This window comes from Callospermophilus lateralis, chromosome 2 (genome assembly GCF_048772815.1).
Source record: "Callospermophilus lateralis isolate mCalLat2 chromosome 2, mCalLat2.hap1, whole genome shotgun sequence".
In the NCBI taxonomy this organism is placed as follows: Eukaryota; Metazoa; Chordata; class Mammalia; order Rodentia; family Sciuridae; genus Callospermophilus; species Callospermophilus lateralis.
In genome coordinates, this window is record NC_135306.1 from 86,674,180 (window position 1) to 86,818,358 (window position 144,179).

Sequence of the window (144,179 nt, forward strand, 5' to 3'; positions counted from 1 at the left end):
AAACCTGACACTAACCCTAAACCTAACCCTTATACTAGACGTACCCATTATCCTAACCCTAAAACTCTCTTTTATCATAATTTTGAACCTGAACTTAGCCCTAGCACTAATACTAGGCCTAACCCCCCCCCCAAAAAAAAAACCTAGTCCTCATCCTAGCTTTAAACCTATACTTAATCATAACCCTAACCCTAACCACAGCCCTAACCCTAACTATAACCCTCACCCTACTTCTAAACCTAGCTATAGAGCCATCTTTTACCACAAACTTTGCCCTAACTCTAAACCTAAACTCTGAACACTAACACTAAACCCTAACCCTAACCAGAACCCTAACACTAGGCTTAAACAAAACACTAAGCCTAGCCCTAATCCTAGCCCTATTTGAGCCCTATCTCGAACCCTAACCCTAACACTAGCCCTAAGACTAACTCTCTCCCTAGCTCTATCCCTAGTTCAAACCTTATCCCTACCATAACCCTAAACCTAGTCATAATCCTTGCCTATCCTTAGTGCTAGCCCTAACCCTAGATCTAAATCTAAACCCAAATTTAACCCTAACATTAAGCCTAAGTCTAACACTAACACTATCCTAAACCTTAACCCTAAGACTAAAACAAAACTGAGTATTAACCCAAACCCTAAACCTTAACTTAAACCAAAATCTAACACTAAAACTAGACCTAACCATAGCCCTATTTTCAGTCCTACCTAACCCTAACCTTAAAACCAACCATGACTCTGACTAATATCCTAACACTCAATCTAGCTCAAAACACCACCCTCACCTTAAACTAAACCTTAACAGTAACCCTAGCCCTAATTTGAGTCCTAACTCTAACCCTTAAACTAAGCCTGACTCTGACTCGTGTCCTAACATGAACCCTTGATATAAATATCAACCTAACCTTAAATCTAACTCTAACACTAAACCTTACCCATACCCTAATATTAAAGCTAACCCAAATGGTAACCCTAGATCTTGCATTAGCCATTGCCCTAATCCTAGCCCTAACCCTAAGACAGAACCTAACCCTAACAATCATCCTAAACTTAGGCATTAACCAAAGCCTAGTGCTAATCCTAGGCTTCATTTAATCCTATCCTAACCCAAAATCTAGCTATAAGACTAACTCTAACTCTTGCCCTAGCCCTAGCCCTAGTTCTCTCCTTAGCCTTAATCCTAATCCTAGATCTAAGCCAAAGTCTAAATCTAAACCTAACTCTAACTTTAACTGTAAAAATAAGCCTAAACCTAACACTAACACTACCTCTAACCATAACACTAATCATAAAACTTGCCCTATTCCTAGCCCTAGCCATAAACCCAAACCAAGCCATAGACCTAATATTAACCCTTAACCTAATTCAAACCCTAATTCTACAACAAGCCATAAAACTAACTAGAAAACTAAACCTGACCCTGACACTGACACTAACACTAATCTTAGTTGTAAAAATCAACCTAACCTTAAATTAACCATAACACTATATCTAGCCTTAACCTAACCATAAAACTAACCTTAATCCTAACCCTAGTTGATATATTAGTCATTGTTTTAACCGTAGACCTAACACTAACACAATTTCTACCTCTAATCCGAGACCTAACCCTAGGTTTAACCTTAATACTAGCCCTAAACCTAACCCTAACACTAGACCTAAGCCTAACTATAACCCTATTCCTTACACTAAGCCAAACCCTAACCCAAAAGCTAACCCTAGTTCTAATCCTAATACTTCGACTAACTTAAACTCTAACCATATTACTAGTCTTAACCCTAGCCCTCCATCTACCTCTAAACCTAACCGTGACCCTCTTATGAACCTAACAGTAAACCTAGGTCAAAACCTTGCCATAACCCTAAACTAAATTCTAACTGGTAACCCTTTACCTATACCTAAACCTAACACTAGACCTAGACCCAAAGCTAATCCTAAATATAGCTATAAATCTAGCCCTAGACCTAAACAAAAACCTAGCACTACCCTACAATAACCCTTAACCTAAACCAAACACTTACCCTAACCCTAGACCTAAACCTAGTGTTAATTCTGGCTCTAAACCTAACCCTAACCCTATCCCCAAAACTCACCCTGATTCTAACACTGAACCTAGCTTTAAATGACACTAATTCAAAACCTAGACCTAACACTAGACCTAGCCATAACTCTAACCCCAAAACTAGCTCCAAATATAACCCTAGTTCTTACATTGTGCATTGTCCTAAACCTAACACAAAACCTAACACAAAATCTAGCTCTAATATTTGGCCTAAACTTAGCTCTAAGCATAACCCTTAGCCTAACCATAGCCCTAAACCTAGCCCTAATCTAAGCCTTACCTTAGACCTAACCCTAGCTGGAAGCCTAAACTTTACAATAAACATAACCCTAGTTCTATTCTAAACCCTAACCCTAACCCTAATCCTAATGTTAAATGTAGCCTGAACTTTAGCTCTAACCAAATCCATTACCCTAAACCTAACCCTAATTAAAACTCTATACCTAACACTAAACATAACTCTAACCATAAATGTAAACCTGGACCTAAACCTAACCCTAACCCTCACCCTAGCCTAACCCTAGCTAAAACACTAATCCTTACTTTAAGCTAACCATAACCCTAGCCCTAAACCTAACACTTACCTTAACCCTAAAACTTACCCTAAATCACACCCTATCCCTATCCCTAAACGTAGCCCTAATCCTAGACTTAATCCAAACCAAAACCTAGCCCAAACCCTAGCTCTAAAACTATCCATTACACTAAACATAAACCTAACACTAATGCTAACCCTAATTTGATTGCTAAACCTAACCAATCCATTACCCTAAAGCTTAACTGAAACCTAAACTAAACCCTATCCATTATGCTAACCCTAAACCTAACCATAATGTCAATTAAAGCCCTAAGCCTAAACCTTTAGCTAAACTGAATGCTAAACCTGACCCTTATCCTAATAATAACCCTAGACCTAAAGCTGACCTTTAACTTAAACCTAACTCTTACACTAGACCTAGCCATAACCTAACCCTAAAACTATCCTTATCATTTACCCTAGACCTGTTATTAGCCCTACACCTGGTCCTAGCCATAATCATAACTGAAATCCTAGCCCTTAACCTGGCCCTATACCTTGCATTAATCTTAAACTGAACCATAATCTTAGGCCTAATCCTAATTCTAAACCTCACCCTAGCCCTAAAGCTAGCTATAACCACACCCATTACCCTAAACTTAACCTTAATATCAATTCTAATTCTAACTCTAGCCAAACACCTTGGTCTAACCCCAACACTAACCATAGCCTTAATACTAGCCCTAATCTAGCCCTAACCCTAACACTAACCCTAGCCCTAATCCTACCCCTAAATTAGCCCTATACCTAACCCAAACCAAGCTCTAATCCTAGCCATAATTTAGCCCTAATACTAGCCCTAATTTAGCCCTAACCCTAACGCTAACCCTAACCCTAACCCTAACCCTGAGATAATACTAACACTAACTCTAATTCTCACCCTGGCGATATACCTAGTTCTAATAATATTCATTACCGTAACCCTAACCCTCACCCTAATCCCAGCCCTAGCCCTAGCCCTAACCCTAGATCTAACCCAAACTATAAATCTAACCCTAACTCTAAGTCTAAACCTCAACCTAACATTAGCCCTAACCATGATGCAAATCCATTATCTAGCCGTAACCATAGCCCTAGCACTAATACAAAACCAACATATATCCCTAACCCTTAACCTAAACCAAACCCTAACCATAAACCTAGTACTAAATTTAGCCCTAATTCCAGTTCTAACCCTAACCTAAAACTAACCTTGACTCTGACACTGACCCCAACAATAACCCTTGCTCTAAACATCACCCTAACTCTAAACCTAAACAAAACACTAGCCCTAGCCCTAACCCTAACCCTAAAACTAGCACCAATTGTAACACTAGTTCATACATTAGACATAGCCCTAACACTAGCCCTAACCAAACCCCAAACCAAGCCCTAAACCAAGCCTTAACCCTAGTTTAAACTAAACCTAAACCTACCCCTATCCCAGAATATAGCCCTAAACCTTACCCTAACACTAGCCAGAATTCTAACAATAACCCTAGCCCTATCAATTTCTCTAACCCTATCCATTACCCTAACCATAAACATAAATCTAATGGTAACCCTAGGCCTAACCCTAAATTTATCCCTAACACTAAATTATTTCATTAACCTAAACCTAACCAGAACTCTAAACGAACCCTATCATTACCCTAACCATAATGCTAATTCGAGCCCTATCCGTAAACCTTAACCTAACCCAAACCCTAACTCTGACCCTTCCTATGATAATATACCTGCCTCTAAACTTGACCCTACCCCTAAACCTAACCTTTATACTAGACCTAGACATTAACCTAACCCTACCCTTAGACCTAACTCTAGTGATAATTCTGGGTTTAAACCTAACCCTAACTATAACCCGAAAACTGACCCTGACCCTAACACTAACCCTAGCTCTAAACATCACAATACTAGTAATGCTAAACCTAACACTTGACCTAACCGTAAGACCCAAAAATTAGCCCTAATCATAACCCTGGTTTATACATTAGTTGTAGGCATAACATTAGCCCCAACCTAACCCAAAACCTGGCCCTAATCTGAGTATTAACCCTATTTTAAACCCTAACCCTAAAACTAGCCTTTACCCGTACCCTAAACCTAGCTCTAATTTAGCTCATACCCTATCCATTACCTTAAACTAAACACTAAACCTAAAGTTAACCCTGGACCAAAACCTAATCTGTAGCCTAACCCAAACCCTAATTTTATTACTAGTCCTAATTCTAACCTTCATTCTAGCTCTAACTCTAACCCAAACCCAAACCTTAACCGTGACACTTATTCTGACCCTAACACTAACCTTGGTCTAAACTTGACCCTAACCCGAAACTGAACCCTAACATTATTCCTACTGCCTATACTTAAGCTTAAACCTAACATTATCCCTAGACTTAAACATAATCCTAAATCTAGCCATATTTCTAGCCCTAGACTTAAACTACAACCTAGCCCTATCGCTAATAATAACCTTTAACCTAACCCAAACACTAATCCTAGCCATAGACCTAAACCTAGTCCTAATTCTGGCACTAATATCAACACTAACTCTTACCTAAACACTGGCCCTTACCACAACATAATCCTAGCTCTAAAGCTCACCCTAACCAAAAACCTAATCCTAACACTACAGCTAGCCATAACCCTAACCCTTAAATTAGCCCTAATCATAATCATAGCACTTACATTACCCATGGCCCTAACACTAGACCTAAACTAACACAAAATCTAGCCATAATCCTAGGCCTGAACATACCCTAAGTGTAACCCTAAACTTAACCCTAGCCATAACCCTAACATTAAGCCTTGCTTTAGACCTAACCCTAGCTAAAAGCCTAAAATTTACCATTAATATAACCTTAGCCCTATCCCAAACCCTAACCTAACACTAGCCCTAATCCTAACCTTAACCATAGCCCTAACCATAGCTTTAATTATATCCACTACCCTAAACCCAGCCCTAATCCTAACCATAACCCTAGCCCTAACCCTAGCTCTAATTCTATCCATTACCCAAACCATAATACTAACCCTAATTATAACCCTAGGCTTAACCCTAACCCTATCACTATCCCTAAACCTATTCATTACCCTAAAACTAACCTGAACCCTAATACTAAGCCTATTCATTACCTAGCCCTAACTCTAACCCTAATGCTAATTTGAGCCTCAAACCTAAACCTTAACCTAAACCAAAACTTGAGCTGTAGAATGACTGTAATAATACAGATAGATGTAACCTTGATCTTTACTCTAAACCTAACCCTTACACTAGACCTAATTATAAATATAACCTGAAACCTATCCCTAACTGTAATCATAGACCTGACATTAGCTCTAGCCCTAATCTTAGCCCTAATTCTAACACGAACATTACCTTTCATTCTAGCCCTAAACCTAGCCTCAATCATAACCCTAATCCTAATTATAACCCTTTCCATAGCACTAAACCTAATTATAACATCATTGCTTACCCTAAACCTAAACCAAACCCTAACCCTCACACTAACCCTAGCCCTAATTTAGCCCTAACCCTAACGCTAACCCTAACTCTAACCCTAACCCTGAGATAATACTAACACTTACTCTAATTCTCACCCTGGCGATATACCTAGTTCTAATAATATTCATTACCGTAACCCTAACCCTCACCCTAATCCCAGCTCTAGCCCTAGCCCTAATTCTTAGCCCTAGCCCTAGCCCTAACCTTAATCCTAGGACTAACTCTAACACTAACCCTAGCCCTAATTTTAAACCTAACCCTAACCCTAACTCTAGCTTAAGACAACTCCGCCCTAGCCCTAGCCCTAATTCTTACCCTATCACTTACCATAACCTTATTCATAGCCATAGTCTAGAATAACACTAGACCTACCTTACACCTTGCCCTAACCCTAGATCTAAACCTAACTCTAAATCTAACCCTAATTCTACACCTAAACCTAAAACTAACACTAGCCCTAACCCTAACGCTAATCCTAAAACTAGCCCTAACTATAGGCTTAGCCCTAAAACAAAACTGAGCCATAACACTAACCCTAAACTTTTACCTAAACCAAACACTGAACTTACCTCTATCCCTAAGCCTAGCCCTAACTTGAGTCCTAATTGTAATCTTAAAACTACCCCTGAACCTGTCTCTGACATTAACACTAAAGATACCCCTAAACATTATCCTAAACCTAAACCTTTACCCTAACACTAGAACTAGTCCTAACCCTAATTCTAAAATTAGTTCTAATCAAAACCCTAGTACATACACTAGTCATAACCTTAAACCTAATGCTAACCAAAGCCTAGCTGAAATCTGATACCTAACCCTAGCTTTCACCCTAAACCTAACCCTAACACTAGCCCTAACCCTAACCCAAACCCTAGCTCTAACTGTAGCTCTAATCTTATTCTTTACCCTAGCCAAACCACAACCCTAATGCTAACCCTAGTCATAAAACTAGTCCTTAGTCTAACCCAAACCCTAAACCTATTACTAGTCCTAACCCTAGCTCTCATTCTTGTTATAACCATAACCCAAATCCTAACCCTAACTCTGATCCTTATTCTGACCCTGAACTTAAACCTAACCCTAACACTAGCCCTACCCACAACCATGTATCTAAACCTAAAACTAATACTAGGCCTAGATTAAACACAATCCTAAGTCTAGCCATATCTTTAACCAAGATCTAAACATAAACCTAGCCCTAGATCTAATGATAACCCTTAACCTAAACCAAACACTAACCTTACCTCTAGATTTAACCAATCCTAATTCTGGCTCTAGCCTTAACTCTAACCCTAATAAACACAGAACCTGACACTAACACTAATGCTAGCTATAAAACTGAACCTAACCAAAACGTAAACCAAACACTAGACCTAGCCATAAACGTAAACATAACTCTTACATTACCATAGCACTAAAATTAACTCTAAACCTAACACAAAACCTAGCCCTAATTCTAGCATAAATCTAGTCCAAAAGTGTAACCCTAACCCTAACCTAGCCTCATCCCTTACCCTAAGACTAACCCTCACGATAACCCTAACCCACGCCTTAGACCTAACCCTAAATAAAACCCAAAACTGAAACCTAAACATAATCCTAGCCCTATCTTTAACCTAATCCTAATACTAGCCCTACTCATACTGTTAACCCTAGCCCTAACACTATCTCTAAAATTATCCATTACCCTTAACTGAAACTAACCCTAATGATAATCCTAGCTCTAATCCTAATTTTAATCCTAATTCTAGACCTAACCCTAAACCTAACCCTCATCATAAACTTAACCCTAGATAAAAACCTAACCCTTACTCTAACTTTAACCCTTCCCAAACCTAACACTAACCCTAAACCTAAAACTACCCCTAACCCTAACCCGACATCTAACCCTATCCATTAACCTAACTCTAAAGATAACATTAGCCCTAACCCTAACACTAACCTTAACCTTAACCCTAAATCTAACCCTAGAAATAATCCTAAACTTCACCCTTACCCTAGCACTAACCCTAGCTAAAAACCTAACTTGTACTAGCCCTAATCCTAACCCTAACTCTAGCCCTAATTCTATACAAAACCCTAGCCCTAACACTAGCTGTAATGCTATTCATTACCCTAAAAAAAACCCCTGACCCAAATAATAACCCTAGGCCTAACCCTAACCCTATCACTAACCCTAATCATACCAATTACCCTAATTTTAACCTGAATCCTAAATCTAAACTTATCCATTAACCTAATCCTAATCCTAACCCTAATGCTAATTTGAGCCGTAATCCTAATAATTAACCTAACACAAACCCAAAATCTGACCCTTACCCTAAAAATACACCTTACCCTTAACCTGGCCCTTACTCTAAGCCTAACATTAGTCCTAGCCATGAACCTAACCATATAACTATCCCTAGCTGTAACCCTAAACCTGACATTATCAGTATCCCTAAAACTTTCTCTAACCCTTACACAAAACTTGTGGCCCTCATCCAAACACCAAATCTAGCTTTAATCCTAACACGAACCCAACCCTAGGCCTAACCCTAACCCTTTTGCTATCTCTAACCCTATCAATTACCCTACACATAATATGAACATCAAACCTAAACCTATCATTACCTAACCGAACCCTAATATTAATTCAAGCTCTAAACCTAAACCCTATCTGAAACCAAACCTGAAACCTAATTCTAACCATAGTAATTCCCCTAGCTCTAAGCCTTACCCTTACCCTAAACCTAACCTTACACTAAACCTAGCCATAAATCTAACCGTCAATCTATCCCTAACAGAAGCCTAGACTTGACACTATCCCTAGTCCTAATTCTTGCCATAACCCTAAAACAAAACCTAGCCCTCATCCTAGCCCTAAACCTAGCCTTATTACTAAACCAAACTATCACCCTAGCCCTAACAGAAATTCAACCTTTGACCTAGCCCTATCTCTTCCCCTAAAAATAACCCTATCCCCAAACCTATACCGAAGCCTGAAACTAGACCTAACCCTAACAGAAAACATAGGACTAATCCTAGCCCTCATTTAGCCCAAAACCTAACCCAACCCTAGTGCTAAGATTAACACTAAATCTCACCCTAGTCATATTTCTAGTGCTAACCCTATCCCTTACCATATTGCTATCACTTGCCTTTACATTACCCCTAAGCCTAGCTCTAGCCCTAATCCTATATCTAACCCTAACTCTAAGTCTAACCCTAACCCTAAGCTAAACCTCTCACTAACACAAGTCGAAATACTAATGCTAATCATAAAACTAGCCCTAACCTAGCCCTACCCCTACAAAACAACCAAGCCATATCCCTAACCCTAAACTTTAACATAAACGAAACCCTAAGCTTAACCTAGTCCTAAACCTAGATCTAATTCAAGTCCTATACCTAACCCTAAAAGAAACCCTGACCCTGACTCTGACCCTAACACTAACCCTATCTCTCAACATCACTCAAAACATAAACCTAAACCTAAACCTAGACCTACCCCTAACCATAACCCTAAAAGCAGTTCTAATTGTAATCCTAGTTCTTACATTAGCTGAAGCCCTAAAACTAGGCCTAACCTTACCCAATACCTATCCCTAATCGAAGCCATAACACTACATTTAACCCTAATCATAACCCTAATTCTAGCCCTAACACTCTCCCTAAACCTATCCCTTACCCTAACCCTTGCCATTACCCAAATTTAACCCTAACCCTAACCTCAATCCTAATGATAAATCTAGTCCTAACCACAGCTGTAACCCTTTCCATTACACTAATCCTAATCCTAACCATAATGCTAACCCTAGAATAACCCTAAACCTGATTCCTAAACCTAAACCTATACATTACCCTAAACCTAGCCTGAACCCTAAACCTAACCATATTTATAAACCTAATCCTAACCCTAATAATCTTAACCCTAAAACTATCTCTAACCATAACCCTAGACCTGACAATAGCCATTGCCCTAATAAAGCCCTAACCCGAGAACAAACTCTAGCCCTAATCCTAGCCCTTATCTTAGCCTTAATCCTAAGCTTAACCCTAACCATACACTTAACCCTAATTTGAACCCTTGCCCTAGTTCTAAAGCTAGCTATAACATCGTACCTAACCATAATCATAAGCATAACCCTAGCCATAAACCTAGGCTCAGCCATAATACTAACCCTAGGTCTAATCCTACCCCTAATTAAGCCCTAATTCTAACCCTATATCTAACCCTAACACTAAGACTAACTCTAATACTCGCCTTAGCCTTATCCCTAGTTCTAACCCTAACCCTTATAGTAATTCAAACCCTAGCCCTAACCCTAGCCCTACCCTTCACTGTAGCCCTAAAACAAGATCTAAACCTAATTCTAAATATAACTCTAAACCTAAGCCTAAATCACACCCTAACACTAGCTCTAACTCTAACACTAATTTGAAAACTAGACCCAACCCTAGCTCTAGCCCTCAAGCAAAACTGAGGCATAGCACTGACTCTAACCCTTAACGTAAACCAAACTCTAACCGTACACCTAGTCCTAAACCTAGCCCTAATGCAAGTCCTAACCCTAACTGTAGAACTATTACTAATCCTGACTCCAACCATAACAAAAAGCCTAGCTCTACACATCACCCTATCCCTAAACCTAATCCAAACATTAGACGTCGCCTTAAATCTAACCCTAAAACTAGCCCTAATCGTAATGCCAGTTCTTAAATTAGCCATAGCCCTAAATCTAACAGAAAACCTAGCTATAATTCGAGGCCTAAACCTAGCTTTAACCCTAAACCTAACCCTGTCCCTAACCCTAGCCCTAGCCCTAGGCCTAAGCCTATCTTTAACCCTAATTCTTACACTTAATAAAACACTTACCTTATTGCTACCTTAGTCCTAAACCTTATTCTATGCCTACCCCAAGACCTAACTCTATTCCTAGTCCTAACCTTAGCCCTAATTCTAGCTCTAAACTTAACCCAAACCCTAAACCTAACCCTGACCCTTATTCTGACCCTAACACTAAACCTAGTGTTAAACCTGACCCTAACCCTTATCTGAAACCTAACACTAGCCCTACCATTAACCCTATACCTAAACTTAACACTAACACTAGCCCTAGACCTAAACCTAATTCAAAATATAGCCATAATCCTAGCCCTAGCCCTAACAATATCCCTTAACCTAAACCAAACACTAACCATACCTCTAGACCTAACCCTAGTTCTCATTCTGGACCTAACCCTAAACCTAATCCTAACCTGAACCCTGACACTTACCCTAACAAAAACCCTAGGTATAAAACTTACCCTAACCCAAAAACTAAACCTAACACTAGAAGAATTCTAAATCTAGCCATAAACATAACTCTAGAACTTACATTACCCATATACCTAACACTAGCCCTAAACCACACACAAAACCTAGCCCTAATTACAGTCCTAAACCTAACCTTAATCATAACTCTAAAACTAAACCTAGCCCTAACCCTAACCCTAACCCTAACCCTCGTTATAGCCCTAACCCTAGATCAAACCCTAAACCTTATCCTAAACATAACCCTAGCCCAAAACTTAACCTCACCCTATCTCTAGCCCTAATCCTAACTGTAACCATAGCCCAAACATTAGCTCTAAATCTATCCATTACACTAACCATAACCTTAAAACTAATACTAACCCTAGCTCTAAATCTAAACCTAACCCTACCCTAGCCATGACTGTAAACCTAAACCTTGCCCCAGCCCTAAACCTAGTTCAATCCCTAAACCTTACACTTAACCTAACACAAATACTAACCCAAGGCCCAACCCTGACCCTAACCCCAGCCCTAATCCTAACCTTAATGCTAGACCTAACCCTAGCTCAAACCCTACCCGTTACCCTAACCCTAAACTTAACCCTAATGATAACACTAGACCTAAAGCTAAACCTACCCTAACCCTAAACATAAACCTAACCCTAGAATTAACTCTAACCCTAACCCTAAACCTAACTCTAAGCTATCACAAACCCTAACCATAATTCTTTTTTTTTCTTTTTTTTTTATTGGTTGTTCAAAACATTACAAAGCCTAAGGCTAAACTTAACCTAATCCTATCTTTAACCTCACATCTAAACCTATTGCCCTAACCCTAATCATAACCCTCACCCTAACCATAACACTAACCATTACCATAACCCTAGTCCAAACCCTAAATTAATCTTAGCCATAGCAAAAATCCTAGATCAAAACCTAAATGGTAGCCTAAACTTAATCCTTACTGTAAGCCTCGCCCTAACCCTGACCCTAACCCTTACTTTAGCCCTAATCCTAACCATGACCCCTGCCCTAAGCCTGGTCTAACCCTACAAATTACCCTAATGGTAACCATAACCCTAATGCTAACCCTTGGCCTAAGGCTAAACCTATCATTATCTTAAATCTAACCTGAAAAACCTAACACTATCCATTACCCTAACCCTAATTCTAACCTTAAAGCTGATTTGAGCCTTAACCCTAAACCTAAACCTAATCCAAATCCAATGCCTAACCCTGACCCCAATAATACACCAGATCTTAATCTGACCCTTTCCCTAAATGTAACACTTTAGTTTGACCTAGCCATAAACCTAATCCTAATAAAATCACTAAATATAAACCTAAACCTGACATTATTCCTAGTCCTAATTCTTGCCCTAAACCTAACACAAAACCTATCCCTAATCCTTAAATCTAGACTTAATCTTAAACCTAACAATAACCATAGCCCTAACCCTAAAGCTAATCATAAAAGTAGCCCTAACCCTAACCATAGCACTAAAAGAAAACTGAGCAACAGGCCTAACACTAACCTTCACTTAAACCAAACACTAGCACTACACCTAGATCTAACCCTAGCCCTAATTCGAGTCCTAATCATAACCTTAAAAATAACCCTGAACCTGACTTATATCCTATCACTCATCCTAGCTCTAAACACCACCCTAAACTTAAACTAAACCCTAACAGTAACCCTAGCCCTAATTCAAGTCCTAAACCTAACCCTAAAACTAACCCTGACCTGACTAACACTAACTCTAGTTATAAATATCACCCTAATCTTAAACCTAACACTAACACTTGACCTACTCCTACCTCTAACCCTAATTGTAACCCTAGTTTTTATATTAGCCATTGACCTAACCCTGGCCTTAAATTGCACACAAAAACTAGTAATAATCTGAGCTCGAAACCTTGCTTTAACCCTTACAATAAACCTAACTCTAGCCCTAACCCTATGCCTTAACCTAATGGTAACCCTAGACCTATTCCTAATCCTTAGGCTAACCAAATCCTAGCCCTATTAATAGTCCTAACACTAGATCTCATTCTAGCTCTAATGCTATCCCAAACCCTAATCCTAACCCTGACCCTTATTCTGATAATAACATAAACCCTAGGTCTAAACCTGAACCTAACCCTAAACCAAACCCTAAAGCTAGCCCTACTTGTAACCTTATACATAAACCTAATCTTACCACTAACTCTAGACCTAAACCTAATCCTAAATCTAGCCTGAACTCTAGCTCTAGACCTAAAAATAATCCTACCCCTAGCCCTAACAAAACCTTTACTTAACCCAAACAACAACTCTACCCCTAGACCTAAAACCTAGTCCTAATTCTGGTTTTAACCCTAACTTTAACTCTAATACAAACACTGACCCTGCCTTTAACACTAAACCTGCCTCTAAACCCAAAACTAACCACAACTTAAACCTAATTCTAGACACAGCCATAACTTCAACCCTAGAACTAGCCCTAATCATAACCCTAGATCTTACATTATCCATTTCCCTAACCCTAGGCCTAAACCTAAGATTAAATATAGAGCTAAATTTAGGCCTAAACGTAGCCCTAAGGATAACCCTAGCCCTAACACTAGCCCTATACCTAACCGTAGCCCTCACCTTAGTCCTAAGATAGCTGAAAGCCTAACCTTTACCCGAAACTTAAACCTAGACCTATCCCTAACACTCAACCTAACACTAGGCCAAATCCTAAACTTAACCTAGCAGTAAACCTAGCTCTAAACCTACCCATCATCCTAACCCTAAACCTAAATTTATTTTTAATCCTGGATTGAACATTAATGTTAACCCTAACCCTAATTGGAAAACTAAACATAGACATAACACTAAAATTAACAATCAGCATAGCCCTAACTGTAGGTCAAACCATAAACCTAACCATAAACCTAAACATAACCATAGCTTCAATCCTAAACCTATCACTAATTCTAACTCTAAACCAAATCTAAACCTAACCTAACCCTATCCGTTACCTTAACTCTAACCCTAAGTTAATAATAACTATATCCCTAACTCTAACCCTAATCTCAAACCTACCATAATTCTATCCCTAGACCTAACCCTAAACTTAGCCCTAACCCTGGCTCAAAATCTAACTTTTATGCTAAACATAGCACTAAAAGTAACACTAACCCTCGTTCTAACACTAACTCTAACCCTGACTCAAGACATATTCCTAACCACATCTCTAGTTCTAACTAACCTCTAAACCTATCAATTACCCTAATCATAACTCTTACCCTAATGCTAACGCTAAGCCTAAACCTAGCTCTATCACTAACACTAACCATATCAATTACCCTAAACCAAACTTGAACCTTAAAACAAACACTAACTATACCCTAACCCTAACCCTAATGCTAATTTGAGCCATAAACCTAAATCCTTATCTAAGCCAAGTCCTAATTCTAATAATTACCCAAGCTCTAAACCTGACCCTTACTCTAAATCTAACCCTTACACGAGATGTAGCCATAAGCCTAACCCTAAAACTATCTTTAACCATAATCCTAGATCTGATATTAGCCCTAGCACTAATCCTAGCCCTGAATCTAAAACAAAGGCTAGCCCTCATCCTAGCCCTAAACATAGCCTTAATAATAACCTAACCCCAACCCTAACCCTAATCCTAACTCTAACCCTCATCCTACGTCTAAACCTAGCTATAACACCATTCTTTATTCTAAATTAAACCTAAGTCTATCCCTATCGCTAGGGCTAAGCTGAACACTCATCCGAGCCCTAATTCTAGCCCTAATTGAACCCTATCACAAACCCTAACTCTAATTTTAGCCCTATCACTTACCATAACTCTAACCCTGGTCCTAACCCTTGCCCTATCCTTGTTTGTAGCCAAATCCTATATCTAAACCTAACTAAAAGTGTAACCCTAACCGTAAGTCTAAGCCTAATACTAACATTAGCCCTAACCCTAATACCAATTGTAAAACTAGCCATAACCGTAACACTAGGACTAAAACAAAACTGATCAATAGACCTAACCCTAAAACTTAACTTAAACCAAACCCTAAACTACTAAAAGAACTAATCCTAGCCCTAATTGAGTCCTAACCATAACCTTAAAACTAAACCTGACTTTGACTCATATCCTAACACTCATCCTATCTCTAAACATGTCGCTAAACTTAAACCAAACACTAACAGTAAACCTAGCCCTAATACGAGTCCTAACTAAAACCGTAAAACTAACCCTGACTCTGAAACCTATCCTAAAAATAACTCTAGCTCTAAATATCACCCTAACCTTAAATCAATAACCCTAACCCAAACCCTAATGCTAAACCAAACCCTAACTCTAACACTAACCCTAACCCTAATACAAACCCTAAACATAACACATACCCTAACACTAACCCTAATCCTGTCCCTATCCCTAACACTCATCCTATCTGTAACCCTAACTCTAAACCTACACAAAACAATATTCCTTTGCTGAACCGTAACACAAACAATAATCGTAAACCTAAACCTAACCCTAACACAAACCCTAACACTAACCATATCCCTAAAGCTAATCCTAACATTAACCCTAAACCTAACCCTAATTTAAACCCTAACACAAACCCTAACCCTAACATTAACACTAAACTAACCCTAACCCAAACTCTACCCCTAACATTAACAATAACTCTAACCCGACTAATAACTCTAACACTAGCCCTAACCCGAAGCCTAACAGTTACCCTAAACCTAACCCTAACCCTTACTTTAACCCTAACACAACCCTAACCCTAACCATCACCATAACACTAATCTAACCCTAACCATAACACTAACCTAACATTAAATCTAACGTAACTTAAACCCTAACCCTAATACTAACTTTAATCATAATTTTAACCCTAACCCTAATCCTAACAGTAACCATAAGCCTAACACTAACCCTAAACATACCCTAACCATAAACCTAACACTAACACTAACTGTAACGCTAATCCTATACCTAACCGTAAATTTATCACTAACACTAACTATTAACCTAACCCTAAACCTAAGCCTAACACTGACACTAATGCTAACCTTAACCCTAATCCTAAAACTAACCTAATCCTAACCATTACCCTTACTCTAACCCTAAAATATAACCCTATTGCTAACTCTAACACTCACCCTAACCCTAACACTAAACCTAACCCTAACCCCAAACATTAAATCTAAACCTAACACTAACCTTAACCCTAAACCTAAACCTAAATCTTAAACTAACCCTAAACCTAACCCGATCCCTAACCCTAAAACTCACCCTAATAATAAAACTAACCCTAATTCTAACCATAAAGCTTACCCTAACACTAAACTTAACACTAACCGTAAACCTAACATTAACCCAAACCCTATGCCTAACCCTAACTGTAACACTAACACTAATCATAACCCTAATCATAATAGTAACCTTAAATTTATGCCAAACTCTAACACTATTTCTAACCCTATCCTTAACACTAAACCTAACACTAACCCTAACCCTAACACGAACGGTAACATGAACCCTAACTGTACACAAAACTTAATCCTAACCCTAAACCTAATACTAATCCTAATCACAACCCAAAACATAACCCTAATTTTAACTCTAACCATAAACCTAAACCCTAACTCATATCCTATTCCTAACCCTAGCACTAACCGTCACCCTAACCCTAACATTAAGATTAAAGCAAACTGCAACACAAACCCTAACCCTAACTATAACCCTAACCCTAACACTAACCTTAAAATTAACCCTTACCCTAACACTAACCCTAAACCTCACCCTAAAGCTAAATCTAAACCTAACACTCTCTCTAACCCTAAACCTAACACAAACCTTAAACTTAAATCTAACCCTAAGCAAAACAGTAATCCTAACCCTAACTGTAAAACTAACCCTAAACGTAACACTAACCATAACCGTAACCAAAAATTTAAACCTAATCCTAACACTGTACCTAGTCCTAAACATAACACGAACCCTAATCCTAACCATAACAGTATCCCTAACACAAACCCACACCAACCCTAAATCTAACCCAAATGCTAACCCTAAACCTAAGACAAAACCTAACACAAACCACAACCCTATCTCTAACCTAATCCTAACCCTAAACTAACGATATCCCTATCACTACTTTGAACACTAACCCTAACACGAACCCTATTCCTAACCATAACACTAACCTTAAACCTAACCCTAACCCTAACTGTAACACTAACATTAACCCTCAACCTAACTCTAACCCTAACATTAACCTAACCCTAACCATAGCCCTAACACTAACACTGACCCTAACCCTAACACTAACCCTAAATCTAACCATAATCTTAACCGTAACCCTAACCTTTACTCCAACACTAACCATAAAACAAACCCTAAACCTAACACAAACCCTAACTCTAAAATTAATACTAAACCTAACCCTAACCCTAACTCTACCCGTAATCCTAACTCTAAAATTAACACTATCCTTAAACTGAAACCTAAACTTAATTCTATCCCTAACACAAACACGAACCATAACCCTAACACTAACCATAATAATAACCCTAAACCTAACACTAAACTTAACCCTAATGATAACCCAAATCTAAACTCTAAACCTAAAATTCATCCAAACCGTAATCCTAACTTTAACTCTAACACTAACTCTTACTTTATTCCTAAACCTAAACCTAACACTAAAGCTAACCCTAACCCTAACACAAACCCTAACTCTAACACTAAATCTAACCTAACACTAACACTAGACCGAAACCTAATTATAAACCTAAATCAAACACTAATAGAAACCCTAACCCTAACTCTAACATTAACCCTAAACCTAACCCTAATCCTAATTCTAACATGAACCCTAACCTCAACATTAACCCTAAACTTAACACTAAATCTAACACTAACCCTAACCCAATTCTAACCCTAAAATTAACATTAACCCTAATCCTAACCATAACCCTAACCATAATCCTAACCATTATCCTAACAAAAAACATAACACAACCCTAACACTAACCCTAACGCTAAGCCTAAACCTAACACTAACCATAACCATAAACCTAACAGGAACTCTCACCTTTACCCTAACCCTAACCTTATAAAAAACACTAACCCTAACACTAACCCTGACCCTAACCAAAACCCTAATATTAAATGTAACCCTAACCCTAACCCAAATACTAACCCTAACACAAACTCTAACACTAACCCTAACATTAACCCTAATCCTAACCCTAACACCAATCCTAACACTAACACTAACTCTAAAAATAAACCTAACCCTAATCCTAACAATACCACTAACCGTAACCTAAACCTTACCCGAACCCTAACACTAACCCGAACACTAATCGTAACCCTAACCCTCAACCTAACCGTATTTCTAATTCTAACCATAACTTTAATTCTAACCCTAACCCTAACCAAAGCACAACCCATAACCAACCATAAACCTAACCCTGTTGCTAATTCTATCCCTAACCCAAACCCTAATACTAACCCTAACCCTAACCCTATCACTAACCTAATCCTACCCCTAAACCTAATACAAGCACTAACCCTAACTCTAACACTAACCCTAACCCAAACCCTAACCATAACACATACACTAATACTAACCCTAACACTTACCATAACCCTAATCCTAACCCTAACCCTAATGCTCATTCTATCCCAAACCCTAACTCTAAACCTACACAAAACACTATTCCTTTGCCAGACCCTAACAACAATAATCCTAAACCTAACCCTAATCCTAAAACTAACCCTATCCCTAAAGCTAATCCTAACATTAACCCTAAACCTAACCCTAATTTCAACCCTAATTCTAATACTAACACTAAAACTAACCCTAAACACAACCCTAACCTTAACATTAACCCTAACTCTAACCCTAATCCTTAGTCTAATACTAGCCCTAACCCTAACCCTAACAGTTACCCTGACACTAACCCTAACACTTACTTTAACCCTAACACAATCCTTACCCTAACCATAACCATAACACTAATCTAACCATAACCATAACACTAATCTAACTTTTATTCTAACGTAACTTTAACCCTAATTCTAATACAAAATCTAACCCTAATTTTAACCCTAACTTTAATCCTAACACTAACCATAAGCCTAACACTGACCGTAAACAAACCATTACCGTAAAACTAACACTAACCCAAGTGCAACCCTAATCGTATACCTAACTGTAAATTTATCATTAACCCTAACCCTAAACCGAACCCTAACCCTAAGCCTAACACTAAAACTAACGTTAACCATAACCCTAATCCTAAGACTAACCTAACCCTAACCCTAACCCTCATTTTTACCCTAAAATATAACCCTAATGCTAACTCTAACACTCACCCTAACCCAAACACTAAACCTAACCTTAACCCCAACTCTACACTAAATCTAACCCTGACCATAACCCTAACCCTAAACGTAATCCTAAACCTAACCCTAATCCTAATTCTACCAAGAACTTTAACCCCAACTCTAACCCTAACCCTAACATGAACCCTAACACAAACCGTAACCTAATTCTAACCCTAAAATTAACTTTAACCCTAATCCTGTTCGTAACCATAACCCTAACCTTATTCCTAACCATAATCCTAACACAAAACCTAAAACAACCGTAACACTAACTCTAATGCTAACTAACCTTAACAATAACTGTAACCCTAAACTAACAGGAACTCTCACCCTAACCCTAAACCTAACCCTATAAAAAACACCATCCCTAATACTAACCCTGTCACTAAATCTATCCCTAACCCTAACCCTAATACTAACCCTAACCCTAACACCAACCCTGACCCTAACAGTAACCCTAATCTTAACTCTTACCCCAACCCAAATCCAAATACTAACCATAACACAAACTCTAAAACTAACCCTAGCATTAACCCTAATCCTAAACCTAACCCTAACCCTAAAACCAAACCTAACCCTAACACTAACCCTAACAATAAACCTCAAACTAATTATAACAATAACACTAACCTTAACCCTAAACCTTATCTTAACCCTAACACTAACCCGAACACTAATCCTAACCCTAACCTTAAACCTAACCATATTTCTAAGTCTAACTGTAACTCTAATTCTAATCCTACCTCTAACCAAAACTCAACCCTAAACCTAACCCTAAACCTAACTCTGTCCCTAATTCTATACCTAATCCTAACCCTAATACTAACCCTAAATCTGACCCTAACCCTAACCCTATCACTCACATAATCCTAACCCTAAACCTAACACTAGCACTAATCCTATCCCTAACACTAACCCTAAACCAAACTATGACCCTAACCCAAACACTAACGTTAAACCTAACCCTAACTCTAACAATAATCCTAGCCCTAACCCAAACCCTAACCATAGCACATGCCTAACACTAACCCTAATACTAACCATTACCCTTATAGTAACCCTAATACTAACGCTAACCCTATCCCTAACCCTAACTCTAAACCTACACAAAACACTATTTCTTTGCTGAATCCTAACACGAACAATAACCCTAATCCAAAACCTAACCTTAACACTAACACTAACCTAACCCTAACCCTATCCCAAAAGCTAATCTTAACATTAACCCTAAACCTAACCCTAATTTCAACCCTAACACTAAAACTATCCCTAACCCTAACACTAAATCTAACCCTAAACCCAACCTTAACTCTAACATTAACCCTAACCCTAACTTTAACACTAGCCCAAACCATAACTCTAACCCTAAAAATTACCCCAACCCTAACCCTAACCCTTATTTTAAACCTAACACAACCCTAACCATAACCATAACACTAATCTAACCCTAACCATAACACTAACCTAACTTTAATTCTAATGAAACTTTAACCCTAACACAAATACTAACTATATCCTTAATTTTACCCCAACCCTAATCTTAACAATAACACTAAGCCTAACACTATCCCTAAACAAACCCTAACAATAAACCTAACACTAACCATATCTATAACCTTAATTCTAACACTAACCCTATATAACTGTAAATTTATCACTAACCCTAACCATAAACCTAACCCTAAGCCTAACCCTAACACTAATGCTAACCTTAACCCGAATCCTCAAACTAACCTAACCCTAACCCTAAACCTCACTCTAACCCTAAAATATAACCCTAACCCTAACTCTAACACTCACCCTAAACCTAACACTAAACCTTATTCTAACCCTAACCCTAACACTAAATGAAACCCTAACCCTAACCCTAACCCTAACACTAACACTGAACCTAACCCGAACCTTAACCCTAAACCTAACACTTACCCTAACCCTATCCCTAGCCCTAACACTAACAATAACCCTAACCCCAACCCTAACACTGAACCTAACACTAACCTTAACCTTAACCCTACTGCTAACACTAACCCTATCTCTAACCCTAACCATACCATAACCCTAACCCTAACACTACTCCAACACTAACACTAACCCTAACCCTAACCTTAACACTAGCCCTAACACTAACCTTTACCATAACCATAATTGTGACTCTAACAGTGACTTTAACCCTAACGCTATCCCTAACACTATTACTAACACTAAACCTAACCTTAAACCTAACCCTAAAATTTACCCTAACCCTAATCCTAACCCAGACACTATCTCTAACTTTAACCCTAACACTAACCCTAACCTTAAAACTAATCCTAAGTTTAAACATAACCCTAAATCTAAAATTAAACATAATTCTAATTCTAGCCTTAAAACTAACAATTACACTAACCTTAACCTTAATCTTTACCCTAACCCTAACACTAACCCGAACACTAATCCTAACCCTAACACTAACCCTAACCATATTTCTATTCCTAACCATAACTCTAATTCTAACCCTAACCCTAACAAAACACTATCCCTAACATTAACCCTAACTCCAATGCTAACTGTAACCCTACCCTAACTCTAACCCTAAACCGAACACAACCCCTAGTTTTAACTCTAACCCTAACCCTAACCCTAACACAAATCCTAACCCTAATTATACACCTAACCCTAAGACTGACACTAAGCCTAACCCTACCCTAACACTAACCCTAAACCTAACACTAACACTAACCCTAACCCGAACACTATCCCTATCCTTAACACTAACCCTAAAGCTCACCCTAACCCTAAACCTTACCCTAACCCTAAACCTTACCCTAACACTAACCCTAAACCTAAGCTTAACCCTAGCCCTAAACCTAACCCTAACCCTAAACCTAAACCTATCTCAAACCCTATAACTTTCCCTAAGTCAAACCCTCACTCTAATGCTACCCTAGTCCTAATTTTAATACTTATCCTACCCCAAACCCTAACTCTGTTATTAGGCCTATCCTAGCCCTCATTGGAACTCTAACCCTAATCCTAACCCTGACCCTTATTCTGACCCTAACACTAACCCTGTGTCTTAACCTGACACTATCACTAAACTGAACCCTAACAATACTCCTACCTGTAAACCTATACCTAAACTTCTCAGTAACATTTGCACTAGACCAAACCTAAACCTAAATATAATCATAAATCTAGCTGTAGCCCTAAAAAAACCCCTAGCACTAGCCCTAAAAGTAACCATAAACCTAACATAAAGATCAAGCCTATCCCTAGACCCAACACTAGTCTTACCTAAATCTATCCATATCCTGAACAATGACCCTTAACCTAACACAAACCCTAACTCTAAACTTCATCTTAACCAAAATCCTAACACTAACACTAGACTTATCCATAACCCTGACCCTAAAACTTGCCATAATCATTTCTATAGCTCTTACATTTCCCACAGCCCTAATGTTAGCCCTAAACCTTACACAAAACATAGGCCTTATCCTATTCCTAAACCTAGCCCTAATTGTAACCGTAAGTTTAACCCTAGACCTAAACCTAACCCTACCCTTGCGCTAACCCTAATCGTACCTCAAGCTCTAACGCTTACCCTAAACATAACCCTGAAACTATCCCTGACACTAACCATAGGCGTAACCCTAACCCTTGCCCTAATGTTAACCTTATCCCTAGCCCTTACCTAAGCTCTAACCCTATACATTACCCTAAAGATAACCCTAACTCAAATGCTAGCCATAGGACCAAAACTAACCCTATCACTATCAATAATCTTATCCATTACTCTAAATCTAACCTAAACCCTAAATCTAACCCTATCCATTACCCTAACACTAATCCTAACCCTAATGCCAATTCAATCCTTACCCTTAAGCTTTAACTTAAACCAAACTCTACTCAGACCCTGATCCTAATAATACACCTAGCTTTAAACCTGACCCTTACCCTAAACCGAACCCTTACACTAGACCTAGACATAACTTAAGTCTAAAATTAACACTAACCATAAATCTAGAAATGATATTAGCCCTAGTCCTAATCCTAGCCCTAGTCCTTAAACAAATCCTCTTCCTAGCCCTAAACATAGCCTTAATTCTAACCCTAGCCCTAACCATAATTCAAACCTTTGCTCTATCCCTAAACCTAGGTTTAACCCCATCCCTTCCCCTAACCCTAATCCGAACCCTAAATCTAACACTAACCCTAACCCTAGCTTTAACCCTAGGCCTAAACCTAACACTCACCTATCCCTAAATCTAAACCTAATTTAGCCCTAAACCTAAACCTAACACTAAGCCTAGCCCTAAGACTAACTCTCTCACCCCAGCCCTATTTCTAGTTCTAACTCTATCCGTTATCATAAACCTAACACTAGCCCTAACCTGAGCCCTAAACCTAGACATAGCACTAAAACTAGATCTAACCATAACAATAAATCTAAGCCTAAACCTCACCATAACACTCGCCTTAACATTATTGCCAGTCCTTAATGTAGTCCTAATACTAGCCATAGCAGTAAAACAAAATTGAGCAAAAGCTCTAACCGTAACCCTAGCCAAATAATAATCCGAGACATGACATTAGTCCTATCTCAAATTCTTACCCTAACCCTACACAAACCCTAATTCTATACCTAGCCTTCACCCTAGCCCTAATAGAGTCAATCCCTAACTCTGATCAGAACACTGATCCTGACTCTGACGGTAACACTAACCCTATATCTAATCATCACCCTAAACCAAAACCTAATGTAAACACTAGACTTAGACATAATGCTAAACTTAACACTAGCCCTAATCATAATCATAGTTCTAACATTAGCAGTAATTTTAAATAGCCCTAACCTAAACCAAAACCTATCCCTAATCAGAGCCCTAACCCTATATTTAAATCTAGCCCTAACCCTAACTCTAGCCCTAATACTTAACTTAAACTTAACCATAAACCTAATCCTTGTCCTAACCCGAAATCTAACCCACACCATCGCCCTAATCCTAAGCATAATCGTAGCCCTATCTCTAGCACTAATTGTATCCATTACCCTAAACATAACGCTAACCGAATTCTAACCCTAGGCCTAACCCTAACCATAGCCCTAACCTAACCATATCCCTAGCCTTAACTGTAGCTCTAATCCAATATATTACCCTAAAAATAACCCTAACTGACTTCTATCCCTAGTCCTAAACCTAACCCTATCCCTAACCCTAAACCTGTCCATTACTCTAATTTTAACCTTAACCCTAAACCTAACCATATCCATTATTCTAACCCAAATACTAATCCTAATGCTAATTTGAGCCCTAAGCCTAAACCTTTACCTAACCCATACCCTAACACTGACTCTTACCCAAATAATAACCCTAGCTGTATACTAGAACCTAACCCTCAACCTGACACTTACAATAGACCTGGCCATAATGCTTACCCTAAACATATACCTAAACATAACCCTATACCTGACATTACCTGTATACCTAATTCAAGCCCTAACCCTAACAAACTCCTAGCCCTAATCCTATCCCTAGCCTTAATCATAACCCTAACATTAACATGAGCCCTAACTCTAATTTTATGCCTTGCCCTAGCCCTAAATGTAGCTGTAACATAATACCTTACCCTAACCCTAATGCTAAGCCTAACCCAAGCCCTAAAACTAGGCCTAAAGCTACCACTAACCTTAGCACTAATCCTAGCCCTAATTTAGCCCTAACACTAAACCTAATACTATCCATAGCACTAAGATTAATTCTAAATCTCACCCTAGCACTATCCTTATTTCTAAACTTGCGCCATACCATAACCCAAACCCTACCCCTATCTATAGCCCCAATCCTAGCCCTAACCTTCACACTAGCCCTAAACCTGGTTCTAACCTTAAAGCTCACTCTTACACTAGCCATAATCCTAATGCTAATTGGAAAACCAGCCCTAACACTATCCTAGCCCTAAAACAAACCCAAGCCATAACACTAACCCTAACCTTTAAGCTAAACCAAAACCTAACACCACATTTAGCCCTCAGCATAGCCCTAATTTGAGTCCTAAACCTAACCCTAGAAATAACCCTGACCCTGACTCAGACTCTACCAGTAACCCTAGCTCTAAACATTGACCTAATGCTAAACCTAGAACTAACCCAAATCAAAATCCTATTCTTACATTAGCCGTAGCCCTAATGCTAACACAAATCCTAGCCCAATTCTGAGCCCTAATCCTAGGTTTAACCCTCAAACTAACATTAAGTTTAACCCTAACCCTAAACCTACCTCTAACCCTATACCCTACCCTAAGCCAAATCCTCACCCTAATGCTACCCTAATCCTAACTATAATTTTCAGCCTACTCCAATCCCTAACCCTATTACTAGTCCTAAACTTAGCCCTCATTCTACCTCTAACCCTAAACCTAACCCTGACTCTTATTTAGACCCTAACACTAAACCTAAATCTAAATCTGACTCTAACCCTAAACTGAACCATAACAGTACCTCTACCGATAAACCTATAACTAAACCTAACAATAAAACTAGCACTAGACCAAACCTAATCCTAAATAGAGTCATAAATCTAGGCCTAGACCAAAACAAAAACCTAACAGTAGCCCTAACAATAACCATTAACCTAACGTAAAGACTAAACCTATCACTAGACTCAACGCTACTCCTAATTGTGGCCCTAACCCTAAAAATAATCCTAACCCAACAATGACCCTAAATCTAATAGAAACCCTATCTCTAAACCTTATCCTAAACCAAAACCTAACACTAACACTGGACTGATCCATAACTCAGAACTGAAAACTAGTCACAAACATATTTCTCGTTCTTATATTACCCAAAGCCCTAACGTTAGCCCTAAATATCACACAAAACCTAGTCCTTATCTTAGCCCTAAACCTAGCCCTAATCATAAACCTAACCATAACCTTAGACCTAACCCTAATGATAACCTCGCCCTAGCCCTAACCCTAGCTCAAACTCTAATTCTTAGCCTAAAAATAACTCTAAACCAAAACCTAACCCTGGCGCTGACTCAAACCCTAACCCTCGCCCTAAACCTAGTTCAAATGCCTACACTTACCGTAAACCTAACCCTAACATTAACCCTAGGCCTAATCCTAACCCTAATCTTAACCTTAACCCTAGCCCTCAACTTAGCTCTAAATTTTTCCATTAAGAAAAGCCTAACCGAAATGCTAACCCTAGGCCTACCTATATATATTTATTGTTAACACTAATCCTATCCATTACTCTAAACCTAACTGGAACTATAAACCTAACTCTATCCATTACCCTAACCCTAACCCTAAACTTAATCCACCGCTAATTCAAGCATTAAACCTATATCTTAACCTAAACCAATCCCTACTCGGGCTCTGACCCTAATAATACAACTAGCTCTAAACTTGACCTTTACCCTACACATAAACCTTACAGTAGACATAGCCACAATCTAACAGTAAAACTCATACTAACCATAAACCTAGACCTGACATTAGCCCTAGCCCTAATTCTAGCCATAGCCATAACACAAACCCTCAGCCTAACTATAAAACTAGTCTGAATCCTACCCCAAAGTCTTACCTTAGTCCTAACCCTAATTCTAACCCTAGCCCTAGCATAAACCTAGCTATAACCTTATCCCTTTCCCTACACCTAATCCTAAACATAATACTAACACTAACCCTAACCCTAGGACTAACTTTAACACTAACCCTAGCACTAATCCTAGCCCTAATTTAGCCCTAACCCTAAAACTACCCCTAACCTTAGCCCAAAGACTACCTTGAACTCTCACCCTAGCCCTATTTCTAGTTCTAACCCTATCTGTTACCATAACCCTAACACTGGACCTAAACTTAGCCCTAACCCTAGCCATAGCCCTAAACATAGATCTAACAAAAACAATAAATCTAAGCCTAAACTTTACTCCATCACTACCCCTAACACTATCACTAATCATAAAAATAGTGCCAACCCTAGGCCTAGTTCTAAAACAAAACTGAGCCATAGCCCTATTCCTAATCCTAGCCCAACCTTAACCCTAGACCTGACATGAGCCCTATCCCTAGCCCTAATCATAGGTCTAAGCCTAATCCTGATCTTAACCCTAGCTCTAACCCTAATTTTATGTATTTTCCTAGCAAAAAACATAGCTGTAACATCATACCTTACCTTAATTCTAACATTAAACTTAACCCTAGCCCTAAACATAGGTGTAAACCTAACACTAACCCTAGACCTAATCCTAGCCCTAATTTAGCCCTAACAGTAAACCTAACACTATCCCTATCCCTAAGACTAACTCTAACTCTCGCCCTTGCCCTATCCCTAGTTTAAAACCTATCCCTTACCATAACCCAAAACCTAGTCCTATCTCTAGCCCCAACCTTAGCCCTAACCTTTTTCCTTCCCATAAACCTGGATCAAACCATAATCTTAAGCCTAAATCTTACCCTAACACTAGCCTAACACCAATGCTAATATAAAAACTAGCCCTAACCCTACCCTAGCCCTAGAACAAAACTGACCATAACCCTAAATTTTAACCATAACCAAACCCTAACCCTATACCTAGCCCTAAACCTAGCCCTAATTTGAGTCCTAACCCTAATCCTAGAAATGACCCTGACTCTGACTCAGACCTTAACACTAACCCTAGCTCTAATCATTGGTTAATGATAAACCAAGAACTAGCCCTAATCAGAAACCAAGATCTTTCATTAGCCATAGCCCTAAAGGTTAACACATATCCTAGTGCTAATCCAAACCCTAACCCTAGGTTTAACTTTAAGACAACCCTAACCATAACCCTATTCTAACCCTATAACTAATCCTAACCCTACCTCAAATCCTACCCCTTACCCTAAGCCAAACCCTCACCCTAATGCTACCCTAGTCCTAACCATAATCCTTATCCTATCCCAAACCCTAACTCTATTACTAGTCCTAACCCTAGGCCTCATTCTAGCTCTAGTCCTAAACCAAACCCTGACCCTTATTCTGACCCTAACATTAACCCTAGATCTAAACCTGACATTACCCTAAACTGTACCTTCTCTCTACCCCTACCAGTAAACCTATACCTAAACCTAACTGTAACACTACCAGTAGACCAAACCTAATTCTAACTAGAGTCACAAATCTACACCTAGTTTTAAACAAATACCTTTAACTCGCCCTAAAAATAACCCTTAACCTAACACAATGACTAACCATATCCCTAGACCCAACGCTATTCCTAATTAGGACTAAACCTAACCTTAGCCCTAATCCTAATCTTAACACTAGCACTAACTTTAGCTCTAACCTTATCAACTAACCTACAGATAAGCCTAACTCAAATGCTAACCCTAGGCCTAATGTTAACCGTATCGCTAACACTAACCCTATCCATTACTTTAAACTTAACCTGAACCTTAAACCTAACCCTATCCATTACCCTAACTCTAAACATAACACTAATTCTAATTCAACCCTTAACTCTAAACCTTAATCTAAACCAAACCCTACCTGGACTCTCACCCTAATAATACACCTAGTTATAAACGTGACACTTACCCTAATCATAATCCTTACACTAGACACAGACATAACCTAACCCTAAAACTATTCCTAACCATAACCCTAGACCTGACATTAGCCCTAGCCCTAATACTCGCCTTAGCCCTAACACAAATTCTCAAATTTAGCCCTAAAGCTAGCCTTAATCATAAACCAAATCCTAACCTAGCCCTAACCCTAGTTCTAACTCTCGCTCTATCCCTAAACCTAGGTATAACCCCATCCATTTTCCTAAACCTTAAACTATCCCTAACACTAACACTAACCCTAACCTTGGCCCTAACCCTAACTCTTAACCTAGCACTAATCTTAGCCCTAATTTAGCCCTATTTTTAACCCACCCCTAACCCTAACCCTTAGACTAACTCTAACTCTCACCCTAGCCCTATTTCTAGTTCTAACCCTATCTGTTATCATAAACGTAACACTAGCCCTAACTTTAGCCCTAATCTTAGCCCTAGCCCTAAGCATAGATCTAACGATAACAATAAATGTAAGATTAAACCTCACCTTAAATCTAGCCCTAACACAATCGCTAATCCAAAAACTAGCCCTAACCCTAGCCCTAGCTCTAAAACAAAACTGAGCCATAGCCCCAACCCTAACTATAACCTGAACGTAACTCTAGACCTAACATTAGTACTATGCCTAATTCTTACCCTAATCCTAACACAAATCCTAACCCTATACCTAGCCTTAACCCTCACCCTAATTTGAGTCCTATCCGTATTTCTGAAAGTAACACTAATCCTTACTCTGACCCTAACTCTAACCCTATTCTAATCATCCCCCTAAACCTAAACCTAATATAAACACTAGACCTAGCCCTAATGCTAACCCTAATACTAGCTCTAATCATAACCCTAGTTCTTACATTAGCCCTAGTCTTACACTAGCCCTAACCTAACCCAAAACTTAGCCCTAATCTGAGCCCTAACCCTAGTTTTAATTGTAGCCCTAACCCTATCCCTAGCCCTAACAATTAACCTAAACCTAACCCTAAACCTAAACCTTGTCCTAACCCGAAACCTAAACCAAACCATAGCCCTATTAGTAACCATAAAACTATCCCTCAACCTAGATATAATTTTTTCCATTACACTTACCATAACCCTAAGCAAATTCTAACCCTAGGCCTAACACTAACCATATCCCTAACCTAATCATAATCCTAGTCCTAACTGTAGCTGTAATCCAATCCATTACTTGAATCATATCTTAAACCAAATTCTATTCCTAGGCCTAATTGTAACCCTATCCATTACCCTAAACCTGTCCATTATATGAAACCTAACCTGAAACCTAACAATATTCATTACCCTAACCCTAATGCTAATTTTTGCCCTAACCCTAAACCTTAACCTAACCCATACCCTAAGCCTGACTCTGACCCAAATACTACCCCTAGCAGTAAACCTGACCCTAACCATTAATGTAACCCATACAATAGACCTGGCCATTAAACCTAAACCTAAAACTATCCGTTAGTCCTAGACCTAATCCAAGCCCTAACACGAGCACAAACCCTATCCCTAATCTTAGCCCTAAACCTAGCCTTAATCCTAATCCTAACCTTAACTGGAGCCCTAACCCTAAATTTATCCCATGCCCTAGCCAAAAATGTAGCTGTAACATCATACCTTACCCTAACCCTAACACTAACCCTAATCCTAACACTAGCCCTAACTCTAGGCCAAAACCTAACACTAACCCTAGGGCTAATCCTAGCTTTAAAATAACCCTAATCCTAAACCTAACCCTATCCCTATCCCTAAGACTAGCTCTAACTGTCGCCCTATCCCTATCCCTAGTTCAAAACCTATCCCTTACCATAACTCAAACCCAGCCCTATCCCTAGCCCCAACCTTATCTTACCATCACCATAGCCCTAAACCTGGTTGTATACCCTAACTTTAAGCCCAAACCTCACCCTAACACTAACTCTAAACCTAATGCTAACTGGAAAACTAGCCCTAACCCTACGTTAGCCCTAAAACAAAACCAAGCCATAATCCTAACCCTAACCCTTAACCTAAACCAAACACTAACCCTACACCTATTCCCAAACTTAGCCCTAATTTGACTCGTATCCCTAACCATAGAAATAACCCTGACCCTGAGTCAGACCCTAATTGTACCCCTAGCTTTAAACATTGTCCTAACGCTAAACCTAGAACTAGCCCTAATAGGAATCCTAGTTCTTTCATTAGCCGAGCCCCCCGCTAAAACAAATCCTAGCCTAATCCGAGCCCTGACTCTAACTCTAACCCTAACAGTACCTCTAACTCTATCCCTTACCCTAAGCCAAACCCTCTCCCTAATGTTTCTTTAGTTCTAACCTTAATCCTTAGCCTTCCCCAAACACTAACTCTATTACTAGTCCTAAACCTAGCCCGCATTCTAGCTTAAACCTGGATCTAAAACTAAGATTAATATAAACCTCACCCTAACACTAGCTTTAACCCTAATACTAATTGTAATACTAGCCCAAAATCTACCCTAACCCTATTACAAAACCAAGCAATAATCCTAACCTTTAACCTATACCAAATCCTAAAGCTACACTTAGCCCTAAACCTAGCCCTAATTTGAGCCGTAACCCTAACGCTAGAAATAACCCTGACCCTGATTCGGCCTCTAACACTAACCCTAGCTCTAAACCTTGCCCTAACACTAACACTAGCACTAACCCTAAACAGAAACCTTGTTCTTTCATTAGCTGTAGCCCTAATGATAACACAAATTTTAGCCCGAATCTGAGACCTAACCCTATTTTTTAACTCTAACCCTAACCCTAACCCTAGCCCTAAACTTAACACTAACCCTAACCCTACCTAAAACCCTACCCTTTCCCTAAGCAAAAACCTCACACTAATTCTACCTTAGTCCTAAACTTAATCCTTAGCCTACGCCAAACCCTAACTCTATTACTAGTCCTATCATAGCCCTCATTCTAACTCTAAACCTAACCCTAACCCTAACCTGTATTCTGACCCTAACACTAACCTAAGTCTAAACCTGACCTTAACACTAAACAGAACCCTAACACTTTCCATACCGGTAAACCTATACTTAAACCTAACAGTAACACTAGCATTAGACAAAACCTAATCCTAAATATAGTCATAAATCTAGCCCTAGCCCTAAAAAAACCTACCACTAGCCCTAACAATAACCATTAACCTAACTTAATGACTAACCCTATCCCTAGACCCAATGCTAGTCATAATTCTGGCACTCACCCTAAACCAAACCCTATCCTGAACAATGACTCTTAACCCTAAACAAATTCTAGCTCTAAATCTTATCCTAACCCAAAACCTAACCCTTACACTAGATATATCCATAACCCTGATCCTAAAACTAGCCACAAATATATTCCCAGCTCTTATATTTCCCATAGCCCTAATGTTAGCCCTAAAATTCACACAAAACCTAGCCCTTATTTTAGCCCTAAACCTAGCCCTAATTGTAACCCTAATCATAACCCTAGACCTAAGCCTAATCCTACGCTTGCCCTAGCTGTAAACCTAGCTCAAACTCTAACCCTTACCATAAACATAACCCTACCCTTATGCCTAGGCCTCACTCTAACCCTAACCCTAGCCCTATTGTAAACTTATCGCTATCCCTAAACTTATCTCTAACAATATGCATTACTCTAAAGATAAGCCTACTTCAAATGCTAACCCTAGGTGTAATGCTAACCCTATCGCTAAAACTAACCCTATCCATTACTCTAAATCTAACCTGAACCAGAAACCTAATCCTATTCATTACTCTATCTGTAACCCTAACCCTAAGTCTAATTCTATCATTAATCCTGAAACTTAACCTAAACCAATCTCTAGCTGGATCCTGACCCTAAAAATAAACCTAGCTTTAAACCTGACCCTTATATAAACCTAAACCTTACACTAGACCTAGCCATAACCTAACCCTATAACTAACACTAACCATAAATCTCGACCTGGTATTAGCCCTATCCCTAATCCTAGCCCTAGCCCTAACACAAACCCTCATCCTAGCACTAAACATAGCCTTAATCCTATCCCAAGCCCTAACCCTAGTTGAAACGCTCACCAAAGCTCTAAACCTAGATATAACACCATAACTTCCCCTATCCCTAACCCTAACACTAACCCTAGCCCTAAACCTAGCCCTAATTTAGCCCTAACACTAAACCTAACCCTAACCCTAGCCCTAAGACTAACTCTAACTCTTGTCCTAGTCCTATTTCTAGTTCTATCTCTATCCGTTAATAATACTAACACTAGCCCTAACTTTAGGCCTAAACCTAGCCATAGCCATAAACCGAGATCTAACCCTTCAGTAAATCTAAGCTTAAACCTCACCATACCACTAGTGTTAACACTATAATTAATCCTAAAAGTAGCCCTAGCTGTGGAACAAAACTGTGACAAAGCCCTAACCCTAACCCTAACCAAACCTTAATCCTAGACTTGACAATAGACTTATCCCTAATTCTTTACCCAGCCCTTAAACAGACTCTAACCCTACACGTAGCCTTAACCCTAGACCTAATTTGAGTCTATCCCTAACTCTGATCAGTAATACTGATCCTGACTAGGAGGGTAACACTAACCCTATCTCTAATCATCACTCTAAACCTAAACCTAATCTACACACTAGATTTAGACATAATGCTAAACTTAAGACTAGCCCTAATCATAACCCTAGTTCTAACATTAGCCATAGTCCTAAATAGCATTAACCTAACTCAAAATCTAAACCTAATCAGAGCTCTAACCCTAGCTCTAACCCTAGCCTTAACCCTAACCCTAGCCCTAACATTTAACCTAAACCTAACCATAAAACTTAACCTTGTCCAAACCTGAAATCTAACCCAAGTCATAGCCCTAATCCTAACCATAATCCTAGCCCTATCCCTAGCTCTAATCCTACACATTACCCAAACCATAACCCTAACAAAATTCTAACCCCAGGTCTAACCCTAATCATAGTTCTAACCTAACCATAACCCAAGTCGTAACTGTAGCTCTAATCCAATCTATTACCCTAACCATAACCCTAACTGAATTCTATCCCTAGGTCTAAACCTAACCCTATTCCTAACCCTAAAACTGTCCATTACTCTAATTCTAACATTAACCCTAAATTTAACCGTGTCCATTACCCTAACCCTAACACTAACCTTAATGCTAATTTTAGCCCTAAGCCTAAAACTTATCCTAACCCATACCCTTACCCTGATTCTGACGCTAATAATACCCCTAGTTGTAAACCTGAACCTAATCATCAACCTAATACTTACAATAGACCTGACCATAACCCTTACCCTAAAACTATCCCTAACCATAACCCTATACCTGACATTAGCCCTATCCCTAATCCTAGCCTTAACCCTAACACAAATCCTACCCCTAATCTTACCCCTAAGCCTAGCCTTAATCCGAACCCTAACATTAACTCTAGCCCTAACCCTAATTTTATGCCTTACCCTAGCCCTAAATGTAGCTGTAACATCGTACCTTAGCCTAACCCTAATGCTTACCTTAATTTTAGCACTAAACGTAGGCCTAAACCTACCACTAAACATAGCTCTAATCTAGCCCTAATTTAGTCCTAACCTAAACCTAACACTATTCCTAGCCCTAAAAATAACTCTAACTCTCGCCCTAGGCCTATCCCTAGTTCTAAACCTATCCTGTACCATAACTCAAACCCTTTTCCTATCCCTAACCTTCACCCTTGCCCTAAACCTGGATCTAACCCTAACCTTAAGCCTAAAGCTCACTCTAACACTGGCCCTAACCCTAATGTTAATTGGAAATCTATCCCTAACAGTACCCTAGCCCTAAAACAAAATAGAGCCATAACACTAACCCTAACCCTTAACCTAAAACAAACCATTACCCTACACCTAGCCCTAAATGCAGCCCTAATTTGAGTTCTAGCACGAACCCTGGAAGTAACCTTGAGCCTTACTTAGACCCTAACATAAACACTAGTTCTAAATATTGACCTAATGCTAACCCTAGAACTAGCCCTAATTGAAATCCTAGTTTGTTCATTAGCTGTATTCCTAATGCTAACACAAATCCTAGCCCTATTCTGAGCCCTAAGCCTAGGTTTAACCCTAAGCCTAAACCTAACTCTAACCCTACCTCTAACCCTATCCCTTACCCTAAGCAAAACCCTCACTCTAATGCTACCATAGTCCTAACCATAATCCTAAGCCTACCTCAAACCCTATCTCTATTACTAGTCCTAACCCTAGCCCTAATTCTAGCTCTACCTCTAACTCTAACCTTAACCCTTATTATTCTGACCCTTAATCCTGACCCTTATTCTGACCCTAACACTAACCCTAGATCTAACCTGACACTAACCCTAAAGCAAACCCTAACCCTACCGGTAAACATATACCTAAACCTAAAAGAAACACTAGCACTAGACCAAACCTAATCCTAAATAGAGTCATAAATCTAGCCTTAACCCTAAGCAAAAACCTAGCACTAGCCCTAACAATAACTGTTAACCTAACTTAAAGACTAACTCTATCCCTAGACCCAATGCTACTCATAAATCTAGTTCACACCCTAAACCTAACCCTAACCCGAAACATGATCGTTACCCTAAAACAAACCCTAGCTCTAAATCTTATCCTAACCCAAAACCAAAGTAGAACACTAGACTTATCCATATTTCTAACCCTAAAACTAGCCATAACCATTTCCCTAGCTTTCACATTACCCATAGCCCTAATGCTAGCCATAAACCTCACACAAACGTAGCCCTTATACTAGCCCTAAACCTAGCCCTTATTGTAACCCTAACCAGAAGCCTAGACCTAACCCTAGACCTAACCCTCACCCTAACGCTAATTCTAGCTCAAACTCTAACCTTAATCTAAACATAATCCTAATCCTAAACCCAACATTAGCCCTGACTCTAACCCGAACCCTCATGCTAGCCCTACTACTAGCTCAAATGCTAACACTTACCCCAAACCTGAACCTGACAAAAACTCGAGGCCTAACCCTAACCCTAGTCCTAATTCTAACCTTAACCCTAGTTCTAAACTTGGCTCTAACCCTATCCATTACCCTAAAGTTAAGCCTAATCCACAAGCTAACCCTAGGCCTAATGCTAACACTATTGCTAACACTAACCCTATTCATTACTCTAAACCTAACCTGAACCCTAAACCAAACCTTATCAAATACCCTAACCCGAACCCTATCCTATCCCTAACGCTAATTCAAGCCTTAACCCTAAATCTTAACCTAAACCAAACGCTATTAAAACCCTGACCCTAATAATACACCTAGCTTTAAACCTGAACTTTAACCTAAACCTAACCCTTACACTAGACCTAGCCATAACCAAACCCTAAAACTAATGATAACCATAATCCCATACCTGACATTAACCCCAGCCCTAATCCTAGCCCTAACCCTAACACAACACTAATCCTCATCTTAGGCCTATACCTAGTCTTAAACATAACCCAAACCCTGACTCTAGACCTATCTCTAATTTTCACCCTCACCCTAGATCTGAACTTAGGTATAACCCCACTCTTTCCCTAAACATATCACTAACCCTAACCCTAACACTAATCATATCTCTAACCTTAACCATAGGCCTAACCCTAAAACTAACCCTAACACTAATCCTAGCCCTAATTTAGCCCTAACCTTAACTCTAACCATATCCTTGGCCTAAGACTAACTCTAACACTCCCCCACCACTATTTCTAATTCTATCCCTATCCATTCCAATAAACCTAACAGAAGCCCTAACCTTAGCCCCAACACTAGCCCTAGACCCTACCATGGATGTAACCATAACTCTACATTTGACCCTAAACCTAATCCTCAACCTACCACTAGACCTTACACTATTGCTAATCCTAAAACTAGCTGTTACCCCAGACTTATCCCTTAAACAAAACCGAGCCATTGTGCTAACCCTAAATATTAACCTAAACTCAAACCTAATCCTAAACCTAGCAACAAAGTTCTAGCTCTAATTCATGTTCTAGTTAACCAAATTAACCCTGACCCTGAATTATATTATAACACTAACCTTAGTTCTAAATATCACACTAACTATAAAGATAATGCTAACATTAGATCTAGACAAAATCCTAACTCTTATCATAACCTTAGTTCTTATATTAGCCAAAGCCCTAACCTTAGCCCTAAACCTAAAAAAAAAACTAGTCCTAATCTGAGTCCTAACCCTAGAAGTAAACCTAAACCTAAATCTAGCCCTAGCCCTAAACCTAACCATACCCCCAGCCATAACCCTAGCTCTAACCCTATCACTTACCCTAAGCAAAACCCTATCCATAAAGCTAACCTTAGTCCTAATACTAATTCATAGCCTAATCCAAACCCTAACCCTTTTACTAGTCCTAACCCTAGTCCTTATTCTACCTCTAACCCTAACTCAAATCTTTACCCTAACACAAACCCTCAGTCTAAATCTGACCCTAACCCTAAACTAAACTCTAAAGCAAGCCCCATGAGTAAACATATACCTAAATCTAACCCTAACACTAGCCCTAGACCTAAGCCTAATTCTAAATATATACATTATTCTAGACCTAGACCTTAAAAAAAAATTGGGCCCTTGCCCTAACTTAATCCTTAACATAAAGGAAACACTAACCCTATTCCTAGTACTACCTCTAATTCTAATTCTGACTTTCATGTTAAACCTAACTCTAACCTGAACACTGACCCTAATACTAACACTAAACCTATCTCTAAACCTGAACCTAACCCAAAGCCTAAACCTAACACTAGATATAGCCCTAACCCTAACCCTAAAACAAGCTCTAATCAGAACCCTAGATCTTACATTACACATAGCCTTAACCCTGGGCCTAAACCTAACATAAACCCTAGTCCTAATCTGAGGCCTAAACCTATCCTATGCATAACATAATCCTAAATTTAGCCCTAACCCTAACCCTTGCCTTACACATAACCATAGCTTAAAGCCTAACCCATAAACTAAACATAACCCTAGCCCTATTTCTAAACATAAACCTAACCTTAGCCCTAATCCTAACCTTAACCCTAGTACTAACACTAGCTTTAACCCTAACCCTAATAATAACCCTAGCTCTAAACCTAACCATATCCCTAACTCTAATCATGAACCTAACCCTAGACCTAACCCTAAAACTAAACAAAAACAAAACCAATCCCTAAACCTAAATTTAAATATAACTTAAACTTAACCCTAAACCTAATCTTACATCTAATCCAATACATTACTCTAAAACAAACCCTAACCCTAATGAAAATACTAGCACTAACTCCAAACCTAACCATAAACCTAACCATAACCCTAACCCAGACCTAACTATAAACATAACACTCCTTCTAGCCCTAATCATAGCTTAAACCCTAAACCTTACCCTAATCCTAATACTAGCTCTAGCCCTAACCATAACACTAACTCTAGACCTAACCCTAACACTAAACCTAGCCCTAATCTTAACCCAAATTTAGCCCTATTCCTAACCCTAACCCTAGCCCTAGAATTATGACTAACAGTAATTCTCACAGAAAACCTATTTCTACTTCTAAACCTATCCCTTACAATAAACCTAACCCAAGCCCTAACCCTAGTCATAACCCTTGCACAATCTATAGCCCTAACACAAACTCTAGATCAAAGCCTACCTCTAAAAGTAACCCTAAACCGATGCCTCAGCCAAAGCCTGAAACTATCTCTAACCCTAATGCTAATTCTAAAATTAGCGTGAAGCCTAGCCCCAGCCCTAAAACAAAACTGAGCCATACCCCTAACACTCATCCTTACCCTAGACCAAACCCTAACCCTACACCAGACCGAACCCTAGCCTAATTTGAAAAATAAGCATAACCCTAAACATAACCATGACCCTGACTCATATCCAAACACTAAACTAGCTCTAAACATCACCCTAATCTTAAACCTAAACTTAACACTAGACCTAGCCCTAAACCTAACCCTAAATTTATTCCTAATTGTAACGCTAGTTCTTATAATAGCCGTAACCATAATACTAGCCCTAACCCTAATACAAAAGTATCCCTAATCCAAGCACTAACATGAGCTTAAACCCTAAACCTAACCCTAAACTGGTCCTAACCCTAGCTCTAACCCTCTACCTTAACCTAAGCCAAACCCTCACCCTAATGCTAACCATATTCTTAGCACTAAAACTTAGCCTAACCAAAGCCCTAATTTTATAACTAGTCCTAACCCTAGCCTTCATTCTAGATCCAACCATAACCCAAATCCTAACCCTATCCGTCACCATTATTCTGACCCTAACATTAATCTGAGGTCTATATCTAAACCTAACCCTAAACCAAACCATAACACTAGCCCTACTGGTAACCTTATACCTAAACCTAACATTAATACTAGCCCTAGACCTAAACTTAATCCTATATGTAGCCATAGCTACACCTCTAGACCTAAAGACAATCTAGACCTAGCCTTAACAATAACCTTAACCTAGCACAAACTCTAACCCTACCTCTACACCTAATCGTAGTCCAAATTTCTGGCTTTAACCTTAACCATTACCCTACCCGAACACTGTCCCTGAGATTAACACTAATCCTAGTTCTAAACTTCACCCTAACCCTAAACCTAACCCTAAAACTACATTTATCCTTTGCATTAACCATAAAACTAGTCCTAATCATTAAACTAGTTTTTACATTAGCCATAACCCTAACCTATCACAAAACCTAGCCCTAATCCAAGCCCTATAATAGCTTTAATTGTAAAGATAAACCTAACAGTAACCCTAGCCCTAATCATAACCCTAACTCTATCCTTATACTTAATCCTAACCATAACCCTAGCCCTAACCTTAGCTCTAACCCTATTCATTACCCTAAGATAACTATAATTCTTATCCTAACCCTATGTGGAACCCTAATCCTAGCACTAGCCTTAACTCTATCCATTAACCTACACCTAACCTGAACCCTAAACTTAACTGTGTCATTACCTGATCAGTAAACATAAGACTAATTTGAGCCCTTAGCCTAAATCTTAACTAAAACTAACCCTAAACTTGACACTAACTCTAATATTACCCATAGCTCAAAACCTGACATTAACATGAAACCTAACTTTTACAATAGACCTAGACATAAACCTAATCCTAAAACTAGACCTAACCATTCCCTAGAGCTAACATTAGCACTAGCACTAATCCTAGCCCTAACCCTAATACAAAACTTAGCCCACATTCTAGCCATGAACCTCAACTTAATCATAACCCTAATGTTAACCCTAACCTTAACCCTAATTCTCACCCTAGTCCTAAAACTAGCTATATTCCCATCCCTTACCCTAAACCTAACCCTAGACCTAACCTTACACTAACCCTAGCACTAACCCTAGGCCTAACCCCAACACTAACCCTAGCCCTAATCCAAGTCCTAATTTAGCCCTATCCCTAACCCTAACCCTAGCCCTAAGACTAACTCTAACTCTCACACTTGCCCTATACCTAGTTCTAACCCTATCCCTTACCATCACCATACACCTATCCCTAAACATAGTCCTACCTTAGCCATAAACTTAGCCATATCTCAAAACTTAGATCTAAACCTAACTCTAAATCGAACCCTAACCTTAAGAATAAATCTAGCCATAACTCTACTCCTATCCCTAATCTTTAACCTAAGCCTAAATCTTACACTTACACAAGCCCAAACCCTAAAACTAATCTTAAAACTAGTCTTAACCCTAACCCTAGCCCTAAAACAAAACCGAGTCATAGCCCTAACCTTAACCCTTAACCTAAACCAAACCCTAACCCTACACCTAGCCCTAACCCTATCACTAATTATAGTCTAAACCTAACCTGAAAACTAATCCTGACCCTGAATCTGACCCTAATAATAACCTTGGCTCTAAACATCATCATCACCATAAACCTAACCTTAACACTAGAAATAACTCTAACCCTATAACTAGCTGTAATAATTAACCTACTTCATACATTAGTGGTATCCTTAACCATAGCTCTAACCTAACCCAAAACCTAGCCTTAATCTGAGTCCTAAACCTAGCTTTAACCCTAAACTTAAACCTAACCCTAACCAAAACACTAGCTTTAATCCTATACATAACCCTAGCCCTAACCTTAGGGCTAACCCTATCCTTTTTCTAACAATAACCCTAACTTTTTTGATTACCCTAGGCCTAGCATTAACCCTATACATTAACCCTATAACATTACTCTAAACCAAACCTAAACCCTAAACCTAACCCTGTCATTACACTAACCTTAAATCTCACACTAATTCAAGCCCTGCACCTAAACGGTAACTTAACACAAACCCTAATCCTGACACTGATTCTAAAAATAACCCTAGATCCAAACCTGACCCGAACCAAAAACCTAACCCTTACACTGGACCAAGCCATAAACCGGACACTAAATCTATTCCTAACTGTAACCCTAGACCTGACATTAGCCATAGCCCTAATATTATCCCTAACCCTAGAAAAAATCCTAGTCCTCATCATAGCCCTAAATATAGGCTTAATCATAACTTTAACCCTAACCCTAATTGTAACGCTAATACTAACCCTCACCCTTGACCTAAACCTAGCTATAACCACATCCTTAGCCTAAACTAAACCCTAACTCTAACCCTAAACCTAATGGTAAACCTTGCCTTATACTTAGACCTAGCACTACCCCTAGATTGAAACCTAACTCTAAATTTAACCTTAACTCGATGCCTAAGCCTAATTCTAAAACTAGCCCTAAACCTAGCCCTAACATAACCATAGCAGTAATTTAGCCCTATCCCTAAACCTAACCCTAATCCTATCCCTAAGATTAACTCTAACTCTCACACAGTCCCTATCACTCATTCTAACCCTATCCCTTATCATAACCCTAACCCTATCCCTAACCCTAGTGCTAACCCTTGCCCTATACTTATCCCTAGCATTAACCTTAGGCAAAATGTAACTCTAAATCTAGCCCTAACCCAAAGCCTAAGCCTAACCCTAACACTAGCCCAAATGATAACACTCATGCTAAATTGAGCCCTAACCCTAGCCTTAGCCCTAAAACAAAACCAAGTTGTAGCTCTAACCCTAACCATTGAACTAAACCAAACCCTAACCTTACACCTAGACCTAACCCTAGCCCTAATTTGAGTTGGAAACTGAACTCTAAATCTAACTCTGAACATGACACTGACCCTAACACTTCTAGCTCTAAACATCACCCTAACCCTAAACCTAACCCTAACACTAAACCTACTACTAAAACCTTAAAACTAGCCCTTATTGTAAACCTAGTACTTACATTAGTTGTAACCCTAACCCTATCCGTAATATAACCCTATACTTAACCCTAATCAGAGTCCTAAGACCAGCTTTAAACCTATCGTAACCCTAAAACTAGCCTAATTATAACTCTAGCCTTAAACTGATCTCTAACTCTATCCATTACCATAACCCTAACACTAACTATAATGATAACCCTAGTCATAAACCTAACCCTATCTGGAATCCTAACTCTTCCATTACCCTAAACTTAACCTGAATCTTAAACCTAACCCTATCATTACCCTAACCCTAATCCTAAAACTAATTCAAGCCCCAACTTTAAACCTTAACCTCTCCCAAATCCTAACCCAGACCTTGACACTAATAATACCCCTAGGTCTAAACTTGATCATAAAACACATGTAACCCTTTGCCTAGACATAGCCATAAACCTAATCCTAAAATTAACTTTAAACATAATTCTGGACCTGAAATTAGCCCTAGCCCTAGTCCTAGACCTAACCCTAAAAACACACCTAGACCTTATACAATCCCTAAACCTAGCCTTAATCATAACCCTAACTCTAGCCTTACACCTAACCCTAATTCTAACACTCACCCTACCTCTGAATCTAGCTATAATGTCATCCCTTACCCTAAATTTAAACCTAACCCTAACCCTAATCCTAGGTTTAAGCTAAACACAAATTTAGCCCTCATTCTAGCCCTAAATTAACTCTATCTCTAACCCTAGCCCTAAGACTAACTCTAACTCTTGCCCTAGCCCTAGCCCTACTTCTATCCCTATCCTCTACCATAAACCTAACATTAGCCCTAACACTTGCCCCAAAGTTAGTCCCATCCCTGACCCTAACTCTAAATCTAACCTTAAACCTAAGCCTCATTCTAACAGTAACACTAGCCCTAACCCTAATGATAATTGTAAAACTAGTCCTAACCCTAATCCTAGCAGAAAACCAAAATTGAGCAATAGCCATAACTCTAAAACTTAACTTAAACTAAACACTAACACTACACCTGGCCCTAATTCGAGTCCTAAGCCTCACCTTAAAACTAATCCTGATAATGAGTCATATCATAACACTCACCCTAGTTCTAAACACCTCCCTAAAATCCAACCAAACACTAACATTAACAATAGCCTTAATTCGAGTCTTAACACTAAACCTAAAACTAACCACGACTCTGATTCCTATCCTAACAAGAACCATAGCTATAAATATTACCCTAACATTAAACCTAACCCTAGCACTCAACCTACCCCTAACCTTAACCCTAAAACTGACCCTAATGGTACTGTAGTTCTTACATTAGCTTTTGCCCTAATCCTAGCCCTAACCCTAAGAAAAAATATAGTCCCAAACCAAGTCCTAAACCTAGCTTTAACTCTAACTCTAACCTTAATCATAGCCCTAAACCTAGATCTAAATCAATCCCTTATCCTAAGTGAAACCCTAAACTTAGAGTCACCCTAGACCTATCCCTAGTCCTTAGACTAACCACAACCCTAAACCTATTAGTAGTCCTAACCCTAGCCTTCATTTTATCTCTAACACTATCCCAAACCCTAACCCTAACCCTGACCCTTATTCTGACCCTAACACTAAACCTAGGTCTAACCCTAACCCAACAACTATAACACAAAATTTAACATAATCTTATCCTTAGACCTAACTATGAACCTCACTATCAATCTAGACCTAACCATAGCTCAGAACCTAACCCTTACACTAATACACAACCTTAAACATATTTCTATTTCTAACCCTCACCTTAACCCTAACACAAGACCTAATCCTAACCATAACTCTAGCCCTAACATTAACTCTAACTATTACCCTAAACATAACCCTTACCATAATGCTAACCCTAGGCTTAACCTTAACCCTATTGCTTTCCCCAAACCTATCAATTACCGTAAACCTACCCTAACCCTAAACCTAACCCAATCATTATGTTAATCCTAACCCTAATGATAATTTGAGACCTAACTTAACCTCAAACCTAAGCCAAACCCTAACACAGACCTTAACCCTAATAATTCCCCTAGCACTAAACCTGATTCTTACCCTACCTAATCCTTAAACTAGGCCTAGCCATAAACCTAACCCTAAAACTATTTCTAACCTTAACGCTAAGCTTGACCCTGACTCTAATCCTAACACGAACCCTAGCTATAAATATCACCCTAAACTTAAACCTAACCCTAACACTAAACCTAACCCATACACTAACACTAAAATTAACTCTAATGGTAACCCTAGTTCTTACATTAGCTATTGCCCTAACCCTAGCACTAACCCTAATACAAAACCTAGGCCTAATCTTAGCCCTAAATTTAGCTTTAACCCTAACTCTAAGCATAAACATAGCCCTAACCATAGCGCTAAACCAATCCCTTACCTAAGCAAAACCCTAAGCCTAAGGGTAACCCTAAACCTATCCCTAATCCTTAGACTAACCAAAACATTAACCTTATTAATAAACCTTACCCTTACCCTCTAGATCTAACCCTATCCAAAACCATGACACTAAACCTGACCCTTTTAAAGACCCTACCACTAATCCTAGGACTAATCCTAACCTTAACCCTAACCCCAAACCTACCATAACCCTATCCCTACATCTAATCTTGAACCTAACTCTCAGCCTAGCCCTAACCATAGCTCAGAACCTAAACCTTACACTAAACATAACCCTAACCTAACCGAGTTCTTACTCTCATTCTAACCCCAAATCAATACCAAATCCTACAATATCCCTAACCCTAAAATTAAGTCTAACTATATCATTACCCTAAACATAACCCTTACCCTAATGCTAACCCATACCAAACCCTTAACATATCACTATCCTCAAACTTATCAATTACCCTAAACCTACCCTGAACCCTAGACATAATCCAATCATTACTCTAAGCCTAACCCTAATGCTAATTCAAGCCCTAACCCTAAACTCAAACCTAAACTAATCCCTAACACTAACACTGACCCTAATAATTTCCCTAGTTCTCAACCTCACTCTTATCCTATACCTAAACCTTACACTAGACCTAGCCATAAAACAAACCCCAAAACTATCCCTAAGCATAACCTTAGACCTGATATTAGCCCTAGCCCTGATACAAGCCCTAAACCTAAAACAACCCCTAGCCCTTATCTTAGACCTAAACGTAGTCTTAATTATAACCCTCACCATAACCCTAGGCCTAACTATAACACAAACCCTAGCCCTAATCTTAGACCTAATTTAGCCCTATCCCTAACCTTAACCCTAAAGCTAGCCCAAAAACTAACTGTAACTATCACCTTAGTCCTAATCGTAGATTTAATTCTATACTTTCCCGGAACCCTAATCCTAGACCAAACCATAGGCCTAACACTAGCCCTATTCATAGCCCTAGCAGAAACCCTAGATCTAACCCTAACTCTTAATCTAACCCTAACCCTTAGCATAAACCTAAATCTAACACTAGCCCTAACCCTAAAGTAAATTCTAAAACTAGCACTAACACTAGCCCTAAAACAAACCCAAGACACAGACCTAACCCTAACCCTTAATATAAACTAAATCCTAACCCTACACTTAGCCATAACTCTAGCCCTAATTCGAGTTTTAAGCCAAACCCTAAAACTAACCCTGACCCTGACTTTGACGTTAACACTAATCCTAGATCTAAACATCACCCTAATCCAATACTTAAACCTAACAATAGACCTAGCCCTAACCCTATCCCTACAATTAGCCCTAATCGCAACCCTGGTACTTACATTAGCCGTAACCCTAAACCTAGCCTTAACTTAACCCAAAACCTTGCTTTATTCTGAGCACTATCCCTAGATTTACCCCTAACCTAAACCCTATCACTAATCGTAACTATAACCCTAGCTGTAACCCTAGATTTAACCCTAACCCTAAGCCTAAGCCTAACCCTATCAATAATCATAACAATAACTCTAGACGTACCCCTATCTCAAACCCTCTCCATTACCCTAACCATAACCCTAACCCTAATGCTAAACCTGGGCCTAAACCTAACCGTATCCCTAATCCTAACCCTATTCATTACCCTAAACCTGAACTGAAACCTAAACCTAACACTATCTTTACCCTAATCCTAACTCTAATGCTAATTCGAGCCCTAATAATAAACCTTAACCTATCCAAAACACTAATCGCGACCCTGACCCTAAAAGTACACTTAGCTCTAAACCTGACCATAACCCTAAAGCTAACGCTTACACTAGACGTAGCCATAAATCTAAACTTAAAATTGTTTTTAACTGTAACACTAGACTTCAAATTAGCCCTAGCTGTAATCCTAGCCCTAAACCAAGGCTTAATCCTAACTTGAACAATAAGCCGAGCCCTAACCCTAATTTTATTATTCACCCTAGCCCTAAATCTACCTATAACCTCATCCTGTACCCAAAAACTAACCATAGCGCTAAATCTAACCCTAACCTTCTCCCTAAACCTAGGCCTAACACAAAGTCTAGTGCTAATCCTAGCCTTTATTTAATCCTATTCTAACCCTAAACCTAGCAAAAAGAGTAACTTAAACTTTTGCCCTAGCCCTATCCATAGTTCTATCCTTAGCCTTAATCCTAACCATAGATCTAAGCCTATGTCTAAATCTAAAACTAACTGTAACTTTAACTGTAACAATAAGCCTAAAGCAAACCCTTACACTACCCTTAACCATAACACTAATCCTAAAACTTGCCCTAGCCCTAGCCCTAAATTTAAAAAAAAGCCATAGCCCTAATTCTAACCCTTAAACTAAATCAAACTCTAACCATGCAACTAGCCCTAAAACTAACTCTAAAACTAACCCTGACCCTGACAATGACCCTAACAATAATCCTAGCTTTAAAAATCACCCTAACATTAAATTAACCCTAACACTTTATCTAGCCTTAACCTAACCCTAAAACTAGCCTTAATCATAAACATAGTTCGTATATTAGTCATTGTCCTAACTGTAACCCTAAACCTAACACAAATTTTACCACTAATCCGAGCACTAACCCTAGACTTTACCATAATACTAGCTCTAACCCTAACTCTAACACTAGCCCCAACCCTAACTCTAACCCTATGCCTTACCCTAAGCCAAAAACTTACCCAAATACTAACCCTAGTTCTAATCCTAAGCCTTAACCTAACTTAAACTCTAACCATATTACTAGTCTTAACCCTAGCCCTCATTCTACCTCTAAACCTAATGCTGACCCTCATCTGACCCTAACAGTAACCCTAGGTCTAAACCTGACCCTAACCCTAAACCAAACCTTAACACCAGGCCTACTGGTAAACCTATATCTATATCTAAACCTAACACTAGACCTAGACCCAAATATAACCCTAATTATAGCTATAACTCTAGCCTTAGACCTAAACAAAAAACTAGCACTAGCCCTAACAATAACCCTTAACCTAAGTCAAACACTTACCTACCCCTAGACTAAACATATTGCTAATTCAGGTTCTAACCCTAACCCTAACACAATCCCACAAACTGACCATGATTCTAACACTGAACCTAGCTTTAAATCTGACACTAACTCCAAATCTACACCTTATACTACACCTAGTCATAACCCTAACTCTGAAACTAGCCGTAAACATAACCCTAGCTGTTACATTGTCCACAGTCCTAACCCCAGCCCTAAACCTAAAACAAAACCTAGCCCAAATCCTAGCCCTAACCTAAGGCTCTCCTTAGACCTTACCCTAGATCAGAGCCTAATCTTTACACTAAATGTAACTGTAGCTCTATCCTAAATCTTAACTCTAACCCTAGCCCTAAACCTAATGTAAAATCTAGCCTGAAATTTAGCTCTAACCATATCCATTACCCTAACCCTAACCCTAATTAAAACCCTATCCCTAACACTAAACATAACTCTAACCATAAATGTAAACTTAGACTTAAACCTAAAGCTAATCCCTGCCCTTGGCCTAACTCTAGCTCAAAAACTAACCCTTACCATTATCTAATTATAACCCTATCCCTAAATTTAACAATTCCCTAACTCTAAAACTTACCATAAATAACACCCTAGCCCTAGCCCTAAACCTAGCCATAATCCTAGGCTTAATCCAAACCATAACCTAGCCCTTACCCTAGCTCTAAACCTATCCTTTACACTAAACATAATGCTAATCCTAATGCTAACCCTAACCTGACCACTTAAACTAACCCATCCATTAATCTAAACCTTAACTGAAATCTAAACTAAAACTTATCAATTACCCTAACCCTAAACCTAATCCTAATGCTAATTGGAGCCCTAATCCTAAACCTTTAGCTAAACCAAATACTAACCCTGACCCTTACCCTGACCCAAATAATAACCCTAGCCCTAAAGCTGACTTTTAAGCTAAACCTAACTCTTACACTAGATCTAGTCATTACCTAACCCTAAAACAATATTTAATATTAACCCTAGACCTGATATTAGCCCTAGACATAGTCCTAGCCATAACCCTAACAGAAACCCTAGCCCTTAACCTAACCCTAAACTAGCCTTAATCCCAAACTGAACCATAACCCTAAGCCTAATCCTAATTCTAACACTCATCCTAGCCCTAAAGCTAGGTATAACCCCACCCATTTGCCTAAACTTAACCTTAACACCAATGCTAACACTAACTCTGCCCAACCCCTTGGTCTAACCTCAACACTAACCCTAGCCTTAATACTAACCCTAATTTTGCCCTACCCTAACACTAACACTAACCCTAATCCTATCCCTAATTTAGCCTTAAACCTAACCCTTACACTAGCCCTAAACATAGCCCTAATTTAGCCCTAACCCTATCACTATCCCTAGCTCCAAACTTACCCCTAATTTAGACCTAACCCTAGGCCTAACCATAGCCCTAATACTTGTCTTAATTTATCTCTAACCCTGACCCTAACACTACTACTAATACTAACTCTAATTCTCACCCTAGCCATATACCTAGTTTTAATCATATTCATTTCCATAACCCTTAACCTCACCCTAAACCTAGTCCTAGCCCTAGCCCTAACCATAGATCTAACCCTAATTCTAAATCTAACCCTAACTCTAAGCCTAAACTTCAACCTAACACTAGTTCTAAACCTGGTGCTAATCCATAATGTAGCCATAACCATAGCCCTAGACTTAAAACAAAACCAACCTATATCTCTAACCCTAAACCTAAACCAATCCCTAACTATATACCAAGTACTAACTTTAGCCTTAATTCGAGTTCTACCCCTTACCCTAAAACTAACACTGACTCTGACACTGACCCTAACAATAACTCTTACTCTAAAAATCACCCTAACACTAAATCTAATCTTAAATCTAGACCTAGCCCTAACCCTAACCCTAAAACTAGAATTAATTGTAACACTAGTTCATACATTAGCCACAGTCCTAACCCTAGCCCTAAACAAACCCAAAACCAAGCTCTAATCTGAGCCTTAGCCCTAACTTAAAAACTGACACTATACCTAATCCTAACCCAGAACCTAGCCCTAAACCTTACCCTAAAACTAGCCAGAATTCTGAACATAAAGCTAGGAGTATCAGTAGCTCTAACCGTATCCGTTACCCTAACCATAACCATAACTCTAATGGTAACCCTAGGCCTAACCCTAACTTATTCCTAACCCTAACCTGTTTCATTAACCTAAACCTAACCTGAATGCTAAACCTAACCCTATCCTTACCCTAAACCTAACCCTAATGCTAATTCCAGTTTTAATCCTAAACCTTAACTACCACAAACATTAACTCTGACCCTTCCCGTGATAATATACCTAGCTCTAACCTTGACCCTAACCCTAAATCTAACCTTTATACTAGACCTATCCATAAATCTAACCCTAAAACTATTTATAACCATAACCCTAGACCTGACATTTGCCCTAGCCATATTTCTAGCCCTAAACTTAACACAAACAAAACCCATAACCCTAACCCTAAGCCTAGCCCTAATCCTATCCATAACCCTAGCCCTAAATTTAGGTCTAACTCTATCAATTACCCTAAACATAACCCTAATTATAATGCTAACCCTAGGCCTAAATCTAAACCTATTCCTTACTGTAACTCTATCCATTATGCTAAATCTAACCTGAATCCTAATACAAATCCTATCATTACCCTAATCCAAAACCTAATGCTATTTTGAGCCCTAACCCTAAATCCTAACATGAACAAAACCCTAAACCTTAACCTCACCATTATAATACCCCTAGCTCTAAATTTGACCCTTACCCTAAACCTAATACTTACACTAAACATAGCCATAAACCTAACCCTAAAACTATCCCTAACTGTAAACCTAGGCCTGACATTCACCCTAACACTAATCCTAGCCCTAACCAAAACACAAACCCTAGCCCTTATCCTAGCCCTAAACCTAGGCTTAATCATAACTCTAATGAAACCCTAGCCCTAACCCTAATTCTAACCTTCACCCTAGCCTTATCCCTAGCCCTAACCCCCTTTAGATGTAACCACATTGCTTACACTAAACTAACCCTAAGCCTAAAACTAACTCTAGGCCTAAACATAACCATAAACCTAGCCCTTTTACTAGCCCTAATTAAACCCTATAGCTAACCAAACTCTAAGTTTAGCCATAAGACTAATTCTCACTCTCACTCTAGCCCTATTCCTAGTTCTAACCCCATCCCTTACCATAATCCTAATCCTAGCCATAAACCAAGACCTAACAGTAGCCCTATCTTTAGCACTAGAACTAACTCTAGATTTAATCCAAAATCTAAATCTAACTTTAACCATAAGCCTAAACCTAACACTAGCCCTAATCCTAATGCTAAGCCTAAAACAAGCTCTAAACATAGCCCTATCCCTAAAACAAAAATGAGCCATAGCCCTAACTTTAAAACTTAACCTAAACCAAAACCTAATCCTACACTTAGCCCTAACTCTAGCCCTATTTCGAGTCCAAACCCTAACCTTAAAACTATTCTGACCTTGAATTTGACCCTAACACTAATCCTAGCTCTAAACATCACCCTAATGTTATAACTAATCTTACCACAAGACCTAGTCCTAACCCTAGTCTTATAACTAGCCCAAATCCTAACCTTAGTCCTTACATTGGCCATAACTCTAAACCTAGCTCTAACTCTAACCAAACCTAACCTAATGCAAGACCTAACCCTAGCTTTAAGCCTAAACCTAAACATAACACTAGCCCTAATCCTAACCCTACACATAGCCCTAATCCTAGCTCTAATCATAACCCTTACCATAAGCTAACCCTAACCCTAATGCTAACTCTAGGCCTAACCCTAATCCGTATCCTAACCCAAACCCTCACCTATTACTAGTCCTAACCCTAGTGCTCATTCTAGCTCTGACCATAACCCAAACCCTAAACCTAACCCTGACACTTATTCTGACCCTAACGGTAACCGTATGTCTAAACCTGACCCTAACCATAAACTGAACCCTAACACTAGCACTAGCAATAAACCTATAGCTAAAACTAACCCTATCACTAGCCATAGACCTAAACCTAATCCTAAATCTAGCCATATCTCTATGCCTAGACCTAAACAAAATCTAGTCCTAGACCTAATGATAAAACTTAACTTACCACAAACACTAACCCTACCCCTAGACCCAACTCTAGTGAAAATTCTGGGTTTTACTCCACTCTAAATATAACTTGAACACTGACCCTGACCCTAACATAAACCCTAGCTTTAAACATCACACTAATTCTAACCCTAACTCTAACACTTGACCTAGCCGTAACACTTACCCAAAAAGTAGCCCTAATCATAACCTGGGTTCATACATTAGTTGTAGGGCTAACACTAGCCCCAAACTAGCCCCAAACCTTGTCCTAATCCAAGGACTACTCCTAGTTTTAACCCTAACCTTTAAACTAGCCCTAACCTATACCCTAACCCTAGCTCTAACCCTAGCTTTTATCCTATCCATTACCTTAAGCTAAAACCTAAACCTAATGCTAACCCTAGTCCTAACCCTAACCCATAGCCTAACCCAAACCCTAACTCTATTACTAGTCCTAACACTAACCTTCCTCTAACCCTAAACCAAACCCAAACACTAACCCTGACACTTATTCTGACCCTAACACTAAGTGTAGTTCTAAACCTGACACTAACTTAAAACCGAACCCTAACATTTGCCCTACTGGTAATCCTATACTTAAACTTAAACCTACCACTGGCCCTAGACTTACTTAATCCTAAATCTAGCCATATCTCCAGCCCTAGACCTGAACAACAACCTAGCCCTAGCCCTAACAATAATGCTTAGCCTAAACCAAACACTAAGCCTACACCTAGACCTAAACCTAGTCCTAATTCCTGACACTAACCCCAACACTCACTCTAACCTGAACACTGGCCCTGACCATAACATAATCCAAAGCTGACCCTCACCCCAAACCTAATCCTAACACTAGACCTAGCCATAACCCTAACCCTAAAACTAGACCTAATCATAAACCTAGCTCTTACATTACCCATGGCCCTAACCCTAGACCTAAACAAAAACAAAACCTAGCCATAATTCTAGGCCTGAACATAGCACTAATTGTAACCCTAAATCTAACCCTAGCCCTAACCCTAACCCTAACCTAACACTATCCCTAATCCTAACCTTAACCATAGCCTTAAGTATGGCTCTAATTATATCCCCTATCCTAATCCTAGCCCTAATCCTAACCATAACCCTAGCCCTAACTCTAGTTCTAATTCTAACAATTACCCTAACCACAATCCTAACCCTAATGATAACCCTAGGCTTAACCCTAACCTATCACAATCCCTAAACCTATTCATTACCCTAAAACTAACCTGAACCCTAATCCTAACTCTGTTCATTACCCTAACCCTAACTCTAACCCTAATGCTAATTTGGCCTTACCAGTAACCTTATAACCAAACCTAACCCTAAAACTAGCCCTAGACCTAAACTAATCCTAAATCTAGCTATAACTCTGGCTCTTGACCTAAACAAAAACTTAGTCTTAGCCCTAACAATAACCCTTAACCTAACCCAAACACCAACCCTACCACTAGACCTAACCCTAGTCCTATTCTGGCTTTCTCCCTAACCCTAATTTTAACCTGAACACTTGTCCTGACACTAACGTTAAACCTAGCTCTAACCCTGACCCTAACCACAAACCTAAATGTAACACCAGACCTAGCCATAACTCTAAACCTAAAACTAGCTCTAATCAGAACCCTAGATCTTACATTACACATAGCACTAACCCTAGGCCTAAATCTAACAAAAACCTTAACACTAATGGAGGACTAAACCTACACTAAGCATAACCCTCACCCTCACCCTAACCCTGGTCCTAACCCTAACCTTAACCCTGACCTTAGGCCTAACCCTTAGCCTAAACATAACCTTAGCACTGTTCCTAAACATAACCCTAACCATAGCCCTAACCCTAACCTTAAACCTAGACCTAACACTAGCCATTATCCTAAATCTAACAATAACCCTAATAATAACCTTATCCCTAAGCCTAACCGAAACCCTAACCCAAATCATAAACTTAACACTAGACCTAACCCTACATCTAAACCTTGCCAAAGCCTTAACCCTAATTGAAATCCTAACACTTACCCTAAAACCAACATAAACCTAGCCCTAAAATTAATCTTAAACCTAAGCCTAATCTTAACCATAAGGCTAACCTTACATCTAACCCAATCTATTACCCTAAACCTAATCCTAACCCTATTGAAATTCTAGCCCTAATCCTAAAACTAACCCTGACCATAACACTAAACCTAACACTCGTCCTAGACCTAACCCTAGCTCAAAACCTAACCTTTACCCTAAATATAACCCTAACCCTAACCCTAAGCTAGGGTTACAAGCCCTAACCAAAACCAAACCTAACTGTAGCCCTAATCCTAAACTAAGCCTAGCCCTAACCATAGCTCTATCCCTATATATATCCTTATAACCCTAAACCTAATGCTAACCCTAGACATAACCCTAACCCTTTTGCTAACCCTAAAGCTGTCCATTTCCCTAAGCTTACCCTGAAACCTAAACTTAACCGAATCAATTACCCTAACCCTAACTCTAACCCTAATGCTCATTTGAGCCCTATCCCTAACCTTAACCTAAAACAAATACTAACCCTGATCCTGACCCTAAAAATACACCTAGCTCTAAACCTGACCTTTACCCTAACACTTACAGTAGACCTAGACAGAAACCTAACCCTAAATCTACCCCAAACTGTAACACTAGACCTGACATTAGCCCTAGACCTAATTCTAGACCTAATTCTACAACAAAACCTAGCCCTCATCCTAGCCCTAAACCAAGCCATAATCATAACCCTAAACCTAACCCCAGCCCTAATCCTAATTCTAACCCTCACCCTACCTCCTAACCTAGCTATAACACCATACCTTACCCTAAAATTAACTATAACCCTAGCCCTAACACTAGGCCTAGCTGAACACTAACCCTAGCCCTAATCCTAGCCCTAACTTAGTCCTGTCCTTAAATCTAATTAAAACCCCAGTCCTAAGACTAACTCTAACTCTCACGCTAGCCCTAGCCCTAGTTCTAACCCTCTCTGTTACTGTAAGCATAACCCTAGTCCTAATGCTTGCCCTATAGTTAAACCTAGCCCTAATCCTAGATATAACGCTAAATCCAAATCTAAACCTAACCCAAATCCTAAGCCTAAAACTAACACTAGCCCTCACCCTAATGCTAATCTTATATTTACCCCAAACTCTAAACCTAGGACTAAAACAAAACTGAGCAACAGCCCTTATCCTAAACCTTAACTTAAACCAAACCCTAACACTACACCTAGACATAACCCTAACCCTAATTTGAGTCTCAACCCTAACCTTAAAACTTACCCTGACCCTGACTCATATCTAAACACTGACGCTAGCTCTAAAGATCACCGTAAACTTAAACAAAACCCTAACAGTAACCCTAGCCCTAATTCAAGTCATAACCCTAACCATAAAGCTAACCCTGACCCTGACTGATATCCTAACAGTCACCCTAGCTCTAAACACAGCCCTCATCTTAAACTGAACACTAACAATAACCCTAGCCCTTATTTGAGTCCTAACCCTAACCCTAAAAGTAAACCTGATGCTGACTCATATCCTAACAATAACCCTAGCTCTAAATATTACTATAACCATAAACCTAAACCTAACACTAGGCCTACCCTAACCATAACCCTAAAACTAACCTTAATTGTAATCCTAGATCCTACATGAGCCAATGCCCAAATTTAGCCCTAACGCTAACACAAAAACTAGGCCTAATCTGAGCTCTAAACCTATATTTAACTCTAACTCTAACCTAACTCAATCATTAACCCTAGCTCTAAGGCTATCCCTTAACCTAAGAAAAACCCTAACCCTAATGGTAACCCTAGGCCTATCTTTAATCCTTAGGCAAACCAAAACACTAACCTCTTAATAGTCCTAACCCTAACCCTCATTCTAGCGTTAACCCTATCCCAAACCCTAACACTAAACTTGACCCTTATTCTGAACCTAACACTAACCCTAGGTCTAAAAGAGACACTAACCCTAGTCCAAACCCTAACACTAGCCCTAGACCAAAACAGAATCCTAAATCTAGCCTTAACTCTAAACCCTAGACATAAACAAAAACCTAGTGATAGCAATAATCCTTAACCTAACTCAAACACTAACCCTACCCCTACACCTAAACCTACTCCTAATTCTGGCTGTAACCCTAACACTAACTTTAACCCAAACAGTGACCCTGCCTTTAGAGTAAACTTATCTCTAAATCTGACCCTACCCCAAAATTTAAACCTAACATTAGACGTAGCCATAACCCTAACCTTACAAGTAGCCCTCAACATAAACCTAGCTCTTACATTATCCAGAGCCCTAACACTAGGCCTAAACCTGACACAAAACCTAGAGCTAATCCTAGGACTAAATCAAGCATAATCCTAACTCTAAAACCAGCCCTAACCCTAACGTAACCCTCACTTGAGTCCTAATCCTAGCTCAAAGCCTAAGTATTACTCTAAACATAATCCCACACCTAACCCTCAATCTAACCCTAACCCTAGCCATAATCCTAACCTTTACCCTAGCCCTAAACCTAGCTCTAAACTTACCCATTACTCTAAACCTAAACCTAACCTTATTGATAATCCTAGGTTTAATGCTAAACCTAAATGTAAATGAAAAACTAACCCTAGACCTAACATTGAGCCTAACACTTGCCATAGACCTAACCCTAGCTCAAAACCTAACCCTTACTATAAACCTACACATAATCATAGCCCTAACTCTAAGCCTAAACCTTAATCTAATGTTAAACAAAGCCCTAAATATACATCTAATCATGTACATTACCCTAAACCTAACCCTACCCCTAATGATATCACTAGCCCTACTCCTAACCCTAACCCTTTGAGTACTATAATCTTATCCCTAGAAGTAACCCAAAACCTAACCCTCTAACTAGCCCTAACCCTTGCTCAAAACCTAAACCTTATGCTAAATATAAATCTAAGCCTAACCCTAGATTTAACCCTAACCATAACCCTAATTCAAGACCTATTTCTAACCATAAACCTGGCATTAAACTTATCTCTAATCCTATCCATTATACTAACCATAACCCTTACCCTAATGCAAACCCTAGGCTTAACCTTAACACTATCGCTAACCCTAACACTATCAATGTAAACCTAATGTAAACTCTAAACAAAACCCTATCATTACCCTAATCCACACCCTAATGCTAATTCAAGCCCTATCCCTAAACCCTAACCTCAACCAAACTCTAACACTGACCCTGACCTTAATAAATCTCCTAGCTCTAAAGATGACTTTTACAGTACACCTAACCCTTACACTAGACCTAGCCGTAACACTAATCCTAAAACTATCTCCAACTGTAAGCGTAGATCTAACATTAGCCATAGCCCTAATCTTAGCCCTAAACCTAACAAAACCGCAGCCCTTATCCTAGCCCTAAACCTTACCTTAAGCCTAACTCTAAGCCTAACTTTAAGCCTAACCCAAAAACTAACCCTAGCCCTAATCTTAGCCCTAATTTAGTCCTATTCCAAACCCTCGCCCTAACCCTAGCCCTAAGAATAACTCTAACTCTCAACCTAGCCCCATCTCTAGTTCTAACCATATCCCTTACCAGAACCCTAATCCTAACCCTAACCCTAGCCCTAAACCTAGCCCTATCATTAGCTCTAGCACTAATCTAAATCTTTTTTTAACTCTAAATCAAACCCTAACCCTAACCCTAAATCTAAATCTAACTTTAATACTAGCCCTAAAACAAAACCAAGCCATATGGCAAACCCTAAACTTAAACCTAAACAAAACCCAAATCCAAACCCTAAACTTAGCTCTAATCCTAGTTTTAAGCTGAAAACTAGAACTAATACTGACCCTGACTCTGACCATAATACTGACCCTAGTCTATACATCACCCTAACGGAACCCTAAACCTAACACTAGACCTACCTCTAAACCTAAACCTAAATTTAAACCTAACTGTAACCCTGGTACTTACCTTAGCCTTACCCCTAACCCAAGCACTAACTTAACCCCAAACCTAGCCCTAATCCAAGCACTAACCCGAGGTTTAACCTTAACCCTAATTCTAAACCTAGCCCTAATCAAACCATAACCCTAGCCCTAACCTTCGCTCTAACCCTATCAATTGCCATAACCATAACCCTAGGCCTAAACCTAACCCTATCCCTAATCCTAAACTTTTGTATTATTCTAAACCAAACCTAAACCCCAAACCTCACCCTATCATTACAATAACACTAATCATAATGCTAATTCGAGCCATAACTTTAAACCTTAACCTATCCCAAACTTCTAACCCAGACCTTGACCCTAGCTCTAAACTAGATCCTAACCCTAAACCTAACCCTTACATTACCTGAACCTAAAACTATCCTTAACCATAACCTTAGATCTGATATTAGCCCTAGCCTTAATCCTAGCCCTAACCATAATTAAAACTGTAGATCTCATCCTAGCCCGAAAGCTAGTGTTAATCATAACCCTAACCCTAACCATAGCCCTAACCCTAATTCTAACCCTCACCCTATCTCTAAACCTTGCTATAATGCCACTTCTTACCCTAAACTTAACCCTAATCCTAACCCTAATGCTAGGACTAAGGTGAACACTAACCCTAGCCCTAATTCTAGCTCTAATTTAACCCTATCGCTAACATACCCCTAAACTAACTCTAACTCTCACACTAGCCTTATCCCTAATTCTAACCCTATCCATTATCATAATCCTAAACGTAGCCCAAACCCTGGCCCTATTCCTAACCATAACCATTACCTAATTATTATTTCTAGTCTTTACCCTAGATCTAACCTGAACTCTAATTCTAACCCTAACCCTAAGCCTAAGCCTAACATTAACACTAGCCCTAGCCCTAACTCTAATCATAAAACTAGCCCTAACCCTAATCCTAGCAGTAAAACAAAACTGAACAATAGCCCTTACCCTAAATCTTAACTTAAACCAAACCTTAACACTAAACCTAGACCTAACCCTAGCCCTAATTAGAGTCCTAATCTTAACCTTAATACTAACCCTAACTCTGCCTCATATCCTAACACTCACCCTAGCTCTAATTTAAGCCCTAACCAGAGTTTTAACCTTAACCTTAATCCTAAACCTAGGCCTAATGTTAAACAGAACATTTACAGTAACCCTAGTCTTAATATGAGTCCTAACCATAACAATAAAACTAACCTATTACTAACACTAGCTCTAAATTTCACCCTAACCTTAAACCTAATCCTAACACTAGAGGTTTAACCCCTAACCATAACCCTAATACTAACCCTAAAAACCCTAGTTCTTACATTAGTCATTGCTCTAACCCTAGCCATAACAATAACACAAAATCTAGCCTTAATCCGAGCCCAAAACCTAGCTTTAACCCTAACCTTAGCCCTAAATCTAGCTCTAACACTATCCCTTACCCTATGCCAAATGCTAAACCTAATGCTAATCCTAATCCTAATCCTGATACTTAACATTATCCAAACCCTAACCCTATTACTAGTCCTAACCCTAGTCCTCATTTTAGCTCTAACCATAACCCAAACCCTAATCCTAACTCTGACCCTTATTCCTAGTATTAGACCCTAACACTAATCATAGGTCTAAACCTGAACTTAACCCTAAATCAAACCCTAACACTAGCTCTACTGGTAATTTTATCCCTAAACCTAACCCTAACAGTAGCACTAGATCTAAACCTAATCCCAATCTATCCATAACTCTAGCCCTAGACCTAAGGAAATACCTAGGTCTAGCCCTAATAATAACCCTTAGCCTAACGCCAAACACTAACCCTTCCAATAGACTTAACCCTAGACCTAATTCTGGCTTTCACATTAACCATAACCTTAAACTGAACATTGACCCTGACACTAACACTAACCCTAGCTCTAAACATTACCCTAAACCTAAACCTAACCCTAAAATTATACTTAGCTCTAACATTAACCCTAAAACTAGCCCTAATCATAACGAAGTTTTTACATTTGCCATAGCCCTAATCTACTGCAAAATAGCACTAACCTAAGCCCTACCCTAAATTTAACCCTAAAGCTAACCATAACTGTAACCTTAGCCCTAACCTTAAACCTAAGACTAACCCTAGATCTAATTCTAAGCATAACCCTAGCCCAATAACTAGCTCTAACCTTATCAATTACCCTAATGATCACCCTAATGCTTCTGCTAACCCTAGGCCGAGCCTTAATCTTATCCCTAACCCTAACCCTATCCATTAGCTACACCTAACCTGAACTCTAAATCTAAAACTATCATTAACCTATGCCTAACTATAATGATAACTTGAGCCTTAAGCCTAAACATTAATCTACTAAAAACCCTAAACTTTACCCTGACCCTAGTAATACCCATAGCTCTGAACCTGACCCTAACAAGAAACCTGACCCTTACAATAGACCTAGCTGTAAACCTAATTCTAAATCTCTCCCTACTGAAACCCTAGACCTGACATTAGCCCTAGCTTTAATCCTAGTCCTAATCCTAACAGAAACCATGGCCCACATCCTAGCCATAAACCTTGCCTTAATTATAAACCTAACCCTATCCATATCCTAATTCCAATCCTCACCCTAGGCCTAAAAGTAGCTATAATCTCATCCCTTAACCTAATCCTAATCGGAACCATAACCCTTACACTAACTCTAGCCATAAACCTAGGCCTAACCCTAACACTGACCCTAGTTCTAATCCTAGCCCTAATTTAGTCCTATTCCTAACCCAATCCTAACCCTAGCCCTAAGACTAACAAAAAATCTCACCCTAGACTTAAGACTAACTCAAACTCTCACCCTAGCCTTATACCTAGTTCTAACCCTATCCCTTACCATAACCCTATACCTAGCCCTAAACTTAGCCCTAATCTTAGCCCTATCCTTATGCCTAGATCTAAACCTAACTCTAAATCTAACCCTAAACCTAAGCCTAGATCTCACACTAACACTAGCCCTAATCCTAATATTAATTCTAAAACTAGCCCTAACTCTACCCCTAGCTCTAAAACAAAACTGAATCATAACACTAACCCTAACACTTAAGCTAAATCAAACCCTAACCCTACACCTAGCCCTAATCCTATCTTTAATTCTAGTCCTAACCCTAACCTGAAAACTAATCCGGACCCTGACTCTGTCCCTAACATTAAACCTTGCTCTAAACATCATCGTAACCATAAACTTAACCCTAACACTAGACGTAGCCCTAACCCTGACCCTATTGCTAGCTCTAATCATAATGCTACTTTGTACATTAGCTGTAGCCTTTAACTTAGCTCTAACATAACCCAAAACCTAGCCTTAATAGGAGTCCTAAACCTATTTTTTTTAATATTTATTTTTTTGTTTTCGATGGACACAACATCTTTATTTCTTTGGTATGTGATGTTGAGGATCAAACCCAGCACCCCACGCATGCCAGGTGAGCACGCTACTGCTTGAGACACATCCCCAGCCCCTAAATCTAACTTTAAGCCTAAATGTAAACCTAACCATAACCCAATAAAAGCCCTAATCCTATACATAAGCCTACCCCTAATCTTAGGTCTAACCCTATCCATTACCCTAATGATAACCACACCCTTATGCTAAACCTAGCCCTAACCCTAACCCTATCCATTACACTAAACCACACCTAAACCCTAAACCTCACACTTTCATTACCTTAACCCTAAACCTAATGATAACTCAAGCCCTAAACCTAAACCCTAAGCTAACCCAAACCCTCCCTTGATCCTGAACCTAAAAACTAACCCTAGCTCTAAAACTGACCCTTATTAAAAATATAACTCCTACATTGGACCAAGCAATAAACCTAAAACTAAATCTTCCCTAACTCTAACCCTAGAGCTGATATTAGCCTTAGCCCTAATAATTTCCCTAACCATAACACAAACATTATCCTTCATCCTAGCCCTGTAGCTTTAATAATAACCCTAAACCTAACCCTAGAACTAACCCTAATACTAACCCTTGCCCTAGTTCTCAATGTAGCTATAACCCAATACCTTAACCTAAACGTAATCTTAACTCTAACCCTAACTCAAGGCCTAAACCTAACAATAACACTAGCCCTAATTTAGCCCTATTCCTAACCCTAATCCTTACCCTAGCCCTAAGACTAACTCGAACTCTCATACTAGCCCTATAACTAGTTCTAACCCTATCCCTTACCATAATTCTAAACCTAACCCAAACCCTAATCTTAATCCTTGCTCTATTCTTAGCCCCAGCCCTAGCCATAGATCAAACCTAACTCTAAATCTAACCCTAATCTGAAGCCTGAGCCTAACCATAATAAATACATTTATATTTAGACTCTGTGTGTACAGATGTTACCTCCTAGGTAAAAGGGTTTGCTCTCAGGAGCAGTTCTACTTTTCATGTTTCACTTCATTTTGCCCTACAATGTTGAATGAAAATGGAGCTGGACTCAAACAGGGTTTGTGCTAGCTGCTTGAAACTTCACACACTCAATCAGTTCTCAGGGCACATTCTCTCATTAATTTCTTGTGGTAGTAGCCCAAAAGTGAATAAGAAAGAAACAGCTTTATCTGTTAGCACTTTAGGAGCAAACTTCAATTTTTTTGCATGGATTACTTTGATATTATACAAGATTAATCCTTTTCCTAGTCTTAGTATTATCTCCAAGTTCGTGTTTTCAAGGTTTGCTAGTTCACTGTCAGGAACAGTTTGGATTTGTAGGTTTCACTTTATTATAGCCTATAGATGTGAATAAAATGGAGCTGAAAATCAAATAGAGTTAGTACTAGCTGCTTGAAACTTTACACACTCAATCATCTCTCTGTGGGCACTCTCTGGTTTTTCCTTGTGAAAGTACCTTAAACTGTAGCATGAAAAATTACTTTATCCAAGAGCACATTATGAGAAAATAGGGAAATATGATGGTACTGAAATACTTCCCCAATTACTTGGTCACATTTCTTTGATACTGCACAGGATTCATCTGTTAGCTTGCCCACTGGGCTCCTTTATGTGGGGACTACCATGATCAATAGTTTTCTAAACAGGTTAGTTTAGATGTAGTATTAGGTTAAGGCTAGGGTTACAGCTAGTGTTTTTTTAGATTTAGTATTGTTCAGTTTTTTTGATACTGGGCAGGATTCAACTTTTACCTAACCTTACTCTGTTTTCTAGGTTTGGGCCTCTTGGTTCAAGTGTTTGCTCTCCTGAACAGTTTCATTTTATTTTGACCTATGCATGTAAATGGAAATGGAGCTGGAAATCCAACATGGTTGGGAGTTGCTACTTAAACCTCACACACTCCATCAGTTCTCTATGGGCATTCTTGTCTATTATTTGTAAAAGTAGCCCTAAGCTGAAGAATGAAAGCAATTTTATGTGAGAGCACTTTAGGAGAAAACAGGGAAATATGCATGCACTGAAATACCTCCCCAATTATTTTGTCAGATTTTTTTGATATTGTGAAAGATTCATCTGTTAGCCTATCCAACTTGGCTCCACAAGTGTGGGACTTCTAGGATCAAAGGGACACTAAACAAAATAAGGTTAGTGTTAGAGTTAGGATTAGACCTAGTGTTAAGGTAAAAGTTAGTTTTGTTTTCAAATTTCTATGATAGTGTGCAGGATTCATCTTTTTCCTATTTTGACCATACTTCAAATGCTTGGGCCTCCTACATAAAGGGTTTGCCTTGAGGAATAGTTTCAATTTTTGTGTATCTCTTCTTTTTGCCCTATAGGGGTGAATGAAAATGAAACTGGAAATCAAACTGGGTTTGGGATAGCTGCTTGAAACTTCACACAATCCATCAATTTCCAATGAGCATAATCTGGTGTTTGCCAAGGAAGTAGTCCTAAGATGAAGTAGAAAGTAACAGCTTTATCTCTGAGTGCTTTAGGAGCCAGCAGAATACTATGTACTGAAAAAGCTTCAAATTTTTTGTGTTGGATGTATTTGATACTGTACAGGATTCATCTGATACCTAGCCTTAGTAGGCTCTCCAAGTTTGGGCCTCCAAGGTTCAATGGTTCAGTGTCAGGAAGATTTGAAATTTTTAGGTTTCACTTCATTATGGCCTATAGTTGTGAATGCAATGGAGTTGAAAATCAAACAGGGTTGGTGCTAGCTGCATGGAACCTCACACACTCAATCAACTCTCTGTGCACACTCTTTGATTTTTCTTTGTGAAAGTTCTTTAAATGGAAGTATGAAAAACAACTTATCTGTAATCACTATAAGAAAAAAACAGGGAAATATGAATGTACTAAAATACTTCTCCCATTTTTTCATCAAATTTCTTTGATACTGCACATGATTCATCTGTTAAGTTGCACCACTAGGCTCCCCAAGTTTGGGACTTCTATGATCATAGGTACTCTAAACAGGTTAGAATTAAGTTAGGCTTGTGTTAGATCTAGTGTTAGAGTTCGAGTGAGTTTTGTTAAAATTTATTTGATACTTGGCATAATCCATCTTTTTCATAGCCTTGCTATTTTCCCCAGGTTTGGGCCTTATCCCTTCAATGGTTTGCTATCTGGATCAGTTTGTATTTTGAGGTTTCCTTCATTTTGACCTACATGAGTAAATGGAAATGGAAATGGAAATCAAAGAGGGCTGGTGCTCACTGCTTAAAACTGCACACACTCAATCAGTTCTATGTGGCCACTCTGGTTTCTTTCTTGTGAAAGTTTCCCAAAGCTGAAGCATGCAAAAACATCTTTATCCGAAAGTACTGTTGAAGACAAGAGCGAAGTATACATGTACTGAACTACCTCCCAAATTTTTTGGTCAGATTTTTTTGATACTGCACAAGATTTATCTGTTAGCTTGAACCACTAGGCTCCCTTAATTTGGGATGTCTATTATAAAAGATTCTCTAAACAGAATATAGGGTTAGGTTTATGGTTAGGGTAAAGACTAGGTTTAAACCTAGTGTTAGGGTATGAGTCAGTTTTGTTCATGTATCTTTGATGCTGTGCAGGATTCCTCTTTTACCTAGCCTCATAATGTTCCCTGGTTTGGGCCTTCTCGTTCAACAGTTTGCTGTAAGGAACAGTTTGTATTTTAATGTTTCACTTTATTTTGAAGTATTTTGTTTAAATGAAATAGAGCACAAATTAAAACTGGGTTGGTGCTAGCTGCTTGAAACTGCACACACTCAATCAGTTCTCTGTGGGCACTCTCTGGTTTGTTCCTTGTGAATGTTGGCCTCAGCTGAAATATGCAAAGCAACTTTCTCCCAGAGGAATTTTGGAGAAATCAAAGAAATATGAATATACTGAAACACTTCCCCCAATTATTTACTCAGATTTCTTTGATACTGTGCAGAATTCATCTGTTATCTTGTCTCTCTAGGCTCCCTTAGTTTGGAACATCTATGATAAAGATTCCATAAACATGCTAGAGTGAGCTAAACGGGTAGGATTAAGAATATATCTAGTGGGCTGGGGAGGTGGTTCAAGTGGTAGCGCACTCGCCTGGCATGCGTGCGGCCCAGGTTCAATTCTCAGTATCACGTACAAACAAAGATGTTGTGTCCGCCGATAACTAAAAAATAAATATTAAAATTCTCTCTCTCTCTCTCTCTCCTCTCTCACTCTTCTTTAAAAAAAAGAATATATCTAGTGTTAGATTTAGAGTAGTTTTGTTCAAATTTCTTTGATACTGGGAAGGATTTATGTTTTACCTAACCTTACTATGTTCCCCAGGTTTGGACCTTCTAGGTTCACTGATTTGCTGTCAGTATTTCAGTTTTTATTTTAAGGTTTCACTTCATTTTGTCTTATATGGGTAAATGGAAATGGAGCTGGAAATCAAACAGGGTTTTTGCTATCTGCTTGAAACTTCACCACTCAATCAGTTCTCTGTGAGGACACACTGGTTTTATCCTTGTGAAAGTATCACAAAATGAGGCATGCAAAAACACTATGCCAGAGCATTTTGAGAGACAAGAGGAAAATATGCATGTACTGAACTACCTCCCCCAACCATTTGGTCAGATTTCTTTGATACTGGGCAGGATTCATCTGTTAGCTTGCCCTACTAGGCTCCTCAACTTTGACACTTCTATTATCAAAGGTTCTCTAAACAGGTTAGGGTTAGGCTTATGGTTAGAGTTAAGTCTAGTATTAGGGTTAGAGATTGCCTTGTTCAAATTTCTTTGATACTGGGCAGGATACATTTTTACCTAGCCTTTCTATGTTCCCCAGGTTTTGGCCTTCTAGGTTCAATTCTTTGCTGACAGGAGCAATTTGTATTTTATGGATTCACTTCATTTTGACCTTCATGGTTAAATGGACATGGAGCTGGAAATAAAACAAGGTTGGTGCTAACTGCTTGAAACTTCATATACTCAATCAGTCATCTGTGGGCACTCTCTATTGTTTTCAGTGTGAAATTAGTAATAAGCTGGAGCATGCAATACAAATTTATCTGAGAATACTTTAGGAGAAAATAGGGAAATATGCATGTACTTAAATAACTCCCCCAAATATTTTGTTAGATTTTTTTGAAACTGCTCATGATTCATCTGTAAGCTTGTCCCACTAGACTCCCCAATTTCAAAACTTCTATGATCACATATTCTCTAAACAGATTAGGTTTAGGGTTAGACTTAGTGAAGGACGAGGTTTAGACCTAGTGTTAGGGTTACAGGTTTTTTTTTAAAAAAAATGATACTGGGCAGTATTAACCTTTTTTCTATTTTTGTGACAGTAGGAACAAATCTTATTGCATTTTGTTTTATTAACTTCAACCTGTAAAACAATCATGCCAAGTAGAAGAGTTGTAACTGGGGCAAAATGTTCTCTTTTTTTGCTATAGAAACCTTTAAGAACACAAAACTACCTAATGGTTTATTGTTTCTGTAACTAGTGTAATGGGACTGTTTCTGTAACGGTTTGACTGGGCTAACTGTGATTGGTTAGGCTTCCCTCCACTTGACTGCACTGTACCACTTCTGTAGCCTGGCTTTCTTGCATTGGCTAGACCCCCAGAACTTCCCTTTTGTGGTTTTCAGGCTCATAAGGACAGCCCTTGCAATGGTTTGGGGCTGATCAGGGGAACAGCTTTATGTTCTGGTCACCCACAACCTGTGTGCTTCAATAAAGGCTTTATTTGATTATAAGTAAGTGGTCTGGAAGTTACTTTATGAAACCCTGGCATGAAGGTTTAACAATAACATTTAGGGGCTCATCTGGGATCCATTTCTTTTCTACCCTCACACCAAATTTGCCTCTAACGACAGGACTTTGGACCTCAGCCCCAGAATAGGGGGGAGCTCCTGAGAGACGTTCCTCTGCCTCACTCTGAGGATGACTCCAGTCTGTTTTAGGATGCTCTGAAAAGCCTCTGCTGGCCTGTCAGTTCTGGTGAGTCGACTCTTCTCTGGGGGAAAAGGTCAGATTGGATGCAGTCGCTTATACTTTTTCTGGAACAGGATGAGATCTTGTCACTGTCTCCCTGGAGGTCTCCCTGTATGACCTCATTTGTCTTTATCTGGGACCCACTGAAGGCCTTCCTGGGAGGCCTCATCTGATTGTGGGCAAGATGAGATGTTTTCTGTGTCCCACTAGAGGCCTCCCTGCGGGGTCCCATCCGTCTGGGGCCAGGACGAACGTGGTCTCTGCCCATTAGAGGTCTCTCTGGGTTACCTCAGCCATTGTTGCTTGTCCTGGGTCTGTTCTGCTGTTTGTCCTTTCTCCAGTGTCTTCTGCTGTTGCTCATTTGTCCAGGGTCAGTTCATAGGCCATTTATTCTGGATGCATGGTCTCTGCCCATTAGAGGTCTTCTGTGTGGTCTCAGCGATTGTTGCTTGTCCTGTATCTGTTCTGCTGTTTGTTGTTTCTCCAGCGTCTTCTTGCTATTTGTCATTTGTCCAATGTCTGTTTGCCGGCCATTTGTTTTGTGTTTATCTTTCCAAGTGTTGTGTGTGGGCCCTTTTCTTGTTCTCTTAACCGCTCTTCTTTCATCAGGACTACTTCACTCCACCAAAATCATGGGACAAGAAATCACTACAGAGATCTCTACCTGTACCCCTTTAACTTGTTTTCTTAACAATTTTCAGGACTTTGTCTGATGGTTTGTTTTTGTTTGTTCCCTTTGTATTCTATGTTAGTTTCTACCTCAGTCTGTTTCTAATGGGAAAAAAAAATGGTTAAAACGGTTTTAAATGTGCTCACTATAGCATGCATTAAAATGTAAATTGCTGCCAAAAAAACTAAAAGAATTGTCAAAAGTAAAAGCTAAAGGTAAAAATAAAAAGGCATTCTAGATATTGTCTTCCTTTAGGAACTGGAACAGGCTGCAAACAGGGTAAATCATGTCAGTTCCTATAGAGGACAGATTAAAACTAAAGTGTTTTATAAAATTATTATCCCTAAATTATATAACAAAAAGCATAATTTTGTCTTGAAAATTTGGCTTTTGTCTCTCAGTATTTACAAGCATGAATAACTCCCAACTATTAAAACATGGCCTAAAGGTTTTTCAATTTCAGGCTAAAAGTTGGTGGCTGCTATCCAAGAAACCAGAAAAACCAGTTTAAAATGGGATGCCAACCTGGGGGACTCTCCAAAAGAGACCAATGGAGCTGCATCTTTTGGAAGTTCCTCCAGGGAAAAATAAGACCCCTTCATTTGTCTATGTTCCCTCAATTACTTTTAGCTTTCATGAACAGGACCACCTCAGGATAAAGGTCAGAAAACTTTTAAAATTCTGTATTTGTTAAACTCATAATTTTGATCCAATATGCCTAATTTAATATGTTTTTCTGATTATGCTCTGCTTTATTCTAAAGACAATTTACAAGGGTTAACTCTCAATCTAATAGGTCTTTAAAAATAAGCTACAAGGCTTTTGTTTGTCTGTTTGCTTTGTGTGGGTGCACCCATGTACTGTCTATCTACATGTACTGCCATGTCTACATATATGTGGTACAAAAAATTGACATATGAGCTCATAGCTTAAAATTAAAAAAATGGATCCAAATACTTTTGGTAAATATGATTTAAAATGTTCAATTCAAATTGGGAAAATAGATGAAAGTACAAATGTCTATAAAGTTACTAATGCATAGTTTTGTTTTTACATGGGTAAAGAGCTGTTAAAATTGTTAATGTCTATAATGTGTCTGACATACATTGACTCTAGGATTTTTATAGAACAAGACACAATAAAAGATTACTAACACTATTCAATGCATTTGTCTGATACCTTGTTTCTTTAAAAAAAGATACATAAATTTTATCTAAATGTATATGAAAGTTATCATGGATGTGTTTTTTTAGAGACATTGAATTGGTTTACAAAGTTAAAATGCTGACTGTTAAATATAATATCAAGTACTCTTAACTCCTTAAATTCCAGAAGGTAAAACATTTAAACAGTATTTTGTTTTCATCAACAATATTGGTGTTTTCATAAACTGGTAAACTAAAAAGAAAATTAAAAATTATCTTGTGTTATTATAAAAACAAGGTTACTTTAAATTACAAAATCCCAACAGGTATAATTCTATGTACAAGGAATCAAGAGATTTCAACTGTATTTCAATTAAAGTACTGTAAATAACAAATATTTCATCTTATTAAAATAGATTAGTTTATCTAAATTCAAAAATTTATAAGGGTTATTTCAGGGGCTGGGCATGTGGCTCAAGCGGTAGCGCGCTCACCTGGCATGCGTGCCGCCCGGGTTCCATCCTCAGCACCACATACAAAGATGTTGTGTCTGCTGATAACTAAAAAATAAATATTAAAATTCTTTCTCTCTCTCTCTCACTCTCTCTTAAAAAAAAGCGTTATTTCACGGTAAAAAAAAATGGATCAATGTGTTAAAAATTATTAAAAAGTTCTAAATATAAAAATATATTTAATTAATAATGTTTCCATGTAAAAAGTTTTTATGTAATTATAACACATTTAAGCAAACAACAAAAGGGTCTAATTACATAATATAAAGGTGTATAAATAAAAGACAAATATTAAAAGGTTTATATGTAACTAAGTTGGTTATATATGTAACACAAATAGTTAAAACTATCCAAGGTTGTTTTCTAAAGACACATACTAATGTACTGATCTATTTATATGTTAAAATGACAAAAACTTCTAAAAATATTAGTTACATTGTGTCTATTAAGTTTTATCCCCTAGAACAAGTAATCTTAAAAAAATCAAGGTTTGTACATCTGTGGCTAAACAGCAACTGTTATTTTAAAGTATTGTCTAGATTTTCCTTTAGAAGCTAAACTTTGTTAATATAAAAACATCAATAAAAGTGTGGTAAATGTGTTCATATATTTCAGATATAAAAGTCTTTAAGGTAAAAGGTTTAAAGAAACATTTTATTAAGCTGGTAAATTAAAATTGTCTGTAATGGTAATTTAAACTTATATAGATAATTGATTTTATTAGGGATTTATTTATACTGTTAGATGTTTGGTAACCAATCTTATGTTACCTTTAACAATAAAATATAAAAATTTAAAGATATTTTAAAAAGTAATGAGAGCCTAACATATTTAAAGATTAATATTATAAAACATTTTGCCACTTAACACATAAAACAATGTTAAGGGCTCTCAGCCTTTACTTAATTAATGTTCCAGATTATGTCATATTGTGCTACAATAATTCATACAGAGTCAGAAAATAATATATGTAAACTTTATAAAATGATATTTAAAAAAGAGACAAAGATCAACTTTAAAACTAAAACAATTTACCTAGGATTTGTAAAGAGTCCTGCCTTACCTGAGATAAGGCTCTGCCTCCCACCTTACAAGATGTCAAAATAACTTCAGACTAGGCCAGATTTCAGTTAATTTAAAGTTATATTCAAAGATTAATTTTATTAAAAAGATTACTGTAGTCTCAAATAGAAAATATAATGTGTAACTCAGCCAAGGTTCAAAATTATATACAAGCTAAATATGAGTTTACTATTGTTAATTTCACTTTGTATTTTCATTATAACTAAAAAAAGTGACCACTATACTCAGAGCAACCTAGAGACCTTTACTGTGACAATGTCTGATTAACACAAGAGAGAGAGAGGGAGAGAGGGAGAGAGGGAGAGAGGGAGAGAGGGAGAGAGGGAGAGAGGGAGAGAGGGAGAGGGAGAGAGAGAGGGAGAGGGAGAGGGAGAGAGAGAGAGAGAGAGAGAGAGAGAGAGAGAGAGAAATGCAAGACAGGAAGAGTAAGAGAGAAAGACAGAGATATAGAAAGACAGAAAAAGAAAAGTGCAAGAGACAGAGAGAAATGAAAATGCAAGAGAGAGAAATAGAGGAAAATGCAAGAGAGAGAGAGAGAAAGAGAGAGAAAGGAAAGTGCAGCAGAGAGAGAGGGGGGGGGAGAGAGAGAGAACAAGAGACAGGGAAAGTGAGAGAAAAAGGAGAGAGCAGGAGAGGAAGACCTGACAAGAGAGAGTTTTTATAGCCAAAATCTAATGGGGTTCCTGGGTCTGCAAGCTGCCTTGTTGGCATACAGTGATTGGATCATACAGTAGATATTAAGGTGTCATATTCTGCCTTCAGGAAGATCTTCAGGATTACATAAATTAATAAAAAATGATATTGTGTTATGTAAAAATTAACTGTAAAGTTATGAACATTAAAGTTAAAGCCCAGCATTCTTACTTTAAAACTGGAAAAACTGACTGGTTGGATGTTTAAGGCCAAATTTCAATATTAAGGTTAAAATAAAGGGTCCAAAGAAACCAATGTTTGGCTCTTGCCCTTTGAGTCAGCCTGAACCCAAGACAGGGGGAAACCATTGCAACTCTGGGCCACATAACCTGATAAGGGAGATTAATGAGACCAATGGAGAACAAAAAGCCACTGAGTGTACATGCTGCAAAAGAGGAATGTCTTTGAAAATGGGAGACAGGCCTGAATCTTCCAAGGGAAACTATATGGTAAGCAAGAATTTGACAATCCTAATGCAGATGACACTAACAGAGCTAAAATGCTACTCACACGTTCCCCAAGAATGTCCTTCAAGAAAACTCAGCTGACTCTTACCAATAAATAGAAACAAGGTCAGTTTGACTAACTTGGTCTTAAACACCTAGTAAAAATCAAAGTGGATCAAGGAACTTGATATCAAATCAGAGACACGGCATCTGATAGAAGAACAAGTTGCCTATGATCTACATACTGTGGGGTCGGGCTCCAAATTCCTCAATAGGACACCCATAGCACAAGAGTTAATAACTAGAATCAACAAATGGGACTTACTCAAACTAAAAAGTTTTTTCTCAGCAAAAGAAACAATAGGAGAGGTAAATAGGGAGCCTACATTCTGCGAACAAATCTTTACTCCTCACACTTCAGACAGAGCCCTAATATCCAGAATATACAAAGAACTCAAAAAATTAGACAATAAGATAACAAATAACCCAATCAACAAATGGGCCAAGGACCTGAACAGACATTTCTCAGAGGAGGACATACAATCAATCAACAAGTACATGAAAAAATGCTCACCATCTCTAGCAGTCAGAGAAATGCAAAGCAAAACCACCCTAAGATACCATCTCACTCCAGTAAGATTCACAGCCATTAGGAAGTCAAACAACAACAAGTGCTGGCGAGGATGTGGGGAAAAGGGTTCACTTGTACATTGCTGGTGGGACTGCAAATTGGTGCAGCCAATTTGGAAAGCAGTATGGAGATTTCTTGGAAAGCTGGGAATGGAACCACCATTTGACCCAGCTATTCTCCTTCTCGGTCTATTCCCTAAAGATGTAAAAAGAGCATACTACAGGGACACTGCTACATCCATGTTCATAGCAGCACAATTCACAATAGCAAGACTGTGAAACCAACCTAGATGCACTTCAATAGACGAATGGATTAAAAAAAATGTGGCATTTATACACAATGGAGTATTACTCTGCATTAAAAAATGACAAAATCATAGAATTTGCAGGGAAATCGATGACATTAGAGCAAATTAAGCTAAGTGAAGCTAGCCAATCCCTTAAAAACAAATGCCAAATGTCTTCTTTGATATAAGGAGAGTAACTAAAAACAGAGTAGGGACAAAGAGCATGAGAAGAAGATTAACATAAAACATGGATGAGAGGTGAGAGGGAAAGGGAGAGAGAAGGGAAATTGCATGGAAATGGAAGGAAACCCTCAGGGGTATACAAAATTACATACAAGAGGAAGTGAGGGGAAAGGGGAAAAAATATAAAGGGGGAGAAATGAATTACAGTAGAGGGGATAGAGAGAGAAGAGGGGAAGGGAGGGGGGAGGGGGGATAGTAGAGGATAGGAAAGGCAGCAGAATACAACAGACACTGGTATGGCCAATATGTAAATCAATGGATGTGTAACTGATGTGAGTCTGCAATCTGTATACGGGGTAAAAATGGGAGTTCATATCCCACTTGAATCAAAGTGTGAAATATGATATATCAAGAACTATGTAATGTTTTGAACAACCAACAATAAAAATTAATAAAAATAAATAAATAAATGAATAAATAAATAAATACACAGTTAAAATCAAATCACAGCCATTCCTGGACATTTAAAAAGAAACAGCAGTTATTTTAATGTGACTTAAAATGTACACTAGTGTTAGCATCCCCAAAATAAGTAAAACTGGAGGCAACAAAAGAAAAATTCTTAGGCAAAAATGCCTGATATTTATCAATTAAAAAAACTACCAGAAGTTTTTAGTCAGTTTAAGGCCTACAGATCTTCCTAACTTCCTACACATGTAGATGTAATCAATGTTTATTAATATAATTATCTAGCCCTAACTAACAAAAGGATCTTTACTGAACACATGCCAAAAAGATATTTTTAAAAAAAACCAAATCACATTAACTAATTTAACTAAATGTTTTGTCTACATTCCTGATAATTCTGACAATATTAAAGGTCTATGTTCCCTAAAGAAAAGTGCCTTATTAGGCTTTGTTAGGCCTTGTTATGGAAACATTTTCTCAGGTCTTCTACCTCCTAGTATACAATTATTAATTTCTGCATTTTCTTGATACTCATGGACAGGTTCCAGATGCTACAACTGCTATTTTGTATTAATCTTACTTCAGAACTCATGTCTTTTTGCTTTTCTCATAGAAGTGCCCACCCCAGTTGAATTTACATCCTGTTCTTCCTAAGCCAGATTTTGACCATGAACTCCTTGACCCACTCAGTTTCTAAAAATGGATTCCAAACTGCTTGCCCACTGCACATTATCCCCTTTCAGCTGGAAGTAACAAGAACGGTCATCACCCTTTTCCCTTAAGGCAGTTGGAGATCCCTATTATTAGAGGAAAAATTATGATCAACATAGATGTTCGCCAATATGTCTAGCTTAAGAAGATGTACCTGGGAAAGTACTCCCAAGATCACCCTGGGTGATCTTCCATAAAGAGACACTTGCTTCCACAACCCAACTTATAATTGGGACAGCTCCCCATTCACCAAAATTGTGCTTCCAGGGTCCCACTTTGAACTCCTTGCCTGTATCTTCACATTGTCAATAACTCTGAACTACATAACCTACTATATTGATGGAGCAAAAGAAAAATAACACCTGGACTTATTAAACTACCAGGGCCCACTTATTTATCAACATAGACTGGCTTCCCCCATTTGTTCCTCTCCTGGCTTGTTTGGGAAGTCCCTCAGACATCAAATAGATACAGATTTACAAAAACTAGAAAGGTCAACTTTAAAGTAAATGCTTCACTAGACTCTCTGACAGAAATAGTCTTACAAAACAGATGAGGTCTAGATGGTCTCTTTCTGAAAAAAAGGAGGACTTTGTATGGCTCCAGGAGAAACTTGTTTCTATGCAAACCATTCTGGGATAATAAAGAACAGTTTGGTGTTTGTGAGAAACAGGTTAAAGGAAAGAGGTTAAGTACTAAAAATTTCAGGCGATTGGTTCCAATACCTATTCTTATGAACCCCTTGGTTGACTACCATCATTACAGCCATAGTTGGGCCCCTAGTCCTTCTCCTGATTGGTATTACTGTAGGACTCTGCCTCTTAAAAACCCTCCTAAACCATATACACAAGAATGTAGGTGAGGTCAGAGTTATGATCTTGGTATCCCAGTATAGTCCCTTAGATATAGAAGGATAGGAAAAAAAACTGAGTCCTAATGATGTGTAAGATTGACATCAAACCTACTAAAACCAGTGGGGAATATGATAGTAGGAGCAAATGTGACTCCATTTTGTTTTATGACTTTATCCTGAAAAACAATAATGCCAAGTAGAAGAGTCATAACTGGGGCAGAATGTTTTTTTTTTTTTTTTTGCTACAGAACATTTAAGAACACAAAACTAGCTAATGGTGTATTATTTCTGTAATTAGGGCAATGGGGCTCTGTTTCTGTAATTGTGGTGACTGGGCTAACTGTAATTGGTTAGGCTTCCTTCAGCTTGTCTGCACATCCTCCTTCTGTAACCTGGCTTGTTTACATTGGCTAGATCCCCGGAACATCCCTTTTGTAGTTTTCAGGCTTATAAGGAGTGCCCATGCAATGGTTCAGGGCTGATCCAGGGAACAGCTTTATGTTCTGTTCAGCCGCCACCTGTGTGCTTCAATAAAGGCTTGATTTGATTATACGTAAGTGGTCTGGAAGTCAGTTTATGAAACCCTGGGACGAAGTTTTAATTATAACATTTTGACTATACTCCAAATTTTTGGGCCTCCTACGTAAAAGAGTTTTCTCTCAGGAACAGTTTTAATGTTCATGTTTATCTTCTTATTGCCCTATATGGGTGAATGGAAATGAAACTGGAAATCAAACAGGATTTGTTCTAGATGCTTGAAACTTCATACACTCAATCAGTTCTCAGTGAGCATTTTCTGTTTTATTTTTCCTGTGAAATATCCCTAAGCTGAAGTAGAAAGAAACAGCTTTATCTCTGAGTGCTTTAGGAGCAAACAAAATAAACATGTACTGAAAGAGCTTTGAATTTTTTTGGTTGGATTACTTTGATACTATACAGGATTCATCTTTGACCAACCTTAGTAGGCTTCCCAAGTATGGGCCTTCAAGGTTCAATGGTTCAGTGTCAGAAACAGTTTTAATTTTTAGTTTTCACTACATTATGGCCTATAGGTGTGAATGAAAATGGAGCTAGAAATCAACATGGTTGGCGTTAGCTGCATGAAACTTCACACACTCAATCACTTCGCTGTGGGCATGCTCTGGTTTGTTCCTTGTGAAAATCCCTTAAGCAGGGAAACCTTGGCTTAACCTCTGGTACAGAGGTGACACCTGGTGCTGAGCTAGGCTTCAGCCATATAGTGCTTCCGAGCATGGCGAGGCCCTGGGTTTAACCTCAACACAAAACAAAGCACAGCTTCTCAGGAAGGCTGAGACTGGATGAGCCCAAGTTTGTCAGTGACTCACCAACCATGAGATGGACATAATTATTCTGATTTAAAATTTTGGAAAAAGAGGGAATAGAAGATAGCCGCGAATGGAGTGCATCACCCCGTGTATCGTGTAACTGCATGGGTCAATGACAAGTTAGAACCACAAAAAGCTATCTTGTTAGGAATTTCCAGCAAAATTGGGGTGCACCAAAACCTAGAGGAAGGATTTCCATTGCCCGAGGTTCGGTTACTGGAGCTCAACCGCAAGTGATCTCTTCGCCCGGAGATTCAAGCTGTTTATTCAGTGGTCCGCCCCGCTTCTAGGGACTGCAGTGTGCCAGGAAACGGCGTCCCTAGAAACGTCGAGCTAGCATCGCAGAGAAACAGAGCTGCAGATTCTGTGGGCTCCTGCCGGCTGTGCCTTCACTGTGCTCCGGGCTGAATTCTGGGTTTGGGACGGGGGAAGGAAGTGGTCCAGTTCTGTCCTCCACACAGGTCAGCCCATCGAGGAAGCCAGCCGACCATCATGGAGAGCTGACGTCACCTTCGCCAGTTTTCGAAAGATCGCAGCTCATTCAGCGATAGAACAGGTCTGTGACATCTAGACCATCCCCCATACAGCGGGAAAATCACATAAAATCTCTCCCTGGATTTCTGGGGGTGTGATTAACAGAGTGATGTGAATAGAGGCCTGGGGGAAATGTAAAGGCACCTGACAACCAACTCCCCCCTCCCACCAGCGGGAAATCGAAACCTGTCTTGCCAGCTCTTGGAGGAGAGGCTAGTGGAGGGAATAAAAACAATAGGGGCTGGTTCCCAATAGCCATGCTCCACTTCCAGGAAATTGCAGGTGCAGAGTGTAGTTTGAACTGGTGAGAGGTATCAGACTGGGAAAGGCCTGACTGACAGGAGAAGCCAGGGGACTAGAAACCAGGAATAAACCTAAGCCTAAAGGATTGTTTACTACAGCCAAAAGGGCAAAATCTTGACCCGGGAGTCACAGCACCACCTACTGGAAGCGAAGAAAATAGAAGCCTACCAGTGTCCCCCTTTTTTTTTTAATCTTTTTTTTTAAAAATTTTTTTAATTTTAATTTTTTTTCTTTTCTATAATTATACTATTATTTTTCTAAATGTAATTTTTATTTTACTGCATTTTATTATTTTTTATTATCATTTCCTTTTCTTTTCTATTCTTTTCTCTTTTTTTCCTCTCTCCCTCTCTTTTTCTTGGTTTGCTTCCTTACCTTTTCCCCATCTTTCCTCTTAAGCATGAACACCCAGATTACATACAACTTACTAAATGCAAATAGATGAATACTATGAATTGGTCCATAGTCCGCCTAAGCCCTTAACTACCCCCAAGTGCTCCTGTCTATTCTCTTGTTAATATGTGCCTGCATTTGAGCAACCCCCCAAAGGAACTAACATATACTAACCTCCATACAATCAAAGTCCCCGACCTCAAAATAAAATCCTATGTTCAAACCACAATTCTATACATGCCATCAAATTCTGTAGGCCTTTAATGAAATTAATGAATTTACCTTAAATCACAATGAAATCCAACATCTCTAAACATTTTCTCCCAACACAAAGGAGAGATATTGAAACTATAAAAACAAAAACAAATATAAAGAAGAAAACAGAAACACAGCAGTCAAATGGAGTTGGAAAGTAATGTGAGCACCATGAAAAAACAAGGGAAAAAAGTATTACAAACAATGCAGGACAACTTAAATTCACAGGAGAACCTAGAGGCATCAGAAAAATGCACCGAGAAAGAACTCAAGGCATACCTAACTCAAATGGAACAGATCTTAAATAAGACATTAGACAGCAAGTTCAAACAATGAAAGTATACTTTGAAAACGAATTAAATAGGCAAATTCAAATGGCAAAGAATGAGCTCTACCAGGAGATAGAGATTTAAAAAAATCAAACAGTAATTCTAGAAATGTAGAAAACCATAAATCAAATTAAAAACTCAAACGAGAATATTACAAATAGACTAGATCAAATAGAAGTCGGAACATCAAATAATGAAGACAAAGTGTATCAACTTGAAAAGAATATAGTCAACAAAAAAGGATGCTAAGAAATCACCAGCAATCTATTCAAGAGATATGGGATGTTATAAAAAAAAAACTTGATATTCATCAGGATAGAAGAAGGTATAGAGGTTTAAACCAAAGGAATGAACAATCTATTGAATGAAATAATCCTAGAAATCTTTCCATATATGAAAGATGGAATGGATTGCCAAATCTTGGAAGCCCACAGGACCCCAAACATACAAAACCATAATTGACCAACTCCAAGACACATAATTATGAAGATATCCAACATACAGAACAAGGAAAGAATATTAAAAGCCACAAGAGAATGAAGGCAGATTACATTCAGGGGTAAACCAATTAGGTTAAGGGCTAATTTTTCATCACAGACGTTGAAAGCAAAAGATCCTGGAAAAACTTATCTTAAATGCTGAAAAACAATGGATTCCAACCAAGAATACTGTATCCAGCAAAATAAAACTTCAGATTTGACAATAAAATTAAAATATTTCATGATAAACAAAAGTTAAAATAATTCACAGCCAGAAAACCAGCACTGCAAGTCATTTTGAGCAAAGCACTACAAGAAGAGGAATTGAAAAACAGCACCCCAAAAATAACATTGGGAGGTAACTCAGTAAAGGGAACTAAAAAATATAACCCAAAGGGGAAAACGAGCCATATTAAAATAAATAAATAAAAAAGCATGACTGGAAATACAAACAATATATCAATAATAACCTTAAAATTTAATGGCTTAAATTCACCAATCAAGATACAAAGGCTAGTAACCTGGATTTAAAAAACAAATCCAAATATATGCTGCCTTCAGGAGACTCATATGATAGGAAAAGACATACACAGGTTGAAAGTGAAAGGTTGGGAAAAATCATACCACTCACATGGTTCTCGGAAGCAAGCAGGAGTGGCCATACTCATATCAAATAAAATCAAGTTCAAACCTAAGTTATTCAAAAGAGATAAAGAAGGACACTATATACTGTTAAAAGGAACCATCCACCAACAAGACATAACAATTATCAACATGTATGCACCAAAAAATGGTGCTGCAAAGTTCATAAAACAAACTCTCCTCAAGTTCAAAAGTCAAATAGACTACAACACAATAATTATCGGTGACTTCAACACACCATTTTCTCCACTGGACAGATCCAACTGACAAAAGCTGAATAAAGAAACTATAGAACTCAAGCACACAATCAATAACCTAGACTTAACAGACATATATAGAATATATCAACCATCATCAAGTGAATACATGTTCTTCTCAGCAGCACATGGACGTTCTCAAACATAGACCATATATTAGGCCATAAGGCAACTCTCAGTAAATATAAATGTGTGGAGATAATACCATGCATCTTATATGATCATAATGGAATGAAACAGGAAATCAATGGTAAAAGAAGGAAGGACAAACCTGCATTACCTGGAAAATGAACAATATGTTACTGAATGATCAATGGGTTACAGAAGAAATAAAGGAGGAAATCAAAAATTCTTCGAGATAAATGAAAATACAGACACAACATATCGGAATATATGGGACACAATGAAAGCAGTTTTAAGAGGGAAATTCATTACCTGGAGTTCATTCTTCAATAAAAGAAAAAAAACAAATAAATGAAGTCACACTTCACCTCAAAACCCTAGAAAAGGAAGAGCAAAACAACAGCAAAAGTAGTTGAAGGAAAGAAATAATTAAAATCAGAGCAGAAATCAATGAAATTGAAACAAATAAAAACATTGAAAAAATTGATAAAACTAAAAGTTGGTTCTTCAAAAAAATAAATAAGATTGACAAACCCTTAGCCATGCTAACGAAGAGAAGAAGAAAGATAACTCAAATTACTAACATACGGAATGAAAAAGGCAATATCACAACGGACACTACAGAAATACAGAAGATAATTAGAAATTATTTTGAAACCCTATATTCCAATAAAATAGAAGACAGTGAAGATATCGATAAATTTCTTAAGTCATATGATTTGCCCAGATTGAGTCAGGAAGATACACACAATTTAAACAGACCAATAACAAAGAAGGAAATAGAAGAAGCCATCAAAAGACTACCAACCAAGAAAAGCCCCGGACCGGATGGATATACAGCAGAGTTTTACAAAACCTTCAAAGAAGAATTAACACCAATACTTTTCAAGTTATTTCAAGAAATAGAAAAAGAAGGAGATCTTCCAAATTCATTCTATGAGGCCAACATCACCCTGATCCTGAAACCAAAGACATTTCAAAGAAAGAAAACTACAGACCAATATCTCTAATGAACATAGATGAAAAAAATCCTCAATAAAATCCTGGTGAATCAAATACAAAAGCATATTAAAAAAACTGTGCACCATGATCAAGTAGGATTCATCCCTGGGATGCAAGGCTGGTTCAATATACAGAAATCAATAAATGTTATTCACCACATCAATAGACTTAAAGATAAGAACCACATGATCATCTTGATAGATGCAGAAAAAGCATTCGACAAAGTAAAACATCTCTTTATGTTCAAAACACTAGAAAAACTAGGGATAACAGGATCCTACCTCAACATTGTAAAAGCCATATATGCTAATCCTCAGGCTAGCATTATTCTGAATGGAGAAAAACTGAAGGCATTCCCTCTAAAATCTGAAACAAGACAGGGATGCCCTCTCTTACCACTTCTATTCAATTTAGTTCTTGAAATACTAGCCAGAGCAATTAGACAGACAAAAGAAATTAAAGGCATAAAAATAGGAAAAGAACAACTTAAATTATCACTATTTACAGATGATATGATACTATATCTAACAGACCCAAAAGAGTCTACAAAGAAACTACTAGAGTTAATAAATAAACTCAGCAAAGTGGCAGGATGTAAAATCAGCACACATAAATCAAAGTCATTTCTGTATATCAGTGAAAAATCTTCTGAAATGGAAATGAGGACAACCACCCCATTCACAATATCCTCAAAAAAAAATAAAATAAAATACTTGGGAATCAACCTAACAAAAGAGGTGAAAGATTTATACAATGAAAACTACAGAACCCTAAAGAAAGAAATAGAAGAAGACCTTAGAAGATGGAAAAATATACCCTGTTAATAGATAGGAAGAACTAACATCATCAAAATGGCAATATTACCCAAAGTTCTCTATAGGTTTAATGCAATTCCAATCAAAATCCCAAGGGCATTTCTTGTAGAAATAGTTAAAGCAATTATGAAATCCATATGGAAAAACAAAAGACCCAGAATAGCAAAAGCAACTCTAAGCAGGAAGTGTGAGTAAGGTGGTATAGTGATACCACATTTCAAACTATACTACAGAGCAATAGTAACAAAAACAGCATGGTACTGGTACAAAAACAGTCAGGTGGACCAATGGAACAGAATAAAGGACACAGAGACCAATCCACAAAATTACAACTTTCTTATATTTGATAAAGTGGCTAAAAGCATGCAATGGAGATAGGATAGTATCTTCAACAAACGGTGCTGGGAAAACTGGAAATCCATATGCAATAAAATGAAACTAAATTCCTTTCTCTCGCCATGCACAAAAGTTAACTCAAAATGGATCAATGAGCTTGATATCAAATCAGAGACTCTGCACCTGAGAGAAGAAAAAGTTGGCTCCAATCTACATATTGTTAGGTTGAGCTCTAAATTCCTTAATAGAACGCCCATAGCACAAGAGTTAATAACTAGAATCAACAAATGGGACTTATTCAAACTAAAAAGGTTTTTTCTCAGCAAGAGAAACAATAAGAGAGGTAAATAGGGAGCCTGCATCCTGGGGACAAATCTTTACTCCTCACACTTCAGATAGAGCCCTAATATCCAGAGTATACAAAGAACTCAAAAAATTAAACAATAAGAAAACAAATAACCCAATCAACAAATGGGCCAAAGACCTGAACAGACACTTCTCAGAGAAGGACATCCAATCAATCAACAAGTACATGAAAAAATGCTCACCATCTCTAGCAGTCAGAGAAATGCAAATCAAAACCACCCTAAGATACCATCTCACTCCAGTAAGATTGGCAGCCATTATGAAGTCAAACAACAAAAAGTGCTGGCAAGGATGTGGGGAAAAGGGTACTCTTGTACATTGCTGGTGGGACTGCAAATTGGTGCGGCCAATTTGGAAAGCAGTATGGACATTCCTGGGAAAGCTACGAATGGAACCACCCTTTGACCCAGCTATTGCCCTTCTCAGACTATTCCCTGAAGACCTTAAAAGAGTGTATTACAGGAATACTACCACATCCATGCTCATAGCAGCACAATTCACAATAGCTAGACTGTAGAACCAACCCAGATGCCCTTCAATAGATGAATGGATAAAAAAAATGTGGCATTTATACACAATGGCATATTACGCAGCACTAAAAAATGACAAAATCATGGAATTTGCAGGGAAATGGATGGCATTAGAGCAGATTATGCTAAGTGAAGCTAGCCAATCCCTAAAAACAAATGCCAAATATCTTCTTTGATATAATGAGAGCAACTAAGAACAGAGCAGGGAGGAAGAGCAGGAGGAAAAGAATAACATTAAACAGAGACATGAGGTGGGAGTCAAAGGGAGAGAAAAAGAAAATTACATGGAAATGGAAGAGACCCTCATTGTTATACAAAATTACATATAAGAGGTTGTGAGGGAAATGGGGAAAAACAAGGAGAGAAATGAATTACAGTAGATGGGTTAGAGAGAGAAGATGGGAGGGGAGGGGAGAGGGGATATTAGAGGATAGGAAAGGTAGCAGAATACAACAGTCACTCATATGGCATCATGTAAAAATGTGGATGTGTAACCGATACGATTCTGCAATCTGTATTTGGGGTAAAAATGAAAGTTCATAACCCACTTGAATCTTATATATGAAATATGATATGTCAAGAGTTTTATAATGGTTTGAACAACCAATAAAAAAAATCCCTTAAGCTGAATCATGAAAAAACAATTTATTCAAGAGCACTTTAGGAGAAAACAGGGTAAATAGGCATATACTAAGACACCTTCCCCAATTAATGGTCAGAATTTTTGATACTGAGCAGGATTCATCTGGTACCTTGCCGTATTAAGCACCCCAAGTTTTTGACTTTTATTATCAAGCTCTATAAACAGAAAAGGCTGAGTTTTAGGATGAGAGTTGGGGCTAAGATTAGAACTAATGTTCAGGTTAGAGTTAGTTTTGTTCAAATTTCTTTGATACTGGTCAGGATTCATCTTTTACTATCATTAACATATTTCCCCCATTGGGCCTTTTCACTTCAAGGTTCATTGAAAAGAATAGTTTGTGTTTTAAGATTTCACTTTATCTTGACTTCTATGGGTTAGTGTTAGGGTTGGGATTATAGCTCCATTTTGTTTTAGGCCTAGGGACAGTGTTAGGGCTAGATTTTGAATTAGTGTTAGGGTTGAAGATAGTGTTAGGATGAGGTTTAGGCTTAGAGTTAGGGTTAGATTTAGAGTTATTGTTAGATCAAGGGTTAAGGTTAGGGCTAAAGATAGTGTTATGGTAAGGGACAGGGTTAGAACTAAAGAAATGGCTAGGACGAGAGTTAGATTTAGATTTAGGACTAAGCTTGGGGTTAGGGTTAGGGTTAAAGCTAAATAAGGTCTAGGATTTGGGCTAGGGTTAATGCTAGGGTTAGGCCTAGGGGTAGGGATAATTTTAGGATTAGAATTGGGGTTAGGATTAAGTTTAGGGGAATAGTGAGGTTATAGCTAGCTTTAGGGCTAGGGTGAGGGATAGAATTAGGATTAGGGCTATGGTTAGTGTTTAGGTTAGGATTAAGGCTACGTTCAGGTCCATGGTTTCTATTAGGTTCAGGGCTAGAACTAGGGCTACGGCTAATGTCAAGTCTAGGGTTATAATTAAGGATAGTTTTAGGGTTAGGTTATGGCTAGGTCTAGTGTCAGATCTATGTTTAAAATAATGGTCAGGTTTAGAGGTAGGGGTATTATTAGGGTTATGGTAAGGTTTAGCATTTGGTTTATGTCAAAGTTTAGGGTTAGGGCCTGAATTAGTGTTAGGTTTAGGCTTAGGGTTATGGTAATGGATAGGGTTAGGCTTAGATTTCAGTTAAGGTTTAGAGTAATGAATAGGTTAGGTTTAGCAATAGAGTTAAGGTTAGCATTATATTAGGGTTATGTTTAGCATAATGAATAGATTTAGAGGTAGGGTTAGAGGTAGATTATGGTTTGGATTAAGTCTAAAATTAGAGTAAGGTTTAGGGATAGGGCTAGTGTTTGGTTTACAGTAAGTGTTAGGTTCAGTGCTAGGATTATGCTTAGGTTATGGTAAGCGTTAGTGTTTGAGCTAGGATTAGGGCTAGGGCGAGTGTTAGGTTTACCGTTCGGTCTAGGGATATATTTATGGTTAGGGTTTGATTTAGGGCTTGGTTTATGGCTAGAGTTGTCATTACCATTAGAGTTAGGTTTAGGGTAATGGATAATGTTAGATTTAGGATTAGGATTAGGGTTAGGGTTAGGGTTAGGGTTAGGGTTAGAGATGGATTAGGGCTAGTCTTAGGATTAGGGTTAGTGTAAGGCTTAATGTTTCCACTAGGGTTAGGGATATGGTGAGGTTTAGGTTTATGATTAGCTCCTCTGATATGTTTATGGTTAGGGTTACGTTTAGTGTTAGGGATAGGGTTATAATTAGGTTTAGGGTTAGGGTTAGGGTAATTGACAGGGTTAGAACTAAAGTTCCAGCTAGGATTAAGTTTAGGATAAGACCTAGGGTCAGGGTTATGGTTTAGGATATGGCCAGGGTAATGTTTAGGGTAAGGGTTTGGCATTGAGCTATGGTTAGTTCAAAGGCAAGTGTTAGTGTTAGAGTTAGTATTAGGGCTAGGGTTAGGATTAGGGTTATGCTTAGGGCTAAATTTAGGCCTAGGATTATGGCTAGGTTTTGTGTTAGGTTTAGGGCTATGGGTTAGGACTATGGTTAGGGTTAGATCTACTTTTAGGGTTAAGATTAGGGTTAAAATAGTATTAGGGCTAGGGTTATGTTTAGGGCTAGAATTAAGGTTAGGGTTATGGCTAGGTCTAGTGTTAGGACTAGGTTTTGGGTTAGGTTAAGGTTTAGAAATAGGTTAATGTTAGGGTCAAGGACAGTGTTCCAGATAGGATTAGGGTTAGGGTTAGAGCAGGAATTAGGACTAGTGTTAGGTCTAGTTATAGTGTCAGTGTTTAGTTTAGGTTAAGGGTTATCGTTAAGGCTAGAGCTTGGATTTTCTTTAGGTCTAGGTCTACAATTATAGCTATATTTAGGAATAGTTTTGGGTCTAGATCTAGTGTTAAAGTTAGGTATAGGTATAGGCTTACCGGTAGGGCTAGTGTTAGGGTTTGGTTTAGGTTTAGTGTCAGGTTTAGACCTAGGGTTACTGTTGGATCAGAGTAAGTGTCAGGGTTAGGGTTACAACTAGAATGAGGGCTAGGGTTAGGACTAGTAATACTGTTAGTGTTTAAGTTAGGCTAGGGATTAGGGTTAGATCAAGGGATAGCATTTGGTTTAGGGTTTGGCTTAGGATAAGGGATAGGGTTAGAGCTATGGTAGGGGTAGGGTTAAGGTTTGGGTTAGGGCTACTGTTAGGGTTAAAATTAGGGTTTACACTAGTGTTAGGACTAGAATTAGGGGTAGGATTTCTGTTAGGGTTAGGGCTACTGTTATGACAATGACTAATGTATGAACTAGGGTTAAGATTAGGGCTGGTTTTAGGATTAGGGTTAGGGTTAGGTCTGGTGTTAGGGTTAATTTAAGATTAGGGTGATGTTTAGAGCTAGTAGCTAGGATTAGTGTTAGAATCAGTGTCAGGGTCAGGGTTATTTTTAGAGTTATGATTTGGGCTAGGTTTAGGTTTATGGTTTGGTTTAGTTTAAGGGTTAAGGTTAGGTATATGGTTTTGTTTTATTTTAAAGCTAGGGATGGGGTAAGGCAAGTTTCAGGATTAGCATTATTGTCAGGGCTAGTGTTAGCATTTGGTTTAGAATTATGTTTATGGTTAAAATTAGAGTTAGGTTTAAATTTAGAGTTAGGTTTAGATTCAGGGCTGGGCTAGGGCTAAGTTAGAACTAGGGATAGGGCTAGGACAAGAGTTAGAGTTAGTCTTAAGGCTAGGTTTAGGGTTAGGAAAAGACTAAATTAGACTAAGTTAGGCTTAGTGTTAGTTTTAGGCCTAGGTTAGGGCAAGGGTTATGGTTAGATTTAAGATTATGGTTACATTTAGGATTATTGTTATGTTTATTGTAAGGGATTGGCTTAGGTTTTGGCTAGGTCTAATGTAAGGATTAGGTTTAGGGTAAGGGTTAGGTTAGAGCTAGTGTAACTATTACAGTCAGGGTCATGGGGTTATAGCTAGGTTTAGGGCTAGGGCAAGGGTTAGATTTAGGCTTAAACCTTGGGTAATGGTTCAGGTTAGTATTAAGGCTAGGTATAGGGCTAGGATTAGTGCTAGGGCTAATTTCAGGTGCAGCTTTACAATTAAAGATAATCTTAGGGTTAGGTTAGATGTAGTGTAAATGTTAGGTATAGTGCAAGGGTCATATTTCAAGCTAAGGATATTGTTTGGGTCAGGGTAGTGATTAAAGTTTGGGTAAGGATAAGGTTTGAAATTTAGGGCTTGAATTAGCATAGGGTCAGGATTAGGGTAATGATATAGTTAGGTTTAAGGTTTCAAGTAGGTTTAGGGTAATGGATAGGGTTAAGATTAGGGATATAGTAAGGTTTAGACTTAGGGTTTGCATTAAGGTAAGGATTATGGTTAGGGTAATGCATAGGGTTAGAGCTGGGGTTAAAGCTATGGTTATGGTTATTATTAGTGCTAGGTTTAAGGTTAAGGATAAGGTTAGATTTAAATCTCGGTTGAGGGCTCCAATTAGGCTAGGTTTTGGATTAAGTTAGGAATAGGGTTAGGGTTATTTCTAAAGTAAGTAGTAGGGTTAAAATTAGGGCTAGTTTTAGGGTTATGGTTAGAGTTAGGGCTAGGTGTAGTGTTATGTTTAGCATTATGTTTAGGGTGATGTTTAAAGCTAGGGTTAGTGTTAACGTCAGAATCAGAATTTAGGTTAGTTTTAGGGTTCTGCTTAAAACTCGAAGTAGAACTAGGGTTAAGGGTAAGTGTAGGGTTAGGTTTTGGTTTAGGTTAAGGTTTAGGGTTACAGCTATGGCTCGGTTTTTTTAATTAGGGATAGGGCTAGAGGTAGGTCTAATTTTAGGAGTAGTATTAGGGTTAGGATTAGAGTTAGTGTTAGGTTAAGGCTTAGGCTTTGCATTAGGGTTAGATTTAGAGTTAAGGTTAGATCTGGGGTTAGGGCTAGGGCTAAGGAAATGGTTAGGGTTAGGCCGAGGGTTAGGGCTAGGTTTGGAGTTCTAGTAAAGTATAAGATTAGAACTAGTTTTAGGGCTAGGGAGAGAGTTAGACATAGTTTTAGGTCCAGGGTTTGGATTATGGTTAGGGTTAGAGATAGGGCTAAGCTAGGTCTAAGATTAGGGATAATGTTGTTTTTAAGTTAGGCCTAGGTTGAAGGTTATGGTTATGACTAAGGCTATGTTTACTGCTAATATGGAGTAGGGTTTGTGTTCGTGTTAGGGCTAGGATTATATCTAGGGCTTATGTCAGGTCTAGAATTATGGTTATGGATAGTTTTCAGGTTCGGTTTTGGCTAGGTCTATTGTAAGGATTAGGTTTAGGGTAAGCGTTAGGTTAGAGATAGGGGAATTATTAGGGTCAGAGTCATGGTTAGGGTTTCTTTTAGGTTTTAGTTTAGGTTTAGGGCTTAAATTAGCATTAGGGTTACAGTTCAGGTAGTGATAGGGTTGGATTTAGGTTACAGGTTAGGTTTAGGGTAATTGAAAGGGTTTGGGTTAGTGATAGGTTTAGGGTTAGGCCTATGGTTAGCATTAGGGAAAGGGTTATGTTTAGGGTAATGGATACAGTTATTAAGGTTAGGACTAGGGTTATTGTTAAGATTAGGTCTTGAGATAGGGTTAGGCTTAGAAATAGCATTAGTGTTTGGGTTATGATTAGGGTAATGGATACAGTTACAGCTGAGTTTAGAGCTACACTCATAGTTAGGATTAGGTCTTGAGTTAGTGTTAGGGTATGGGTTAGAACTAGGGTTAGTGTTAGTGTTATGTTTAGTGTAAGAGTTAGGTTCTGAGCTATGATTAGGGTTAGGGCAAGGGTTAGGTTCAGGGTTATGTTTAGGGATAGGAATACAGTAGGTTTATGGTAAGGGTTAGGGGAGTGGTTATAATTAAGTTTAGGGTTATGGTTAGGGTAATAAGTATGGGTAGATGTTGGTTTAGTGTTAGACACAGAGTTATATTTCAGTTTAGGGTTAGTGTTAGGTCTAAGATTATCTTTAGGTTTCTGGTAAGGTTTAGGGTTTGATCTATGTTTAGGACTATAGTGAGTATTAGTTTAGGGTTAGGTCTAGGGTTAGTTTTCAGTTTAGGGTTAGGATTATGGTTAGGTTTAAGGCTAGGGTTACAATTAGGATTAGGGTTAGTTTTAGAGTAATGGGTAGGTTTAGAGCTAGGGTTAGGGCTTGGGTTAAGGGTAGGATTAGGACTAGGTTTAGGGTTAGATTCAGAGATAGTTCTAGGTTTATGCTTATAGTAAGGGTTAGTTTTTGAGCTAGGGTTAAGACTAAAGCAAGGGTTAGGTTTGGATTAGGGCTAGGGTTAAGGTTAGGGTTGTGCTTAAGGCTAGGTTAAGGCTTAGGGTTAGCTTTAGGTTTTTTGTTAGGTTTAGGCCTAGGGTTAAAAGCTGTGGGTAATGTAAGAGCTAGGGTTATGATTAGGACTAGTTTTAGGGTTCGGGTTATGCCAAGATCTAGTGTTAGGTTTAGATTTTCAGTTAGGGTCAGGTTTAGAAGTAGATTTACTGTTAAAGGCAGAGTCAGTATTTGGGTTAGAGTTCAGGTTAGGATTACAGCCAGAATTAGGAATAGGTTTAGGTCTAGGGGTAGGGTTAGTGTTTGTGTTAGGTTAAGGGTTATTGTTAGGCGTAGAACTAGGTTTTTGTTTAGGTCTAGGGCTAGAATTAAGGCTAGATTTAGCATTAGGTTTAGGTCCATAGCTAGTGTTAGGTTTTAGTCTAGTGTTAGGATCAGGTTTAGAACTAGGGTTTGTGTTAGGGTCAGGATAAGGGTCAGGTTTAGAACTAGGGCTTGTGTTAGGGTCAAGATAAGGGTCAGGGATAGTGTTCGGGTTTGGGATAGGATTAGAGCTAGAATGAGGTCTAGAGTATGACTATTAATAAGGTTAGGATTTTTGTTACCCTAAAGATTAGGTTTAGGTCTTGGGCAAACTTTAGGTTTAGGGTTATTCATAGGGTAAAGAATAGCCTTAGAGTTAGGTTAGGGCTAGAGTTAGGGTTATGGTTAAGTTTAGGTTTAGGGCTTGAATAAGGGCTACTTTTTTTTTGTAAGGGTTAGGGCTAATGTTAGGGCAATGGCTATTGTAAGAACTAGGGTTACAATGAGGGTTAGTTTTAGGTTAAGGTTAGGGGTGGGTCTAGTGTTAGTGTTAGGATGACATTTAGAGATAGTGTTAGTGTTAGGATATGCGTCAGGGTCAGGGTTAGTTTTAGGACTCTAAAAGTTAGTTTTAGTTTACTTTTAGGTTTCTGTTTAAGGTTAGGAGGGTGTTTGGAGCTAGGCTGAGTGTTAGGAAATGAGTCAGGGTCAGGGTTAGATTTAAGGTTGCGGTTAGTATTTGAATTAAGGCTATGTTTATGTCTAGGCGTAGTGTTAGGGTTTTGTTTAAATTAAGGTTTAGGGATATTGCTCAGTTTGATTTACTGCTAGGGTTAGCGTTAGGGCTAGTTTTACAATTAGCATTAGGGTTAGGACTAGTTTTAATGTTTGGCCTAGGCATAGGGTTAGGGGTAGATTTCAAGTTAGGGTTAGATCTAGGGTTAGGGCAAGGAGTAAGGATAGGGCAAGGGTTAGGGCTAAGGTAAGGTTTATGGTAATGGATAGGCTTAGAACTAGGGAAAGGGATAGTGTGAAAATTAGAGTTAGTCTTAGGGCTAGGGTTAGGGTTAGGTTTAGGTATAAGTTAGCGGTATGGCCAGTGTTAGGGTTTGCTCTAAGTTTAGGGTCAGTTTTAGACCTAGGGTTTGTGTTAGGTTCAGAATAAGGGTCAGGATTATCTTAAGGGTTTGGGATATGATTAGAGATAGATTGAGGTCTAGGGTCAGTAGTATTATTAGGGTTAGGATTTTGGTTAGCCTAAAGATTAATGATAGGTTTAGGTTTACCTTTAGAGTTAGGGTTTCACTTAGGGTAAGGGAGAAAGTTGGAGCTACAGTTAGTGCTAGAATTAGGGTAGGGTTAGGATTAAAGTTAGGTTTAGGTTTCGGATTAGGGCTAGTTTTGTGTTAGGGTTAGGACTAGGGTTACGACAATCACTAATATAAGAACTAAGGTTACAATTTGGGTTAGTTTTAGGGTTAGGGTTATGGTTAGGGTTAGGGTTAGTGGTAGTTTTAGTGTTAGGTTTAAGTTTAAGGTGAGGGTGATATTTAGATCTAGGGTTAGTTTTATGATATGAGTCAGGGTCAGACTTAGTGTTAGATCTCAAATAAGGGCTAGGGATATTGTTTATGTTTAGGATGGTGTTTTGAACTAGGGTGAGTTTAGCATATGAGTCAGTGTCAGGTATACTTTTAAGGTTAGTGTTAGGACTCGAATTAAGGCTATGGTTAGGTCTAGGTGTAGTGTTAGTGTTGGTTTAACTTACGTTTAGGGTTATGGCTATTGCTTACTTTTGTTAGGGTTAGGGCTAGTTTTATGATTAGCAGCAGGATTAGGTTTAGTATTAGTGTGAGGCTTAGGCTTAGTGTTAGGGCTAGGCCTAAAGATTGGGCAAGGGTTAGGCCTAGGGTAAAAGTTAAGGTAAAGGCTAAGATTAGAACTAGTGATAGGGCTAGTGCGAGAATTATTGTTAGTCTTAGGGCCAAGGTTAGGGTTATAGTTACGGATAGGGCTAAATTAGGGCTAGGATTAGGTATATGGTTAGTGTTCAGGTTACACATAGAATTAGGGTTAGGTTTAGGATTCAGTTTAGGGTAAGGCATGATGTTATGCTAGTTTTAGAAATAGGGTGATGTTTAGAATAAGGGTTAGTATTAGGGTTATGATTAAGGCTAGGTTTAGGGTAGATGAGGGCTAGGGTTTGTTTTAGAATTAGGGCTAGGATAAGGAGTATGGCTAATTTCAAGTGTAGAATTATGTTTAAAGATAGTTTTAGAGTTAAGACTATGTGTACGTCTAATGTAAGGTTTAGGTTTTGGCTTAGGGTCAGGGTTAGGGCTAGGGGTATTATTAAGGTAAAGGTCAAGGTTAGGGTTTGGAATAGGTTAAGGCTTAAAGTTAGGGATTGAATTAGAATTAGGGTAAGGGTGGGAAATGTAGGCTTAGAATTAGGGTTCATGTTAGGTTTAGGGAAATGGATAGGGAAAGGATTAGAGATAGGTTTAACTTTAGGCCTAGAATAAGTATTAGGTTTAGGGTTTATTGTTATGGTAATGTATAGGGTTAGGGCTAGAGTTATGGTTATGATTAGGGCTAGGGCTACGGTTAGGGTTAGGGTTAAAGCTCCTTTTAAGGCTTGGATTAGGGCTAATTTAAGTACAAGAGTTATGATTAGTGCTAATTTTAGGGTTAAGATTAGGGCAAGTTTTAGTGTTAGGGTTAGTGTTAGGATTAGGGTATGTTTAGGATTAGTGTATGTGTCAGAATCAGTGTCAGGGTTAGTTTAGGGGTTCAGCTTAAAACTCAAATTAGGGATAGGGTTAGGGGTAGGTGTATGGTTAGGGTTTGGTTAAGTTTAACAGTTAGGCATAGAACTTATGGCTTGGTTTGGTTTTAGGGCTTGGTCTAGAATTAGGGCTAGGGTGATTAGCATTAGTATTAGGGTAAGGCTGGTGTTAGGCTTAGGCTTAGGCTTCAGGTTAGGATTAGATTTTGAAATAGATTATGATGTAAGGTTAGTGCTTTGCTATGGATAGGTCAAAGGTTAGGACTAAGTTTAGGGCTCAGGTTAGGGTTATATAAGGGATATGGTTAGAACTAGTGATAGGGCTAATGTGAGAATTAGATTTATTCTTAGGTCTAGGGTTAAGGTTAGGTTTAAAGATAGGGTAAAATTAGGGCTAAGATTAGGGCTAGGGTTTGTATTAGGGTTAGAGCTATGGTTATGATTAGGTTTAGGATTAATCTAGGTTTAGAAATAGGATAAGGGCTGGGGTTTTTGTTAGGGTTACGGCTAGAATTAGGTCTAGGGCTTATGTCAGGTGTGGTGTTATGGTTGAGGAGAGGACAGTTTTAGGATCAGGTTTATGGCTAGGTCTAGCGTAAGGGTTAAGTTTAGGGTTAAGTGTCAGGTTTAGAGCTAGAGGAATTATTAGGGTCAGAGTCAGGTTAGAGTTTGGTTGAAATTAGGGTTTAGGGTTAGGACTCAAATAAACATTAGATTCAGGTTTAGGGGAATGATAGGTTTTTGTTTAGGGTTCAGGTTAGGTTTACGGTAATTGATAGGGTTAGGTTTAGTGATAGGGTTTGTGTTGGGCCTAGGGTTAGCATTAGGGTAAGGGTAATGTTTAGGATATTGGATAGGATTAAAACTAAGGTTAGGGCTAGGGTTATGGACAGGAATAGGTCTTGATTTAAGGTTAGGATTAGGGTTAGAACTAATGTTAGTGTTAGGGTTATGTTTAGCATAAGGGTTAGGTTATGAGCTGGGGTTAGGGCTAGGGTGAGGGTGAGGTTTAGTGTTAGGTCTATGGATAAGATTAGAGTATGGTTAGGATTAGGGTTGGATTAGGGCTAGCATCATCATTAGGGGTAGGGTTAAAGTTAGAGTAATAGATATGGTTAGATATAGGCATAGGGTATGGTTAGTGTTAGGTTGAGATTTAGGTTTAGGGTTAGGGCTATGGTTATGTTTAGGTTTATCGTAAGGGTTAGGGTTTGAGCTAGTGTTAGGTCTGTGGCAAGTGTGAGGTTTAGGGTTAGGTCAGTATTAGTTTTCTGGGTAGGTTTAGGGTTAGTTTTAGGCCCAGGGATATCAATAGGTTTAGGGTTATTATTAAGGTAATGGGTAGGTTTAGAGCTAGGTTTAGGGCTAGGGTTAAGTTTAGGATTAGGGCTAGTGTTAGGGGTATATTTAGGGATAGGTGTAGGTCTATGTTTAGGGTAAGGGTTTGGTTTGAGCTAGGGTTAGGACTAATCAAGTGTTAGGTTATGGTTAGGGTTAGAATTATGCTTAGGCCTAGGATTAGCTCTTGTTTTTGTGTTAGGTTTAGCCTAGGGTTAATTCTGTGGGTAATGTAAAAGCTAGGGTTATTATTAGGTCTATTTTTAGGATTGAGATTATGGCAAGGTCTAGTGTTAGGTTTAGATTTTTGGTTAGTGTCAGGTTTATAGTTAGGTTTAGTCTTAAAGGCAGCGTCAGTGTTTGGGTTAGAGTTAGGGTTACAGCAAGAATCAGAACTAGGTTTAAGTCAAATGATAGTATTAGTGTTTGTGTTAGGTTAAGGGTTACTTTAAGGATAGGTTTTTGTTTAGTTCAAGAGCTAGATTTAAGGCTAGATTTAGGATTTGGTTTAGGTCTATGTCTAGTGTTATGGTTTTGTCTAGGGTTAGTGCCCGGTTTAAACCTAGGGTTAGTGTTAGGGTCAATATAATGGTCAGGGTTAACATTAGGGTTTGGAATATGGTTAGAGCTGGAGTGAGGGTAGGATTATGACTACTAATAGGGTTAGGGTTTTGGTTAACTTAAGGATTAGGGATAGGTCTAGGGTTACAATTAGGGTTAGGATTTTACTTTGGGTAAGGGATAGGCTTATAGCTAGGGTTAGGGCTAGAGTAAGGGTTAGGTTTAGGGTTAAATCTAGGTTTAGGTCTCAGATTAGGACTAATTTTTTTTTGTTATGGTTAAGGCTAATATTATGGCAATGGATAATGTAAGAACCAGTTTTACATTTAGGGTTAGGGGTAGGGGTAGGTCTAGTGTTAGGGTTAGGTTTAATGTTAGGGTGATATTTATAGCTAGGTTAGTATTAGGATATAATTCAGAGACAGTGTAAGTTTTAAGGTTAGGGTTGGAACTCAAATAAGGGCTAAGATTACTGTTAGGGTTCAGTTTAAGGTGAGGGCGATATTTAGAGCTAGGATGGCTGTTAAGGTATGAGTCAGCATCAGGGTTAGTTTTAAGGTTAGGGTTGTGACTTGAATTAAGGCTAGGGTTACTGTTAGGGTTTAGTTTAATTTTAGGGTGGTGTTTAGACCTAGGATGAATATTAGGATATAATTCAGGGTCAGGTTTAGTTTAAGGTTATGGTTAGTACTTGAATTAGGGCTAGGGATAGGTCTAGGTGTAGTGTTAGGGTTTGGTTTAAGTTAAGGTTGAAGGTTAGGACAATTGCTCAATTTTCTTTTGAGAGAGAGAGAGAGAGAGAGAGAGAGAGAGAGAGAGAGAGAATTTTTAATTTTTTTAAATTTTTTTTTAGTTTTTGGTGGACACAACATCATTTTTTTTTAATTATACTTTTATTGTTGCTAAGGATTGATCCCAGGACCCTGCGCATGCCAGGCAAATGTGCTACCGCTTGAGACACATCCACAGCCCCTATTGCTCAGTTTTGTTTTAGTCTTAGGTTTAGGGTTAGGGATAGTTATATGATTAGCGTTAGGGTTAGGGCTAGTGTTTGTGTTAGGATTAGGCTCAGGATTAGGTTAAGATTTGCAGTTAGGATTAGATATAGGTTTAGGGCTAGGTCTAAGGGTAGTGCAAGGGTTAGGGCTAGGTATAGGGTTATAGTAAATGTTAGGGATAAAACTAGGAATAAGGCTAGGTTGACATTTAGAGTTAGTCTTAGAGCTAGGGTTATGGTTAGTTTTACAGATAGGGCTAAATCAGGGCAAGGATTAGAACTAGGTTTATTGTTCAGTTTAGGCCTAGCATTAGGGCTAGATTTAGGGTTAAGTTTAAGGGAAAGGGATGTGTTATAGATAGGTTTAGAGGTAGACTGTGGGTTAGAATTAGGATTAGGGCTAGGGTTAGGGTTAGAGTTATGATTAACTCTAGGTTTCTGGCTAGGATGAGGGCTAGGGTTTGTTGTAAGGTTAGGTCTAGAATTAGGGCTAGTGATAATGTCAGGTCTGATGTTACACTTAGGAGTAGATTTAGGATTAGTTCTATGTCCTAGTCTACTGTAAGTGTTAAGTTTTGGGTAAGGGTCAGTTTTAGAGCTAGGGGTATTTTTAGATTCAGGGTCAGTTTTATGGTTTGTATTAGGTTAAGATTTAGGGACAGGGCTCAAATGAACATTAGGGTAAGAGTTAGGTTTAGGGTAATGAATAGGGTTAGGTTTAGGGCTCAGGGTAGGTTTAGGGTAATGGAGATATTTAGGGTTATTGATAAGGTTAGGGTTAGGCCTAGAGTGAGCATTAGAACTAGGGTTATCATAAGGGTAATATATAGGTTTAGGGATAGGGTTATTGTTAGGGATAAGGCTAAGGTTTTGTTTAGGCCAAAGGTTAGGCTTTGAGCTATGCTTAGGTCTAAGGTTAGGGTTAGGCTTAGGGTTAGGGCTAGGTTTAGGCTAGGATTATGCTTACGGTAGGTTTAGGCCTTGGATTAGGGCAAGGTTTTGTGTTAGGTTTAGGTCTCGGTTTAGTGCTATGGGTAATGTAAGATCTATGGTTCTAATTAGGGCTAGTTTTTGGGTTAGGGTTATGGCTAGGTCTGGTGTTAGGTTTACATTTTGGTTTAGAGTCATTTTTAGAGCTAGGTTTAATGTTAGTTTCAAGATCAATGTTCAAATTAGAGTTAGGGTGAAAGCCAGAATCAGTAGTAGGGTTAGGTCTAGGGGCAGTGTTATTGATTGGTTTAGATGAAGGGTTATTGTTAAGAATAGGATTAAGTTTTTGTTTAGGTCTAGGTCCAGAGTTATCACTATATTTAGGATTAGGTTTAGGTCTAGGGGTAGTGTTAGGGTTAGGTTTAGGTAAAAGTTTACTGGTAGGGCTAGTTTCAAGGTTCAGTTTAGGGTTAGGGTCAGGTTTAGACCTATAATTAGTGTTATGGTCAGAATAAGGGTGAAGGATATGGTTAGGTTTGGGGTTAAATTTAGAGCTAGAATGAGAGCTAGGGTTTGGACTAGTAATAGGGTTAGTGTTGGATTTAGGCTAAGGGTTACGATTAGGACAAGGTTTAACATTATGGATAGGGTTTGGCTAAGGATAAGGGATAGGGTTACAGCTAGGCTTAGAGCTGTGGTTAGGATTAGAGATAAATCTAGTTTTAGGGCTCAGATTAGAGCTATTTGGGGGAGGATTAGGGCTTGGGTTAGGACTATGGCTAATATAAGAACTAGGGTTATTATTATGGTAAGTTTTAAGATTAGGGTTTGGGCTAGGAATGATGTTAGCATTTGCTTTATGGTTAGGGTGATATTTAGAGCTAGGGTTAGTGTTTGGATATTAGTAGGGTAAGGGTTAATTTTAGTCCTTGGACTCGAATTTGAGCTAGGCTTATGGCTAGTTGTAGGGTTAGGGTTTGGATTAGGTTAGGTTTAGGGTTAGGGTAATGGCTCATTTTTATTTATTTTTTTTTGGGGGGGGAGGCTAGAGCTAGTGTTAGGTTTAGTTTTATCATTAGCAATAGTATTCATCTAGTGTTAAGGCGTGGTTTAGGCTTAAGTTTAGGGTTAGATTTAGAGTTATGGTTAGATATAGAGTTAGGGGTATGGTTAGGCGTACTGTTAGGGTTACAGTAATGAACAGGTTTAGAAATAGAAAAAGGGCTAGGTTGAGAGTTAGAGTAATTCTTATGGCTAGAGTTAGGGGTTTGCTTAGGGTTAGGGCTAAATTACGGCTAGAATAGCGCTAGGTTTAGTGTTAGGGTTAGGTTCATGGTTAGGGCTAGAATTAGGGTTAGTGTTAGTGTTAGGGTTATTGTTAGTTTTAGGGGATGGGATGAGGTAGTTGCTAGGTTCAGGGCTAGGGTGAGGGTAAAAATTACGTATAAGAATAGGGTGAGTGTTCAGGTTAGTATTAAGGCAAGGTTTAGGGCTAGGTTGAGGGCTATGGTTTGTGTCAGCATTAGAGCAAGGATTACGGATAGGGCTAATGTCAGGTCTAGGGTAATGGTTAGGAATAGTTTTAACCTTAGGTTTGTGGCTAGGTCTAGTGGAAAGTTAGGTTTCGGATAAAGGTCAGGTTTAGAGCTAGGTATATTATTATGATCAGAGTCCAGTTTAGGGTTATGTTTAGTGTAAGGTATAGGGTTAGGTCTCAAATTAGCATTAGGGTTAGGGTTAAAGTAATGGATAGTGTTAGGTTTAGGGTTCAGGTTAGGTTTAGAGTAATAGATAGGGTTAGTGTTAGTGATAGGATTAGGATTAGGCCTAGGCTTAGCATTTGGGTTAGGTTTATATTTAGAGTAAAGGATAGGGTTAGTGCTAGTGTTAGGGCTTGTGTTAACGTAAGGATTTTAACTAGGTTTAGAGATAGACCTAGATTTAGTGCTATTGTTAGGTTAAGCAGAAGTGTTAGGGTTTCAACTAGGGTTAGGGCTATGATGAAGGTTAGGGTTAGAGTCAGGGCTACGGTTAGGTTTTGGGTTAGGGTTGTGGCTTGGGTAAGCATTGGGGTTAGGGTTATTTTTAAGGTAATGGATAGAGTTTGTGCTAGGATTTGTGCTATGGTTACAGTTAGGATTAGTTCTAGGTTTAGGGTTAGGTTGAAGTTTAGGGCTATTGTTATGTTTAGGGTAAGGATTAGAGTTTGAGTAGGGTTAGGGCCAGGGCCAGCATTAGGGTTAAGGTTAGTTCTAGGGATAGGGTTAGAGTTACACATAGGTCTAGGTTTAGGGCTAGGATTAGGGCTAGGTTGTCTGTGAGGTTTAGGGCTAGTGTTAAGTGTATGGGTAATATAAGAGCTAGGGTTATGTTTATAGGTAGATTTAGGGTTTGTCTAGTGTTAGGGTTAGTTTTTCAGTTAGGATAGTGTTTAGAGCTAGGGTTTGTGTTAGGGTAAGTGTCTAGGGTTAAGTCTAGGGTTATGGTTAAAGATTGATTTAGGGTTATGTTTATGATTAGGTCTAGTGTACGGGTTAGATTTAGGGTAAGGGTCAAGTTAGAGCTAGATGTATTATTAAGGTCAGGGTATTGCTTACGGTTTAGTTTACGTTAAGGTTTAGGTTTAGGGCTTTAATTAGTGTTAGGTTTATAGTTAGGGTTAGAGTAATGAACAGAATTAGGATTTGGGTGAGGGTAATGATAGGGTTAGGTTTAATGTTCAGGTTACATTTATCATAACGGATAGGATTATGTTTAGGCATAGGTTTAAATTTAGACCTAGGGTTAGCATTAGAATTAGGGCTAAGTTTAGAGTAATTGATAGGTTTAGAGCTAAGTTTAGGGATAGGGTTGTGGATATGATCATGACTAGGTTTAGGGTTAGGGTTAGGGCTATGGTTTTTTTAAGGTTAGGGCTAGGATTACAGCTAGGGCAAATGTCTGGTATATGGTTACATTAGGAATAGTTTTAGATTTAGGTTACGGCTAAGTCTAGTATAAGGGGTATCTTTAAGGGTATGGTCAGGGTTAGAGCTAGGTATAATATTGCAGGAAGGGTCAGAGATAGGGTTTGGCTTAAGTTAAGTTTAGGATTCTTGCTCAGATTAGTATTAGGGTTAGGATTAGGGTAATGATAGGGTTAGGTTTAGGGTTCAGGTTAGGTTTAGGTTAATGAATAAGGTTAGGGTTAGTGATAAGGTTAGGATTAGGCCTAGGTTTACTATTAAGGTTATGGTTATGTTTAGGGTAATGGATAGGGTTAGAGCTAGTGATAAGGCTAAGGTTATGGTTAGGATTCTGACTAGGGTTAAGGAAAGGTTTAGGGGTAGATTTTAAGTTTGGGTTAGGTTTAAAACTAGGGTCAATGTCAAATAAAGGCTAGGTTTTGGGTTTGGTTAGGGCTAGGGTTAGGGCTATGGCTAATTTATGAACAATTATTACAATTAGTCCCAGTTTTAGGGTTATGGTTAGGGTGATGATTAGAGCAAGGTTATATTTAGGGTCAGTGTCAGGATCAGGGTTAGTTTTAGTGTTAGTTTTAGGACTTGAATTAGGGCTAAAGTTAGTGCTAGATGTAGGGTTAGGTTTTGGTTTAGGTTAAGGGTTATGGTTAGGGCTATGGCTCAGTTTTGTTTAAGGGCTAGGACTAGGGTTAAGGCTAGATTTTTGATTAGTGTCAGGGTTAGGGCTAGTGTTAGAGTGAAATTTTAGCTTAGGTTTAATGTTAGATTTAGAGTTAGGGTTGATCAAGGGTTAGGGCTCATGCTAGGGTTAGGGCTAGGGATAGGGTTATGGTAGGCAATATGGTTAGAACTAGGGATACGTCTAGGGTGAGAATTAGAGTTATTCTTAGGAATAGGCTTAGGGTGAGGGTTAAGATTAGGGCTAAACTGGGGCTATGAATAGGACTAGGGTTAGTGTTATGGCTAAGCCTAGGGTTTGGGCTAGCGTTAGGGTTAGCACTTGGGTTAGGGTTAAGTTTAGGGGAATGGGTGGGATTATAGCTAGGTTTACAGCTAGGATGAGGGTTAGAATTATAATTAGGCCTAGGGTTATGTTTCAGTTTAGACTAAGGGTAGTATTAGGGGTAGGTTATCTAATAGGGTTAGTGCTAGGACTCTGACTAGGGCTAATATCAAGTCTAGGATTATGGTTAAGGATAGTTTTAGGGTTAGGTTTTGGTTATATTTAGTGTAATGGTTAGGTTTAGGTTAAAGGTCAGATTTAGACCTAGAATTATTATTAGTGTCACGGTCAGTGTCAGAGTTAGCATTTGGTTTACGTTAATGTTAAGGGGTTAGGGCTTTAATTAGCGTTGGGGTTAGGTTTAAAGTTAAGGTAATGTAAATGTTTACTTAGGTTTTAGTTAAGGTTTAGAGTAATGGATGGGTTAGGTTTCAGTGATTGGGTTAGGGTTAGCATTAGTGTTAGGGTTATGTTTAGTGTAATGGAGAGTTTTAGAGCTAGGGTTAGGGCTAGGTAATGGTTTGGATTAAGTCTAGGATTAGGGTTAGATTTAGGGATAGGGCTAGGGTTTGGTTTAGGGTAAGTGTTAGGGTTAGGATTAGTGTTAGTTTAGGGTTAAGGTTATGGTTAGATTAGGATAAGTGTTAGTGTTTGAGCTACGGTTAGGGCTAGTGCAAGGGTTAGGTTTAGGTTTAGTTCTAAGTTCAAGATTATGGTTAGAGTTAGGTTTAGTGTTAGGGATAGGGTTTTAATTAGGGTTAGGATTAGGGTTAGGGTAATGGATATGATTAGAGCTAAAGTTTGAGCTAGGGTTAAGGTTAGGATTAGGGCTATGGTTAGGATTAGGATTTAGGATAGGGCTAGGGTTATATTTAGTATAAGGGTTAAGTATTATTTTAAAGAGAGAGAGAGAAAGAGTGAGAGAGAGAATTTTTTAATATTTATTTTTTTAGTTTTTGGCGGATACAACATCTTTCTTTGTATGTGGTGCTGAGGTGCGAACCCGGGCCGCACACAAGCTAGGCAAGCATGCTACCGCTTGAACCACATCTCCAGCCCAAGAGTTAGGTTTTGAGCTAGGGTTAGGTCTAAAGAGATTGTTAAGGATAGAGTTAGGGTTAGGGCTAGGCTTAGTTTATGCTTAGAGCTAAGTTTAGGCCTAGAATTACCTCTCGGTTTTGTGTTACGTTTAGGCCTAGGGTTAGGACTATGGGTAATCTAAAGGCTAGGGTTATGTTTAGGGCTATTTTTAGGTTTAGAATTATGGCTAGGTCTAGTGTTAGGTCTAGGTTTTGGGTTAGTGTGAGGTTTAAAGCTTGTTTAAGTTTTAGCATCAGGGTCAGTGCTTGGGATAGGGTTAGAGCCAGAATTAGGACTAGGGTTAGGTCTAGAGATAGGGTAATTGTTTGTTTTAGGTTAAGGGTTATTGTTGGGGCTAGTGCTAGGATTTTATTTAGGTCTAGAGCTAGTGCTATAGTTATAATTAGGATTAGCTTTGGGTCTTTATGTAGTGTTAGGCTTAGGTATAATTATGAGGTTACCGGTAGGTCCAGTGTTAGGTTTTGGTTTAGATTTAGGGTCAGGTTTAGACCTAGGTTTATTTTACGGTCAGATGAAGGTCAGGGTTAGGTTTAGAGGTAGAATGATGGCTAGGGTTAAGAATAGTAATATGGTTAGAGTTGAAGTTATGCTAAGGGTTAGGGTTAGGACTAGGGATAGCATTTGGGTTAGGGTTTGGCTTAGAATAAGGGACAGGGTTAGAGCTAGAGTTAGGGCTAGGGTTCGGATTAGGTTTAGGGCTAGAGTTAGGGCTAGTTAAGATTAGGGATAAGGCTAGATTTCGGGCTTGGAACCAGGGTAGTATTTGTGTTAGGGTTAATGCTAGGGTTAGGATAATGACTAATGTACAAACTAAGGTTATGATTAAGGCTGGTTTTAGGGTTCTGTTAAAGGATAGTTCTAGTGTTAGGGTTAATTTAGTTTACGGTGATGATTAGAACTAGGATTAGTGTTAGGGTCAGTGTCAGGGTAAGAGTAATTTTTAGAGTTAGGGTTAGGGCTAGGTGTAAGTTTGGGATTTGGTTTAGGTTAAGGGTTTGGGTTAGGGATATGGCTTGGTTTTGTTTTATGGCTAGGGCAAGGGCCAGGGCAAGTTTGGGGATTAGCATTATGGTTAGGGGTAGTGTCAGGTTTTGTTTTGGCTTAAGATTACAGATAAATTTAGAGTTAGGTTTAGATTTAGTGTTAAGTTTATATCTATATTTCGGACTCAGGCTAAAAATAAAACTAGGGCTAGGGCAAAAGTTATAGTTAGTCTTAGGGCTAGGGTTAGGGTTAGGATAGGAGTAAACTAGAGCTAGGATTAGTGCTAGGCTTAGTGTTAGTATTAGGCCTACGTTTAGGCCAGGGGTTAGGGTTAGATTTAGAGTTATGGTTAGTTTTATGGTAAGGGATGGGGTTATAGGTAGGTTTAGAGCCAGGATGAGGGTTAAAATTAGGGTTAGGGCTCAGGTTATGGTTCAGGTTAGGATTAAGGCTCGGTTTAGGGCTAGAATTATGGTTAGGGCTAATTTCAGGTCTACGGTTGAGTAAAAATAGTTTAAGTTTAGATGTATGGCTACACCTTGTGTAAGCATTAGGTTTAGTATTAGGGTCAGGTTTAGTGCTAAGGGTATTATTAGTGTCATGGTCACAATTAGTGTTTTGGATAGGTTAAGGTTTAAAATCAGGACTCAAATTAGCATTAAGGTTAGGACCAGCGTAATAATAGGGTTAGATTTAGGTTTCAGGTTAAATTTAGGTTAATGGATAGGGTGAAGTTTAGAGATAGGGTTAGGTTTGGCCTAGGGTTAGCATTAGGGCTAGGGTTCGGGTTAGGGTAATGGATAGGTTTAGATCTAGGGTTAAAATTATGGTTATGGTTACAATTGATGATAGGGATAGAGTTAGGTTTAGGGTTAAAGCTAGGGGTAGGGCTCAGAATAGGGCTAGGATATGGGTTAAGTTAGGGCTAGGGTTAGGGTTATGGTTAATGTAAGTACTAGAGTTATGATTAGGGCTAATTTTAGTGTTAGGAGTTAGTATTGGTCTAGTGTTAGGTTTAGGTTTAGGGATAGGGCAATGTTTAGCCCTAGGGTTAGTGTTTACGTCAGAGTCAGGGTGAGGGTTAGTTTTAGGGATCGGCTTAAGACTCGAATTATTGCTAGGATTAGGGCTAGGTGTAGGATTAGGGCTTGGTATTTGTTAAGGATTAGGGTTAAGTCTATGGCTCGGTTTTGTTTTAGACCTAGAGATAGGGTTAGGGCTAGTTTTAGGATTAGCCTTAGGTTTAGGGCTAGGGTTAGGTTTAGGTTTAGGGTTATTGTTAGGGTTAGATTTCGAGTTAGGGTTAGATCTAGTGTTACGGCCAGGGATATGAATAGGTCTAGGGTTAGACCTACGGTTCGGGCTAGGATTATGCTTCCAGTAAATATAGGGTTAGAACTAGAATTAGGGCTAGGGTGAGAGTTAATCTTAGGGCTAGAGTTAGGGTTAAGGTTAGGGATGGGGTTAAATAAGGTTAAAATTAGGGCTATGGTTAGTGTTAGGTTTAGGCCTATGGTTAGGGTTAGGGTTAGGGTTATAATTAAGGCCATGTTGAGGCTAGAATAAGAACTAGGATTTGTGCTATGGTGAGGGCTAGGATTATGGCTAGGGCTTAAGTCAGGTCTAGGGTTATGGTTTAGGGATAGTTTTAGGGTTAGGTTTATGTCTAAGTCTAGTGTAAGGGTTAGTTATAGGGTAATAGTCAGGTTTAGAGCTAGGGGAATTATTAATGTCAGAGTCAGTGTTGCACTTTGGTTTGATTTGAGTTTAGGGTTAGGGTTCGAATTAGCATTAGGATTAGCATTATTGTAATGATAAGGTTAGGTTGAGGGTTCATGTTAGGTTTAGGGTAATCGACAGTTTGGGGGATAGTGATAGGGTTAGGGTTAGGCCTAGGGTTACATTAGCGTAAGGGTAATATTTAGGGTAATGGATACAGTTAGATTTAAGGTTATGACTAGGGTTATGGTTAGGATTAGGTCTTGAGTTAGGGTTAGGGTGAGGGTTAGAACTAGGGTTAGGTTTAGGTTTTTGTTTACCTTAAGGTTTAGGTTCTGAGCTATGGTTAGGGCTAGGCTCGGAGTTAGATTCAGGGTTATATCTAGGGATAGGATTATCATAGGTTTTAGGTTAGAGTTAGAGTTAGACCTAGGATTATGGTAGGGTCATTATAAGGGTCAGTGTTCGGGTTAGAATTTTGAATTGGGTTAGAGCTAGAATGAGAGCTTGGGTTAGGACTAGTAATAGAGTTAGGGTTTTGGTTAGCCTAAGGATTTGGGATAGGTCCAGGGTTACCCTTAAGTTTAGGGGTTTTCTTAGGGTAAGGGATTGGTTTAGAGCTATGTTTAGGATTATATTTAGGGTTAAATCTAAGTTTAGGGCTTGGATTAGTGCTAGTGTTTATGTTAGGGTTAGGATAGGATTAGAGCCACAGCCTATGTAAGAACTAGGGTTGAATTTAGTTTAGTTTTAGTGTTTTGGTTTGGTTTAATGTTAGGGTTAGGTTTAGGTTTAGGGTGATATTTCATCTAAGGTTTGTGTTAGGATAACAGTCAGGTCAGGGTTCATTTAAGGGTTAGTTATAGAACTCGAATTATTCTTAGGGTTATTCTTAGCATTCAGTTTAAGGTGAGGGCAGTGTTTAGAGCTAGGTTGAGTGTTAGATTATAAGTTAGGGTCATTGTTAGTTTTAAAGTTAATGTTAGAACTCGAATTAGAGCTAGGGATAGGTCTAGGTTTAGTTTTGGTTTAAGTTAATATTTAGGGTTAGGGCTATTGCTGGGTTTTGGTTTAGTCCTAGGGTTAGGTTTAAAGATAGTGTAAGTGTTAAGTTTAGGCTTAGAGTTAGGGTTATATATGGAGTTAGGGTTATATCTAGTGTTAGTGCTGGGACTAAGGATAGGGAAAGAGTTAGGGCTAGGGATAGGGTTATGGTAAGGGATAGGTTTAGAAGTAGAGATAGATATAGGGCGAGAGGTAGAGTGAGTCTTTGGGCTATGGTTAGTGTTAGGGTTAGAGATAGGGCTAAATTAGTGCTAGGATTAGGTCTAGGTTTATTGTTTGTCTTAAGCCTAGAATTAGGGTTAGGGTTAGGGTTAAGTTTATGGTAAGAGATGACATTATAGCTAGGTATAGAGGTAGGGTGAGGTTTAAAATTTGGGTTAGGGGTAGGGTTAGTGTTAGCGTTATGATTAAAGGTAGGTTTAGGGCTAGGATAAGGGCTAGGGTTTGTTTTAGTTTTAGGACTAGGATTAGGGCTAGGGCTAATTTAAGGTCCAGAATTATCGTTAAAGACAGTTATAGGTTTAGGATTATTACATCTAGGGTAAGGTTTAGGTGTAGGGTTATGTTCAAGTTTAGAGCTAGGGGTTTTATTAGAGTCAAGATCAGGGTTAGGGTTTGGAATAGGTTAAGGATTGAAATTTGGGCTCAGATTAGTGTTAGGGTTAGGGTAATGAAAGGGGTAGGTTTATGTTCAGGTTAGGTTCAGGGTAATGGATTGGGTTACGATTAGGGATAGGTTTAGGTTCATGCCTACGGTTAGCATTAGGGTTATCATTATGGTTATGGAAATGGATAGAGTTATAGATTGGTTTAGGGTTAGTTTTATGGTTATTAATAGGGCTAGTGTTAAAGCTCAGAGTAGGGCTAGGTTTTCGGTTAAGTTAGGAATAAGTTTAGGGTTAATGTAAGTACTATGGTGATGTTTAGGGCTAATTTTAGTATTTTAGGGCTAGAGTTAGTGTTAGCATTAGGTTAAAGGTTAGGGTGATGTTTAGAACTTGTGTTGTTAGGGTCAGTGTCAGATCAGGGTTAGTTTAAGTGTTTGGCTTGAAATTCATATTAAGGCTAGGGTTAGGGCTAGGTTTAAGGTTAGGGTTTGCTTTAGGTTAAGGGTTAGGGTTTTAGGATTAGTTTTATGGTTTTGGCTAGTGTAAGGGTTTGGATTTGTCTTCGATTTAGGGCTCAATTTAAAGTTAGGTTTTATCTAAGGTTAGTGCTAAGGCAAAGGATAGGGCAAGTGTTACGATTAGGGTTATGGCTAGGATTAGGGTTACAGTAACAGATAGGGTTAGAATGAGTGAAAGTTCTAATATGAGAGTTGGAGTTAGTCTTAGGACTAGGGTTGGAGATAGGGCTAAATTAGTGCTAAGATTAGGGCTAGGGTTAGTGTCTGGGTTAGGCCTAGAGCTTTGTTTAGGGTTATAATTAAGGATATGTTTAGGGCTAGCATAAGGGCTAGGGTTTGTGTTAGGGTTAGGGCTCGAATTATGGCTAGGGCTAATGTCAGGTCTACTGTTAGAGTTAGGGATAGTTTTTGGGAAAGATTTATGGCAAGGTCTATTTTAAGGCTTATGTTTAGGGTAATAATCAGGTTGAGAGCTAGGGGAATTCTTAGGGCCAGAGTTAGTGTTAGGGTTTTGTTTATGTTTGAGTTTAGGGTTACGGCTCGAATTAGAGTTAGGGTTACTGTTAGGGTAAAGATAGGGTTAGATTTAGGGTTCAGATTATGTTAAGAATGATTGATAGTTTGGGGGAGAGTGATAGGGTTCGGGTTATTCCTAGGGTTAGCTTTAGAATAAGGGTTATGTTTAGGCTAATGGATACAGTTAGAGTTAAGGTTAGGGCTAGGGTTTTGGTTAGGATTAAGTCTTGTTTTAGGGTTAGGGTAAAGGTTAGGATTAACGCTATTTTTACGGCTCAGATGAGGGTTTGTGCTAGGGCTAGGGCTAGGATTAAGGCTAGGGCTAATGTCAGGTCTAGCATTATGGTTAAGGGTAGTTGTAGGGTTTTGTTATGAATAGGTTTAGTGTAAGTGTTAGGTTTAGGGTAAAGGTAAGGTTAAGCGCTATGTGTATTAATACAGACAGGATCAGGATTAGGGATGTGTTTCAGTCAAGGTTTAGGGTTAAGGCTCAAATTAACATTAGGTTTCGGGTAATGGATATGGTTAGGTTTAGGGTAATGGATATGGTTATGGTTAGGGTTTCGGTTAGATTTATGGTTTTGAATAGCCTTAGGGATAGCTAAACAGTTAGGGTTAGTCCTGTTGTTAGTATTTGGGTTAGGCTTATTTTTATGTAAAATATAGGATTACATCTAGGGTTAGGGCTATGTTTATAGTTAGGATTAGGGCTAGTGTTAGGGTTAGGGTTATGTTTAGGCCTAGGGTTAGGGTTAGGTTTAGGGTAAGTGGTATGGTTGGTGCTAGATTCAGGGATAGGGTGAGGGTTAGGGTTAGACCAGGTCTAGGATAAATGTTAGGGTTAGGGCTACATTTAGCATTAGAGTTAGTGTTAGAGTTATGGTAATGAAAAGAGTTAGAGCTAGAGTTTGGGCAATGGTTACAGTTAAAATTAGGGTTAAAATTAGAGTTAGGGATAGTGTTATGTTAATATTTAGGGTTAGAATTAGGGCTCATTTTAGAGGTAGTTTTGGGTTAGAGTTACTTTATTCAAATTTCTTTGATACAATTCCAGGATTCATCTTTAACTAACCTTTCTCTTTTCCCCAGGTTTAGGCCTTTTGGTTCAACTGCTTGGTGTCAGGAACAGTTAGTATTTTCATTTTACTTCATTTTGACCTATAAGAGTAAATGTAAATGGACCTGGAAATCAAACTGGGTTCATGCTAGCTTTTTGAAACTGCACACACACCCTCAATTATTTGTGGTGACACTCTGGTATGTTTCTTGTGAGTGTAGACCTAAGCTGAAACAACTGTATCCGAGAGCCCTTTAGGAAAAATCAGATAATATGCATGCACTGCAATTCCTCTCATAATTATTTTGGCAGATTTGTTTGAAATTGAGTAGGATTCATTAGTTCGCTTGCCCCACAAAGCTCTCCATGTATGGGACTTCTAGGATCAATGGTTCTCTAATCAGATTAGGGTTAGTGTTAGGTTTAGTTTAGGGCTAGGGTTAAATGTAGTGTTAGGGTGAGAGTAAGTTTTGTACAAATTTTTTTGATACTTGGAAGGAGTCATTTTTTACCTAGCCTTAACATACTCCTTAGGTATGGGCCTTCTCATTTCAATGGTTTGCTAACAGGGACACTCTGTATTTTATAGTTTCACTTCATATTGACCTATATAGGTAAATGAAAATGGAGGTTGAAATCAATCTGGTTTGGTGCTAGCTGCTTGAAACTTCAAACACTGAATCAGTTCTCTGTGGGAACTCTCTGGTTTGTTCCTTGTGAAAGTAGCCCTAAGATGAAGATAGCAAAAACAACTTCATCTGAGAGGCATTTAGCATAAAACAGCAAAATATGCATGAAATGAAACACAACCTCAGTTATTTGGTCATATTTCTTTGATACTGCATAGGATTTATCTGATGGCTTAGTCCACTAGGCTCCCCAAGTTTGGGACTTCTAGGATCAACAGTTTTTCAAAGAATTTGGGGTTTGTGTTATGGTTAGTATTAGGGCTAGTGTTAGAGCTAGTATTAGGGTTAGAGTTATTTTTGTTCAAATTTCTTTGATATTGGGCAGGATTCATTTTCTTCTATTCTAACTATACTCCACATGTTTGGGCCTTCTAGTTTCAATGGTTCTCTGTAAGGAATAGTTTGTATTTTAATGTTTCAGGTAATTTTTTCATATACAGGTAAATGGAAATGGAGTTGGAAATCAAACAGCATTGGTGCTGGCTGCTTGAAACTTTACACTTGATCAATTATCTGTGAGCAATCTCTGTTTTTTTCTTGTGACAGTAGGCCTAAGCTGAAGCATCTAAAAACAAATTTATCCAAGAGTTCTTTAGGAGATAACCAGAAAATACACATGTACTGATATACTCCATCAGGTTTTTGGTCAGATTTATTTGATAATGCACAGAATTCATCCCTCAGATTGTTCCACTAGGCTGCCCAAGTTTGGAAATTCTATGGTGAAAGGATCCATTAAAAAAATGTTACCATTAGGGCAGGAGCTAGGGTCAGATTTAGTGTTAGGGTTAGAGTTAGTTTTATTCAAAATTCTTTGATACTTGTCAGGATTTATTTTTTAGCTAAATTTACTCTGTTCCCAAGGTTTTGGCCTTCTGTGTTCACAGGTTCGCTGTCAGGATCAGTTAGTATTTTAAGATTTCACTTCATTTTTACCGATATGGAAAAGTTAATGGGGATGAAAAACAAAAAGGTTTGTGCTAGCTGCTTGAAACTTCACACACTCCATCAGTTCTCTGTAGGGATTCTGGTATGTTCCTTGTGAAAGTAGGCCTATGCTTATGTATGCAAAAACAACTAAATTCAAGAGCCCTTTAGGAGAAAACAGGGAAATATGCATGTACTGAATTACCTTTCATAATTATTTGGTCAGATTTGTTTGATGCTTTGTAGGATTTATTACTTAGCTTGCCCCACAAGGCTCCCAATTGTGGGACTTCAAGGATCAATGGTTCTCTAATCAGGTTAGGGTTAGGGTTAGGTTTAGGGATAGGGCTAGGGCTAGGGTTAGAGGTAATATTAGGATGAGAGTTAGTTTTCTTCAAATTTCTTTGTTACTGGGCAGGATTCATCTTTTATCTAGCCTTAGTATGCTCCCAAGTTTTGGGCCTTCTCGAATCAATGGTTCGTTATCATGAACACTTTGTATTTTAAGATTTCACTTCATCTTGACCTGTATGGGTAAATGGAAATGGAGGTGGAAATCAAACAGACATCATTTCCCCTAAACCTAACCCTAAACTTAACCCTAACCATAGCCCCAAGACTAACTCTAACTCTCGCCCCAGCCCTATTCCTAGTTCTAACCCTAGGCCTGACCATAACCCAAACACTAGTCCTAACCTTAGCCCTAACCCTAGCCATAGCCCTAACTCTAGAATTAATCATAAATCTAAATCTACCACTAAGCCTAAACTTACACTATCACTAGCAATAATAATAACAATAATTGTAAAAATACCCTTTATTTTAGCCTTAGCCCCAAAACAAAACCAGTACCCTGAACCTAATGATAACCCTACCCCTAACACTAACAGTAATCCAGACCCTAACTAACTCTAGCATAGACAGAATCCTAAACCTAACCCTCGACCTAGTGCAAACTAACTCTAGTTCAAACCCTGAACCTTACCCTAACCCTAACCCTATCCCTAAGCCGAAACCTTTCCCTAACTCTAGGCCTAATAGTAACTGTCACCCTATCCCTAAGCCTAGATCTAGCCCTAGCAATTACCCTAACCCTAACCCTTACCCTATTGCTAACCCTAGGCCTAACCCTGACCCTATTACTAACTCTAACCTTATCAATTACCCTAAACCTAACCTAAATCCTAAAACAAACCATCTCATTATTTTATTCCTAACCTAATGCTAATTCAAGCCCTAACCCTAAATCCTAACCTAAACACTAACCCTTACGCTAACCTTAATAATGCTCCTTGCTCTAAACGTGACCCTTACTCTGAACCTAACCCTTACACTAGATCTAGCAATAAACCTAACCCTAAATCTGTACTGAACCATAACCCAAGACCAGACACTAGCCCTAGTCCCAATTCTTACCATAACACTGAAACAAACCCTAGCCCTCAACACAGCCCTAAACCTAGCCTTATTAACAACCAAAACCATAACCCTAGCCCTAACCATAATTCTAATTTTCTACCTAACCCTAAACTTAGTAATAATCCCATCCCTTCACCTAAACCTAACCCTATCCCTAAACCTAAACCTAAGGCTAACACAAGGCCTAACCCTAATACAGATCCTAGACCTAATTCTAGCTATAATTTAACCCCCAAACAAGCACTAATCAGAGACTTAACACTGCCTTTAACCCTAACCATAACCCTAACTCTAGCACTAACCCTTACCCTAAACCTAACTCAAAACTTTCTCTAACCCTAAATATTATGCTAGCCCTAATCCTTACCATAACCGTATACCTAACCCTAGCTATAACCCTATCCACTACCCTAATCCTAACCATACTCTAATGCTAACTCTAGTATAACCCTACACCTATTCTTAACCCTAAACCTATATATTACCTAAACATAACCTGAACCCTAAACCTAAACATATCCATTACCCTAACCCTATACCTAAAGCTAATTTGAGGAATAAACTTAATCATTAACCTAACCCAAATCATAACCCTGAATATGACCCCCAAATATCCCTAGTTCTAAACCTTAAGCTAACCCTTACACTACACCTAGTCATAATATTAACCCTAAATCTATCCCTAAATTTAACGCTAGACCTGACATTAGCCCTAGCCCTAATGGTAGCCCTGACACTAACACAAACCCTAGCCCTAATACTAGCCCTAAACTTAGCATTAATCCTAACCCTAACCCAGCCATAACCCTAACCCTAGCCCTTGTCTTAGCTTTAGCTCTAACCCAATCCCTTACACTAAGTCAAACTTTCACCTTATTGTTACCATAGTCCTAACCCTAATCCTTAATGTACCCCAAATCCTAACTCTATTACTTGTCCTAACCCTAGCCCTCATTCTACCTCTAAACTAAACCCAACTCTATCCCTAACCATAACCATTCTGAAAGGTTTAAACGTGACTCTACCCCTAAACCGAAATCTAACACTAGCCCTATACGCAAACCTATACTTAAATCTACACTAACACTAACTCTAGACCTAAATCTAATCCTAAATATAGCCATAACTCTAGCCCTCAACCTAACAATAACCCTTAACCTAACCCATACACTAACTCACCTTAGAATTAACCCTAGTCCTAATTATGGCCATAACCCTAAAACTAACCCTAACCCAAACACTGACCCTTACCCTAACACAAACCCTAACTCCAAACCTCATCCTAACCCCAAAACTAACCCTCACACTAGACTAACACTAAAACTAGCCACAACAATAACCCTAGCTTTTAAATTACCCATAAACCTAACACTATCCCTGAACTTCACACAAAACCGAGCCCTAATTGTAGCCTTAAACCTAACCCTAAGCTTAACCCTAAACTTAAACCTAGACCTAACCCTAACCCTAACCTTCGTCTAGCCCTAACCCAAGCTCAAACCCTAAACCTTACCCTAAAAATAACCCTAGCCTAAACCATAAATATCACCCTAACCCTAGATCTAACTCTATCTATTACCCTAGACATAACCATAAACCTAATGCTAACCCTCACCCTATCCCTAACCTTCGCCCTACCCTAGCTGTTACTTTAACCTAACCCTCACACTAGACCTAAACCTAGCTTGATCCCTAACCCTTACCCTTAAGCTAAACATAACACTAACCCAAGGCCTAACTCTACCCTAACCCTAGCACTAATCATAAACTTAACCCTAGCCCTAAGACCAATTTAGAACCCTACCCATTACCCTAACCCTAAACATAACCCTAATGATAAACCTAGACCTAAACCAAAACCTACCCTAACCCTAAACATAAATCTAAACCTAGAACTAACCAAAACCTAACCCTAAACCTAAAACTCACCCTAGCTCAAATTTTAACCCTTATCCTATACCTAACCCTATCCTAACCCTAAAACTAACCCTAACTCTAACCTGACACCTAACCCTATCAATTACCCTAACATTAATGTTAACCCTAGCCCTAACTATAACACTAACCATAACCATAACGCTAAACCTAACCCTAGCCCTAGAAGTAACCCTAGCTCAAACCCTAAACCATACCCTTTTCCTTATTCTAAACCTAACCCTAGCCCTAACCTTGACCCTAACCATAACTCTAGCTGAATCCTAATCATAACTCTATCCCTAACCCTAACTCTAACTCTGTAAATTACCCTTAATGATAACTTTAAACCTAATTCTAACCCTCGGCCTGACCCTAAACCTATCACAATACGTAAACATGTTCAATACCCTAAACCTAAACTGAACCCTAAACCTAACCCTTACCCTAACCCTAACTTTAACCTTAAAGTTCATTTGAGCCCTATGCCTTAACCTTAACCTAACCCAAACACAAACCTGACTCTGACTCTAATAATACCCCTAGCTCTAAACCTGACCCTTTCTCTAAACCTAACCCTAAAACTATCCCTAACTGTAACCCTAGACCAGATATAGTTCCAGCCCTAATTTTGCCCTAAACCTAACACAAAACCTCTACCTAATCCTAACCTTCAACCTAGCCTTAATTCTAATCCAAAACATAGCCCTATCCCTAACCCTAATGCTAATTGTAAAGCTAGTCCTAACCCTAACCCTAGCACTAAAACAAACCAATCAAGAGGACAAAATCTTAACCTTAACTTAAACCAAATTCTAACACTACACCTAAACCAAACTCTAGCACTAATTCGAGTTCTAATTTTAAATTAAAGTAACCCAGACTCCGACTCATATCTTAACACTCATCCAATCTCTACACAACCCTAAATTTAAACCAAACCCTAATAGTAACCCTAATTCTAAACTTGAGTCCAAATTCGAGTCCTAATCCTAACCCTGAAACTAACCTAGCCCATGACTCATATTCTAACACTAACCATAGCTGTAAATATCACCCTAAACCTAACACTAGAACTACCCCTACACCTAAACCTAAAACTAACCATAAATGTAACCCTATTTCTTACATTAGCCATTTCCATAACCTTAGCCTTAACCCTAACACAAAAACAAGCCCTAATCTGAGACCTAAACCTAGCTAAACCCTAATCCTAACCCTAAGCCTGCCCTAACATTAGCTCAAAATCTAACCCTTACCCTAAACATAGATCTAGACCTATCCCTATCTTTAACTCTAACTTTAGCCCTAACACTATACTTAACCCTATCCCTAAACCTAGCTCTAAACTACACATTATCCTAACCCTAAAACTAAACCTATTGATAATACTAGCCCAAACTCTAACGCTAACCCTAACCCTAAGAAGCAGTCACTTTCTTATGCTCCAAACTTCTTGAAGTCCCCTTTGGGGACTTGCACCATTGGCTCTACCTGGGTCTTTTTAAAAATTTTTATTTGTTTTAATTAGTTATCCATGACAGTATAATGCATTTATATACTTTGATATATCATACATAGATGGGTATATATAATTTCTTATTTTTCTGAGTATACATATTGTAGAATCACATGGGTCACACAGTCACATATATAAAGTAATAATGTCTGTTTTATTCTCTTTTTCCCACATCCCCTGCCTTCCCCTCCTTTCACTTTCCTCTACGTAATGTTAGTCAATGCTATTCTTATTTTCTTTTGCATTACAATTCTTAATACACATATATACCACAATTTTTGTAACTTTTTTATGTAACGTATGTTGACACCCAATTCAAGTCTTCATACATGTACTTTGGATGATGTTGTCCATTACATTCTACCATCCTTCCTAACTTAAAAATTGTTTTAGGTGAGGCTGAATGCCCGTAATCCCATTGACTCAGGAGTCAGAGGATTGCAAGGCCAAAGCTCAGTAACTTAGCAAGATTTTCCTTCAATATAAAAAAAATGGCTGGTGAGATAGTTTAATGACTAAATGCCCTGGGTTCAATCTGGGGTACAAAGAAAAAGAGGAGGGTTTTAAAATTGCCTTGTCTCAACAACAAAAGACATGTGAAATTTAAAACCAAAAACTGCATTCTATCACTTTTCTGTGACACACAGAATCTGCTTTAATTCATTTTAAACATTTGAATTTTTACACAATCCAAGTTTTCTAACACTCAATAAGTGACATGTTTCAATCATGTGTGTCTCCAGGCCATTAGGTGAATTTAAGATCAGTGTAGCTGAGGAATCTGCAGTCATACAAACTGGTGTGTGCAGGTGTCATGAATTTGCAGTAATAGTCAAGTTCTCATGGATGGGTTGTTCATTGCCTTGAAACTGTTGGAAAATTGTTTTCTTATGGTAAAAATCTGTGTCGGTATTGGGAAAACTTAGACCCTTTCCTGATAGTATGCTTCAAAGAAAGGGACAAAATATATATATATATATATATATATATATATATATATATATATATATATATATATATATAATTTCTCCCACCAATGGATTATTACGTTTGGTGGTAAAAGGATAGAGCTGAAGAATATCATGCTAAGTGAAATAAGCCCACCCACACACACACACACACAAACACAAAGGCCAAATGTTCTCTCCAATAAGTGTATGCTAATTCACAACGGGGGTGGGAAGAATAGTTATTTAGATTAAGTTGAGAGGAGTGCAGGGAGGATATAGGGATGGGAAGGATAGTAGAATGAAACAGACATTACATATAATACATAATATATAGAGATGCTAAAGCACTCAACATGGGAGGGGGAAGAGAATAGAAATTCAGTGGATTAGACAAAGTAGGATTGAAGGAAAGAAAAGGGAAATAGGAGTACAAATGACAGTAGAATGAATCAGACACAACTTTTCAATGTTTATATATAAATACACCACCAGGGAAGGTCCACACCATGTACACATCAAAAATGAAATGCTTACTAAAATGAGTTTTACTCCATGTATAATATGTCAAAATTTGCTCTACTATCATGTATACCTAAAAAGAGTAAGATTTTAAAAATGACAAGGAAAAATTTATATACCGAAAAGTTTTCTGAGTTAAAATCTCTTCAATGAATGGTAATGTCATTGAGGTTAAATAAAAGTATAAAAGACTACCTTTAGCCTATACAAAACAACAATGGTAAATAGAGTTGCCCAAGTCAGTCTGAGAAACTATCAATTATCACAAAATTTTTGGTTTACAACACTTTTCTATTTGTTTTACAAAGCAGCACAAGAACAATTCTTACAAGTTGAGCAGAGAGAAAACATTACATAGCAGTGTTATGAATACTATGAATAGTGCTTTGGGCACTCAAAGAAAGCATTCTCAATTTCCTCCCCCATGCAATAAAAAATCATGCAGTTGAAAGATACACTACTTACTGATTAGATAACACAGACATGTGTTTGTGATATTCAGTATGTGGGCAGCTGCTCAACTTAGCAGGTCAGATCCAATAGACAAGGAAGACACTCTCTTCACACCAGTCAGTGTTTCCTTGAGTAATACTATGAAAGCAAGAGAGAAAGCAAAAGTGAAAGACACAGGCAACTGTATTGCCAGACTAGGAAAACCCCAACACTGAACCTATGTACTAGGGAGTCTCAAAGAGCTTTTCAGGGTCCTGACTGGGAAGTGCTGAGCAGAGCATCCTCTCCACAGGTGAGAGTCGGAAGTCTTGTTCTAACTTGTATTGAAAGTGAGGCCGAATAAAGACAAGTTAGAACAAAGAAAACTTTATTCTAACATCTTGCATGACCTGGTGATCCCCTGAAGAAACCAAGTCCTCCCAAGAACAGGTCAAATGCTAGAGGAGGGAGTGATAGCCTTGAGATGACTAAATAAATTGGGATTCCAATGAGTGAGCCACCCAGCCAGACGCATTGAGAAATCAGCATTCTTTAGCTGTTTCATCAAAGATTGCAGACATCATTCAATCAAGAAAAGGGAACATCTTCAGTATTTTCCTTAGACCTCTAGGACTGAATCTTCCCTCCTGGCCTTATAAATAGTTTAAACTCTCATATGTAAAATGAAGCCAGTTTTCTGCATAAAATAATGTGGAGATAAGCATGAAACCTAGATATTTACCCTTTAGAATAAAGAATAGTGTGAATATTATTCTAGAACTTACCATTATATTTCAATATTTATTTTCCCAAATAAAATTAAGTGAAATGTTGGTGGGTGGTGTTTTGTTGACCCAAAATGCTCACATATGAAGAGAATATTGTGTTTTTACTTTTTGAACAGGACTTGTAGATGAGAGTCTAGAGGTTTATTTCAATCAAAATTGTGTTTCTCTCTCTGTGGTGTCATGGGCTCTTGGGACTATAAGATCTGAGGATGGACATGGTTAGTTTATAATATCTTATAATTACTAGGTTTAAGAGGGTTCTGGGAGACCATGACACATGCTATCTATCGTATAATCCACTAAGAATAACAAATATTATATTGTAAATTATTAAGTAGAACCAAAGGGTCTACAAAATCAAAATATATAATGAAATAAAAAATTAGGGGCTTAAATGCTCCTACAGTATGTCTTTTTCTTTTTACAGTCATTATTTTACATGTTTCTAGTTACACTTTTCTACTGGGTATCCAAAACTAAAGAGGTGGTTCCAAATGGTGATGTTTTTACTACACTAGAGGTGAGTATAGTCACCTCAGTGATGAACGTCATAGAATTCATGAGGAACTGCATGGTTTCTTCAGTCCAAGAGTCAGGATGGGCCTATTGACCATGTGGATTCCCCAGGAAACATTAAGACTCTTTCCCCCTTCAGCAATCCTCCTTTATTACCTGAATATGCACGTTGGCTCCTAGTCTCTTGGGTCTTTCTCCTCTCCCTGATTGGGAGCTTGTATAACTCTCCGGAGTTGTAGATCCCTTAGGGTGTACTGCTACTCTATAAGGTGAAATGTTAAACTCATAATTCAAACTACGGAAATCTGGGCATTATTTTAGTATCCCTAGGTCCTTCCTATAACTCTCTTAATTTTCCCATAACTACAAACAAGAGAGTATATAATTTACATAAATAATATTCTCCAAATAATACTTGATTAAACATATGAAATAATTAATGGAGAGATTATAGCATTATTTATCCGATAGAATGTTTTACTATTTCATCGATCCATTAGCAAAGTGAATAGTGGGAGATGTGTGACCTAATAACATCATTAAATGTGTGACAAGGTTAACATTAGGAAATTCACATTTTATTTAGTAACAAATTGCATCCATAATGAAATATAAGTAAAAATGCTCTGTAAAACAGGCATGGTGGACCACGCCGTGACCCTAGGGACGTGAGAAGCTTTGCAAGTTCAAAGTCGGGCTCCATAACTTAGTGAGGCCCTATACAACTTAGTGAAACCTATCTCTAAATAAAAAAGAAAAAAAAAAACTGAGGATGTGGTTTACTGATTAAGTGTCCCTAAGTTTAAGAGGCTCTTAAAAATTTAAATTTTAAATTTCATATAAAGCTTAAGAGACTTCGGAAATAATCAACTCTGAGTATTATTATTTCTCCAGTTGTGAAAAATGAGACTCTTTAGTAATTGTTGATTTATACTAAAATTATATTCTTTTAGAGATGCACAATTCTATACTTGTATTTCCTTATTTCTAGAATATCAGCTAAAGTTGTTAAGAAAATTTTCAACAAATGTCAAAAGCAATTACCCATTTTCTACATTTAAATGATTTTTTCCACCTAGGTCCCAAATACTTCAAGGGATGGGCTATACATAAGAAATTTACTACAATCTTTATATTTGTCAAGGTGTTTTTGTAAATATTTTGCTGTTATCGAAGGTACACACTTTGGACAAATGCTACTCCACATTTGCTAAAGATATGAGGTCAGAAATAAAAAATGTCTGAAATTTGAATAGAGTCTTGGACACATTATTTGGGTTTCTATATGCTAAAAATCCTCCAGTGTTTAAAAATGTTTGATCAATGGCCAAAAGCTTTGCAAAAATTTTTTCACATGTCCTCTCACTCGTATGAATTCTGAGGTGCTGAGTAGGGTGTGAGCAACTATTGGAGACTCTATCACCTATTTTACATTTATATAATTTCTATGCTATCATATCTTTGATGTGAAATAGTGTTGAACTACTGTGAAATAAGGATTGATTCATCCTTAAAGACACTGATGCAATGTTTTCATTGTAAAACTTCTCTCCAGTATAAAATCTATAATATTTAGTAAGATGTGATCTTCAATATTAAAAGCTTTGCCATTCTTCACATTTATAGGACTTCTTTCTAATATGGGTTCTCTGGTGTCGAGCAGGTGATGATTGTTGATTAAAATATTTGCCACATTCTCTACATTTGTAGGGCTTCTCTCCAGTGTGGATTCGCTGGTGCTGAGTAAGTGATGATTTTTGACTGAAACTCTTGCCACACAATTTGCATTTGTAGGGCTTTACTCCAGTATGAATCCTGTTGTGGCAATCAAGATTTGAGTTTGTATTAAAACTCTTGCCACACACTTTACATTTGTAGGGCTTCTCTCCAGTATGAATCCTGTTGTGGCGACCAAGATTTGAGTTTCTATTAAAACTCTTGCCACACAGTTTACATTTGTAGAGCTTCTCTCCAGTATGAATCCTGTTGTGGCAATCCAGATGTGAATTTGTATTAAAACTTTGCCACATACTTTACATTTGAAGGGCTTCTCTCCAGTATGAATTCTCTGGTAATTTTCAAGAATTGGTTTTGGACTGATACCTTTGCAAAATTGTTTACATATGTAGGGTATCACTCCAGGGTGTGTCCACTGGTGACAAATAAGATTTGAGCTTTTATTAGAAGTTTAGTCACATTCTTTGCATTTGCATTGCATATCTCCTGAATGAACACTGTGATGTTGAGTAAAGTTCTTGAGTGCGTTGCAATCTTCACATTGGTAGATCTTCTCTGCAGAATAAATATTTTGGTGTTGAGTAAGAGTTGAAAAATTGTTTAAGGCTTTCCCACACTTTTTACATTTACAGGTCTTTCCTTCAGTATAAATCCTCTGATACTTAACGAGTTGTAACTTTACACTAAAAGGTTTTCCACATTCCTTGGATTTGTAGAATTAATCACTGTCATAGTATCTGCTGTGTTTAAAAAAATATATCAAAGCATTTGCTTGCTCAATATCTTCTGTACTTATAGGGCTCTCTTTCTCTATAAATTTTCTTGTATTAAGAAAGCTCTGCAGTGTGCTTAAGAGCCCTTTCACATATCTTACACTTGCAGGTTTTGTCTTGGCTATGAATATTTTAATGAATACTAGTTTTTGATCACTGAAGCAAGACTTTCCTATATTTTTCATCTTGGTAAATTTTCTTTAGAAAAGGACTAGCATTTTTCTATTCATAATTTTTATCACCAATGTAAATATACTGATCATTACTCAGGGTAGAGACATGGCTTATTGTGTTACTTATAGCATTATCTATACAGTGCACTTTCTAGAAATCTGTATCAGAACTGTCGTTGAGCAATAGTGGGGAAGTAGAAACTTTTCTAAAATTTTTAATATTTTCCATTTGGGCACAAGGAGAAATTAAACTTTTGTTTCAGAAAAATGGACATTTTATAAAGAAACTCCCAAAAGGATCACTTTTAGAAATATCTTCTCTGTGCAAATGTTTGACTGGAATTTTAACTCAGTGCTACTTTTATAATTGGCCAAGTTAAAAACTGATGCATGGACTAGATTTCAAATTTTCCATATTGCCTTTCAGTTCTAAAATGGCTGTGGATTTATTCTTAAAGACATATAAAACTCTTCAAAATAATTGAAATACATTGAATTTTTGTTTCAGATATTAATTTTCTCTGGTATCTTTTGACCACAAAATTTTTATCATAAATAGGGACTACTGATTGATTTTGTCTATTATAATACAATTTTTGAACTTTACTCTCACCTATATTTTTCCGTTGTTTTCTTGGTTGTAAATAGTCAAAATCACACTTTCCATATCATTCCTCTCTCTCTTTTATTTCCTGCTCTGGTAAAATTTCTCGAGGATGATGAGAAGTCATGGCTGTAATAAATAAAAATAACAAACATGTTTACTTACTTTAGTGGGGTGAGTATATTTTGCAAACCTAAGAAATTACAGCAAAAAATAACATCAGCAGGAAAGTGGATTATTAAATCCAAGTCCATCATTACTATAGAAATATATAAATCAAATAGAAATACACACAGAAAATTACTTTGAATATTTTCCTAATCATCTTTGTGTTTACAGTATCCAAGATGAGTACAATACTATGGAGAGTAGTATAGTAGATAAAAATACATTGTGTTACACAAAGATTTTACTCCTTCAGAATATATTTTCAAAATCTACCAACTTTCTTCTGTTTCTCTAAAAAAGAAAAATAGGAAACATGTGAATATTTGAGGACTGTTAAAAAAGGGGTTCCTGCTTACCAACAGAAAAAAAACATGGCTAAATCAACTGTAAACAAAGTTATGAATTACTCAAAGGGAATAGTGAATTTTTATTTAAGAGAAGTTTACTGACTAATCCAACATGCAAAAAAACAGAATAAAAATTAGTCAAGAATTGTTAATAGTCATAAGTAGAAAGTGTATGATTAAAGACTTTCTTTAGAAAAAGTCTGAAAGACTCAGGGGTGGTTGTACATAGAAACATAGGAGGTTGAGCTAGAGGATCAAAATTTGAAGACCAGACAAAGTAAAAAATGCAAAGTGCTAAATCACCATTAATTTCTCTTTCCAATACTAATAAACACATCTCATAAAATAGGAAAAATGAAACATTCAAGCAGCTCAGTTTTCTCCAAGTTGTAAAGACTCAAAGTAGGTTTTAATCCAAGTTTTTAAACTCAGAATACTGAGAGCATCCAAGAGAAAAAGATGGGTCACCTAGAAATCTGTGACTATATAATTATAAAATTCTTAGTCGAATCTTCACAACACAGGAAGGAATTCGAGTCTAACTATATTCCAGGGATGAAAGAATAAAATTATCAACCAAGACATTATATTCACAGCTACTATCTTTCAAAAGAGAAGGAAAATGAAGACTTCAAAGATATAAAAATACACACCCTATTCATCAACACTGGATCTGTTCTCCAAAAAGTACTAAAGGTAATCCTTCATAATAAAATGTAAGTACACAGCATCATAAGTCATATGAAATTTTAAACATTTCTTGGCAAAAACAGTTCTATTTTATTGTAATGATGGGTATTCAAACATGTAATTTAGCAATAGAATTTGAAAGAAAAAAACATAACAACAATACTGTTAATAAGCATATATACCTGTAACAATAATATAATTTTAAAAGGACACATAAGCATATACAGTTTTTTAATAAAGTGAAGTCAAGTTGATACTCATAAAAAGTATGAGTAGAAGATTCTTCAGTTTTAGATTTTTTTGTTGGCAAATGCAAGATTACAAAATTCAGATCAAAACAAAACTTGGATATCTGAATTAACTCTAAATATTGCAACTGTAGGTAGTCTACAGGATACTCTAAATCTAAGAACACACACATACTGAAAGCAAAAGGATATAATAATGACACATACAAAAGTGATTGAACAAAACCTGGGCTGTCTAAATTATAGTACACAAACCATAGCTTAAGACAGTTATAGGACATAGAAGACGTTTCAAATTAAAAAAAAAAAAAAAACTTTGAAAAGAGGCAAAAGAGAGAAAAGGACCCTTTCCCTAGGTTCTGAATTAAGAGTAAATACATTCACTACATACTTATACTTCCCAAACACAAAAAGAAAACACTTAGAGGGTTGAATGAAAACAAAGAATCACTGTCATACTAAGAGACATAAATCCCCACTTACTGAAAAGGGAAATACAGTAAAGAAAAATGGTAATTGCAAAGCATAAGACTTTGAAAATATTTTGAAACTACTATAGACTTATAGAATCCCTGTTCTTAATCACAAGAGGAATGTTATGCTGGTTAGATCCATTTTATATATTAAAACAAAGGTTAATAAATATTTAAGTGATAGTTATTTTGTAACCAACATGGAATAAATATTTAAAGTCAAAAGTGGTAGGGATTTTCAAAAATCCCTAAATATGTGTCAGTTGATTGAACACTCTTCTGCATGCTGTTGTTCAAAATTGAAAGATTAAATTTAAAGATGTTTATACTACTTAAAGTTAACTAGAGGCTCCATGTAGTATTCATCAACCTACCATTGTTGAAATTTTTTTTGCAGAGAAATCTATCCTTTAAATTGTATGCATATCCCCCAAAATACAAATAAGACTATTTTCCTGCTAAAAAGAATATACTAAAAGTTATAGCATTCAATTGTAAATGCAAACATGGAGTCAGGTAGACAGAGTTCTTAGTGAGTGTGGCAATAAGCCCTCACATCAATAGAAAATTAAGAACATTGCAAACCAGTGTTGTTACATTGTTATTCAACAGAGCCGTCATGGGGGACACAAACCAAATATCCCTTGAAAAGAATGATGAGCCATATTGGAATATGGAAACTATAGAACTTTGAAGTCAAATAATTTATTCTAATTATATATTTTACAAAATGTATGTACACTAGGTTAACTGAAATGTCACAGAAAGAATACTGCAAAATTCTATGAACATGACATCTCTAAACTGAAAAAGAAGCTTACTGAACAAAAGAGAATAGTTTTGTGATGAGGAGAAAGAAATGAGCCCTTGTTTCCTAGGCATTTTTTTTTGAGATGTAAACTTTGTAGAAATATATTGCATAATAAATTGAATTAACGTTACTGAACTGTATATTTAAAATTTTGGAGACAATAAGTTTTATTGTGTGGTTTTGATTACAATAAAAATTAAGAGATAAAGAGAATTGCAACATTTCTCAAAGCTACATTTAAAATAATGTGGTCTTTATCCTATAAATAAGAATAAGCTCATCTATATACAAATGATGGGCATGCATGTAATCTCAGCTACTAGGAAGTCTGAGGCAAGTGAATTGCAAATTCAAGACATCCTCAATAACAGTGAGAACCTCTCTCCAAATATGAGTGAAAAGGAGCTTGGGGTGTAGTTCAGCATGAGAGTATCACTGCCATCAATCCCCATTATACTTATACATAGAAACTTCAATTTCTAAGTACATGGGCAGAAAGAAAAGCCAATCAAGATGAAATACAAAAGTCATGGACATAACAGGCTTTATATTTATAAAATCAAAAGCACATATAATATTATTGGCAATACAAACAAGAATCATTCATATCTTAGTTTGTGAAGCAATTAACTGATATGAGGAAACCCAGTTTATAACATGAAACCTACTGTACACAATTTAAGAAAAAAATCACCAAATTGTAAATATCCGCAGATGTATTATTTTACAAATCCTCTAACTCAAGTAAAACTTACACCATCTCTCAAAACAGCAGTCTTTGTCCAACTTGACATTCACTCCATGGAAGATTATTTCACAGAAAATCGATTACACATATCAAAAAGAACACTGATAAGAAAATTTTAGTGAAAAAATGTACAAATAAGATTAGAGAAACTGACTTATGATAGTAATGTATTACAATGGGTGGACCTAGAGGTCTCCAGAAATGTGAAAAACTTTCCTGCAAATGACGGAAGAGGGCTGGAGTTGTAGAGTACTGTGAGAAAGCTTGCCTAGCATGTGTGAGGCCCTGGATTCAATTCTGAGCACCATATATAGATAAATAGAAAATTCATTTACAACTAAAAATATTTTTAAAATTATGGAAGAGCTGTCAGATAACATTGACACTCACAAGGCAAGGGGAGTGTTTTGTTGTTAATTTGAATGTATGGAGACATTACTAGATGAAAAGGAGGATACTACATAATTTTAAAGTACAAAACACAGGACAGGTTTTTCAATGATAACAAGAGAAAGAATTCAAAGCTTCTCAAAAATATTTTCTGCTGGATAATGTCTCAATAAACTTTTTTTAATTTAGGCTTCCTCCTCTTCCTCAACTCGTCCTCTGCTATATGTGGGCCACAGGATTTGACATCACTGCATTCCTCTAAGTCAGTCATATGTCAAGTGAAAGATTATATATATATATATATATATATATATATATATATATATATATATATATATGGATTAAAGGAAACATCATTAACATTTACTTGTCAGCACCAAGAACTACCCCATCTTTCTTATTGGAAGCATAAATCTGCAACACATTCTTGTGGAGAAGTTCCCACAAGATATACTTCAAGAGAAGAAAACTAAATAATGATAATTATGAATTTTGAATGAAAGTTATGCTCACCCAAAAAGACTAGGTTGCTGTAGTTCTCCAACATCACTTCTCTATATAAATTCTGCTGAGCAGGATCCAGGCATTCCCATTCCTCCTTAGAGAAATCAATAGCCACATCCCCAAATGTCAATGGCTCCTGAAATAAAAATTGGTAGATCAATAGAACATGGACCAAACCATTATTCAGTTTTTAATTTGAATTAAGAGTTAGTAGAACTGACTTTCATGGGAGAGTGACTTTAATAATGTAATAAGATACTTTCCATTATCTAATTCAGAGGAAAATACGTAAGTCTAAAAACTGTATATATATTCCATATGAGAGTGAAGTGAAGGATATATACCATAATCCAAGAAGTGAATAAAAGCCCAACTACTAACTTTTCTGCCATCAGTGAATGTGAAATTTGGCGGACATTCCAGACGCAAATCAGACTTGTCAAAGATATTCTCATAAGGTGATTGTGCACAAGGGAGACAAAAAGACTGGTAAAAATGCTTTTGAAAACAATCTGGTCCCTATTCTCTCTGCTTTCTATCCATAAGAGAGATTGAGCTCCCCGATACAATTAGTTTCAAGTATCATCCATGACACATTCCCAATGTGTAAAATATTCATAAAATATTAATGTTTGGAGACATGTAAAGTGACACTTCCACCTCGTAGAAAGACAAGCTTGAATTATTTCAAGTTTGATAAGCAGTTCAACGAGTGAATCAATTTGGTACAATAGAATGAACAATGGGTTACAGAAGACTTCAAGGAGATTAAAAAATTCTTAGAGGTAAACAATTGTATTTGGGGTAAAAATGGAAGTGCATAACTCACTTGAATCAAATGTATGAAAGATGAAAAAAATAAAATAAAAGGAAAAAAAAGAAACAACATATGAAAATCTCTTGAACACTATGAAAGCAGTACTAAGAGAAACTTCATTGCATGGAGTTCATTCCTTAAAAGAAGAAAAAGTCAATAAATGATCTCATACTTCATCTCGAAGCCCTAGAAGAACAAATCAACAGCAAAAGCAGTAGAAGGCAAGAAATAATTGAAATTAGAACTGAAATTGAATTAAAAGAAACAATTAAACCTTGACAAAAAGTTGGTTCTCTGACCCCTAGCTATGCTAATGAAGAGAAGGAGAGAGAAAATTCAAATTTCCAGCATACATGATGAAAAAGGCAATATCCCAAGAGACACCTCAGAAATAGAGAGGATATTTAGAAATTATTTTGAAAATGTATACCCAAATAAAATAGAAGACACTGAAGGCGTCAACAAATTTCTTAAGTCATATGATATGCCCCGATTGAATCAGGAAGACATACACAATTTAAACAGACCAATATTAAATGATGAAATACAAGATGCCATCAGAAGCTTATAACCCAGAAAAGCCCAGGCCCAGATGGATACACTACCGAGTTAAACAAGACCTTTAAAGAAGAAATTCAAAAATACCAATATTCTCCAATTCATTTTAGAAAATACAGAAAGCAGCAGCACTTCCAAACTCATTCAATGAGGCCAATATCACTCTGATCCCCAAACCAGGCAGGGACAAATGAAACAAAGAAAACTTCAGGCCAGTATCTCTAATGAATATAGATGCAAAATTTCTGAATAAAATTCTGCCAAATTAAATACAAAAACATTAAAAATGTTGTGGACCAAGATCAAGTGGGGTTTGTCCAGGAATACAGGGTTGGTTCAACATATAGAAATCAATAAAGGTAATTCATCACATCAATAGACTTAAAAATAAGAATCATATGATCATCTCAAGAGACACAGAAAAACCATTTGATGAAATACAGCACCCTTTCATATTCAAAAAATTAGAAAAACTTGAGATAACAGGAACATACCTCAACATCATACTGGCTCTCTACATTAATGCTAAAGCCAACATCATTCTAAAGGGAGAAAAACTAAAGGCATTCCCTCTAAAAACTGGAACAAGACAGGGGTGCTGTCTCTCACCATTTCTATTCAACATATTTCTTGAAACACTGGCCAGAGCAATTAGACAGATGAAAGAAATTAAAGGAATAACTACAGGAAAAGAACTCAAATTAGCACTATTTGTTGACAATGCGATTCTATACCTAGAAGACCCCAAAAGCACAAGCAGAAAATTTCTAGAACTAAAAAGTGAATTCAGCAAAGCAGCAGGCTATAAAATTAACACACATTAAAAAAGGCATTTTGGTATATCAGTGACAAAGCCTCAAGAAGAAAATAAGAAAAACTTCCCCATTTAGAGTAACATCAAAAAATACCATAAGATACTTGGGAATCAACTTAACAAAAGAGGTGAAAGATCTATAAAAGGAAACCTACAGAACCCTAAAGAAAGAAATCAAAGAAGACCTTAGAAGATGGAAAGATCTACCTTACTCTTGCATAGGCAGAATTAATATTATCAAAACGACCATACAACCAAAAGCACTATACTGATTTAATGCAATTCTGATCAAAATCCCAATGACATTTCTCATAGAAATAGAAAAAGCAATCATGAAATTCATCTTGAAAAATAAGAATTCCAGAATAGCTAAAGCAGTTATAAGCAGGAAGAGCAAAGCAGGTGGTATCACTATACCAGACCTTAAACTATACTACAGAGCAATAGTAACAAAAACAGCATGGTATTGGCACTACAACAGGCTGGTAGACCAATGGTACAGAATAGAGGACACATAGACTCACTCTCAAAATTACAATTATCTTACATTAGACAAAGGTGCCAGGAACATGCATTGGAGAAATTATAGCCTCTTCAACAAACGGTGCTGCAAAAACTGAACACCCATTTTCAAAAAAAGGAAATTAAAACCCTATCTCTCACCATGCACAGAACTCAACTCAAAGTGGATCAAGGACCTAGGATTTAAACCAGAGACTCTGCATCTAATAGAAGAAAAAGTAGGCCATAATCTTCATCACATGGGGCTAGGCCGCCCCAACTTCCTTAATAAGATGCCTATAGCACAAGAATTAAAACCAAGAATCAACAAATGGGATGGATTCAAACTAAAAAGTTTCTTCTCAGAAAGAAATCTGAGGTGAACAGAGAGCCTACATTTTGGGAGTAAATTTTTACCCCTCACACATCAGATAGAGAACTAGTATCAAGTATATAAAGAACTCAAAATGCTAAGCACCAAAAAAAAACCCAATAATCCAACCAACAAATTGTCCAAGGACCTAAATAGACACTCCTCAGAAAAGGATGTAGAATCAATCAACAAATATTTAAGAAAATGTTCATCATCTCTTGCAATTAGAGAAATGCAAATCAAAAGCACTCTAAGATTTCATCTCACTCCAGTCAGAATGGCAGCTATCATAAAGACAAACAACAAGTGTTGGCAAGGATGTGGGGGAAAAGGCACAGTCATACACTGCTGGTGGGACTGCAAATTGGTGCAAACAACATGAAAAACTGTATAGAGATTTCTTCGAAATCTGGGAATAAAAACACCATTTGACCCAGCTACTCCTCTTCTCGGACTATTCTCAAAGGACTTGAAAACAGCATACTACAGGGACACAGCCATGTCAATGTTTATAGCAGCACAATGCAGAATAGCAAACTGTGGAACCAACCCAGATGCCCTTCAGTGGGTGAATGGATAAAAATATGGGGCATATATACACAATGCAATTTTACTCAGCAATAATAAAATCTTGGCAATTGTAGGTAAACGGATAGTATTGGAGAAGTGAAATTAGGCAAACCCCAAAAATAAATGTTGAATGGTTTCTCTGATATAAGGAGGCTGACTATAGTGGGGTAGGGAGGGGGAGCATGGGAGGAATAGATGAATTCTACATAGGGCAGAAGGGTTGGAGGGGAGGGGAAGAGACAGGAGATTAGCAGTAATTGTGGAACATGATGACACCATTATCCAAAGTACATGCATGAAGACACAAATTGGTGCCAACATACCTTATATACAACCAGAGATATGAAAAATTGTGATATATATGTTTGTTAAGAGTTGTATTGCAGAAAGAAATTAGTACATATATAATGGCATAAATTAGCATGAATATACTTTCTATACAGAGATACGAAAAATTGTGCTCTATGTGTGTAATAAGAAATGTAATGCATTCCACTGTTGTCGTGTATTTAAAAAAATAAATAATTTTTTAAAAAGAAAGGTCCATTGTGGACCTTATGAACAACATGAGAAACTGCTGTGCCCCTCCCCTGACTCAGGCAATGGCAACGGCCTACTGAGGTGGATGGAGCAAGACGCCCATCCTCTGGAGGAGCGCAGTATGTTTCTGGGAATGGGCTGATTTGTTTTTCTATTCCTTTAATAAGTATAGTTGTTACTTCTCATATGACCATTAAGTATGAAGGAAAAAAAAAACATGACTTTCTCAATTAATGCAACTACTTCCAAAGAATAGATCTGTTTGCTCTAAATGCAATGATTCAGCTGTGGAGCATAAATTGTTAATGTCTAATGAAGAACTCCCTGTATTCCTGTTAAGGAAGTTTTTGAGAAATTAAATTAAAATCTAGAGAAGAAAAATTAATGTTAAGAAGACAGATTAGTGCTTAGTACTGGGCAACTTGTTCTTGTTCCTGTGCACAAAGGTTTGTGCTCCTACTCTTGTTTGATTAAAATTAATAACAAGTCAACCACTTGCCATAACCATGGCACCCGTTCCAGTCAGTAAGTCAAGAAAGAATAGTCAAGGTATAGGCCAATAGTTTGGGACATTCTAACTATTATTAAAAGTTAACTAAGCAGAAACAGCTCAAAGCAAAACGTGAACTGAAAGTACAAATGCTTGCTTATGCATAAACCAAGACACATTCTTCTATTCTAATTGTAGCTAAGCAATATTTTGTTTCTTTGAATAATGATTCCTATTTTCTAACCAGAAAGTACTATGAGCCTGCCAAAATGAAAAGTATATATGATCAACTTCACAAGTAAAGATTGGAATCAACACCTGCACTTTGGTGTCTGTGTTGTTTCTCCATCCCACTTTCGCCGACTCATCACCATTCGTTCATCTTTTGAGACCCCCTGTTAAAGCTGGTCTCCGACAAGAAACCAAGAAATAATGTGCCCCAAACAAAGATGCTACATTATTAGAATCCATGGTCAGAATAGCAGGATAAATGGGAGAAGGTACATAATTTTCTGTGAATTAAAGAATGATATGAGAGAAAATACAGGCAGCAAAGGATCATTTTGATAAAGAGCTACATAAGCAAACACAGAAAGCAAAAGATTCCTTCAATAAGGAGATAGAGATTTTGAAAAAAAAAAAAAAACAAAAACAGAGATCCTTGAAATGAAGGAAACAGTAAACCAAATTAAGAACTCAATAGGAAGTATCCCCAACGGAATAAATCACTTGGAAGACAGAACCTCTGACATTGAAGGCAAAATATATAATCTTGAAAAAATAAAGTTGACCCCAGTGAAGATGGTAAAAAACCATGAACAGAAGATTCAAGAATTGAGAGATAATATGAAAAGACCAAATTTAACAACTATTGGGATAGATGAAGGCATACAGGTCTAAACTAAAGAAATGGACAATCTATTCAATGAAATAATACCAGAAAAATTTCCAAACATGTAGAGTTAATTGGGAAATCAAATACAAGGATCATATAGGACACCAAATGAACAAGATCACTACAGGTCTACACCAATGCACATCATAATGAAAACACCTAGCATACAGGAGAAGCAGAGCATTTCAAGAGCCACAGAAGAAAAGAATCAAATTACATATGGGGAAAACCAATCAGGATCACTGATTTCTGGCCTGAGACCCTGAAATATACAAGACCCTGCAACAATATAAACCAAGCTCTGAAATAAATGGATGCCAACCAAGAATCATACCCAGAAAAATTAAATTTTGATTAGAAATTAGATTTCGATTCAGATGTCATTTTATGACAAAATAAAAACCTTTCATCATACACAAAATTAAAAGAATTTACAATGAGAAACCTGCACTAAAGAATATCCTTTGCAAAATATTCCATGAGGAGGAAATGAACAACAATAAAAAATCAGAAAAGGGTAGTATCACTCTAAAGGAAAAACCTATCAAAGAGAAACTGACTTAGTTAAATACCAAAAATAAACAAAAATAACTGGGAATACAAATCTTGTCTCAATAATAACCCTAAAAGATTAGTTCCAACTCAGCAATCAAAAGACAGGCAGATTGGATAAAAAAAGACCAACAATATGCTGACTCCAAGAGACTCATCTCATAGGAAAAGACACCCACAGACTAAAGGTGAGAGGTTAGAAAAAAAATATATCACTCAGGCTGGGGCTGGGCCTCAGTGGTAGAGCACTCACCTACTACATGTGAGGCCCTGTATTTGATCCTCAGCACAACATAAAACTAAATAATAAAGGTATTGTGTCCATATACAAAAAAATAAATATTAAAAAACATACCACTCACATGGACTGTGGAGGCAAGCAGGAATTTCCATTCATATATCAAATAATGTGGACTTCAAGTGAAAGTTAATCAAAAGGGATAAAGAAGGACACTACATACTGCTTAAAGGAACCATACACCAACAAGACAGAAAAATTATAAATATACACACCGCTAAAACAATGGAGCATCTATGTTCAAACAGACTCTTCAAGGGCTGGGGATGTGGCTCTAGCGGTAGTGCACTCGTCTGGCATGCGTGCGGCCCGGGTTCGATCCTCAGCACCACATACACATACAAAGATGTTGTGTCCGCTGAAAACTAGAAAATAAATATTGAAAAATTCTCTCTCTCTCTCTCTCTCTCTCTCTCTCTCTCTCTCTCTCTGCCCCACTCTCTTTAAAAAAAAAAAAAACAGACTCTTCAAGTTTAAGGCCAAGTAGACCACAAGACAATAATTCTGGGTGACATTAACACACCTCTTTTACCACTGGATTGATCTTCCAAACAATATCCAGACAGACATATAGAACTCAATATGCAATCAATAACTTAGTTTTAACTGACACACATAGACTATTTCATCCTTCAACAGGTGAAGACACTTTCTTCTCAGCAGCAAATAGATCATTCTCAAAAATAGACCATATGTCATGCCAAAAAGGAACTCTAAGCAATACAGAAAAGTAAAGACACTACCCTGCATTCTATCAGATCATAATGGAATGAAAATAGAAATCAATGATAAAAATAGAAGCTACTCTTATACCTGGAGAGTAAATAATATGCTAGTGAATGAACAATGGGTTGTAGAAAACATAAAAGAGGAGATTTAAAAATTCTTAGAGGTGAATGAGGACACAGATACAACATATCAAAATATCTGGGACACTATGAAGGCATTACTAAGAGGAAAGTTCATTGCATGGAGTTCATTCCTTAAAAAAAAAAAAAAGTCAAATAAATGACCTAAAATTACATCTCAAAGCCCTAGGAAAAACAATTAATCAACACCAAAAACAGTAAAAGACAGAAAATAATTAAATTCAGAGCTGAAATCAATGAAATTGGAACAAAAGAAGCAATTAAAAATTGACAAAGTGACTGGGAATGGAACCACAATTTGACCCAGCTATCCCACTTCCTGGTCTATACCCAAAGGACTTAAAAACAGCATACTACAGGGACACAGTCACAATGTTTTTAGCAGCGCAATTCACAAGAGATAAACTGTGGAGCCAACATAAATGCCCTTCAGTGGATGAATGGATAAAGAAAACGTGGCATTTTTACACAATGGAATATTACTCAGCAATAAAAGAGAATAAAATCATGGCATTTGCAGGTAAATGGATGGCATTGGAGAAGATAATGCTAAATGAAGTTAGCCAAACCCAAAATAACAAATGCTGAATGTTTTCTCTGATATAAGGAGGCTGACTCATAGTGGGGTAGGGAGGTGGAGCATGGGAAAAATAGATGAATTCTATTTAGGGCAGAGTGGTGAGAGGAAAAGGGAGGGAAAAGGGATTAGCAAGGATGGTGGAATATAATAGACATCATTATCCAAAGTACACGTATGAGCACACAAATTGATGTCAACCTACTTTATATACAGAGATATGAAAAATTGTGCTGTATATGTGTAATAAGAATTATAATATATTCTGCTGCCATATATTTTTAATTTTTTTTTTAATTTTCAAAATGAAAAGTTGGCTCTTTGAAAAAACATATACATTTGATAAAAACTTATCCATGCTACTATAGAGAAGGAGAGAAATACTCCAATTACTAAATCCATGATGAAAAAGGAAATATCACCATGAACACTAGAGAAATACAGAAGATAATTAGAAATTATTTTGAAAATTTGTACTGCAATAAAGCAGAAAATATTGAAGTCATCAACAAATGTCTAGAATCATGTGACTTACACAAACTGAGTAAGTTAATGAATCATTTTCAAGCAATGAAATAGAAGACACCATCAAAAGCCTACCAATCAAAAAATAAATAAATAAATAAATCCCAGGACTCAATGGATACAAGACCTTCAAAGAAGAACAAACAGCAACACTCCTCAAATTATTCCATAAAATATAAAAAGAGGGAGCACTTCCAAACTCACTCTATAAGGCCAGTATCTCCTTGATTCTAAAATCAGACAAACATAGAAAAGAAAGTGTACTTCAGACCAATACCTCTAAAAAGCAGAAGCAAAAATTCTGAATAAAATTCTGGCAAATCAAATACAAAAACATATCAAAAAGATGGTTCATCATAATGAAGTGGAATTCATCCCAGGGATGCAAGGTTGGTTCAATATACAGAAATCAATAAATGCAATTCATCACATCAGTAGATTTAAAGATAAGAAACTTATGATCATCTCAACAAATGCAGCAAAAATTTGACAAAATACAGCACCTCTTCATGTTCAAAACATTACAAAAACTAGGGATAACAAGAACTTACCTCAACATTTTAAAGACTATCTATGCTAAGTCTCAGGCCAACATCATTCTAAATGGAGAAAAACTGAAGGCATTCCCTCTAACATTGGAAACAAGACAGGGATGCCCTCTCTCACCCCTTCTATTCAATATAGTTCTTGAAACACTGGCCAGAGCAATTAGACAGATGAAAGAAATTAAAAGAATACGTATAGGAAAAGAGAACTTAAACTACCACTATTTGCAGATAATATGATTCTGTACCTAGAAGACTCAAAAAACTCCACTAGAAAACTTCTAGAACTAGAATTCAGCAAAACAGCAGGAAATAAAATCAATACCCACAAATCAAAGGCATTTCTGTATATCAGTGACAAATCCTCTGAGAGAGAAATGAGAAAAACTACCCCATTCACAATATCCTCAAACAATAAAAAGCAACTTGGGAATCAACAAAAGGTGAAGGATCTATACAATGAAAACTATGACACACTAAAGAGAAATCAAAGACCTTAGAAGATGGAAAGATTTAACTTAATCCTGAAAAGGCAGAATTAATATTATCAAAATTGCCCTACTACCAAAAGCACTCAACAGATTTTATGCAATTCTGATCAAAATCCCAATGGCATTCCTCATAGAAATAGAAAAAGCAATCATGAAATTTATCTGGAAAAATAAGAGACCCAGAATAGCTAAAGCAATCCTTAGCAGGAAAGGGGAGGCAGATGACATTGCTATACCAGACCTTAAACTATACTACAGAGCCACAGTAACAAAAACAGCATGGTACTGGCATCAAAACAGGCTGGTAGACCAATAGTACAGAATAGAGGACATAGAGACCAACCCACAAAACCACAATTATCTTATATTAGACAAAGGTGCTAAATATATGCACTGGAAAAAAGATAGCATCTTCAACAAATGGTGCTGGGAAAACTGGAAATCCATATGCAGCAAAATAAAATTGAATCCCTCTCTCTCACCATGCATAAAGGTTAACTCAAAATGTATCAAGGATCTAGGAATTAAACCAGAGACTCTCCAAATAGAAGAAAAAGCAGGCCCTAATCTCCATCATGTGGGATTAGGCTACAACATCCTTAATAACACTCCTATAGCACAGGAATTAAAACCAAGTATCAACACATGAGATGGATTGAAACTAAAGGTTTTTATCAAAAAAAAATAGAATAGAGAGCCCACTTTCTGGGAGCAATTTTTTACCCCTTATACATCAGATAGAGCATTAATCTCTAGGGTATATAAAGAACTCAAAATCTTAACACCAAAAAATTATAATCCAATCAATTAATGGGCCAAGGACCTGAAAAGACACTTCTCAGAAGAGGATATACAATCAATCAAAATTATATAAAATATACTCATCATCTCTAGCAGTCAGAGAAATTCAAATTAAAACCACTCTAAGATACCATCTCACTCCAGTCAGAAGGGCAGCTATTATGAAGACAAACAATAATAAGTGTTGGCGAGGATGTGGGGGAAAGGTACACTCCTACATTGCTGGTGGGACTGCAAATTGGTTCAGCCAATTTGGATATCAGTATGTAGATTCCTTGGAAATCTGGGAATGGAACCACCATTTGACCCAACTATTTCTCTTCTTAGACTATACCAAGAAACAAAAACAGCACACTACAGGGACACAGCCAGGTCAATGTTTATAGCAGCACAATTCACAATAGCTAAACTATGGAGTCAACTTAGATGCCCTTCAGAGGATGACTGGATTAAAAAAAATGTGGCTTATATACACAATGGAATATTACTCATCATTAAAAAAGAACAAAATCATGGCACTTGCATGTAAATGGATGGAGTTGGAGAAGATAATGCTAAGTGAAGTCAGCCAATCCCCCCCAAAAAATGCCGAATGTTTTCTCTGATATAAGTATACTGACTCATAGTGGGTTAGGGAGGGGGAGCATGGGAGTAATAGATGAATTCTAAATAGGGCAGAGGGGTGGAAGGGAAAGGGAAGGCACAGGGGATTAGCAAGGATGATGGAATGTGATGGATATCTTTATACAAAGTTCATGTATGGAGACTTGAATTGGATGTCAACATACCTTATATACAAAGAGAGATGAAAAAATTGTGATATATGTGTATTAAGAGTTGTAATGCAAAAAAGTACATGTATAATGGCATAAATTGATGTGAACATACTTTATATGCAGAAATATGAAAAATTATACTCTATGTGAAATAAGGATTATAATGCATTCCACTGTTGTCATGTATTTAAAAAAATAATAAAAACCATAAAAAAATTATGATCTAAAAAACAACTAGAAAAAAGAAAGAGAAAGAAAGAAAGAAAGAAAGAAAGAAAGAAAGAAACTAACTGAGATAGGATGCATTTGGTGCTACATACCTGATATATCCAGTGGTCTGGAGGCTTAGGCAGGGGGATCACAATTGTGAAGCTTACCCTAGCAACTGAGTGAAACCCTGCCTAAATTTAAAAATAAATAGGCAGTAGTAATTTTAAAAAATTATGAAAAAATTAAATTTTTTAAATAAAAATTTTAAAAGAACTGAGGATAGTGTTCAGTAATAGGACACCCTGGTTCCAATCCCCAGTTTCACAAAAGGAAAAACAGAACAAAAAAAAGTCCTTCTCAAAGTTACAGAAAAAATATTTTAAAATTTATACATTGTATATATGAAAACAAAATTCTATTCCTTAAATGACTCCATTAAAGAGAACAAGGAGAAGTGACAGATGAAAGAAACTAATTGCCTCACCTTTAACCAAACTCTTCTAAGAAAGGAGAACAGAGACTACAAGAGAAACACAGGCAAGAGCCGTGAACAGCCCCTTCAAATACCAGGTATCTAAATGTCCCTTCATCACAAAGCAATCAACGTCTTTAGAAAGGAGGGACTGTACCATAAAGTCACATTGAACACAAATTGAGACAGTGTTGAAGATCATGTGGGGTTATCATGAAGGTCCACGGAAACAGATGTGGACCCTACAGCACCTGTTCATATGGTGACAGAGCACACTCCTCCAGAGCCGAGACCCGGGGTCTGGTGAAAGAGGATGTCCACTTGGGAATAAATAATAAAGTATGAAGACTAACCATTTATGGAAGTCAGCCACATTTTGTTTGCCATATTGCATACAGTTTGACAAATACTATGAAACACTGTGTCAGTTTTATATAGCTGTCACATAAATGTCACATTTCAATATAATCATATTTAAATAGTACATCTGCAGAACTTGAAAAAATGCAAATACAGATCAGCACATAACAGACTGAATTACACATCCTGGGTCTAGAGGATAGAACTCCTCATTATAAAGAGGACAGCTTCCCTCAGGTTCATCTATGACAACACCCCATCAAAATTTCACCATGATTTCTTTTTCATTGAAGAAGGGACCAAAGCAAACAGTTTAAAAATTCTCCTGGAAGGTTGAATTGATATGAAATTAGCCAGGAATTCTGAACTCTAAGACTAAAAGCAGGAGCTATCATTACCAGGCAATAATACATATTATAAAATGATCAGATTGCAGTAATTTGAGGACCAAGAAAATCACAATGCAGAAATTTCATAGATGACTCCACATGTGTGAAAATGTCAATTTTATTTAGAAGTGCATTGAAAAGGCCTATCTAAATGCAACCATCTGCAGCAGAGGATTTGATGTGAATGAACAAGACAACCCAACGTGAAGGGAGGTGTGGGAACTGGAAGCGCAGAGCACTGGTAGGGCTAGGGGGCAGTACATGCATGGTACTGGATTTTACTCCAGCACCCCGAAGAAGCACATATTGAGGAGGATTATGTTTCAAAATTACACCAGAATAGGAGCTCCTAGATTCTCTCCACACATGGATACACCAAATAAACAACTACTTCTGTTTTGAGTCCCTCTTAAATAAAGTTATACATGGATGGAGAGACCTATGCATTGGTCCACTGAGAAAATAGCCACCATCTGAAGGGCAGGCAAAGTTGGGGATACTTGGGCATTAGTCCTGCCTTGAGTGATGTGCTACATAATTTGGACAGAATACCCCAATCCAGTGTCACCCAGAGTAGATGAAGACTTATTGGTGTCACAAATGGAGCACATTGGACACTAAATGACTTGTCACTGGAAACACAATTTGTCTGGTGCTTATAGAAGAACAAAACGGATAAACACAAGTATCAGGATGAGAGAAAAGGGGTGGTTTTCTATGGCTGTGGAGGGTCATGAGCTTTATCCATGGGACCAGGGCAGAAGAGGAGTGAGATCAAGGGTGCAGGTAAACCCTAGAAGGGATTTGCCCGCTTGATCTGCAAACTGTGGTTGCTAACAGTCGAGCTCCTCTCTAGCCAGTCCCTGAGGGTAGACAGGACAAATGCAGTCCACCCAGCAGCACTGACTGAGCACTCTTCCCCCTAAATCAGCAATAACTCCAGTCCTGACCAGTTCTTTCTGGAAGAAGGATGTCCAGGCACTCAGGGTCCCAACATTTTTTTTCTATTCCATGGACTCCATCCTAACCCACCAAGTTTTGGGAGCAATGGCAAATGTGCATGTGCAAATCTCCCTGGATCAAAAACAAGTGGCTTCACATTGATGTGCAAGCACTTCCAGGGACTACAGTCACCCCTCCACACCCCAAAGTGAAAGAAAAGGATGAAAACCACAGCTCCCTGTTTCTTTATAGAATAGGTTCACACCACCTTCTTGCAGTGAGCACAGGCAGCCTAGGTTCTAACCAATTGCATCAGGAATTCAGTCTGCAGCCAAGTAGGAGAGTTTCTGCAGTCTGAGCCCAGATGTGGGAAAGGCTCCTATCAAACAGGCAAAGCAACCAGTCCTGCAATGACATGGATATGGAGCAAGAGACATGCTGATGACATGGGGCTAGAATATAAGCTTAGTGCAGACAATTTTTAAAAATAGCATGGAGTTCTTTAAAAACTAACAGAGTAACAACCACTCTGGATGCATTTCCAAAGAAACTTGAACCAGTGTTTTAATAAATGGCTGCACACCCATCGCTACTCCAGTATCCACAGGAGCCATGATCAGGGAACATCTGAAGTGGCGTCTGGATAAGGAGACTTCTCCCAGTCACAGGGACATCACCTACTACCCTGAGAAACTAGTTCCCCTAAATGCACCTGCTCATAGGTCAATAGGTGGCTGACATTTACCAGATGCTCAAGAGACCTCAGATGTGGCAGGTGTGGGATCCCTGTGTCAGGCAGAGCCATAACAGGACTAGGAAAATCTCAGAGAGAGCATGAGACCCCTAGAACATGCAGTCCAAGTGGGGACACTCAGCCCAAAGACATTCTGACAAGGTGTCTGGCCTGGGAGAGGAAGGGAAAATACACATGCATGTGTGTGTGCTTGTGCGCACACACACACATTTTTACAAATGTCAAGTGGTTTTTAGTGTACTTTTCTCTCATGTGAAATGCTCAAACAGAAAACAAAACTTTTGCTTCTTATTTTATTACACTGGGGAGAAAAATTGTCACCGGAAATGGGGACAGGGGACTTGAATTTTAGGAATTCATTCATACATGTGTAAAGGTTTCATCTGAGAGACGAGGTTCTGTATCTGACATTTTGCTTCTCTTACATTTAGAACATTCTGGGAGACCCAGGCAGGAGGTCCACACCTGTAATCCCAGCCACTTGAGAGCTGAGGCACAAGTTCAAAGCCAGACTCAGAATCTGTCTCAAACTACATGATAAAAAGTACGAGGGATGTAGCTCCGTGGTAAAGGACCTCTGCATTCAATCCACTATGCCCCCCCACCCGCCTGCCTCCCCAAAAAAGAAAGAAAAGCTCAGGAGGAAGAAAAACCTGAGACCCCTGCGATCCCAGCCTCCTTGGGTAGGAAAAGGGCCACGGTCCCGATACTCTGAAATCCACCACAGAAGAAATTCAGGGAGGAGACTTGAGCTGCCAATTTCTAAAGGAGATACCCATGTGTTCAATAGTAAGAATAAAAAGAATCCAACATCTTTAGAAATCCGAGAAATGTAAACTAAAACCCTATCGGACAGAAAATTAAATAGTATCAATGAAGATAGGAAACAAAAGAATTCTAACAAACTCAAGGAGTTTAACTGCTTCTTAACTATTTGTGGAAACTGTTTTGCTGTTAAAGACACATGATAGCCCCTCGCCGCAGGGACTTGCTGCAATCAGTTCATAGGACCAGAATAATACATTAATAGTCATGGGATATTCAGCTTAAAAATAGTATAAAATACCATGGGTAAGTTTTACAGGGTGCCATATGCAGGTGGTATTATGTATAACTATGACACACTAATAAACAATCCAGCATGCTTTACTCTTAATGGAAGCACCCAGTCCTAAAATTCATCCACAAAGTTAAATATATGTAAACTTAACCAAGAAACTTTTGAGTTTTAAGAGCAAAAAATTAAAAGAGGAAAACAAAGGATTTATTACCTAACATGTGCATTGTGAAGCTGTATTATTCCAATTGTCATCAAGGAATCATGATGTCAACAAAGTCCACCCAGGAACCCAGGAGGATGTAAAAATCATACACTTAATTGCAATGCAAAAGTCATTATCAATCAAACCCTAACCAGGCCAACCTCAGCAACTTAGCTAGACCCTCGGTCAGAATAAAAACTAAAAACTACCAGACTCAAAGCTGAGTGGTAAAGCACCCTTCTGTTAACTATCAAAACAAACAAACAAACAAAAAACAAATAAATTCCACAGGAATAAGCGAGGCCCCTGTAAACCTCAGCTCCCCTCCTGTCAGAAAACCATGTTTGGAGCTTTGATGATTAATTAATTATTTGTTTGTTTGTTTGTTTGTATTTAATGCAGAGGCTCTCGACCACAGAGCTCCATCCCCAGAACTTTATTGCATTTTATTTAGAGGCAGGGTCTCCCTGAGTCTATAAGTGCCTCGCCAACTTACCCAGGCTGGCCTTGACCTCGCAATCCTCCTGCATCAGGCCCCCCCGCCCCAGCCACTGGGATGACAGGTGTGCGCCATCGCCCGACTTGGAGATCAGATTTCTAGTGGTCCCACCTGTGAATCACCACAGCCCGGGAAGTCTCTGGGTAGTGGTGCTCACCTGCCAGACAGGACTCCCCCCGGCAGGGGCTGAGGCTGCCCCAGGGGATGGGGAGGCTGCCAGGGGTCTCCGCCACTGTCATGCTCCCCACCCAGCTGGCCAGGGGGACTGAGGGGAGCTCTCCCCAAGGGGCTAAGGCCTGTGGACACAGAGAGCGCCCAGAGTTGGGGTTGGCATCGGCCAGCTCAGGTTCCCCAGAAAAGCCAATCCCTCCAGACGGCCTCCCTACCCGGCCTCCCTCTCAAGCCTCCCTGTACAGGCACTAGGTGTCACTACACATTCACCATTTCCTGGTGCCTAGCAGCCAAGCCTGCCCTGGAGAGCTTCGGCCCCTGCATGGCAGGGCCACCCGGGATCCTGGACATGGAGTGAAGCCTGGAGTCCAACTGCAGGAATGATGAAACCACGAACCCAGCGGAAATAAATCCCATCTCAAGCGCAGAAGCCCGCCCCCTGCTCGCTGCCTGCGCTCAGGATTGGACAACGCTCAACACAGGGGCTTCTGATTAGACAGGGCATCAGTCAGTCTTCGCTCTGCCTAGCCTGAGCCCTGAGAGACTTTTTTTTTGAGTGACAGGGGGGTGATATCTGCTCCAGGCAAGGAGGAAACCAGAATGGCAGGTTTTTTTTTTTTTTTTTTTCTTTTTTCTTTTCCTTTTGAGGTCTGGGCATTGGGTCAGGGTTAGGGTGACCAGAATTCTAAGTTCTGTTGGGTTTTGATGTTAGGAAATTGAAGTCAATTTTTGAGAGTTTCATCACCTGCTCCTCCTCCTACCACAAGACCTCCCAGAGCATCTTCAGGATGCTGACTTGTCCTCTGTTTATCTGTGCAAAACTCTCCAAGCAGAACTGGCCTTTCGCCCCTTGGGAACTGCTGGTAGAGGCTCACAGGGGGCCTGGCAGGCGCATTGGAGGAGACTCCCATCGGGTTGGCAGCATGAAAGCTGATTTTCCTCCAGCTGAGTTGAATCTGTATCTTGAGTCCACATTGAGCTGGAGGCAGAATAAGGAGATCAGCACAGAAGAGACCCAGGAGAGCACAGACCTAGGTAAACCCCAGCAGCACTGTGCTCTCTCATTCTCTGGCCATGGGTGTTGAATTCGGAACTCGACCTCTGAGTCCCTTCCCCAGCCCTAGTTTCAATTTTATTTACAGACAGGGTCTCACTGAGTTGCTTAGAACCTTGCTTTTGCTGAGGCTGCCTTTGAATTCGCCATACTCCTGCCTCAGCCTCCCAAGCTGCTGGAATGACAGACGTGTGCCACTTTTTCTTTCTTTCTTTCTTTTTGAGAGAAATACCTGCAGTGGCCACAGGATAAAAGACTTGCACAGATCAAGGCCACCCTGGGTACTCTTCTTGGTTCTTGCCAGTCCCCTGGATCCCAGGTAATGGGATCCTGCCTCCTCCAAAAAACAGAGACATTCTGCCCAGATGTGCATCCTTAGTATCAGCTGAATACTACACAAGAAAAAAAGAAAAAAAAAACAGACCCTACCTGCTTGTCTTGATGCAAACAAAGATGATGTGTTTCCAAAGAGAGCTCCACATCTTGTCCCCCCAATTCAGTGGTGCAAAAAGTCCCATAATACAGAGAAAACTTCTCATTAAGAGGGGCTCAAGGGTCTCTCTCTTTAAGGAAAAACAATTTGCCTTTGATTGGGAGTCCAAGAAAGCCAATTCCAGGTTTCCCTAATTTAGTAAATAACTCCATAGACTCAAATGCACCCAGCTCTTCTCTGCATTACTTAACAGTGGAGGCCTTGAGATTACCGGCTCCCTGGGACCTCTGCACCTGAAGATGAATGGAAGGGGAGTCTTTTATACTCATGCAGTGCCCTGTACCTTTATGTTCCCACAAGCTCCAACACCTTTGGCAGCATCCAATGGGGGAGCGGTTTTTAAAATTCTGGAATGTACCTAAAGACATTTCCTCATCTAGCTATGATGCTATCAATTTGGTCCCATTGTCCTTTTCAGTACTTTTTTTATCATTTCTGTTTTATTGGTTCTTCTTAGATATACATGACCATAGAATCCATTGTGGTAAACTTATCCAAACATAAAATATACCTTATTCTCCTTAGGACCCCATTCTTGTGAGTGGGCATGATGGGTAGATTCACTTAGGTATTTTCATATAATTAAATAGAAACATTATGGTCACTTCATGCTACTGTCTTTTCTGTTCTTATCTCCCCTCCCTTCCTGGTGCTCCCCTTTGTCTCATCTACAGAACTTCTCTTCCTGCTCCCCACCTTTCTTGTGATATATATAACACATGTCATGGAAAACATGTGACCTTTGGTTTGGGGGAATTTCCTTATTTTACTTTAGCATGATAATCTCCAAATCCATTCATTTACTGGCCAATGTTATGAAGTTATCCTTTTTAAAAACTGAGTAATATTCCACCATGTATATACACCACAGTTTCTTTATCTATTCATCTGTTGATGGGCATTTAGGCTGGCTCCATAGCTTAGCTAATGTGAGTTGATCTCTCATAAACATTGATGTGGCTGTGTCTCTGTAGTATGCTGATTTTATCCTCTAGATTTATGTTGAGGAGTGGGATAACTGAGTCAGAGTGCGGTTCCAGTCTTAATTTCTTGAGGAATCTCCATCCTGCTTTTCAGAGGGGTTGCACCAATGTGCAGTTCCTCCAACAAGGTGTGAGCATTCCCTGTCCCCCACATCCTCACCAATTTATTGTTACTGTATTCTTGATAATTGCCATTCTAACTGGAGTGAAAGAGAAGCTCAATGCAGTTTTAATTTGCATTTTCCAACGTGCTAGATCCATTGCCTTTTCAGTATATTTTTAAAATATTTTTTCTAGTTGGAGTCAGACTCAATACCTTTATTCAATCCATTTATTTTTCTGTGGTGCTGATGATGGAACCCAGGGCCTCACACATGCAAG